General features: G+C 32.2%; 4 protein-coding genes across 8 annotated transcripts; 1 reads left to right on the plus strand and 3 right to left on the minus strand.

Annotated features, from left to right (window-relative positions):
- Window positions 1–11204: 11204 nt before the first annotated feature.
- On the plus strand, window positions 11205–13769 carry LOC139520750 (uncharacterized). The gene is made up of 4 exons (XM_071313672.1): window positions 11205–11361; window positions 11945–12149; window positions 12593–12794; window positions 13557–13769. The coding sequence occupies exons 1-4, from the start codon at window positions 11280–11282 to the stop codon at window positions 13686–13688; spliced, it is 621 nt and encodes a 206-aa protein (XP_071169773.1). The 5' UTR covers window positions 11205–11279; the 3' UTR covers window positions 13689–13769.
- Window positions 13770–32393: 18624 nt separating this feature from the next.
- LOC139520751 (pentatricopeptide repeat-containing protein 2, mitochondrial-like) lies at window positions 32394–49231 on the minus strand. Of its 3 annotated transcripts, none has more exons than XM_071313674.1 (9): window positions 49067–49231; window positions 41506–41607; window positions 40631–40751; window positions 37352–37484; window positions 36308–36517; window positions 35857–35973; window positions 35129–35203; window positions 33906–34013; window positions 32394–33479 (listed from the first exon to the last, which is right to left on the minus strand). In XM_071313674.1, exons 1-9 carry the CDS (start codon window positions 49137–49139, stop codon window positions 33114–33116), a joined length of 1305 nt encoding a protein of 434 aa, XP_071169775.1. In that variant the 5' UTR covers window positions 49140–49231; the 3' UTR covers window positions 32394–33113. The 3 variants fall into 3 exon arrangements, with proteins under 3 accessions (XP_071169775.1, XP_071169776.1, XP_071169777.1); XM_071313675.1 differs by having other exon boundaries at window positions 49079–49224; XM_071313676.1 differs by having other exon boundaries at window positions 41506–41603; window positions 49079–49191.
- A 15742-nt stretch (window positions 49232–64973) lies between these two features.
- LOC139520752 (uncharacterized) lies at window positions 64974–102605 on the minus strand. Of its 3 annotated transcripts, none has more exons than XM_071313678.1 (24): window positions 102557–102605; window positions 101291–101394; window positions 100130–100403; window positions 94543–94696; window positions 92514–92650; window positions 90166–90325; window positions 86211–86341; window positions 85243–85384; window positions 84116–84249; window positions 81693–81816; window positions 80838–80974; window positions 79823–79946; window positions 78403–78536; window positions 77264–77417; window positions 73989–74190; window positions 73324–73466; window positions 72710–72925; window positions 71346–71572; window positions 70750–70981; window positions 70301–70574; window positions 69844–70103; window positions 68011–68248; window positions 67355–67458; window positions 64974–66333 (listed from the first exon to the last, which is right to left on the minus strand). In XM_071313678.1, exons 3-24 carry the CDS (start codon window positions 100378–100380, stop codon window positions 65512–65514), a joined length of 4500 nt encoding a protein of 1499 aa, XP_071169779.1. In that variant the 5' UTR covers window positions 100381–100403; window positions 101291–101394; window positions 102557–102605; the 3' UTR covers window positions 64974–65511. The 3 variants fall into 3 exon arrangements, with proteins under 3 accessions (XP_071169779.1, XP_071169778.1, XP_071169780.1); XM_071313677.1 differs by lacking the exon at window positions 102557–102605 and adding an exon at window positions 101572–101708; XM_071313679.1 differs by lacking the exon at window positions 102557–102605 and adding an exon at window positions 101504–101665.
- Window positions 102606–105501: 2896 nt separating this feature from the next.
- Window positions 105502–141964, minus strand: LOC139521569 (uncharacterized). Its single transcript, XM_071315046.1, has 23 exons — window positions 141876–141964; window positions 140999–141250; window positions 133697–133850; window positions 132956–133092; window positions 132044–132203; window positions 131416–131546; window positions 130876–131017; window positions 130186–130319; window positions 129637–129760; window positions 129060–129196; window positions 128577–128700; window positions 126842–126975; window positions 126207–126360; window positions 123192–123393; window positions 122760–122902; window positions 121390–121548; window positions 118429–118655; window positions 117760–117991; window positions 116635–116908; window positions 114740–114999; window positions 108347–108584; window positions 107310–107419; window positions 105502–106416 (listed from the first exon to the last, which is right to left on the minus strand). Exons 2-23 carry the CDS (start codon window positions 141247–141249, stop codon window positions 105640–105642), a joined length of 4404 nt encoding a protein of 1467 aa, XP_071171147.1. The 5' UTR covers window position 141250; window positions 141876–141964; the 3' UTR covers window positions 105502–105639.
- Window positions 141965–144179: the final 2215 nt, after the last annotated feature.

Genomic DNA, 144179 nt, shown 5'->3' on the forward strand with positions numbered 1-144179 from the left:
TCAAAATTGAGCATGTGTTGATCACTATTTCATTATAAACATATTTACCTAAATATTTCGTTATCTGGTTAATCGCGTCAACATTATTTAGTTGATCAAACCTGTCAGTTTACGACAGCTACTATTGATTAATCAACAATACTTAAATTTCCTCAAATAAAAAGTAAAGAATTAGATATTTGCTCAGAATATCAAAATTACTTGAACCTGTTAAAAACTTAATTACAGACACATCATAGATTAACCTTAGCGGTTGTAACTATGTAAAGTAGTAAGAATATTTACAAATTAAATTGATTACGCTTTATATTACGCTGTTTAAGAATATTCAGGTACATTACGTTCATTCTAAGTACTTTTAACTTCAATAGCAGATAAATTTTCTCAAGCAAATATTTAATCAATTCAATAGTCAAGTTCCAATTACTGTCTTATTTGGGTTTTTTCCTGTTTTTTGTTGTTGTTTTTTTTTTTGCTAAGGAAATAAACATCAAGGTAGGACTAATTAATTTCATGTCTATACAAATCGTTTGTTAAAATTCATATCATTGTTACACTGTCTTCTTCTATAAAAAATTGAAAACAACACGTTTAATAATTTCTTACGTCCGAATCGCTTTTCTGAATTTACCTTCATCAGGAACGCTCAAAGCCAAACATTTGAAATCCGAAGATGTATAAGTACCGAACCCGTTGAAGAGCTATATGTAAAAAAAACCTCAGTAAAACATCAAGACACATATGTTCATGCTTAATATATTTTTAATTAAGCGATGCCTTTCAAAATATCGGTCAACCGAAATGTGATGGTGTGAAAAATCTTTCGAAAGGATGACTTCTACATTACCTCTTGGAATCCTTGGTTTATTAGCTGAAATGTCAACAAGTGGCATGCATCAATAAAAACACGCTTGACCATTTGGTATTGTAACAGTAATTGTACACGTTTATATATACTTATAATTGTAAGAAGGGTATGTAGGAATTTCTGCTTACCCTTCCAGAGCACCGGAGATCACCCACAGATTTTGGTGGGGTTCGTGTTGCTCAGTCTTTAATTTTCTATGTTGTTTTTTGTGTTCTATAATTTGTCTGTTTGTCTTTTTCATTTTTCGCAATGACGTTGTCAGTTTATTTTCAATTTTTGAGTTTGACTGTTCCTCTGGTATCTTTCGCCCCTCTTTTTTGACAAGAAAGGAAAATTCTTGAATAAAGTAATTGACAGAGAGATAAATATTCCATATACAGACGTATTGCTGTTGGCTTAAGGTATACATTAGGAGGAGTATTGAGATCTCAAAAACCATGTTTAACCCCGACGCATTTTTTTTCGCCTGTCCTAAGTAAGGAGCCCCTGGCATTTGTTACTCTTGTATGATTTTTAAGTTTCTTTTATATTTTTCAGAGTTTAGTATGACGTAGATTATCACTAAACTAGTACATGTTTTTGTTCAGGGGCCAGCTGAGGACGTCTCCGGATGCGAGATTTTCTCACTGTATTGAAGACAAATTGGGGACATCGGCTGTTTTCTGCTCTGTGGTCGGGTTGTTGTCTCTTTTACGCATTCCTCATTTCCATTCACAGTTTGATTGCTTTTGAAAATACTACTGAATAATGATGTTTTTTTATATCTGAAACTGCATTGTGATGGAACTATACATTATAAAGTCTTCTTTCAGTCATTCAGTCGAATTTCTGATTCCTTTGCTGCAGTCAACTCAGTACTGTTCAGTGAATTCGTAAGCAGTTAATCAAGATATTTTCCGACTATGTTAAGACAGTTCATTAGTTGTTATGGTTACCGTTCAAATCTGCATCATACATATAAAAAAGAAGATGTGGTATGATTGCCAATGAGACAACTATCCTCAAAAGACCAAAATGACACAGACATTAACAACTATAGGTCACCGTACAGCCTTGACTGTCTGAAAAACTACTGAACAGTAATAAATTGACAGCAAGCGGATTGTTTGAACATTACTGATCATAAATTTATCAAAGTGAAAACGTCTAGAAATTGACGCAAAGACAGAAAATAACCCAACGATTTATTGTTCAGACGTTTCAAATGGTGTTAATAAATATATAAAAAGTACAATAAGAAAAAATACCGAACTCTAAGGGAAATTCAAAACGGAAAGTCCTTTATAAAATGGCACAATAAAAATCTAAATCCCATCAACCAAATGGCAATCATCTGTCTTATTACTGACTTGGTACAGATATTTCCTTGTGTAGAAAAATGTTGAATTTAACCCGTTTTATAGCTTGCTAAACCTCTCACTTGTAAGATAATGGAATATAATTCCATTAGTCTTCCAACAACGTGTGCGCAAAATAAAAAGACTAAAAAGATAAAGACGTCAAAAATTGTGGTTCAGTATTCAAACTTGTAATCACTATAAAAACAAAATGAAATATTCAACAAAGAAACACAAATGGCTTATAGACAAAGTAGTATGCATTTGTACCAATCAACGTCATAAGTATTGAATCAAAACTGGATAAACAGTTTAAAAAAAAAGGACAATGAAAAGGGAACTTTACCCCATAATCTTGGCTCATAAATGTCTGCTTACCCACTGTTGGAGTTTTATAAAGAAGTCGGAGTAGCAGATACAAGCTTTTCAATACTAAACAGTTTCAGACTAATACTTATTTACAAGTGAATGTTGCAATGAAGAAATGAACATTTATTATTGAAAAGCTGATGGCATCCGTTATATTCCAAAGTTTTCTTCTCCACCTACACTCACTGTACATTTTAGCTTTAAGTCAAGATATTAGGCAAACTGAATGTCAAATGAAGATATACTTCTGAAATTGTGGGGCTTCTTTAATTTTTTATTGACTATTTTATAATGTTATCGGTAAGTCCTGCAGTTAATTTTCTATTATACAGCGTAAGAATTTCCGAAAGCCTAGGAAATATTACATTTTAATGTAAACAGTTAGACAAGTTTGTTATTTGAACTCGGTGTATGAAAAGCATGGTTTGTGTTCCGACATCAGAAGCAAGCGTCTTTCATTCTTGACTATACATATAGTCATCTTTAAAAAAAAAACAAACGATAACGACTGTTTACTAACTAATTAGAATATTCAAAAGATCTGTTACGGTGTAAAATTTACTTTTTTGTTATGTTTCGTTCGTTAAGGGCGGCTTCCGTAGTACATATTCTACGAAACCATACATACAAATAGTGAAAAGTGCAAATGCCATGCTTTGATGGTTTTTTGTTTTAATCAAATTGTTCAATTGTTTTTCAAGATTAGTTATTCGCTCTCGTCCAAGTTAATTGCTCTACGAATCAGTTATTTAGGATATTCATGTTTAAAAACCTGTCTTGTTAAAACAGTAAATGAAGCATAATTTTGCAAAGAGGATTTTGTCTATTGTTCACCGTGTGCCCATCCATCTGAAAAAATAAGGACATTTATGGTCGTTAATTTCTCTGATTATAGCTTCACCTATGTATGGTTAAAAATAAGCTAGTCTCTAGATTCTTATAATTTCGTTGATTATCATCTTTCTTGCAAATTTTGCCCTTGTTACCTGTCAAAAATGAAAATAACACGTTATAAATTTCATCCCCCCCCCTAAGTCCTTTCCTGGATTTAACTTCATCAGGAACGCCCAAAGCAAAGGATGCATAAAAACCTAAAAAGTTGCTTATTTTCAACCTTAAGACTAATTCATTTGAAATTCATATACCGATATACTAATCTAATTTATGTGAAAACAACTGCACAACTAATAGTGTGCGTAATTGAATTCAAACTTCTCAAGAATTCAGTTTTAGACACGAAGGTAGGTGCTACTGCATATTATATGTAACTGGTAGAAAGCTAGTAAGTATTCTTGAAGCGAAAAACATTTGAAAACAAAAAAAAATATCTTGCAACCCAACGGTTTTGGGTTTTTATCAGGTTTAATTATTTTTTTTGAAATCTTAAAAAGAAGAAACATTTGTAACGCGTGTAATAAGCTTTAATAGAATTTTTTAGGAAAGATTGTAGATCAAAACGTAAATTTTCTGTTTATTCTATATTCCTTTGCGTTGCTAATTGAATTTCATATAAATAAAGGACTCCCTTCAATGACGTATAATTAGAAATACATTTTAAAAAGCCAATTATTTTTTATCACTGCAAACAAATAACTACTTGTCTACTCAGGTTTGTTCGATAAGGGTTTTTCATAACACAAACGAAAATCGAAATTGTGCTTTAAAATTTGCATTTATTATGTAATGTAAATGAAATATCCAACAACATAAGTATGTCTTAAATTAATACAATAATCTATTCAATAAAAGTTAAACAACAGCTGCATTTGAGTCTTTTTTTTTTATATACGCAGTCTATGGAAAGTGCGAATCGAAGAAAATATTTTATGAAGATAAGCGATAGTTTCTTTTGTAAACGAGATACGTTATGCCAAAATCACAGACGAACGTAATCATATTTGTTTTTGAATACTATAACTATACCTTGTGCTCAAGTTATCTTTCATGTTCACCGATGGTAATTCAATTGTATCATTCGACTTAAAGGGCTCTCCATTTAATCGCGGGGAAGACAAACGATAGTTTATTAGCGGATCAAAGCAAACGAGCATGTATGAAAAGATTAAACTACAAATAGATTAACTTTACTAAACTCCAAACTAACTTTTGCAAACGATATTTTCAAGGATTTCTATTGAATTAAGGTCTGATTCTCGCGTTAATCTATACACATGATTATTCGATATCCTCCCTTCCTGTCCCTTTAGTTTCGATACTGCTGTTTTTGTTTTATTTTAGAGATGTATGTGTTGTACATATGGTTCAACTTTAACAACAATCTGTTATGGTTTCGGGAACTACAAATTGTCTTGTGTGTTCATAGAAGCACATTAACCGAGCCACGATTTCCATCCGATGATCCGTTGATAATGTATTGACAACTATAATGCACTTATAAAAGATTGTGTAATGACCGTCTGTTACCAGATGGGTTGCACTGATAAACTTGCTTTATGATATTAAATACAGAACATTAATCCATTTAATCTTTGTTTACATTTCAAACGTAGTTTCTGACATCTGTTGCCAGGGTTCAATTCAACATACAGTTAATTCGTACTTTCATTATATATTAGTTGTAAATCAATTTTAATTATCAACTTCTAGTTTACAGATTTACGGATACCATAAGGCCCTTTGTTCATGGGTTGGTAACCTACAGAAGCTGTGATCTGACTTCATCAATAAAAACATATGATATCCCGTTCATTATTTATCAATTTAAAACCAAAAACTAGTTTACAAAAGGGATGACTGTAATATAATTTTTTTTCTATGAAGCAATAACAAAAAAAAATGTTGTGCACATTGAATAACCTGCGTAGCGAGTTTTTTTAAAGTGTGCAAAACATTTTTTTACTTTATTTCGAATATACAGAAGAAATATTACAGTCATTCCTTGTAAATTAATTCTAAATTCCATTTTAAGGCAGAGTAAATCATGAAATCACGTTGATGACGTCACAGTCGCATGACAAAGTAATGACTATGATCTGATAGACAACACACTGTCAGCCAATCCGAAGACGCGTTACATTCATCTATATTGTATTAACATTTGTTATCTTCTCCTAGAACTCATCCATTCAACAATATATTTTATAATTCATTTTTTTTTTAATATTTACAGTACATATCTCAATATCATAAAGAACATATTAAAAATAAATCCCGTGTTACTAAATGTATTCCTTTATGATAAAAGAGACATGTCGTTTTTGTGCATAAAGTTAATTGATATTAATTCATTTGCTTTTTAAGTTAGCTAAACAAATAAAACCTTTTAGGAAAGAATTAAATATATTAAGAACGATTTTTTTCGTCTCCTTTTTTCTCTTCAAATTAATATATTTTAGGAAATTATGAAATATCAAAATTAAACACAAATACCAAAAACTATCCCTATCCCATACACCAAATATAAGTTTTCTTATCGTAACCGAGAAACAAATCAAACAAAAAGTTACCATTGATCAATTTGAATAAAAATTAGATGACGATTATACTAAAATTAACCTATGAGTCATAAAAGTACACCGGTACACCTAACACAATTATAGTTGATCTTTGGATTACAGTATCGGAGAAATGACAGACTTGAACACACAACAAATGAATCATGAAAATTAGGTCTACGTCGGTTGAAATCTGCTTGATGAACATGAACACCTTGCAATCATTTCAAACACCAAAAAAATATAGTTCATATACTTCTTAGAATATATATGCGAAATGGGTCTTATCAAGAAATTGCAACCATGAACTGGGATCAACAATGGACGAACCCTAATGAACGGACTAGCAGAACTTTATTATAACGTATACTTAATAAAGCTATTACCAATACATTGTATTCATAATTGAGAAGTTCCATTTTCATTATATATTGTAGTTTATGGAATTTATGGACATGGACACAAGACAGTGTGGGTTTGCATGGAGGGTTATACATGAATAAAAGAAGACATTTATCAAGTCGACGCCCGGACTGGTTCTTTTAACTTTGATTTAAAAGTTTATGAGATTTAAACATCAATAAACTACTTATGCATCTAAATTAAATACAGTTAATTTTATCTTAAAATGTTGCAATGGATATTCAAATATTTGTTTTATTGTTTAGGCTTTGTAGGAAGCCAAAAGACAAATAAGACATGTACGTAATATGTTAGGACGACTACAATAAACCGCAAGGTCATTCTAAAATGCAGTTTTGTTTTATTTTGCATGAATGATTTATAGGACAAACGAATATATATGAAATATGATCAAGCATTTCGAAAATGTGGTAAATAATTGTATATTTGAACATTCTCAAACTGAAGGCACTTCCAAAGAAATGTAAAAACACGCCAAACACACTGAAAGCGGAATAAGCAATTTTCGTATCCCTGGTATGACTTTGTAAATTATTCGATGCTGCTCCAAAGATGACATATTCTTAAAGGCATGCTATACTTTGTACCATGTACCAACAGAGGTTTATGTTCTGTAAACATAAACTTTTTGTCGAAAACTGGTTGGTGGTAGGATTTTTTCAGATCAAGAGGCATAACTCACATATTTTTATGGGCATTCTCATTACTATCGTTCTTGTGGCCCTTAGTTCAGGTTAATAATAGTAGTCATTAAAGTAAAAACGATAAAAGCATACTTTCATGATCACTGATGATATTCATTATGTCCTTAACGGTAGAAAATAGTATAATTTGAATACTCATTTTGTATCTATGATGTTAATACGTATTTATTTACATCATCTAGTTCTTCTTTTAATGCTTTTGATGCATTGTTTATTGATTGAAAAAAAAAATAACCTTCAAAACAAACGTCACGTAATTGGAATTAGTACTACAACACATTGTAAGCTACTGTCGTTGTCAGTTTATTTTCGATTGATGAGTTTGACTGTCCCTCTGGTATCTTTCGATCCTCTTTTTGTTCTACTGGTCTTTATTGAAAAAAAAAAATACAAAAACATGTAATATGCTAGAATACTATATATTAAAATATCATATAAATAAAATATACATAGAATATGAAATCCTATATAACTAGGAAGGTTTAAACACTTGTCGTTCTTTCCTTGAAAAAAGTGAAATACGTTTTTTTAAAACTTTGTTGTCATCATGCAAATTTATCTTTTTTTAAAATCTTCCATAATTGTTTCATTTTGCATATTATTTAATTATACATGATATGACAATGGACGTGTTTTCATTTCACAAGTATAACACGCACATACAGTTGTTTTCATTACCGACCTAATTTTGTACTGTTTTTGTAGTGTACGTTTAAATCAATTGTATCTACATGAGAATCATCACTTGCGATCGTATATAAAAAACGTAAAAGGTTTAGGCCAATTTTATATCTTTGCTAATTTCCAATGACGTCCAAATATAACGTTTAGAATAACGGGCACACATAAATGTACCAAATAGATTGTTAAGATATTATTTTCAGATATATTGACACGAAACATATCTTATCTACCAGGATTGTTAAAAATGCCCTTTTTAAAAAAAATTCAATGACTGTACTTTTATCTTGTTTTTTGAAGGTTGTTCGAGGTCATTTTTGAGAACGTTAGCACTTATAGTTATCAAAGGTACCAGGATTATAATTTAGTACGCCAGACGCGCGTTTCGTCTACATAAGACTATCAGTGACGCTCATATCAAAATATCTATAAAGCCAAACAAGTACAAAGTTGAAGAGCATTGAGGATCCAAAATTCCACAAAAATCTGCCAAATACGGCTTAGGTAATCTATGCCTGTGATAAAAAAATCCTAAGTTTTTTCGAAAAATTCAAAGTTTTGTAAACAGGAAATTAATAAAAATGACCACATTATTGATATTCATGTCAACGTGTTGACTTCTGGGCTGGTGATACCCTCGGGGACGAAACGTCCACCAGCAGTGGCATCGACTCAGTGGTGTAAATAGTTATCAAAGGTACCAGGATTATAATTTAGTACGCCAGATGTACTCGGTCATATTAACTTTGGTTAATTGATGTTATGACTGTGATGTAGACGAAACTTGGACAAAAAAGGGTGGTGTGGATAGACAAAATAAAATATGGTCAAAACAACATCAATCTGATTTATACTAAATCCTGAATTTAATCTTGTTCTGACATATCTTAATTAGATTGAGAAACCATGTGTGTAAAATTGGAATTGGAATTGGGTTCAAGTATTTTTTCATTACTAGGAATAATCTTTTCTGTCAATTTGCATGAAATGAAACTATTGATCTATGTCCAAAAACTAAAGAAATTAAAAATGTAAAAACAATTTGGTCTATAACAAAACATTCAATCAGTTTATTTACACCAGTTTGAAAATTCACAATAATTAAGACACTGTTTTTTTTTTCAAAATTGAACAATCTTATTATATTTTTGACATTACAAGCACCATGCAAAAAAACTTAAAAACATCTAACTGACGACAAGTATTCATTTTTTTGGGAAAACAAACCTGACAAGATAAAAAAAAAAGAAGAGATAGTATTATCTGAACATAAATTATAATAAAAATGAAAATGATAGATATTGTCAAACATATCAAAGGATTGAAACTAACATGGTTAAGACGGTAGTTAAAAAACAACCTAAAACTAAATAAGCTATTAGAAAGTACTGTACAAATAAGAATTGAAAACCTAGTTTATCTAGGCCCAACAAAAAGATGGAAAAACTCTTTTTGGAAAGAGTTGTTTCGAAAAAAGATTGAAAATATGTACAAAATAAAAATATATACCAAAAAATTAATGACAAGTTTGTATCAGATTCGCTCTGGAATTATAATATCAAAATAGGTACAACATCTATTTGATATAAGATGATGAGGGAAAACTTTTCTAATCATTTATAAAATTAAGTCAAACTTTCTTACTTATTATTTGGTTATTTCATCCAAAAAATCATATAGAAAGCTGTGAAGAACGATATATCTATGAACAATCTTTATTAAACACAGAAAAATGGTCCTTCACACTAAACAAATATTTTGATACGAAAACCGTGCATAATAAGTTTTTTTTACTTCGCAAAAAGCTCAATATCACTGGTTTCAGTATTGTTAAATACACAGAATATTGGGCACAAATAATGTTTTATTTAGAATAAAATAAAAAAAAAAAGCGAAACATGCACTTTCTGCAAGAAGTTACCGAAGATATTGAACACATATTTTGAACATGCAATGAAATAATCGATATAAGGTTGAGACTCGGTGAAGGGATTAATAATCAAATCAACGTGCAGATAATTTTATTTTAAAAGTTAAGAAAAACAGGAAAATAATGAAATAAAAAATGTATGAAAACTATTACTAAAATTATTTATAAATAAAACAAAACTTAGCATTTACTGTATATATTGTTTTAACCTTCTCCACACCACCATATATATGTTTTATATAATATATTGTTTTTGTTCTTGTTTTGTACCTACAACCACATGATTGTAAGTTTTTAAAAATCTTTTCTGTGTCGTATGCATTGTTTTAACAATGGCTAAAACACTGCCAAAAACCGAAATTTCAGTGATTTTAATTTTCTGTTTTTGTTTTGTTTTTAACTTATTTTGTTTTTGATTAATTTGTCATTTTCTCTCTTGTCTTTTCTTTTTCTCTGAAATAAATTCTCTCTTTATTGAAAAATATGAAAATGATTAATACATGATGATGTAGTGCATACATTTTAGAATTTTGAATACTAACAATTAGTAACTAGTTTCTATTTAGAATTTACAATCTTACGAAGCTGAGGCAAGATGTCGTTCCTTGCTTTATCCATCTCACAAATGTGTTTTTTTTTTTATAAAGTATGAAAAATAAAAAAATAAAAAAGATTAAGGCAAATGTTACTCCTTGCTAATTTCCATGATATCTAGATATAACGTTCAGATTAACGGGCACGTATACATGTTTCAATTAGATTGAGCTATTTCAATGATAACATAGTAAAGATATGATTCTTATAGCGGTGTAATAACATTGTACTTTTATCTTGTATTTTGTAGGACCTTGGACTTTGATCGAAGTTATTTTTAAGAACGTTCGCCCTAAACTCGGTCATTCGAACTGTGCTACATTGATATGATGACTTTAATGTATACTAAATAATCAATCATGTATGTCACCCTTTTACTTAATTACATTATATAAATCTATTTTAAAATTTTGAATACGTGATGTAAAGCAAAAACCCTAAGAATATATTTTTTTTTTAGAAAGAAAACAAACAAAAACATAAAATGCTGTAATTTTCCTTAATCAGTAACGACCTGATTGTGAATATCAGATAGTTGTTTTTTGAATGGTAAATTATTCAAAACACCTAAAAATGATAGAATCACAACCCATTATTCTAGGATGGAGTGACAAACTCATAGAAATAAAACTACGAAAACACATTTAGGTCTCTTTTAGTTTAAGCCACTCGCTTTAGCCGATACAATAGAATTATTCTGCCAAAAAGAAAAGTCATGGTAAATGAATGATTGAATAATGATAAATACGTAGCGAAGTAAACTTTGTACCGTTCTACTTGAAATTGCATTTCTGAAGCACCAAGATTGTAGATTAATTCTTCCCTATAATTTTTTGTATAAAAAGATTGAGTCAGCGTTACCTTTCCTCATAACAAGTTGTAATTAGTTTGACGACGGTTATCATATACACAGTAACAATGTATCCATACTCTCTTTTTATATGTGTCACGGTTATAGTTTCAGCTTATGGAACAATACCATTTAAATGGCGAGATTGTAGTAAGTATTCTGTAATTTAAACAAATGGTAATTTTAATTTTCAATCGACAAGTTTAAAAAAAAATTTGTTTAAGCTTTTGGTCAGATGTTGTTTGCATAAAAAAGGTGTTTTTTTAATTCTATACGAAGCATAATTGGAAATATAACAAAGTCATATAATAAATAAAAGTAATGTGTAAAAATTGGTTAGCCGCTGCTTATACAACGTCAAATGAAATATGTATTACATCTACATGAACACTTATATTAAGGACAAATTCATATCAAAAGTCGTGCTGGTAAAATCGGAAATATTAGTTTATAGCAACCAATTTCCTTACCTTTAGTTTGAAATTTTACTGTTGATGTTATCTATAAACGAAAAGTAACACTTAAACATAGCGCTACGATATCAGGAAATGAATTTCGAGTGTACTAAATATCTTAAGAAAATATCCTAGCCGACACCATAAATGAGTACTTTAACAAAGTGGTAAATGATATTCAACACGGAAAATGGTTAAGGTTAGGTATATGTGGCTTTAATTTCAAAGAGCGATAGCATTGTTCATAGTATGAGTTATTTCATTTGTTCATATCATAGGTATAGATAAGTCTTCACAGGCCATCCAAGTGACGTCAATTACTGCCAGTCCAGTTCCACTTTTGGCTCCAGGACCTCTTCATCTAACATTTTCTGCTAAAGTCTTAAAACCAGTACCTATCTTCATGATAGAATTTGATATGAAGAGACATGGATTTCTAGGAACAAGAATACATATTCCTTGTGTTGGTGGAATTGGAAGCTGGTTTGTATCTATAATCCTCTGATATTTTATCACCCGGGTTGTTTTTGAAGAAAATTTGATGTATTAGGCATATTAATATCGAATGAGTTGGTTAAAAATCCAGCTTAACATTTTGGTACAGTACAAAGCAGAATTGATATCTATATTGCATAAATAGGTACTCGTCCTGAATGTGCATTTTGTTTAGAACAGAACTAAACGTTTAACAGACATAAATATTAATACCATCATCACGAACATCATCATCATCAACATTAAGCAAATATGACAGTTATAAACAATAAAAAGAAGATAACTCAAATGACATAATTAGTGAAATTAAGAATTATTGTGGATGCGTTTATATAAAGCTCAACACTATCTATCAAGAACATCCTGCAAATAATGCAGTTTTGCCTTGACAGATTTTATTTATAATATAGCATTATTTCTTTGTTTCATAGTGTCTTCGATGGATGTTCATTCGTGGACAGTTTATTAAACTCTACAAGAACTAGTGCACAAAGCGTAGCACAGCAGGCTTTACAAATGATAGAATCTGCCAACGCAACATTGTCATGTCCAATACCAGTTGAAAGTATAGATGTTAAAAGCTACACGATAAATGTTCCAGATCTCGGTCCAATTGCACATGTTATTGGAGACGTAAGTGTGTATCATACTAGTACCAAGTACAATTATCCAACAGATAAACAATGATGTAATCCGAAATCAACAATTATCAATTGTCATAGCAATCATATATAAATTCTGTCAATTGTTACACCTCTTTTTTCTCCATAACTCGAAACAATTGTCCTATAGATAATCAATTGAATTGACCGAAATCAAAAAATAAGGCTGTCGCAACAACTATACATGAATGATGTTATTCGTTACACCTTTTTTTTCTCCACAACTCGAAGAACATGTTTGGACAATATGCAGCTGTGTAATTATCACCTCTTTGTACTATTTGCTTTAGAGAACCTTATTTCAGCGATCATAGCAGCCTTTTCATATAAACTTCTATGTTATCTTTAATCTAAGATTGGCATGTTTGTCTTGAACCAAAGTTTGAAAAAGTAAAGTTAAGCAATTCTGTTATATTTTTATTCATGAATATTCTTTAAATCTTTTAATAGTCTAAAATTGTATAGAACATAACTCTTAATAATTAAGAATTTGCACACTTTCATAAACATTTGCTTATTTTTTCTTTGAACTTGATATGGCATTTGTTCAATATATTTCAATTTAGTTGATATCAAACATTCTGTTAATGCATTTTCTGCATTTTTACGGTGTTCGTGAAAAACATATGAAAAATGACATATTTGTCTAAAGAGCTTTATGTCTTTTTTATGAGTTTCCTTCATCAAGAAATTCACTTCGAATAGTGCAATCATTTGCTTTTTTATATTACAGGGTGATTATACAGTTATAGTAAGAACTAAAGTTCCCGGAACCGGTGCACTCCTGGGCTGTTTGTCTTTGGATATATCTCTTGGAAAACAATGCACAGGATTGTTTTGTGCTATTGGAAGGAAACGAAAATAAAAACAATGAACCTTGACTTTAACAACAAACACTGTTCTTATTTTATACAAATGCTTCGTAATAAATATCAAAACACTCTGATGTTGTGCGGACATGTTTTTTACTTTATGCTTTATATATGTTGTTATAAACAATAGTCATATTACTGTCTTGGTACATGAACTCTAAGACTGACCCTTTTTAAACGCGCAGGCCTTACATATGAATGAAACACAACAGTAATGCATATCATACACCACGTACCAATGGAATATTCAACATGTTATATAAATTATCTACAAAGAAAGTTTTTACAAAAAATAACCAATTGTAGCTGTAGTAGAATGTGTCTTTACTAGATTATTACGATATTTCTGTCAAACGGCGTGTTACATTTGAGTGTCCTCTCACTAAATAATTTAATGCTGAACTTGACGTGAACAGTTAATTTCTGTGTAATTTGGTATCTTGTGGAGAGATGTCTCATTGTCAATCATGCAACATCTTCTTTTTTCATATGAAGGATACAGCTTATCGAGTTGTTTGCTCCATATCTTCCATTTAGAAATTGACAATATGGGTCGACTGAGATTAACACTTTACGTCCAAAGAGATGCTTTCAACTTCCCAACTGTGAATTTTCCAGTTCTTTATAGAAACATTCTTGCAGCGCCTCCATATGGAGTATATATCTCCAAATAATACGATATATTCCAGGGCTTGCATTTCTTTTCATAATATCCTTTACAAAAGGTTAAAGCACGCAAAGAAGCTATTAAACATAGAGTTCCAAGTGGTGATCAGATATCATCCCTTTAAGGGGGTTCGCGGGTCTAAATCATTTATATAGGATTTCTCTATATTTTTCTATAAATGAACTTTATCTTATAGTTAATAGAAAAATAAAATTAAAAAATGGGGTCACCGTTTATTTGCGCTCATAATCTGCCTTCGAAAGAAGCATACATGTTTGTAAAGTTGGGTTTTTTCTGTTGAAGTAATAGGAGAAATAAAGGTAATATCGAAATAAAAAAAAGAAATTTATTACAGAAATCGCTAAAATTTTACAATAATTTAGTTTAAATACAGCTTATATGGAAATTATATTAAAAAAGATAGGTCACCGATGAGTTGAAAAAGATATATCAATTTTAGAGCCAAAAAGTGGCATTTTTCCACCAAAGGGAGATAATTTGGAACTTTTTCAATGATGTATACATTTTAAAAGTCATCTAGGGCCAACACGAATGGATTGTTTTGAATGATTTTTGTACCATATGATAAAGTAACAACTACAAAAGGAAATAAATAAAATTTGTAATGAAAAACAAATGTTTGATTTTTTTATGAAATTTTTATACCCTCGAGCCCCCTTAAAACGTTTACAGACCCCATCATAAATTCTTTGACCGTTTTGTATATGTTTCACATCTCTTACGACGGGGTTGTTCCCATTGTTATAACTTCATTACCGTCCTCACACTCGCGAATGTGACATACCGAATTTGATTTATAAACAAGTTTGTATTTTCATTAGTTACGTATATACACGCTAATCACATGTGGAGCAGTAGGTATGACTTCGACTTTGCATTTGGATCCTCTAGTTTATCATTTCCTTGTTAGAAGGCGATTTCAAAATAAAAAAGTAATAAGAAAACTACAAGCAATAGATTATCTTATCAGTTTGGAGATACATTCTCCATAAACAAGCAATGCTCGCATTTTGCTGTACAGAATTGATTTAAAAAATGTGAAAGAACAGAAATATTTTCTTGGCCTTCGGATGTATTGTTGTTTTACTTTGTATGTATACATGACAGTCCTTTATTCTAAGGTCCATGGGAAAGCTGTCAATAGTAACCAAATATTTAATTATTTGATGGGCGGGCAAACTGATATATCATTAAACTAATAAATTATGTGTTTAAGAAATCATAATCAATACGGAAGAACAAAGGAATCAACAAAACAGCACAAATCACCAGCACCCTACTCAAAACTACCTAGACATTCAAACAATTAATCAACAGCAAGCATCACAAATCCAAGATAAACCGACTAAGCACAGACTTAAAGTTTCGATCAAAAAACAAATATACCATTAGCTACCAATCTACAATCTCAGAATTGAAATTGATTTATACATTTACAAAGTTATTTCTGATTTATATATCAAGCGTGTGTTTCTTATGCTGAGTGCTGAACGATTTCATGTGATACTCTGATGTTTGATTAATTGATGGCATATTACTTTTTTTTAATGAAATTACTCATATATTTGTGCATGTGTACCCTTTTCATATCTCATTTTATCTGAGTTGAAAATTTTGCAAAGTGCACGAAAAGCACAAACAATCTGTTGATTTTATATAACATATATTATCAAATATAATATATGCAAATAGAGTCATCATAGATACCAGGATTACAATTGTGTACTACGGATTAAAAGACGGTCGGTAACGCTCGAATAAAAAGACAAAATCGCCAAATACCATACAAAATTGAAGAGCATAAAGAACCTGAAAATATAACAATATAGTAGACAATAAGAGTATCTATGTTTTGGCGCTCTCGAGGGCTACTCACTTTACCAACATTTACCTAACCTTAACAACAATTTGAACCAGTATTCTAAAAATAAACTATAAACTATAGGGAGCGGTGGATACCTACATCAAGGTATCGCCTACGGTGGATACCAACAGCAAATTTCCGGCTGCGGTGGATACCAGCAGCAAGTTTTTGGCTGCGGTGGATACCAGCAGCGAGGTGGCGGCTGTGGTGGATACCAGCAGCAAAGTCTAGGCTGAGTTTGATACCAGCAGCACGGTCTAGAATTAGTTCTCCTTTGGTCGATCCCAGAGTGCAAGTATACCCATGCTTACTGAAATAAATCACACGTTTGTCACAATTACGTACTATCAAAAGAAAGATATTTCTTTTAAAAAAAATCTTTTCACTGATTAGTCTAATGTAGACGAAATGTGAGTCTTGCATAAAAAAAATAACGAGCTCGTTTTTTCGAAGAGTTTGTACGACAAACAGAACGATACCACTGCTGGTGAAGTTTCGTCCTCGAGTGTTTCGCCAGTCCAGCAGTCATCTCTTTTGCGTTTAAATGAAATAATTCTTTTTGGTAAATTTACTCTAATCCTCCTTCCGTTTTGCTACTAGTAAAGGTTTCGATAGCTTGTTTTGCTACTAGTAAAGGTTTCGATAGCTTGTTTTGAAAATTTTTAATTTTCAGGTGTTGTATTCTCTTCAAACTTCGTATTTGAATTGTTTTGATTCTACAGATTAAGAAACGTCTCTTTAATGAGATTGCAGTATTGTTTCACAATCCTTTATTTTATTTCATAATATCGACAATGAAATAAAAATACATGTCAAGCAACAACCGAAATTTGAGACTTTAAACTGACAGTGCCTATAAAATTAGTATTGAATTGGAATACATAACATAGGGTTTTCAGTTCTAACAGAATAAAAAAGCATGAATTATGTCAGTCTGTTTCTACTACGTTGACTATTACACTGTCTTTTTATAACACATATTTTAAAATAGTATCATATATCTAAGACATGCAGAATGTAACCATTTGTGCACTTTGGTTTATATTTTGTATTCTAAATATGTCGGTTAAATTGGATTTGTTTTGCTCATGTCAGTTTGCTAATTTAGTTTTGTTGACCCAAAATTCAAAACTGAAAATGCTTTATCAAACGGAACTAGAGGCTCTAAAGAGCCTGTGTCGCTCACCTTGGTCTATGTGAATATTAAACAATGGACACAGATGGATTCATGACAAAATTGTGTTTTGGTGATGGTGATGTGTTTGTAGATCTTTCTTTTCTAAACATTCTTGCTGCTTACATTTATCTCTATCTATAACAGTACTTTCTGTGGAAAATGTTAAGAATTTTAAGAAAATTGTTAAAAATTGACTATGAAGGGCAATAACTCCTTAGGGGGTCAATTGACTATTTTGGTCATACTGACTTATTTTTAGTTCTTACTTTGCTGTACATTATTGCTGTTTACAGTTTATCTCTATCTATAATAATATTCAAGATAATAACAAAAAAAACAGCAAAATTTCCTCAAAATTACCAATTCCGAGGCAGCAACCTAACAACCGATTATCCGATTCATCTGAAAATTCCAGGGCAGATAGATCGTGACCTGATCAACAATTTTACTTCCTGTCAAATTTGCTCTTAATGCTTTGGTTTTTGAGTTATAAGCCAAAAACTGCATTTTACCCCCATGTTCTTTTTTTAGTCATGGCGGCCATCTTGGTTTGTTGGCCGAGTTACTGGACACATTTTTTTAACTAAATACCCCAATGATGATTATGGCTAAGTTTGGTTAAATTTGGCCCAGTAGTTTCAGAGGAGAAGAAATTTTCTAAAAGATTACTATGATTTAGGAAAAATGTTAAAAATTGACTATAAAGGGCAATAACTCCTAAAGTGGTCAACTGACCATTTTGGTCATTTGACTTATTTGTAGATCTTACTTTGTTGAACATTATTGCTGTTTACAGTTTATCTCTATCTATAATAATATTCAAGATAATAACCAAAAACAGCAAAATTTCCTTAAAATTACCATTTCAGGGGCAGCAACCCAACAACGGAATGTCCGATTCATCTGAAAATTTCAGGGCAGATAGATCTTGACCTGATGAACAATTTTATCCCCATGTCAGATTTGCTCTAAATGCTTTAGTTTTTGAGTTATAAGCCAAAAACTGCATTCTACCCCTATGTTCTATTTTTAGCCGTGGTGGCCATCTTGGTTAGTTGGCCGGGTCACCGGACACATTTTTTAAACTAGATACCCCAATGATGATTGTGGCCAAGTTTGGTTTAATTTGGCCCAGTAGTTTCAGAGGAGAAGATTTTTCTAAAAGATAACTAAGATTTACGAAAAATGGTTAAAAATTGACTATAAAGGGCAATAACTCCTAAAGGGGTCAACTGACCATTTGGGTCAGGTTGACTTATTTGTAAATCTTACTTTGCTGAACATTATTGCTGTTTACAGTTTATCTCTATCTATAATAATATTCAAGATAATAACCAAAAACAGTAAAATTTCCTTAAAATTACCAATTCAGGGGCAGCAACCCAACAACGGGTTGTCCGATTCATCTGAAAATTTCAGGGCAGATAGATCTTGACCTGATGAACAATTTTACCCCGTCAGATTTGCTCTAAATGCTTTGGTTTTTGAGTTATAAGCCAAAAACTGCATTTTACCCCTATGTTCTATTTTTAGCCATGGCGGCCATCTTGGTTGGTTGACCGGGTCACCAGACACATTTTTTAAACTAGATACCCCAATGATGATTGTGGCCAAGTTTGGTTAAATTTGGCCCAGTAGTTTCAGAGGAGAAGATTTTTGTAAAAGTTAACGACGCCAGACGACGACGGACGACAGACGACGGACGACAGACGACGGACGACGGACGACGGACGCCGGACGCCAAGTGCTGAGAAAAGCTCACTTGGCCCTTTGGGCCAGGTGAGCTAAAAATCATAAGCTCAAACACATCAAACGACTAGATAAAGTGAGAAGTTTAGCTAGCTATAAATCCAGCTTTAATTCACTATTTTCTATATAAGAAAATGACTGTACCAAGTCAGGATTATAACAGTTGTTATCCATTCGTTTGATGTGTTTGAGCTTTCGATTTTGACATTTTATTAGTGACTTTCCGTTTTGAATTTTCCTCGACGTTTGGTATTTTTATGATTTTACTTTTGACAACGATGTGTAAACAAACCAAACAGACAAAATGAATACAAATGTCGAAAATTGGGGTACAGTAGTCAACATTTTGTTATAATCTTAGTCACTATAAAACAAAACAAAATGAATCAAACAAATACAAAAAGGTATAAAGACATAGCACATAAGCATAAAAAGAGACACAAGACTACAAAAAAATACCATAGCACAATGGCGGGATGCATACGTACAGAGCCACGTCATATGTAACAAAGAAACAAAAAAATGGCATATAGATAGAGGACATTAGCAAATATGAAAGACAAGAATACCAAAATTTACCATAGCACAATAGGGTATAATGTTTAGTTTATTTGCATCTTTGCTGATGTAAATGCCATATACATCTTTACATGTGCATATTCAGTTTATAAGTATCTCAACAGATGAACATTTTATGTGAATCTCAACAAATATACAGTTTATATACATCTTAACAAATGTACAGTTGATATATCATCTTATGAGATGTAGTGCAGGATTGCTAGTACTTAAGCAGCTGTTTATCTTTATCGATCACAAGTTAATTGCCCACTTTTGAGTTATCAAGTCCAAATACATATATTTATAGTCATCCATATTACCTTGTTCTCCCCATGAAGGCGATATACGACGAAAAAGCTTTTCTAATTGGATAAATAAAGAATGGTAAACATTTTAAGTAAATAATTCATGTTGCTGTTTAAAACAAAATTTACAACACAATATTAATTTTTTAGCATCTTTCTAAATAACAAACTAAGACAGAAATTTCTCTGCAAAATATCCTGTATAACTAAGTGAATCTGAATTATGTGCAACTCACAGTGTTTTTGAATAAACATTTGTAAAGTCCGATTTATGCAATCTGGTCTTTTTAATTTTTTGTATCTAGACAAATGGCAGTTTATTGGAAACATCTACTTTGGTAGTTTTATAAAGTGAAATGTAAACTGTATTTGCTTCAACAAAAGTGTACTAAAATGTTTTTTACGTTATTTTGATTAACTTACTAGCCAGTAAAGTTCAGTGATTGTATGACGCAGACTATATTCAATTTTTATTACTAAAACTATATACAATAGCATATAAAAAATATTTTATTTCGATTCGATATTACTGTTGCTGTAGTTGCTTGCCTGTCTAATCAATATCAGTTTGAGGACATCATCAATAATTTAAAAGTTTTGAAATCTTTATACAAAATGCGTGCATGTCTAATTTCGAAATCATAGATAACAAAGTTAATACCGGTTTAGTTTTGTTTTACCCTATTACTTGTCTAATTTTCTCCCAAAATACAACATTCCCCTGTTCATCATGCGGATATTCAATGTAGGATTGCTGTTGCACATGTTCTAATACAATAAGCGGAAGTTCCTTAGGTAGTATCTGCTCGTAAAACACTAAGAACAAAACACTTTGTCCGTTCCTGGAGTATATACTTTCCATTCGTGTCATGTTAAATTCAAACATGCAAAAATGAGAATCTAAAAAGTCTTTAGTTATTATACAAATTGTCTTCTTACTTTCATGGATACTTCGTGTAATGTTGTGATTTATTTCTTCACCAGGAACAAAATCGCGTTGATGAATACATAGCTTCTGACTGCTATTATTTTCTATCTGTGGTATCCATTCATCTATAACAAAATCTTTGTCGGTGTCAGCATAGGATATAAATGCATTGTAGGTATGATCGATTCCTGTGTTCAAAGGCATGTTTTGTGTGTATCTACTTTTTGTCATATAATACATGTACCTTATTCTCCAGCGGTATCGATAAACTAATCCAAAAACTAAGGCTATACATGCTGTTGATATAGCAATAGAAATGCATATTATAAGAGCAGTATGACTATCGCAGTCTATTTGGAGCTGAAGGGCTATTTTTTCCAACTGGTCTAAAGCAATCACGGTTCCATTGTCAAATTTGCATTTATAAGATTTACTGTTGATAAAACTTGGAAGATTGTCAGCAATCCATTTTATGAAATATTCCGAGTGGCAGCTGCACTGTAATACGTTCATCGATAAATCAATCTTCATATTGTTTGTCTGCATGAGAGTTGTCAACGATGCAAGTGTGTTCTTGTTTAAAATGCTTATTTTATTACTTGAAAGATCAAGCCAAAGAAGCGCTTTTAAACTTGATATATTGAAAGTGATGTCTTGCAGAGCATTGTTACTTAAATTAATTTTTTCTAACATTGAGTGACCGTCAAATATTGAGGCATTTAACGTATGAATGTAATTTAATGACAGATTAATTTCTTTCAAAGTAGTTCTGTTGCAATTCATATATGTATTTGTAGCAAGAAATTGTCCCAAATTATTATCCTGTAAATCAAGTCGTGATAAATATGTCATCTTGTACCGGATTTCTTTTAAATGGTTCTCGGAAAAATCTAAAACTTTAAGTGTTTCAGGAAATTTCCCTAGTGTATAAAATGTAGCAGGTATTGCTTTTATAAATCTGTTATTGTTTAAAAGTAAATGTTGTACTCCTGTATTGTATAACAAATCGAAAAAAGGTTCCGGTAATTCAATTTTTGTAGATAGTATATCGGTCATAACTAGTGTTTCAACTGAAATTGCTTCGAAATCGGCAATGAAGCGCCAGAAATCGATGTAACCCAACTCTACCGATGCCAGACTTAAAAAGTTAAATTTTTGTCCACACATTGCACATCTTTCGTACGATTTCACAATACATCCGTTTTAATCTAGTGGCGTACTACAGTACATTTGTAGGATCCTTTACTATAGATAATTTAGCTGATCTGTAACAATAACATCTTCATGCCTTATATATCATGTACTGTAGTACGCCGCTAGATTAAAACTGACGAGGAAAGGTAAAACACGGCCAGCGAAAGCTCTTTTTTGGAGAGCCCAGGTGGTTGTGTGGTCTAGCGGGACGGCTGCAGTGCAGGCGATTTGGTATCACGATATCACAGTAGCATGGGTTCGAATCCCGGCGAGGGAAGAACCAAAAATTTGCGAAAGCAAAGGAGTAGGTTCAGTAAGACCCCTTTTTGGCCCCAAAATATAGCAGTTTTACAAAATTGTTAAAATGTAAACCTTTAGTTATTTATTGGACAGTAGAATGCTTCTGCTACATAAATATGGGCTGTTTTTGACAATACAATGCACATATATCCGGTACTAGCACCATTAAGTCATGCTAAATTACTGAAATCCTCATAATTCTACCATTTTAGTTAAATTTTAGACGGTTTTCGTGTAAAATGAAAGTGGCCGCATTCGTGTTCATCCTTAATATTGAAATGTAAGTTGTATTTTATGATAATACATAACATATATAAAGGTTGAGGATGAACACGGATGCGGCCACTTTCATTTTTACCAAAAAAACATCTGAAAAGTGACATTTTTCGGCATATTATGTAGATTTTTCATATTTGTGAATGAATCGGATCGTTTTTAATGACTAAATCTGTTAAAATCTTTCACATAAACTAATTAATTCAAATAAAATAGACACTTGGGTGTTTAAAAATTGGTTAAAATCTTTCATTAGATGAACCTGAAATTTGAGGCCAAAATCGGTCCTTACCGGACCTACTCCTTTACAGATCTAACATTGTTGGGTTGATGTTTAGACGAGTTATATATATATATATATATATATATATATATATATATATATATATATATATATATGCGCAATGCTAGGCGCTGTTGTCGTAGAAGTTAGAAAATAAAGTACAGGTTCCAGCCCCGGCGCCGGGGAGGAAGTTACGAATCAAATCTACTCTAACATCGTTAGGTTGATTTTCTAGGCACTTTATATATATATATATATAAGTACGTCTGAGTCAGTGATAACTCTATATTTGTGATTATTTTTGCCCAAGCGATAGTGATAGCCGAAGGGCTGACTACTAGGCTGGTGATACCCTCGGGACGAAACGTCAACTAGCAGTGGCATCGATCCAGTGGTGTTAATAGTTATCAAAGGTACCAGGCTTATAATTTGGTACGCCAGACGCGCGATACTATATAACTATATATATATGTATATATATATATATAAGTACGTCTGAGTCAGTGACAACTCTACAACAGATGTATCCATCGGATCGCCATCAATGATGGTGATACATGGCTGTGTACATAATGTATATACAACTCGTCTAAACATCAACCCAACAATGTTAGATCTGTAAATTTGCTTTCGCAAATTTTTGGTTCTTCCCTCGCCGGGATTCGAACCCATGCTACTGTGATATCGTGACACCAAATCGCCTGCACTACAGCCGTCCCGCTAGACCACACGACCACCTAGGCTCTCAAAAAAGAGCTTTCGCTGGCCGTGTGTTACCTTTCCTCGTCAGTTTTAATCTAGCGGCGTACTACAGTACATGATATATAAGGCATGAAGATGTTATTGTTACAGATCAGCTAAATTATCTATAGTAAAGGATCCTACAAATTAATGTAATATACAATCACAGAAAATAATTATATTTATAAGTACGTCTGAGTCAGTGACAACTCTACAACAGATGTATCCATCGGATATATATATTATGTACATACCTATAGCATAACACTGTGTTTGCACGGGGTGGTGACGTACAAAACCCGAATCCAGTGCATTCAAAACATAAATAGTTGAAGTATGAACTTGTGTATAACCTTTTGAAATTATATGTTATGAGATGTTTACAGTACTATAATTATTTATAGTTACTTTAAATATATATGTGCTAATAACCATACATTCAATACTTATGAATCATACACCCATCAAGGGAGTCCATATATACAAAGTAATTGTCAAAGTTGAATATGTACCAAACCTTTTTTGTAACCGCATACCACATCTTATTGTGAAATAAAAGAATGCATTACCATGCATTGCTTAAAACTTTTACACAATTCTTTAATAGATACGAAATAAATTTGAATGTACCAAAATAGAAGTAATATAGAGACCTAATGGGTAAATTTTTTTTATTATTTGCCCAAACTTATGATATTCATAGTCACAGTTCGTATAAATCATACATTCCCTCTTCCATCTTTTGTCCCTCTTTTAACATACATCGGATAAAAAAATGTTTATTTGTGAAAATTAATTAAGATTTATTGTCTGAAGATTTATAGAAGTCTAACAGACTATAGATAAAAACATCCATGTCCTTTATTTCAAAAGTAAAAATTTAAAGAAACAAATTGTTTAAATGTTAACAATAGAAATTCTATTTTTATGTTTAAATATTGTTAAAGAGTTGTGCATCAATTTTGAAATCAAATTCATGTCCCCAGACCAATAAATTTCCCTAGAAAATCAGGTTCATGTTATTAATATTCCTAGGTAAAAACGTTCATGCCCTTTATTTTGAAAGGTAAATTCAAATGTTATGTGTTAATATTGTATCAGAGTCGTGTAATATTATTTTGATAAAATTTACGTCCTTAGACTATTTTCCTTTGACATCAAATCTATGTCATTAAGATGCCTAGGTTATAAATTTAATGTCCTATATTTTAATAGGAAAATATGAAACTTTGCAATCTTAACTAAGAGGGGTTTTTTTATTTCAATTTTTTTAGAATATGAAAATAAGAAAAAAACAAGTCTAAGGACAATTTTTCCTAAATGACTTATTTTCGTAGGAAAATTTGTTCTGGGACTTACATTCTTAGTAAAATAATAGCCATGGACAGGAAAAAGTCTGGGGAGCAAATTTTGCTACCGGACTATTATACTATAATCCTATTATATTTTTCTGCATTTTGTATTCAATATTCATCATAATCCATTTAAATATATAAGATGAAATATTTTTCTGCATCCTTGGAAAAAGGAAACTAAGAGTAACTTCAAAAACCGCAATCTTTGTAGCCCTTTGACAAAATTATTTTCAAGTCTATTTTAAACAGAGAAAACATAGATTGAAAAAAAAAACGATCCAATAAAATAGAAATGTACAATAATGCACTTACGTTTCATTTGCTATTGTTGCGTTTAATTGACATTTTGTTTCTTTGATATTTGTTATCATAAAACGTAAACAAGGAATTCAAATGGGAATAACATTATAAATACAATATATCATAAGTCCGCTTCCTCTTTGAGTGCAAATATTATACTGAAGTAAATTGCACTTTGACACTTTGTGTTGTTTTAACAACGTATTAGGAAGGAAGTGCGTCATACTATTATATTTTCTGCAATTTGTATTCAATATTGATCACCATCCTTCAAAGATGGGTCACGGGCCTTATTTTCTTGAAGAATAAAATAAAAATAAACTTTTTCTTATCAAATTCACCTTATTTGTTGATATTCTAATCTTTAGATTATAAGTTTTAGAAGTTTCTTTTGTATATTAAATGATACTTGGTAAAATGATTTTAAACCAAAAAGGTATATTCGCCAGAAAGGATGTCCAAAGAAAGAAAAGTGTTACAATAAATTATACATAATATAAAGGATTAAATATCTTCTACATACTGACAAAAAGGAACGAATAATAAACTAAAAAAACAATCTCCATCTTTGGTTGACTCAAAGTTGTTTTTAAGACTATTTAAAACAGACTAAAACAAGAGTGTGTCCATAGTATACGGTTGCCCCACACTCATAATCATTGTCTACTATAAGTGGATCGTGTTAACGGGGTCAAAACTCTAATTTGGCATTAAAATTAGAAAGAACATATCATAGGAAACATGTATATTAAGTTTCAAGTTGATTGGACTTCGACTTCATCAAAAACTACCTTGACAAAAAACTTTACCCTGAAGCCGGACAGACGGACAAACGGATATCGACACACAGACCGAAAAACATATATCCCTTGGTAGGGCATAAAAATTAATTGAAAATAACATTTAAAAGAATTAGAAACTAAAAAAATTCACTTACAGCTCATTTGCTCTGGTTGCATTAAATGGACACTTTTATCTTTGATATTTGTTCTGATAAAACGTGAGCAAGGAATTCACATGGGAAGTACACATAAATCAAAATATATTATAAGTCTTCTTCCTCTTTAATAGGAAATGCTAAAGAACATTGTACTTTGACATTTTGTGTTATGTCATTTATAAGGAAGGTTTTGTATCATACTGTCATAAATTTCTTAAATTTGTATTCAATATTCATTATAATCCATTCAGGTTATTCATAGTCCATATTTTCTTGAAAAAAAAACATTAACTAGATTTTTTTTCAATTTCATCCAATATAATTATCTGTCCTTGATTTTTATAGATTTGTTTCTGCAAATTTTTATGGTACTTTACGACACTTACTTAAAATTTAGATATGCCTGTTGTATAGTGAATGATACTTGGTTAAGAAGAGAGACGAAAGATACCAGAGGGACAGTCAAACTCATATATCGAAAATAAACTGACAACGCCTTGGCTAAAATGAAAAAGACAAACAAACAAACAAACACATGGCACAACATATAAAACTAAAGAATAAGCAACACGAACCCCATCAAAAACTGGGGTGATCTCGGGTGCTCCGGAAGGGTAAGCAGATCCTGCTCCACATGTGGCACCCGTCGTGTTGCTCATGTTGTAACAAATCCGGTAAATAGTCTAATTCGGTAGGTCACATTCATGAAAGGGAAGGGGATTGTAGTTACAAGGTAAGGCACATATCCGATATCATCTGTGAAACGGTTATTCCATAACGGTCAACCAACTCGTGATGGCGTATTAAAATTTACGAAGGGATGATTTCAACTTCACCATTTGGAACTCTTGGTTTAATAGCTTCCTTGTGAGCAGCAACCCTCATGATCAAGAAAATCATGATACGAAATACAAGCACGGGAATATCATATCAATTGGGAGATGTATACCCCGTATGCAGGTGCTGCTGGAATGTTGCTACTTAAAAATGGAAAATTCACAATTGGAAAGCTGAAATCATCTCTTTTGTCGTAAAGTTTTGTTTTCAACCGACCCTCATTGTTAATTTCTAGATATAGGTCAACATGTGAGGCCGACTTAACTGTATCTGGTGTATCCTTTATCTCTAGTTCGATTGGATAGATGCGTTCAACATAGTCACCAAATTTTTAACTATTTAGTGAGAGAACATCGTCTATATAGCGGAAATTAAAGTTAAATGATATTTTTAACTTCTTATTTTTTTTCCTAAGAAGTTCCTGTATGAAGTCAGCATCATAATAATAAAGAAACAAGTCAGCAAGAAGAGGGACACAATTGGTTCCCATTGGAATGCCGACAGTCTGTTGAAAAACACGTCCTCCGAACGTAAATAATGTCAGATTTAGAGAATGTTTTGTTTGAATCAGAGTGATCTTACTTTACAAAGTAGGATGTATCCCTCCCTAACCAAGATATGTGTATCTTCGTTTGCCATTCTTTTTTATGAAACAAAAAAATACCAACTCTTTCAATTTGTCTTTTAGTTTGGAATGTGGAATACTTGTGTAAAGTGTAGAAAAGTCAAATGTTTTAATACTATTGCAAGATGAAAGAGAGTTAGATTGTATGTACTGTAAAAGATCTTTGAGATTTTTTAGTATCCACATCTGATTCACCCCACCTCTAGACTAAAACATTTTCACAATAACTTTGATTGATACCTGATAAAATATATGTTAATAATTTAGAAAGAGGTTTCGTTGAGCACTTGGAAGACCCAGCAATATACCGTTGTATGTTACTTGTAAGGACACTTATTGAGTTAGGGCATCCAATACAGTGATGGAAGATCCAGTTCTTCATCTTTGGTTGAAATTCCAAAGGAACATTAAACGTCCTATGATTATCCCGGATTTCCTCTTTGGTAAGTGTCGTTAGGTACGTATATGTAGTTTCCAAGTGATTTGTAAATAACTAATTCGTTTATCAAGCAGTTAATGTAATGAGTTTTACACACAAAAACGATGTTGTTTGGGGCTTTATCTGGTAATATAGTTTAAAACCAAAGGGGTATTTTTGCAACATGACCAAAAAGGATGTTAAAAAAGAAACTATTATAAATTATCTATAATGTACAAAATAAAATATTTTCTACATCATGGTTAAAAAAAAACTAATGAACCATCGCTCCTCTGATGCAAAACAATTTTCAAGTCTATCAAAAAATGAGAAAAAAACATCAGTTGAAAATAATATTTTAAAAGAATTAGAAGACATACAAGAACATACGTACGTCTCAATTGCTCTTGCATTCAATTGACATTTTTTATCTTTGATATGTGTTCCGATAAAACGTCAACAATGAATTAACGTTGGAAATGCACATAAATCAAAATATATTAAAAATCCTCTTAAAGTACATTGCACTCTGACACTCTGTGTTGTTTGACCAACGAACATACTAAGTATATAGAAGGGTATCATGCGTCATACTATTATAATTGTCTGCAATTGTATATAATATGTCTAGTACTTCGTTTGAGGTGGGTCACAAGACTTTTCGTCTGAAATTCAAAAAGACGCAAATTGTCCAATCAAATTGAATACAATTTTCTGTCCTGGATTTTAAAAGAATTATTTCTGAAATATTTATAACACTTAATTAATAATACTTTTTTTTTTATAGTTCAATCTTTAAATTTCAAGTTTTATTTGTTTGTGTTGAGTATTGATACATGGTTAAAAGTTCATCAACCGATTTTATTTTTGCAAAATCCTTCGTAAGGATGCCAAGAAAAAAACCCACCCGATCTCCTTTTTTAATTTGATATATCGTAAATATTTATGAAAAGCAATTCTCTCATTGAATTCGAAAACAAATTACAGCCTGCTTCTTTCTTTTCTTATGTATAAGCTTCCAATCTTAGGAACACCCCTTACTGGGTAATAGGGAGTATTAACAAAAGTCGGTAAATCGTAGATTTATTTTAAGTTTTTAAAAGTTAATTAAAATATGGGTTAGATAAAAAAAAAAGACGAAGGTAAAAATAACAATTAAAATAGAATGAAATGAAATAGTCCAGTAGACGTGCTCTGTACATATAGTGGAAAGTTTTAGAAATAAAAATACCAATCAATTAGGGATGGAAATATATTCACAGAGGATTAGAAAATGTACATGTTTGGAGACATAAAATCTAAAAACCATCTTATCAAACATATGTAAAATTATAGATACTTTAAGATTAAGTACATAAAACACTAAAAGTTCATTGTCTATATAACATCCATTCCTTGAATTCACATAATTCCATTTGATTTTCACTTGATTTCTAAATTCTTTAGAAGCTGTATGCGGCAGATATGTATTTTGTAACAGAAGTCTCTAGTCAGTGACTCAATATTCATCTTCTGTGTTTTGTTAAGGTTTTGCAGATTGCAGAAAACTGAAAAATCAAGCAAAAGTGCTACAATGTTTTGGTTGATGTTAAAGAGTTGTTTCCATCCTTTGCAGCCTATGATACTTGTGACCAGGACTTTGAGAGGAAGGAAATACTTCATACGAGTTTCATGCAATGTTTGCTCAATAAGAAAAAAACAACCCTTATAAAATTGTGATTTCTTTAATTCTAATGTATTTAAACGAAAAAAACAAGTTCCGTGACCTCATATTTTAAAATTGATATTTCTGAAAAATTGAAAGAAATCATTCACAGAACTTTAAGGACAAGTGCGTTGAACATCTTAACACTCTTGCTACCTCAACAGGAGCGTTGTTTCATCATACCACATCTTCCTACTTTCACATATACGATAAAAAGTATTTTTAAAGTTCTGCTTGTATAGTTGATCACAGTTTACCAGGATAACATTAGTCTTTACAAAAATATTTTATTCAGAAGTTACATTTGTGTTCGATTTGGCCTTAATGCAAACTTAAAATGCATTTCATGAGTATTTTGTATGTTCACTCCATTGTATAACATGTCTTACAGGTAATGCAAGCAATTCACGCATTTATATACCCTCTCCTCGTATAAAGTACTAAATAAGTACTTAGGAAGGAACCTCCAAAAAATAATTGAAATAAAAACAAAATAGCGGTGCACAATTGCATTAAATGGTGAATATCAGCGACATTTTTATCGAGTCTGATAAGAGATTTAGGAGTCTGATAAGAATTATGGTACAAGATTATAAAAAGGATTTCCTTAAATATACTTTCTAATGTAAAGTCGTGTCAACATTTTTGCAAAAAAATATATATTCTGGCATAGTCATTGTGATTACTTTTATAACACTTATCTAATAGTTTTTAATAAAATAAAAACAATGGCCATTTTATTTCTGGTGTATGTTGACTATTTATGATAGTTATATTTCTGCTTTGAAACTGCAAAAGATATGTTGTTTTTAGCACTAAAATAAATCCTTTATTGCACAAACTGCTGTTTAACAACAGATATAATTGAACAAAGATAAAAAAAACAATGTTCTGTAATGAATTCACTCTCCCTTTATATAACACCTTTTGAATCAAATATTTCATTTTCAAAAAGACCTTTTAATCAAGCATCTCTCTTTTCAAAGACATCTTTCGAATCAAGCATCTCCTTTTTCAAAGACACCATTCAATCAAGCATCTCCCTTTTAAAAAGACCTTTGAATCAAGCATCTCCCTTTTAAAAAGACCTTTCAATCAAGCATCTCTCCTTTCAAAGACACCTTTCAATCAAGCATCTCCCTTTTAAAAAGAACTTTGAATCAAGCATCTCTCTTTTAAAAAGACTGATGGGAAAGGTCTTTTTAAAAGGGAGATGTTTGATTCTAGGTTAACAAAGATAAAAAAACAATGTTCTGTAATGAATTCACTCTCCCTTTATATAACACCTTTTGAATCAAATATTTCATTTTCAAAAAGACCTTTTAATCAAGCATCTCTCTTTTCAAAGACATCTTTCGAATCAAGCATCTCCTTTTTCAAAGACACCATTCAATCAAGCATCTCCCTTTTAAAAAGACCTTTGAATCAAGCATCTCCCTTTTAAAAAGACCTTTCAATCAAGCATCTCTCCTTTCAAAGACACCTTTCAATCAAGCATCTCCCTTTTAAAAAGAACTTTGAATCAAGCATCCCCCTTTTAAAAAGACCTTTGAATCAAGCATATCCTTTTTAAAAAGACCTTTTAATCAAGCATCTCCCTTTTAAAAAGAACCTTTCAATCAAGCATCTCCCTTTCAAAAAGGCCTTTCAATCAAGCATCTCCCTTTTAAAAAGACCTTTCAATCAAGCATCTCTCCTTTCAAAGACACCTTTCAATCAAGCATCTCCCTTTTAAAAAGAACTTTGAATCAAGCATCTCCCTTTTAAAAAGACCTTTCAATCATGCATCTCCCTTTTAAAAAGAACCTTTCAATCAAGCATCTCCCTTTCAAAAAGAACCTTTCAATCAAGCATCTCCCTTTCAAAAAGACTGATGGGAAAGGTCTTTAAAAAGGGAGATGTTTGATTTGAAAGGTTTTTTTAAAAGGGAGATGTTTGATTCTAGGTTCTAGTTAAGTGGTAAAGTTCAAGTCAGCCATTTAACAATTTTACTGAAGCCATTATGATGTAGTTGACTGTTATGGAATAAATTTAACAGATAGCCACAAATAGGTTCCAATATTAATGTTTGTTACAACCGCACTGTCTTCTTTTCCTTGATTGTAAGACATCAAGTTTTGAGAGGTACCCTCGAGTTTGACTTACCATGAGCAACACGACAGGTGTTACCCATGAAGCAGAATCTGCTTACTCTTCCTGAGTACCTGACATCACCCCTTTTTCATGGGGTTCATGTCACTTAGTTTTTAGTTGTTTCAGAGTGCTTTGGAGTCTTGGTCTTTTTGTCAATTTCGATTTTTGCCATGGGTTGTGAGATTCTCTTTGACATATAAGATTTTGACATCCCTTTGAGATCTTCTCCCACTTATTTCAGCCAGGTTTACAATAGTTAATGTAGATGTCCTAATTACAATCATGGTGCAGCATAAAAATAGGAATGAAAAAATGAAATATAACAGTTTTAATTTATTGATACAACAAAAAATGATCAATGATAAAATTTAATAAAAAAATTTATAAAAAAAAAAGTTTTAAAACATATAAAGACTATCCAGAGAAAAGGTATAAAAGAAATAAAACATATTACAAAACATTGTTTAGCCGACCGTGCAAGTGCTGAATAGCCAGTCAAGATCGTTAAAAACTACCATCTTCGTCAACACATTGTATTTACAAACAAAAGTTTTCAAATTCAAACTGACCTAAGTTATTGTTAGAAACAAAATCTGCATAAATTTTATAAAAGTATGATGTAAAACTTTTACTGCAGGACAAACCATCTTGGGCACTCTGCTGTGGTAATATTTGTGAATTCCTTCCTTTTAAAAATTGATGTTATTAATCTAAGACTTAAATAAATTTTAAATTTCGAATTATACCAATAGAATATCAATCATGATCACAGTAAAAGTTTTTCATATTTACTTTAAATTGTTATCAAATGTACCAGGATTATAATTTAATAAATAAAATATGGAATATTGATTGCAAAATGTTGAGTCAGCATTTTATATGGAATTTATATGTTAGACAGTTCATAAAAAGTATCTACTAATATTTCAACAACAATGTATCACTCTTAAAAACAATGAGAATATAAACTGATGTATCAAGACAATTCATTCATCATGCTCGCTTTATCCATTTACAGTAAAAGGAAAACAACATTACTCTATTTTTTATCACTCTTCAGTACTTTCAACAGATTATCATATGTTTTACTATGTTTTTGCTTTGGTTTTGGTTGGTATCTGTACACATTGTCCATTTGACGGTACTTTAAAGACATTTCTGACTCCTGTGTAAATAATTTTACATCAATTTTTCTGCTTTCACTCATGTCCTTATTTCCAGAGACATGTGTAAATCTATAGCGTATTGCCCCTCTCTTAGAATTCATTAGATTTTCATTCAAAGCTTCAAACAAAGATTGTTTTTGTATTTTTCCATTGGTCTGTAAATGTTCGACTTTTTCTTCATATATTTGTACAAGTGCCATGTCTTCTGACTTGTCTACAACTTCCTTCAGAGCTTCAAGCTGAAAATAAAAAAATTTGACTTAGTTTCAAACTCAGTGTATCATCAATTAATCAAAAAGGGTTAAATCTTTGTAGAAGAGACAGAAAGAGAGGCAAAAGATAGTAGAGGGCCATTCCAAATTGAAACTAAACTGACAAAGCCATTTCTAAAAAGGAAAAGACCAACACACATACAATAGTACACAAAATACAACATAGAAAACTAAAGACTGACCAACACAAACCCCACCAAAAACTGGTGTGATCTCAGTTGCCCTGGAAGGGTAAATAGATCCTGCTCCACGCTAATTTTTTTAGAGGTCTTTTACCCACATGTTCATTCAAATAAAATATTTGTGAAAAAATTAGGTATAAATGTTTATATAAAGAAGTTGTTCGTTCATCCCATCATCAGTAAATGTTTTAAAACTTAAATGCAGTCTTACACAGTCTGGGAATATATACAATTGTTGTTCCACCATCCCTACAGATGTCATCCTTACTAGTAGATCTAATGCTTGGTGTGCTCTGTCCAATTTTGACAGGATTATTATCTGAAATTGGAAAAAAATGAGTTTACACTATTAAAATAATGTTTTAATTTTACAATTGTTTTTTTTTTGTTTCTATTACAGAGATATGTTGTTGAAAAGGTTTACTACAGGTAAACCAAAAAGTATCTAGATATTGTCAGTTTTCGTATGCCTATCTTTATTCGTCAAGTTACTGTTAGCTGTTCAAAAATTTGTTTATGATATTCATCGACAAAAGGTTGATGAGAAAAGAGTTGAAAAAGCATGTTTATTGCAAAAAACCCAAACTTTTCATCCTCCAATTTGCATAAATGTGTCAATTCTGTGCTTCAAAAATCAGTCAGGAATATGATATTTGTTATCCATTTGTTTGGTGTGACTGAGCTTTTGATTTGGCCATTTGATTATGGACTTTATGTATCAAATTTTCCTCAGAGTCCCGTATTTTTGTTATGTTACTAAATGATATTTAATATTATTATACATCATGTTAAAATGCCATATTTTGATTGGCTAATACGAGGGTGCTAATTTACTCTATCACATAGATGAGGGGGTGACAATTTTTTTGAATAATACCCTCTTGTCCAGACCAATCAAAAATCAATCATTTAAAGGACAATGTGTATAAAAAGTAATTAAACGCAATGCTTAAGTTCTACCTTTTGGATCAGATCTTATTATTTGACTGTCAAAATAAAAAAAATGAACATCTTGCCTCACTTATTTTGTTTTTTCTGATACCGGTAACGTTGTTATGTACATGACGTTATAGTAAATACTTTTAAAATAAAATTAATCTTTAAAAGACAATAATGATAGGACATTCAGTATAATAAATTAGATAACACCTAGCTAAGAGGGTGATAGAGCAGATTGGTACCCCTGGGAAAAGCATTGTCAACCTTGGCTTTGCCGAGGTTGCCAATGTTTTCTCGGGGTAACAATCTTCTCTATCACCCTCTCAGCTATGTGTTATTTATATAGTATCACATTTTTCAATAAAGTTAAGTTTGCCGCCCCCACCCCCTTGCAAAATAAACCTAATCAGTGGCATTATTGAGATTTTAAAGTAAATAGCTATTGCTAGTTACTGATTTATTTCAACAAAACCATGCATGTCAAAACAAACTCACCTTAAGACTTTTGTTAAATACAGAAGGTTTGGTTTCTGCAATGTCTATAAAATCTAATGCCAATTTTGGTTCATTCTGTAAAACAAATAGAACAACTGTGAGCTCTAGCTTATGATATAAGCTTGAACTAGCAAAAACTATAAAGGCTTTACCAAATTATCTGTGATCTTTCGAAGCTCCTAAGAAAAATGCAATAACAATTTCAGTAGTTGGATCATGGAGCAGAGGAGTAACTGGTCAGATTACTGCCTCATGTATACACATGGAAGTTTAAATCTCAATGTGCCTGTCTGGGGAATCAGAAAGAGAAAAGCTTACAAGCATACAAAATGACTGAAAGTTCACCTCTGAATACTATATGTAAATGATAAAATTAAAAGGGGGACAGATCAAAAAGAGAACAATGCAACAAAAGTTTAATGTCACTAGACTATATGACTAAGGGAGAGTGGTCAATAATCTCCATGACAAAGGTGTGCAATGCAAATATAACTGTATACCTAATATAATTGACTGCAACTATTAGTAGTTCCTTTTAAACTGACCTAATTGCAACCCTTATCAACTGCATACCAAATATAATAGACATTAAACTGATATAATTAAAAACTCTATTAAATTGTTGTCGATCAAAGCTGCAGGAAACAGCAGAATTAGGCCTTCATGATTTAATTATGTACTGATACTGATGCTGTAATTCATGTGCGATGATGTTCATAACTTCATACCTGATTTAGTGCCAAAGCTGCAGCAAATGCCCTTGTGCGATTGGATAAAAATCCTTCATCATCATGTAATTTTCCTTTAAGTAAATTCACTACTTTTTGTAATGATTCTTGTGAATTCTGAAAAAAAAATCATAACTAAAACATGATTGCTGTCCATTTGGCTTAGTACTGTGTTCTGTCAAATCTGGTGACAAATGAAATAACACGAACATGCATTGTGAAGGAAAGAGTTAGCTACAGAGGTTTTCTATCTTTCTAAGTTGTAACTGCCCTGTTATATCTTCTTCCTTTTATTGATTCACATGATTTATTTCATAATTGGATTCATTTATAATGTTTATTGCTTTCATTGACTTTTTCACTACCAGTATCTCCTTTATATTGATATATTAATGTTAGATTTTAAAGTGTCCAATACAATAACAGTAAAGTATATAAAATATATAAGTACCAGTTTGTACAGTGCTGCCACTGCTATTGTAGTATGGTTCATGTCATACAACAGTAGACCAGCACTTTTCTGTTTACTTTTGGCTCTTTTGAATATTTCTTTGAATGTGTTCTCGTAAAATTCTACGACTTTCTCATACAATCCAGCTTCATAGAGAAGATCCATGTAAATAAGACATGTGGTTGGATGATGCAACATTTCTTTTAAATCCTGAACAGATATGATATAATTTAACATGAGAACTGTGTCATTTCTCAAAGCAAGAATCTGTGCCCATAGGACACTTTGCACCACTAACACATTTTAAATTTCCATGTTCAGCAAAAATGTCAAATTTTTATCAGGACCATTATTTTGCATATTAGGTCTGAGAACATACTTATAGTTCTTTAATTTTTGTGTGTCTACAAATATAGTTTTTACTGTGTACATTGTATTAGTTGCAATCTTTTTCATACCATTTTAAAATTTATTTCTTCATATTTTATGCCTCGTATGTTAATTAGGAATTGAAATTGCACTGTTATAAAAATGCAGAATGTGTCCCCGCTTGAATTGAATGTTATAAAGGAACTCAACTCAAGAATGGTAAAAGTGACACTACTCAAATTTTATAAATCTGAGTTTTGTGGACCACAGGTGATATTCATTGTGTATAAGTTTCATAACATTTTGTTGAGGGAAACTTATTTAAGTTAGAGAAATCTCAAACTTGATAAGTGTACTGTGGTAATAAGCATTGTAGCAGGGTATTGTTTCTTAGGGCAAACTAAATTTGAGAACAGAAACCAAAAATTTCCTATTTATCCATTTGTAAAGGGGCAAAACTCTAGAATGGTTAATGTAACCAAAATTCAAACATTTTCTGTGTTTTCAGGTAATAAGCATTGTGTATATAAAGTTCATAACATTTAATTGAGGAAAACTTAAGTTAGAGAACGGAAATGTAATATTCTCTTGATTTATCATAAGAGTTGTATAGTGTCATCTTTTGTCATCATGATTAAGCTGGTTTAATTTGTATCTACATTGTCATGATTGTACCTTGTCCTCCATGAAAGAAACAGCTATATGAGGTTTCCTCAAATTATGTAGCATTCTCATCAGTAACGGACCATAGTTGAATTGATCAGTCATTGTAGGTTTGTTTGGAACTCTAGGTCTGTTGTATTGAGTTCTGTAAAACGAAAAAAAAATATAACTAATTTTTTGGTAGAAGTTTAATTTGAAGAGAAGCTATTTACTTTTTTGAAAATCACATAAAATTTTACTCAGGTCATGTGAAGCCCAATTAAAGAAATTTTGTTTTGAAGGGAAGATTTTGTTGAGTTATTAGGTAAACATGAACATTCAAGCAGAACATTATGAATAAAATTTTATTTTTAATAGATTTTTTTTGTTATTGTGTCACAGCAATTTATAAATAGTACATCTACGAATTTCACAGAAAAGCAGGAGGTATGAGGTATGAGAAGAGACATATTTGACCAATCAAATTGGCAAATACATGTATGTAAAACTATTATTTAACTAAAGGTTCTAAAGAGCCTATTTCGCTCAACTGCATACTTTTCAATAGCCATTTTTTGGGGAAAAATCATCATGAAGGGCAATAACCCAATAAAATGTAAACTGACCATTTCAGTCATTCTGACATATTTGTGGATCTTGACCTGCTGATCATTGTTGCTTTTTAAAGTTTCTATCTACATTTGCATCTATCATGTCTATTGCACTTTTCAAGATAATAAGCACAAAGACTCCAAAAAATGGTAATAACATCTTTCAAGGGAAATTCTTTCAATAAGGAGTGGCCTAAAGATTTTAAACTTGAACCACAGAGAAACTGTTTTGACCCACTCCTCGGAAAAATAAGATGCATAAATTGAAATTTTTTTTTACAATATAAAATCAAAAAGGGTTAGATTCAAAGCTGAACTGATATTAAAATACTGATATTAACAAGAATGTGTTCATAGTACACGGATGCCCCACTCACACTATCATTTTACATGTTCATTGAACCGTGAAATTGGGGTCAATACTTTAATTGGCTTTAAAATTAGAAAGAGCATATCATAGAGAACGTGTGTACTAATATAAGTTTCAAGTTGATTGGACTTCAACTTCATCAAAACTACCTTGACCAAAAACTTTAACCTGAAGCAGGACGAACAGAGGGTCCAACAGATGGACGGATGCACAGACCAGAAATCATAATGCCCCTCTACTATCATAGGTGGGGCATAAAAATGCATTATTTGAGTTGACAATTTGCAATACATTGTAAGGGACCGTTCAATATTTATCAGATGGATGGGCCGGTGCAAAATGGGGCGGGGCAAGCACTTTTTTGTGGAAATATTTGGATGGGCGATAACTTTTTTTAAAATATTTAGTGGATGGGCCAGAACATATTTTATAGGAAAATTTTTTATCAATTTTATCGGTGTGTAAGAAATTTCTTTTGCGGGCACTCAAAAGCTGGTAGCTAAGGCAGTGGTTCATTTCTGACAACTTTAAGGATTTAATTAAGGATTAAAAAAGCTAAAATTTTCTGTTCGGACTATCTTATAAATTATTTTGACCTTATGGAATACCAAGTTGTTTAATAGTTTGGTGTATTGCTGTTAAATTTATGGATTTAATTAATAGGTAAGAAAAAAAGCTCAAATTTTTTAGTTAGGGATAAATTCAGATAGTCAACTTTAATTTTTTTGTAAATTTTTCAAATCAGCTTGGATTTTCAAAAACCTATACAGCTTATTCATTAATATATTGATCTTATAGAAAATCAGGTTGTTTGGTAGTTAGGTGTATTGCTGTTAAATTTATGGATTTTATTAATAAGTAAGAAAAAAAGCTCAAATTTTCATTTTAGGCTAAATTCAGATAGTCAACTTTAATTTTTTTTATAACTTTTTCAAATCAACTTGGATTTTCATAAAACTCAAGAGCTATCTCAATTATATATTGATCTTACAGAAAGCCAGTTTGTTTGGTACTTTGGTGTATTGCTGTCATTTTTATGGATTTTATAAATAGGTAAAAAAATCTAGAATTTTAAGTTTAGGCTGAATCTAGATAGTTATCTTTAATGTTTTTTATAACTTTTTTAGATCAGCCTGGATTTTCATAAAACTATACAGCCTTTTCATTTATATATTGAACTTACAGAGTGCCACATTGATTGGTAGTTTGGTGTATGTCTGTCATTCTTACGGATTTAATAACAAGGTTTAAGAAAAAGCTCAAATTTTCAGTTTATGCTAAATCCAGATAGTCATCTTTAATTTTTTTTATAACTTTTTCAAATCAACATGGATTTCCATAAAACTTTACAGCTATTTCATTTATATATTGATCTAAAAGAATTACAAGTTGTTTGGTAGTTTGGTGTGCTGCTGTCATTCTTATGGATTTAATAAAAAGGTTTAAGAAAAAGCTAAATTTTCTGTTTTAGGTTATTTCAAGATAGTCATCTTTAAATTTGTTCATAACTTTTTCAAATCAACTTGCATTTTCATAAAACTCTACTGCTAAATCATTTTTATATTGATCTTACTGAATGCCAGGCTGTTTAGTACTTTGTTTTTTTGCTGTCATTTTTATGGATTTAGTTAATAGCTTAAAAAAAAGCTGCAATTTTAAGTTTGGACCAAATTTGGATGGTGACTGGTCACCTTTAAATGTTTTTTTTAACTTTTTCAAATCAACTTAGATTTTCATATAACTGTACAGCTTTCTCATTTATATATCAATCTTACAGAATGCTAGGGTTTTTGATAGTTTGGTGTTTAGTTGTCAAATTTAGGGAATTAATTAATAGGCGAAAAAGGCTGCATCAAATTCAAAAACATGCCTGCCTATATTTGCTAAAAAGGACCATAATTTCTTTTTCCAAAAGTAGAACAGATAAAAGAATATTCATATTTGAACTAAATGTATACATATATATGGAATTAACTAGCACATTTTAAATTTTGTATTAACACCAAAGTTTATTCTTTGATTTCAAGACATAAAATTTTAAAAACTTTAAAATAGAAAAAGAACCTAAATCATTTTTGATTGTCTTATAGTTTTAGAGGGGCAAGGACTTTTTTTTATAGATTTTTTTAGATGGGCAAGGACTTTTTTTCAGAATTTAAAAGGATGGGCGTTAGCTTTTTTAATGAAACAATATTAAGAATGCACCGGCCCATCCATCTGGTAAATATTGAACGGTCCCTAATACACAGTTTCCTACATCTTTTAAAAATGGGTAGACAAAACTAAAAACACTATAGTACCCTTAAATGATAACCACTTTCAAAGACTAACCTGTTTGCTATTTCTGCACAGACCTTGACCTCTTCATCAGTGGTTGCTATGTAGATCATGTTTAGAAGATGTGAATCTACTTCATCTTCTGAAATTGCTTTCTTATTTTTAAATAAAATGTCTGAAAAAATACATGACTTAAATAACAATATTGATAAATGTATACTACTAAAATAAAGAAGTTTAATTTGTTAGTTATTTCCAATAGGCTGTGGGTAGACAAAATTATTATGTTTGACATACTTGGTGAGGCCTGCTACGATTGATTCCGACAAAAAAGGAGGGCATGTTACACACCATTGTGCATATATGTCAGTATAAATTTAGAGCTGACACAATGGCTGAAGTGGATGTTAGACATGTTAGATATATATTTAAAAGCAATAAAAAGTTACAAGTTTATACATAGTTTTCTTCTAATTTACTGATAACAAGTGCATGAGGTAAATAATACCAAGGACCTATGTGCATTGGTTAGAGGTATAGGGAGAGGGTTGAGATATCAAAAAACATGTTTAACCCTACCAAATTTTTTGCACCTGTCCAAAAAGTCAGGAGCATCCGGCCTTTGGTAGTCTTGTATGTTTTTAGTTCAGTAATATGTTTTGGAGTTTAGTATGACGTCCATTTTCACTAAACTAGTACAGCGGTACACATTCTTATTTAGGGAGTCAGCTGAGGCCCACCTCCTGGTAAAAGATTTTCTCACTGTGTTGAAGATCCATTGGAGGACTTCGGCTGATGTCTGCTCTTTGGAAGGGTTGTTGTCTCTTTGACATATTCCCCATTTCCTTTCTCAATTTTATGTCTTTTTTTTTATGTTGTACATGAATTCAGATGGATTTTTTTTTTTAATTTTTTTAAATTATGCATACCTTTCCTCACATTTTCCTTCTTGAAACTTGAGCAAGTTTTGGCAACATTTTTTCTAAATCTGTCTAACCCTAGAGTTACATCAGCCATTAACCATCTTCTACCTAGGAAAATAATTGTTTTTCATACATGAGAAATAAATGTGCAATCAGATAAAAAAAAAATGTACGTCATGTACATATGTAAGCATTGAATGAAATAAACAGATTCTTAATTGTGTGCATCTCCAGCACTTTTTAAGATTAATCTTCACCAGGAACACTAAAACCTAACCATTTGAGCAATAATGAAAGCCAGAGATCCCGTCAGAAGCCAAAATATTAGGAGTTAGATGTAAATGACCAACTGAGACTTCAACAGTATCTTTTATTCTATGTGTAGGAATACTCCAAGTCTACTTCTATATCAAGGAAAAAAATATGGAAAAAGTTTCACTTTGTGTCGAGTGGCTGATATTTTACCATATCTACATGTATATATGAAGAAAACCAGATTATTAGTTTATCGTTCTATTTAATACTGGTCTTTTGCCTCTCCCCCAAGACAGTTTTACTCTTGGCGATAGCAAGATTGATAACATCTCTGGCATTGTGACTTCGCTGATAATTTCTCCTCACACATTGTAACGTCACTGATAATGCCTGGTCTAGTTTTGAAGCCTTTATATGAAAATTACAGAGCGACAGAGCAGGGTGATATAGGCTTAGGGAAGGACAATAATAGAATATATCTGACGCCACAATGAAAATAAAGTGATTGTTGTATGACGTCAAAAGTTAAAGCTGGACAGATTCTCGGGTCAAGTGGGGCATATTTCCAAATACCAATAAGGTATATTGGGATAATTTCTGTATCCTTAGAGGAGAGAATTATGCCAAATAAGAATATCTTTCATAAGTCATAACACAGACACTCAAAATGTTTTGTTCACGCATCGTTATCAATATTGTTAAATGTGATGCGACTGTTGTACAGGTAAGAGGTTTAGCGCTATGAAACCAGGTTCAATCCACCATTTTCTACATTTGAAAATGCCTGTACCAAGTCAGGAATATGACAGCTCTTGTCCATTCGTTTTTGATGTGTTTTGCCATGTGATTATGGACTTTCCGATTGGATTTTCCTCTGAGTTCAGTATTTTTGTGATTTTACTTTTTTCAAACACAAGCTGACAAGGAAGATGTCACAGGCAAAAATTCAAATATCACTTGAGTTTCAAGACGACATTATTATTATAAATTTCGGGATGTCAGGATTTAAATTTCTTTAAATTCGGGACATCAGGAATCAATTTCACAAAACATCATAAGTTTACGTCTTAGGTGTTATACTTAAGACTTTCCTAAGTGCACTTCTAAGACAATTTCACAAAGCATGTCCTAAGTTTTAATCCTAAATTTAGGACCACTCTTACGTTTAAGTCTTACGTCTTATCTAATGACCACTCTTAAGAAATAAGCACCTTAGCAACGTTACTTTCACTTCATCAAAGCATGTGCTGCAGTCACTCCCTATGTAAACAAAATGGGACGGAATACTTTCCAGGTAGATCTCCCTAATTAAACCATGGAAATAACAAAAAGAAAGCCACACTGGTCAGAGAGTGAGCTTCTTATACTCTCTGACACAGTTACATCCAACATTTATGTGATTAGGGGTCAGTTACGGCATATCCTGATTATCAAGAAAAACTTGAACAAGTACAAAAAAATTGTACCTGTTGGGCACAGGTTGCCGAAAGTTATAAAACTGGGGTTTTTTTTCCTTTGCCCATGTAACAGTATTAGGAAAAATAGTTGCATAATCCTTCATTCTAGTTAAAAAGTGCAATTATTTATCATTGATTTAAAAATGCAAAGAAACTACCTCCGCTGAATTAATATTTACCATTTGGTATATTGTAGTGTTCTAGGAGCGGTACATACATGTAGGTCATAATTTGTTGATTAAAATCAAATCTGTATCTTTTAATTGGTGTGGAAGGAGGTCCTGTCCACTATAGTTTTGAGCAGGCCTGGGGTAATGGTAATTTGTAATTGTAATGCATTGTAATATTACTTTTTTTGGATGTAATGCAAAGTAATTTGTAATGCACATTTTCTGCATTACAATTACATGTAATGTAATGATTACTTTAGTTAAAAACTGATGTAATGCCTCCATTACAGTACATTACTTTTCATTACAAATTGGTAAAACAGATAAATTTGAAGAATATTGTATAATAAAAATAAAATATTAACAAAAACAAAAGAAAGTATGGAATAAAATTTTTGTCACAGTTAATTACTGTATTAAATAAATTACATCAATCTTTAAAACACACATTAAGGTAAGAAATATAAAATGGTAAAAAATATCAAGTCTTTGATCTTGGTTTCTGATATTTGTTTAATATGATATGGGAATATTTTGGTGTTAGGTGGTCTTTGAAAAATCTTATGAAAAAAATTATCAAACAAAACTATATAGATCAATGAAAAAAATATGAAGATGAAAATTTCATAATTCTATACACACCTTACATGTATTTCAATGAAATATTGAATATATCAAACAACACTTTTAAACCAAACTGTGGTTTGGGTCCTGTCTGTGTTGTTATTTCACCTAATTAATATCACAATGTTTTTATTGCAATCAAATCTTCTTAACTTTATGTTTGTCCTCACAGAACCCTTAGGCATTTCACAAGATAATCCTTTAATGACACATTTATTATATCCCTTTGAAATCCTTAATGATGTCTTAATGATTAAGTGATCAATGTTAGAAACAAAATTATATGATAATTTATTTATTTTTTACCACCACCTAAGAAACTTAAAAGTGACTTTTTCAGTTTCATGCCTCCTACTACTCAATCAAAGGGTATAGACACAGGTAAGGTGCAGTACATGATGTTGACATCTACTTGTCTGAGCCATGTGAAGAAATTTCAATCAATGCACTGGAATAATGGAAGTCAAATTCAGTGTGCCTTTCTTCTTTGGTTAATACAGCTATCAAGTATTTAGCCATTTCTCGCACATAAGCTCCTGTAGAAAGGCTTTTAAGTATTGCCGGAAAGGTGTACAGAACTGATCGCTGTTCTCTTAATGGCATCACATTTAAACCACTTATGATGATAACGTGCAATGGACATATTAAGTATTTGAAGTCTATGTCCCTAACACTATATACATATGTACATATACCTCTGTTTTTGAAATGCTTTTTGTTTTTATATTGAAAAAGTAATGTGTAATGTAATGCATTACACAGGCAAAGTAATTGTAATGTAATGCATTACATGTGAGAAAAAATGTAATTGTAATTGTAATTGTAATGGAAGAATCACAAAGTAATTGTAATGTAATGCATTACATTGCAATGTAATGGCCCCAGGCCTGGTTTTGAGGGAAGATTTCTTAGCATGTAATCGATAGAAAACTCAGGGTAAAAAAATCATAAAACAGACAAGGTACAGTGGCAAATACTTCATTTTATTTTAAATGCAGAGAGGTACAATTAACCGGCACCCTTAGACAAAAAAAGATCTTCTTTTTCTTCTATGTGCCTTCGGGCCTTATGTTTTGAATTGTAGTTCAACTTTCTATACTTGGTATTTATCTTATTAATGTTGGTCCAACGTGGTAAAAATCACGTAATGGAGGAATATCTTATCTTAGAATTGAGCTATTTCTGTCTTTTCTCTAATCATCAACCTATGACCAAATCATATTTCTTAAAAAAAAAACAATTATGTTTAGATTGAAGTACATTATATAAAACTAAAATAACGAGGTCCAATTTGTCAGCCGTCATGGGGTAAAAACGACAAATCAAAGAATTCAACTTTATATATTGCTAATATAGGACAATGGTGTAGCTGATTAAAAATTACACCACCCCAGACCCTTTTGTTTTCCTCATAATTAATATTGCAAATAATTAACAAGTTCCGGTCGAATCCAATATGGATACCAATAGTATATTCACCAGTGTTACCTATTATCTTATCTGTACGTTCCCCATCTGACAGGCGCACCACCAAACAGTGTATTAAGGATTTTGCTACATGTATATGGACCATAATTTGGTATTTGGCCTTTGGTTTCTTTTTGTATCCTTTTTTATAAGTTCTAAAACTTTAACTTTTATTCTGTGGGTTGTGTTGGTGTTAGAATAGTATTAATGGAACAATTGAGTTTTTCAAGAAAAAATTATTACATTTTGATTCACCGTTTACGTGACAGGAAACCAAACAGGAAACCAATCTTTATTTTCTTTATTTTGCACAATATATTTCAAAAGACATAAATGAACACCATTACTAGTGTGACTTGCTTCATGTTAATATTTAAAATCTATTTTCAATGTTAAATTAAAGTTTTTTTTAAACGCGACAGGAAACCATAAGAAACCGAAAGCATTTTTTTAGTTTTATTTTATTGCAAAATCTGCTTAAAATAATCTGAACAGTATACTTTTTCTTAAAATTTATCTTAAATGTAACAGTATTATAAAACTCCTAAATATGTGCTTGTTTTGAAAACAATTAGTACAATTTATTCAGAAATTTCCATATTTTCTTCATTGATACAGGATACCATAATCGTTGTATCTTGATGTTTTAGCCAAAAAAATGTATTTATATTTGGTTTTGAAATTCCAGTTGTATACAATTTATTCCAAATCATTGGCAATGTAAAATTCTTTAAATCCAGTAAAGAAAAAAACTTTTAACTTGTAATTAAAATCTTTAAAATAGGCACCATGTGATATTTGTGACCTGTACACCATCTACATGGTTTCCACATTTTAACCTACTTTAGTGGGCTAAAATCAATAAAGTACTTCCTTTCAAGTCATGCATGGTAAAAGTTTACTTCTCCTTTGACAAGTTTATTGCGTTTCTGAAAAGTGTTTGCAGAACATGAATAAAAAAAAATAATTAAAAATTGTGACAAAGATACCAACTTTGTACATTCCAAGTGTAACGGTATATCAACATGTATTTTTTATTAAATTATCTTTATTCACCTAAAATATCCAGTAATATTTACTGCTGAAGCAAAATCAATCCAACGAGCATCGGCACAATGATAAGAGACGTAATGTCGATTGAATTTTCCAAGGACCCTTTACATCGTTATCCGGAAACGAAGTGTGTTATAACGTCTGTCAAATCTGAAATCGATTTTGTCAAGCATTCGGCATTTATTTTCACACAAGATCGTATGTAACATTATGCACATAGGAAAAATAATAGACCCCCTGTGCAATCTCTTTGAACATTGTATTTTCCTTTTTCAAACAAGACGAAACAAGTCTACAGATTATGTTTGCTAACATCCCGTTGGAAACAAAAACAATGTTTAGACCTAGTATTTCATATATCCGGCCGTAAGGGCGTGATCACATGTTAGTCACATGTTTCACGTATGACCAGAAATGATTAGAACTTAACGACAAAAACAATTTTAATAAAAAAAAGGAAATAACTGGACTTCTGTTTCGTGTGAAATGTAACGCATAACGATAACGTCATTTTCTAACTTAATTATTACGAAGAACAAAACTAGAATGTAAATCATCTCTGATTTACCTGTTTGAATATCTCGCGAGAGTTCATATTTGCATATTGTTATAAAGAATTCTATTACAACAAAGCAGATTACATCATCTAAAATTTGCGTTACGAAATCGGAAACCAAAGTAACGCTAGTGTTCTTACACCTGCTACAGAAATACTTATAGTTCTCAGCATTTTCTTCTGACTATTCTTATTGGTGGATGTTCTTTATTATTTGAAAGCAAAAGTTACGAATTTGCCGGTGACGATTATCTATAAATCAGTCAGCGTTATGCACTTCGGAAGCGAAAAGTAATGCGAGAAACGACACAAAAATACGGTCGTATAATCTTTGAAATTTGTTAATTTCAATTTTTTTTCTAGGGAAGAGTAGCATACACTTGTATGTTGATAAAAATAAAGGCATCTTTAGATGTAGTTACAACTTTTCTTACAGTAATGCACATTTTTATCACTTTTCTATCGTTATAGGAAACGAGCCCAATAGCAAATTATGGTCCATATACACGGGTCATAATCACAGATTGACACTTCTTAATTCAATCATTGTCAAATTGTTCCCTATTGTAGTATTTTAATCAGTAAGACTTTCTAAGATAACAATACCATTACTAAAAATCTGGACTTAAAATAAGACGTGTAGGTACAGTTTTCAATTTGTTAGCGGGCATGACGTAAAACAGCGAATCAAAGAATTCAACTTTATTTATAACTAATATGAATATAGGACAATGCTGTTGATTAAAAAATACTCCATTCTAGGACCTTTTGTTTTCCAAATAATTAATATTACCAATAATTGATAAGTTCCAGGTCGACCGGTTCACACAGAAAGAGTTTGAAAGCAGAGAAAACTATGTATCTTATAATCATGATAATAGGCATGACTTTATCAGATTACAATACCAATACTAAAATAAGGCTTACGCATAGTTATATACTTTAATCATTGTTAATTCAGTCACAAACCCGCGATATCACGGTTGTGTTCTACATGATATTATGTAAACAACACAAAGATTGTTTTACTGTTTCGGATAATTATCAATCACTCTTCCTTGGTTAGTGCCTATATCCGCTGTACAGATGATACCCGGTGATTGAGTTGAATGCAGACGGTTATAAATTTATGTTATAACATTAACATAGTGTACCATCAGTACAGCGGATATAGGTACTAACCAAGCGGGATTGATAGAATTCTACCTGACACTGTAGCAGTTTATCTTCTCGGCATCTGTATGTACATATCTAGTGGATTCGTACGGTCTCTTCACATGCTTTTGCTACGTAAGAGGCGTATAAAGAATAAAATTGGCAACTCGGCAATCATTTTATTAATACTTAAGATAATTGTAAGAGTGGTCGTATAAGTATTTCTTGGACACTTAAGTGTGGGTAGAGGCACTCTTAAGTTTACGATCAAAGTTGGTCGTAAGTTTTTTCTTAAGTTCTTTTGTGAAATTTACTTTTGACTTAAGACTTGACTTAAGTGTAATCTTAGACTTATGATGTTTTGTGAAATTGGCCCCAGGATCTCATGTTTTTAAGCCCGGGATTTCGTGATCAGGACCCCTCCGACCCCGCTCTTAGGGAGCTACCATTTGATTTTTATGGGGGGGGCTAGGATGAAAAATTTTGTCCTGCTTTTTTTTTTAATTGTAATCTCTGTCCTGCTTTTTTATTTTTTACTCTATTCGGTCCTGCCTTTTTTTTTTTACTAGTTTATCCTGACTTTTTTTACACAAATTGTCATCCTGCCTTTTTTTTTTACCAAGTTGCTCATCCTGCCTTTTTTTTTTACTCAAAACTCCTGTCCTGCCTATTTTTTTCAAATTTCATCCTAGCCCCCCCCCCCCCCCCCCCCCCCCCCCATAAAAATCAAATGGTAGCTCCCTTATCCGGACTTAACTTAGAAAAATTCACAGAAGAATTAGATTCTCTTTTAGCATATAGAATTATCAATTTTGAAACGGAACAAATACACGTAGGTTTACATGCTAAATGGGTGCCTTGGTTAATGTTCTTCCATAGAAGCTGCTTAACAAGATATTTCATGCTTCATTCTGTTGTTTACTTTATGTAAGAAAAGTTTGGGCATCATTTCAATAAGGGGAGTGAAACCATTATTATCTATATACATTTTTACCTGTAATGCAATTTCCTCCTATGACAGGAGAACCACCAAACTTATGAATCCGTATAAAATCACGAGAACTAACTTTTACCAAAGATCATTTTTTTACAAAAAAAGATAAAGTATATTATGACTTTTTACTACATGCATATAAAAACTCCAGTTTAATTATTCATTGCATACATGTACATAGTGACTATTTCATGTGCATTCCACTGCATACTGTTGATAAATAATTTTACTCAAAAATATATTGTGACCTTTTTTTCCTGTAACTCTTTTTCTTGTGACTTATTTTCCTGTGACTATTTTTCCTAGGGATTTTGTGACTTTTTTCCAGTGACTTTTTTCTATGTAATTTTTTCCCGTTTACCGATAAAATAGCCTATTAACGTAACGGTATCCAAATTGCACCGAGTACCCAAATTGCACCTATTTAGCAAAACTAGCAGCGAAAATCTTACAAGATTTTCTAGAGACTAAGCAATTTGTTTTTTTATGATTTGACACTAAGCACATCTTTCAACATAGGTAAAACTATTTAAATATGCACAAAACGTTCACAGTATCTATCAACAGATGAAGTATTTACTGAAAAAGCAAAATGTACTGAAACGTCGCCATGCGACGTCATCAAAACGTCATCTTTTTAAAATGAGCAAATACAATATGTTACAAGTATCAATTTAAAAAATAATGAAGAGTAAGCATGGACTAATATCCAATTGTTCAAAATATTTAAAGAAATTAAACATAAGCTCTGTTATTAGACTTTTGACTATGTGAATTTAAGCATGGAAGCAATTTGGGTACTCCTAATTTCAGAATCATTGATGGTTTGGAGGTCAGTTTAGACCAATTTTTCTATGATTCCATATGGAATAAAAATCAAATTGGTGTACCTTTATAATAAAGAAGGATAGGGCTACAAAATAAACACAGAATGGACATTTTTGTCTTCATCATAAAAAAACGTAGATGAAAAAACTGTCAAAATAGGTGCAATTTGGGTACCGTCACGTTATATCTATGGTTTTTCAAAGGTATAACTCTTAAAAAATTTGTCCTTGATGGAACGTATAAGTTTTTTTTTCTGTGCAAACTTTTTTTTTCGCCTTCGGCAAAGAACAATCTATTTTTTTAGCGACAAACCGAAGACAATTTTTTTTTCCAATTTTAGCATTACATATAGTGGCAGCTGAGGGTGAAACAAATAATTTTTTTTACTCAGGGTCCAAAACAAATTATTTTTTTCACCAAAACCTGGAAACAAACTTTTTTTTCCAAAAAAAACCATAGCCCCAACCCCCCCCCCCCCCCCCAGAAAATCAAATGGTTGCTGCCTAATTCGTTGCAGAAATTAATCAAAACCTTCAATATTTTTTGCATTGGCACCATAATATAAATTTTGTTATACAGAACACAGAACAATTGAGAGGTGTAATAAACCCATTGGAACATAATTTGATAAGATTGCACTACTTTACCGTATTTACCTATAGACAAAAAAGTAAAAATCAAAGAACTTGATAGCCCCGAGGGAAAAGACATTTTTTCTCGCTATCGAATTTAGCTTTTTAATATATGAAAATCGCCAATCTCTTTGGTACAAAGTATGCATCCACATTCACATTTATAATTATATTGCTTACATATGATCATATATTATGTTTTTAAAGAGAAAGTCTATTGTTAGCAACATAATGGAAATATGAACTGTCGTCATGTTTACAATAGTTCAAGAATCATAATTACATAAAGAATAGTTAGGAGTTTGGTTTGATTGAGAACTACACCACATTAAATTACTTGTCTTTGAAAAATTATTACTTACATACCTTATTCTAACACATTATTTTTCGATTCTGCATTGCAATCTAATAAGTACAGCCCGTGATATGCAAATGATTATTATCGTCGTTACATAATGTGTGACCTTTTTATCGTTTACTAGTGCATCATTAAAATGGAAATCAAATAACAACGACATATCAACTTTTAATGAAAGTCTAAGGATTTTATGATTTTAGGACAAATTTAAGAACGGTATTCAACGATTTTATGTGCTTACTTCACAAATTTATAAATTGCTTACATTATACGGATTTTGTTTTTTTCATATATTTTATGATAGCATGATACTAAACTTGTAACGGGAGGAAATGTACTTGCCAATGCTTTGATGAATATATAATCTTTTAATCAGTTTAATTGAGATCTAGAGCTGGCATGTCAGTAACTGCTAGTAGTCCTTTATTAATTTATGTATCATTGTCAGTTTGCATAGTTTTTCAGTTACCTCTTCTGACATCGAACTTTATTTCACTGAGTTTGACTGTGCGTATTGATGTGTGTTTGTTTAATATACACTGGCCAGATGTATAGGGGTCGAGATCTAACCCCGTCGCGTTTTTTGCGCCTGTCACAAGTCAGGAGCCTCTGGCCTTTGTTGGTCTTGTATGTTTTTTTTTCTTCAAAATTTTAGTTCATTTATATTTTCGGATTTTGTTGAGATGTCCATTCCCACTGAACTAGAAAAAAAAATGTTCGAGGGGCCAGCTGAAGCCCGCATCCAGGTGCGGGATTTTCTTGCTGAATTGAAGATCCATTCGTGGCCTTGGGCTGTTTCTTCTATTTGGTCGGTTTGTTGTCTCTTTGAAACATTCATTCCCTATTTTATTACCAGTCAATTTTCAAATCAAAACATATGTAGTTCATGGATATCATCAGTCAAAATGCAATTGTGATAGGAAATACACGCTAAGAAAAATATGCAATTGATCAAGGAATATTTTATTTCAATTCACGTGCCTAAACTTGTTTGATTTCGTTAGTGCTATCAATATTGCAACTTTGAATTCCGCAAATCCATCACAAGATTTTGAATTTAGCCAGTCTTTTTTGTGACTGATATTGTCATGGTTTTAGTCTTCAGTGCATATAGCATGTACACATATCTTTTTCCTGTTATGGCCATAATCTTGTTGGTCCTCTTCACATTTTAAATACTTGATATTTTAATCGAGACTCTGCTCATACTGTTTTTCGACATAACATGGAAAAGCATAACTTGTCTTTGTGCAAAACAATATTCCTGTCAAATCCAGCTAGTTTAAAGTGAAGTGCAAGTCTTCTGCTACCTTGCTGTTCATAAACAGTGACTCTCAAAACCCTGACTTTAAATGTTTTTCGGAAAGTTTACCGGAATTTGTTTTTGTTCAAGTGCAATAACAAATTGTTTCTTTCCAATCATGGGTGCTGTTATGCAGAGAACTGAGACATTTTCAGAAAACATGGTACCGATTGAATTGGTATTTTTTCCCCAAGCAACTGTTTGAAAGATTGTACTAACATTGTACACATATGATAGTCCTACTTATGTAATTTGTGATTTTGTCCCTGATAAGAAAAATCAGAGATGATGATAATATATATGAATAGAGTCTTTTCTGAAATGCTATATAAAACTGAATTTCTTCTCAGAAACTAATGGGTAAAATTAACTCCTTAGGAGATGATTACTAGATTTTCTTCTTTTTACCTTTTATATCAAAATAGTTTTCATGTTGGTCTCAGCAAAAAGGTTGAAATCAAAAGTGGTCATTTTAACAGAATTAGTTACACCAGTACAAGATTTGAAACAGCTTTTCCTTGGAACACATAAATATATATATTCAGTATATCTATTTGACATGGATGAATATAGGTTGGTCCTACGAAAAAAGAAATAGATTTCTAATCTGTAGTTTTATACATAATTTGAAATCAAAGAACTGCATCTATGTTCTTCTCATATATTTTTTATGATAGTATAATACTAAACCCTTAATGGGAGGGATTGTACTTGATATTCATATGATGAAGACATAATCTATCAATCAGTTTTGATGAGGTCTGGAGCTGGCATGTCAGTAACTGCTGTCGTCCTTTGTTAATTTATATATCATTGTCATTTTGTGTAGTTTCTTTTGTTACCTATTCTGACATCGGACTCGGACTTCTTTTGAACTGAGTTTAACTGTGCGTATTGTTGTGTGTGTGTTTTTTCTAAATTGGTTAGAGGTACGTGTATAACGGATAGGGAGAGCGTTGAGATCTGAAAAAAACATGTTTAACCAGCCGCATGTTTGCGCCTGTCCAAAGTCAGGAGCCTCTGGCCTTGATTAGTCTAGTATGATTTTTAATATTTTCATTGCTTGTACTTTTACATTATGGACTTTGAATTAATTTTTGAAATAGTTTAAATCTTTAATTTGAGTTTCTTGTGTATATTTCTGAGTTTAGTATGACGTTTATTATCAATGAAATATAATATACATTGTAGTATATATTTTTGTTTAGGAGACAGCTGAAGCACGCCTCCGGGTTCGGGAGTTTCTCGCTGTATTAAAGTCCCTTTGGTGGCCTTCGGCTGTTGTCTGCTCTTTGGTCGGGTTGTTGTCTTTTTGACACATTCTCCATTTCCAGTCTCAATTACATCCACTAAACATAGTTTACACAATTACAAGAATGTCACCAAACAAAATCTAAAAGGTTTCCATCATAACACCATGCAGCTCACCAATTTTGTAACTACAGGTGTCATATTATAAATTGATTGTGGCTTAATTCTTGTGTCAAATGTTTCATGCATTGTCTAGTAAGATATGTCAAGAATTGTCTAGTGGCAAATTTTTCAAACATTGTCTAGTGGCAAATAAGTCATGCATTGTCTAGTAGCAAATATGATATGTACTATCTAGTGGCAAATGTTTCATGCATTGTATAGTGGCAAATATTTTAAGCATTATCTAGTGGCAAATGTTTCATGCATTGTTTAGTGGCAAATATTTCATGTATAGTCTAATGACAAAAATGTCATGCATTGACTAGTGGCAAATATTTTATGCAGTCTAGTGGCAAATATTTCATGTATAGTCTAGTGGCAAAATATGTCAAGTATTGTTTAGTGGCAGATATTTCATGTATTGTCTAGTGGCAAAATATGTCATGTATTGTGTAGTGGCAGATATTTCATGCATAGTCTAGTGGCAAATATTTCATGTATAGCCTAGTGACAAAAATGTCACATTTTGTCCACTGGCAAATATTTCATTTATAGTCTAGTGACAAATATTTCATGGAGTCTAGTGGCAAATATTTCATGTATCGTCTAGTGACAAATAATTAATGTATAGTCTAGTGGCAAAAATGTCATATATTATCTAGTGGCAAATATTTCATATATAGTATAGTGGCAAAAATGTCATGTATTGTCTAGTGGTAAATATTTCATGTATAGTCTAGTGGAAAAAATGTCATATATTGTACAGACTAAGTGGCAAATATTTCATGTATAGTCTAGTGGCAAATATTTCATGTATAGTCTAGGGGCAACTATGTCATGTTTTGTCTGGTGGCAAATATGTCATGCATATACTAGAGGCATCTATTCATAGTCAGGCAAATTAGGATGAGAACATAGCTGTGTTGAAGACCCTTTGGTCTGGTTGTTGTCTCTTTGACACATTCCTGTTTCTATTCTCAGTTTTAACAATAATATGAAAGGTAAGTTCTGCAAAGTAGGTAGATTGGTTTGGATAAAGGACAGATAAAGTAGGTAGATTGATTGGGATAAAGAACAGATATTGGTAGGTAGATTGATTGGTATAAAGGACAGATAAAGTAGGTAGATTGATTGGGATAAGAGGACAGATAAAGTAGGTAGATTGATTGGGATAAAGGACAGATAAAGTAGGTAGATTGATTGGGATAAAGGACAGATAAAGTAGGTAGATTGATTGGGATAACGGACAAATAAAGTAGGTAGATTGATTGGGATAAAGGACGGATAAAGTAGGGAGATTGATTGGGATAAAGGACAGATAAAGTAGGTAGATTGATTGGAATAAAGGACAGATCTTGGTAGGTAGAATGATTGGGATAAAGGACAGATAAAGTAGGTAGATTGATTAGGATAAAGGACAGATAAAGTAGGTAGATTGATTGGGATAAAGGACGGATAAAGTAGGGAGATTGATTGGGATAAAGGACAGATAAATTAGGTAGATTGATTGGGATAAAGAACAGATAAAGTAGGTAGATTGATTGGGATAAAGGACAGATAAATTAGGTAGATTGATTGGGATAAAGGACAGATAAAGTAGGTAGATTGATTGGGATAAAGGACAGATAAAGTAGGTAGATTGATTTGGATAAAGGACAGATAAACTAGGTAGATTGATTGGGATAAAGGACAGATAAAGTAGGTAGATTGATTGGGATAAAAGACAGATAAAGTAGGGAGATTGATTGGGATAAAGGACAGATAAAGTAGGTAGATTGATTGGGATAAAGGACAGATAAAGTGGGTAGATTGATTGGGATAAAGGACAGATAAAGTAGGTAGATTGATTGGGATAAAGGACAGATAAAGTAGATAGATTGTTTGGGATAAAGGACAGATAAAGGTGGGAGATTGATTGGGATAAAGGACAGATAAAGTAGGTAGATTGATTGGGATAAAGGACAGATAAAGTAGGTAGATTGATTGGGATAAAGGACAGATAAAGTAGGTAGATTGATTGGGATAAAGGACACATAAAGTAGGTAGATTGATTGGGATGAAGGACAGATAAAGTAGGTAGATTGATTGGGATAAGAGGACAGATAAAGTAGGGAGATTAATTTGGGATAAAGAACAGATAAAGTAGGGAGATTGATTGGGATAAAGGACAGATAAAGTAGGTAGATTGATTGGGATAAAGGACAGATAAAGTAGGTAGATTCATTGGATAAAGGACAGATAAAGTAGGTAGATTGATTGGGATAAAGGACAGATAAAGTAGGGAGATTGATTGGGATAAAGAACAGATATTGGTAGGTAGATTGATTTGGATAAAGAAGAGATAAAGTAGGTAGATTGTTTGAGATAAAGAACAAATATTGGTAGGTAGATTGATTGGGATAAAGGACAGATATTGGTAGGTAGAATGATTGGGATAAAGGACAGATAAAGTAGGTAGATTGATTGGGATAAAGGACAGATAAAGCAGGTAGATTGATTGGGATAAAGGACAGATAAAGTAGGGAGATTGATTGGGACAAAGGACAGATAAAGTAGGTAGATTGATTGGGATAAAGGACAGATAAAGTAGGTAGATTGATTGGGATAAAGGTCAGATAAAGTAGGTAGATTGATTGGGATAAAGGACAGATCAAGTAGGTAGAATGATTGGGATAAAGGACAGATATTGGTAGGTAGAATGATTGGGATAAAGGACAGATAAAGTAGGTAGATTGATTGGGATAAAGGACAGATAAAGTAGGTAGATTGATTGGGATAAAGGACAGATAAAGTAGGTAGATTGATTGGGATAAAGGACAGATAAAGTAGGTAGATTGATTGGGATAAAGGACAGATAAAGTAGGTAGATTGATTGGGATAAAGGACAGATAAAGTAGGTAGATTGATTGGGATAAAGGACAGATAAAGTAGGTAGATTGATTGGGATAAGAGGACAGATAAAGTAGGGAGATTAATTTGGGATAAAGAACAGATAAAGTAGGGAGATTGATTGGGATAAAGGACAGATAAAGTAGGTAGATTGATTGGGATAAAGGACAGATAAAGTAGGGAGATTGATTGGGATCAAGAACAGATATTGGTAGGTTGATTGATTTGGACAAAGAAGAGATAAAGTAGGTAGATTGTTTGGGATAAAGAACAGATATTGGTAGGTAGATTGATTGGGATAAAGGACAGATATTGGTAGGTAGAACGATTGGGATAAAGGACAGATAAAGTAGGGAGATTGATTGGGATAAAGGACAGATAAAGTAGGTAGATTGATTGGGATAAAGGACAGATAAAGTAGGTAGATTGATTGGGATAAAGGACAGATAAAGTAGGTAGATTGATTGGGATAAAGGACAGATAAAGTAGGTAGATTGATTGGGATAAGAGGACAGATAAAGTAGGGAGATTAATTTGGGATAAAGAGGAGATTGATTGGGATAAAGGACAGATAAAGTAGGTAGATTGATTGGGATAAAGGACAAATAAAGAAGGTAGATTGTTTGGGATAAAGGACAGATAAAGTAGGGAGATTGATTGGGATAAAGGACAGATAAAGTAGGTAGATTGATTGGGATAAAGAACAGAAAGTAGGGAGATTGATTGGGATAAAGGACAGATAAAGTAGGTAGCTTGATTGGGATAAAGGACAGATAAAGTAGGTAGATTGATTGGGATGAAGGACAGATAAAGTAGGTAGATTGATTGGGATAAAGGACAGATAAAGTAGGGAGATTGATTGGGATAAAGAACAGATAAAGTAGGTAGATTGATTTGGATAAAAAAGAGATAAAGTAGGTAGATTGTTTGGGATAAAGGACAGATAAAGTAGGTAGATTGATTGGGATAAAGAACAGATATTAGTAGGTAGATTGATTTGGATAAAGAAGAGATAAAGTAGGTAGATTGTTTGGGATAAAGAACAGATATTGGTAGGTAGATTGATTGGGATAAAGGACAGATATTGGTAGGTAGAATGATTGGGATAAAGGACAGATAAAGTAGGGAGATTGATTGGGATAAAGGACAGATAAAGTAGGTAGATTGATTGGGATAAAGGACAGATAAAGTAGGTAGATTGATTGGGATAAAGGACAGATAAAGTAGGGAGATTGGTTGGGATCAAGAACAGATATTGGTAGGTTGATTGATTTGGACAAAGAAGAGATAAAGTAGGTAGATTGTTTGGGATAAAGAACAGATATTGGTAGGTAGATTGATTGGGATAAAGGACAGATATTGGTAGGTAGAACGATTGGGATAAAGGACAGATAAAGTAGGGAGATTGATTGGGATAAAGGACAGATAAAGTAGGTAGATTGATTGGGATAAAGGACAGATAAAGTAGGTAGATTGATTGGGATAAAGGACAGATAAAGTAGGTAGATTGATTGGGATAAAGGACAGATAAAGTAGGTAGATTGATTGGGATAAGAGGACAGATAACGTAGGGAGATTAATTTGGGATAAAGAGGAGATTGATTGGGATAAAGGACAGATAAAGTAGGTAGATTGATTGGGATAAAGGACAAATAAAGAAGGTAGATTGTTTGGGATAAAGGACAGATAAAGTAGGGAGATTGATTGGGATAAAGGACAGATAAAGTAGGTAGATTGATTGGGATAAAGAACAGAAAGTAGGGAGATTGATTGGGATAAAGGACAGATAAAGTAGGTAGCTTGATTGGGATAAAGGACAGATAAAGTAGGTAGATTGATTGGGATGAAGGACAGATAAAGTAGGTAGATTGATTGGGATAAAGGACAGATAAAGTAGGGAGATTGATTGGGATAAAGAACAGATAAAGTAGGTAGATTGATTTGGATAAAGAAGAGATAAAGTAGGTAGATTGTTTGGGATAAAGGACAGATAAAGTAGGGAGATTGATTGGGATAAAGAACAGATATTAGTAGGTAGATTGATTTGGATAAAGAAGAGATAAAGTAGGTAGATTGTTTGGGATAAAGAACAGATATTGGTAGGTAGATTGATTGGGATAAAGGACAGATATTGGTAGGTAGAATGATTGGGATAAAGGACAGATAAAGTAGGGAGATTAATTGGGATAAAGGACAGATAAAGTAGGTAGATTGATTGGGATAAAGGACAGATAAAGTAGGGAGATTGATTGGGATAAAGGACAGATAAAATAGGTAGATTGATTGGGATAAAGGACAGATAAAGTAGGTAGATGGATTGGGATAAAGGACAGATAAAGTAGGTAGATTGATTGCGATAAGAGGACAGATAAAGTAGGGAGATTAATTTGGGATAAAGAACAGATAAAGTAGGGAGATTGATTGGGATAAAGAACAGATAAAGTAGGTAGATTGATTGGGATAAAGGACAGATAAAGATGGTAGATTGATGGGATAAAGGACAGATAAAGTAGGGAGATTGATTGGGATAAAGAACAGATATTGGTAGATAGATTGATTTGGACAAAGAAGAGATAAAGTAGGTAGATTGTTTGGGATAAAAAACAGATATTGGTAGGTAGATTGATTGGGATAAAGGACAGATATTGGTAGGTAGAATGATTGGGATAAAGGACAGATAAAGTAGGTAGATTGATTGGGATAAAGGACAGATAAAGACGGTAGATTGATTGGGATAAAGGACAGATAAAGTAGGGAGATTGATTGGGATAAAGAACAGATATTGGTAGGTAGATTGATTTGGACAAAGAAGAGATAAAGTAGGTAGATTGTTTGGGATAAAGAACAGATAAAGTAGGTAGATTGATTGTGATAAAGGACAGATAAAGTAGGTAGATTGATTGGGATAAAGGACAGATAAACTAGGTAGATTGATTGGGATAAAGGACAGATAAAGTAGGTAGATTGATTGGGATAAAGGACAGATAAAGTAGGCAGATTGATTGGGATAAAGGACAGATAAAGTAGGTAGATTGATTGGGATAAAAGACAGATAAAGTAGGTAGATTGATTGGGATAAAGGACAGATAAAGTAGGTAGATTGATTGGGATAAAGGACAGATAAAGTAGATAGATTGTTTGGGATAAAGGACAGATAAAGGTGGGAGATTGATTGGGATAAAGGACAGATAAAGTAGGTAGATTGATTGGGATAAAGGACAGATAAAGTAGGTAGATTGATTGGATAAAGGACAGATAAAGTAGGTACATTGATTGGGATAAAGGACAGATAAAGTAGGGAGATTGATTGGGATAAAGAACAGATATTGGTAGGTAGATTGATTTGGATAAAGAAGAGATAAAGTAGGTAGATTGTTTGGGATAAAGAACAGATATTGGTAGGTAGATTGATTGGGATAAAGGACAGATATTGGTAGGTAGAATGATTGGGATAAAGGACAGATAAAGTAGGTAGATTGATTGGGATAAAGGACAGATAAAGTAGGTAGATTGATTGGGATAAAGGTCAGATAAAGTAGGTAGATTGATTGGGATAAAGGACAGATCAAGTAGGTAGAATGATTCGCATAAAGGACAGATATTGGTAGGTAGAATGATTGGGATAAAGGACAGATAAAGTAGGTAGATTGATTTGGATAAAGGACAGATAAAGTAGGTAGATTGATGGGATAAAGGACAGATAAAGTAGGTAGATTGATTGGGATAAAGGACAGATAAAGTAGGTAGATTGATTGGGATAAAGGACAGATAAAGTAGGTAGATTGATTGGGATGAAGGACAGATAAAGTAGGTAGATTGATTGGGATAAGAGGACAGATAAAGTAGGGAGATTAATTTGGGATAAAGAACAGATAAAGTAGGGAGATTGATTGGGATAAAGGACAGATAAAGTAGGTAGATTGATTGGGATAAAGGACAGATAAAGTAGGTAGATTGATTGGGATAAAGGACAGATAAAGTAGGGAGATTGATTGGGATCAAGAATAGATATTGGTAGGTTGATTGATTTGGATAAAGAAGAGATAAAGTAGGTAGATTGTTTGGGATAAAGAACAGATATTGGTAGGTAGATTGATTGGGATAAAGGACAGATATTGGTAGGTAGAATGATTGGGATAAAGGACAGATAAAGTAGGGAGATTGATTGGGATAAAGGACAGATAAAGTAGGTAGATTGATTGGGATAAAGGACAGATAAAGTAGGTAGATTGATTGGGATAAAGGACAGATAAGTAGGTAGATTGATTGGGATAAAGGACAGATATTGGTAGGTAGAATGATTGGGATAAAGGACAGATAAAGTAGGGAGATTGATTGGGATAAAGGACAGATAAAGTAGGGAGATTGATTGGGATAAAGTACAGATAAAGTATGGAGAATGATTGGGATAAAGGACAGATAAAGTAGGGAGATTGATTGGGATAAAGGACAGATAAAGTAGGTAGATTGATTGGGATAAAGGACAGATAAAGTAGGTAGATTGATTGGGATAAAGGTCAGATAAAGTAAGTAGATTGATTGGGATAAAGGACAGATCAAGTAGGTAGAATGATTGGCATAAAGGACAGATATTGGTAGGTAGAATGATTGGGATAAAGGACAGATAAAGTAGGTAGATTGATTTGGATAAAGGACAGATAAAGTAGGTAGATTGATGGGATAAAGGACAGATAAAGTAGGTAGATTGATTGGGATAAAGGACAGATAAAGTAGGTAGATTGATTGGGATAAAGGACAGATAAAGTAGGTAGATTGATTGGGATGAAGGACAGATAAAGTAGGTAGATTGATTGGGATAAGAGGACAGATAAAGTAGGGAGATTAATTTGGGATAAAGAACAGATAAAGTAGGGAGATTGATTGGGATAAAGGACAGATAAAGTAGGTAGATTGATTGGGATAAAGGACAGATAAAGTAGGTAGATTGATTGGGATAAAGGACAGATAAAGACGGTAAATTGATTGGGATAAAGGACAGATAAAGTAGGGAGATTGATTGGGATAAAGAACAGATATTGGTAGGTAGATTGATTTGGACAAAGAAGAGATAAAGTAGGTAGATTGTTTGGGATAAAGAACAGATAAAGTAGGTAGATTGATTGGGATAAAGGACAGATAAAGTAGGTAGATTGATTGGGATAAAGGACAGATAAACTAGGTAGATTGATTGGGATAAAGGACAGATAAACTAGGTAGATTGATTGGGATAAAGGACAGATAAAGTAGGCAGATTGATTGGGATAAAGGACAGATAAAGTAGGTAGATTGATTGGGATAAAGGACAGATAAAGTAGGTAGATTGATTGGGATAAAGGACAGATAAAGTAGGTAGATTGATTGGGATAAAGGACAGATAAAGTAGATAGATTGTTTGGGATAAAGGACAGATAAAGGTGGGAGATTGATTGGGATAAAGGACAGATAAAGTAGGTAGATTGATTGGGATAAAGGACAGATAAAGTAGGTAGATTGATTGGATAAAGGACAGATAAAGTAGGTAGATTGATTGGGATAAAGGACAGATAAAGTAGGGAGATTGATTGGGATAAAGAACAGATATTGGTGGGTAGATTGTTTTGGATAAAGAAGAGATAAAGTAGGTAGATTGTTTGGGATAAAGAACAGATATTGGTAGGTAGATTGATTGGGATAAAGGACAAATATTGGTAGGTAGAATGATTGGGATAAAGGACAGATAAAGTAGGTAGATTGATTGGGATAAAGGACAGATAAAGTAGGTAGATTGATTGGGATAAATGACAGATAAAGCAGGTAGATTGATTGGGATAAAGGACAGATAAAGTAGGGAGATTGATTGGGACAAAGGACAGATAAAGTAGGTAGATTGATTGGGATAAAGGTCAGATAAAGTAGGTAGATTGATTGGGATAAAGGACAGATCAAGTAGGTAGAATGATTGGCATAAAGGACAGATATTGGTAGGTAGAATGATTGGGATAAAGGACAGATAAAGTAGGTAGATTGATTGGGATAAGAGGACAGATAAAGTAGGGAGATTAATTTGGGATAAAGAACAGATAAAGTAGGGAGATTGATTGGGATAAAGGACAGATAAAGTAGGTAGATTGATTGGGATAAAGGACAGATAAAGTAGGTAGATTGATTGGGATAAAGGACAGATAAAGTAGGGAGATTGATTGGGATCAAGAACAGATATTGGTAGGTTGATTGATTTGGATAAAGAAGAGATAAAGTAGGTAGATTGTTTGGGATAAAGAACAGATATTGGTAGGTAGATTGATTGGGATAAAGGACAGATATTGGTAGGTAGAATGATTGGGATAAAGGACAGATAAAGTATGGAGATTGATTGGGATAAAGGACAGATAAAGTAGGTAGATTGATTGGGATAAAGGACAGATAAAGTAGGTAGATTGATTGGGATAAAGGACAGATAAGTAGGTAGATTGATTGGGATAAAGGACAGATATTGGTAGGTAGAATGATCGGGATAAAGGACAGATAAAGTAGGGAGATTGATTGGGATAAAGGACAGATAAAGTATGGAGATTGATTGGGATAAAGGACAGATAAAGTAGGGAGATTGATTGGGATAAAAGACAGATAAAGTAGGTAGATGGATGGGATAAAGGACAGATAAAGTAGGTAGATTGATTGGGATAAAGGACAGATAAAGTAGGTAGATTGATTGGGATAAGAGGACAGATAAAGTAGGGAGATTAATTTGGGATAAAGAACAGATGAAGTAGGGAGATTGATTGGGATAAAGGACAGATAAAGTAGGGAGATTGATTGGGATAAAGGACAGATAAAGTAGGTAGATTGATTGGAATAAAGGACAGATATTGGTAGGTAGAATGATTGGGATAAAGGACAGATAAAGTAGGGAGATTGATTGGGATAAAGGACAGATAAAGTAGGGAGATTGATTGGGATAAAGGACAGATAAAGTAGGGAGATTGATTGGGATAAAGGACAGATAAAGTAGGGAGATTGATTGGGATAAAGGACAGATAAAGTAGGTAGATTGATTGGGATAAAGGACAGATAAAGTAGGGAGATTGATTGGGATAAAGGACAGATAAAGTAGGTAGATTGATTAGGATAAAGGACAGATAAAGTAGGTAGATTGATTGGGATAAAGGACAGATAAAGTAGGTAGATTGATTGGGATAAGAGGACAGATAAAGTAGGGAGATTAATTTGGGATAAAGAACAGATAAAGTAGGGAGATTGATTGGGATAAAGGACAGATAAAGTAGGTAGATTGATTGGGATAAAGGACAGATAAAGAAGGTAGATTGTTTGGGATAAAGGACAGATAAAGTAAGGAGATTGATTGGGATAAAGGACAGATAAAGTAGGTAGATTGATTGGGATAAAGAACAGATAAAGTAGGGAGATTGATTGAGATAAAGGACAGATAAAGTAGGGAGATTGATTGGGATAAAGGACAGATCAAGTAGGTAGAATGATTGGGATAAAGGACAGATAAAGTAGGTAGATTGTTTGGGATAAAGGACAGATAAAGTAGGTAGATTGATTGGGATAAAGGACAGATAAAGTAGGGAGATTAATTTGGGATAAAGGACAGATAAAGTAGGGAGATTGATTGGGATAAAGGACAGATCAAGTAGGTAGAATGATTGGGATAAAGGACAGATAACGTAGGTAGATTGATTGGGATAAAGGACAGATGAAGTAGGTAGAATGATTGAGATAAAGGACAGATAAAGTAGGTAGATTGATTGGGATAAAGGACAGATAAAGTAGCTAGATTGATTGAGATAAAGGACAGATAAGGTAGGTAGATTGATTAGGATAAAGGACAGATAAAGTAGGTAGATTGATTTGGATAAAGGACAGATATTTGGACTGCTACTGTAAATTGAGGGTATGTTGGATAGAGTCAGAAATTCTGCCATGCAACAGGCCACTCAAAGACCCCACAGAATTATTCATTGACTTGCTGAGTGTGGCACTCATTCTATGCAAGGCATCTGATATTCCTTTCCCCTATGACTAGATCTGGCTGCATCTCTATACATTGGTACAGAAACATTGTACACTGGTTAAAACAACAAACTTGTGCTTAAATATTTCAATTCTTTGTATCTTAATACAAAATTCTGAAAAAAAAGGGTTGTCAGGCTTTCTCTCCAATATTGTAGCTCTAAAGATTAGCTTGAATGACAGTCAACTAGCAGTGCTATTAACTGGTAGGAAAATTATTAAAGTGACAACCATCAATGTTGCTTCTAATGGCTGCTTAAAGTGGTTTTTTTATCATATTTGTTAGATATAAAAATACTATATATAACAGATAATGCTTTATTCTAGAAAAATATCACAGACAATCCATCAACAATGTTCTGAGAAGTCAAAATCAATAACATAATAAATACAAATCAAGTATATATATTATAAATTATAAAATAAATTACCCCCTTTAATCCCCTCCAAAAAATCCCTGAAATTAATATGTATATTAAATTTTTAAAAAATCCAAAAGCATTCTGCTTTGAGTAAAAATATACCATTGGTCTCAACGAGTAATTATTAACCCCCTAATTTGCAATCAAAATGCCTATTTGGACGGATTGACCCAAACATGTCAATGACACTTGGGTGGTTGTAAATAAAACTGACAGATTAAGTATTTATACAAATAAATAGTATGCTCGCCTTTTTCAATCTTCAGAAATGCTTTATATATAAAAAAGGTCATTAACAAAACAGTCTCAATGCTTTCATAGATACTTTCGCATATGCACTATCGTATTTAGTACAATAATTTTGAGGTACCAGTCTATGTGATGTTAAAACTGTATCGTTTAAAGCTGCTTCTAAAAAAATTACAAAACTGTACAAGATTTTGACTTCTTTTGTTCTTTTTCCTGTTTTGGAGCAGCATTCTGTTTATTTTGATTTTGACTTTGGGCTGGCTCTGGTGGAGATGCAGCAACTGTGAAGGTGGCAGCAAGAGGTTTAGGTTGTTTTACAGGAGATGGTTTATTCTCTGTTGGTTGTGGACCACCTGCCCCTCTAGTATTTCTGGAACTGACAGGTCGTGGAGACATACTCTGGTTTGCTGGTTTTGACTCTGTTTCTGTATTTCCAGATTTTTTATTATTATCTTCTTCCTTTGCTGGTTTCAACTCTGGTTCTGCACTTTCAGATTTTTTATTATCATCTTCTTCCTTAGTGATTTGTTTATCTCCATTTTTATCCTCACTTTGCGTAATCATTGGCATATGTTCTCCTATTTTCTCCATTAGTTCATCCAATTTTGGTCCAGTCCATGTCATTTGTACGTCTTCGTCACGATAAAAGTTAATAAATAGGAGCTGAGTAAAGACCATACTCATTGGTCCAGAAGGTGGCCAGTCCATTTTCTCTAACAACAATGGTATAATTGGTTTCTTCAAAGCATCAGCCAAACTCACTTCCCTACGACAGTTCGCTGAGAGTGAATACTTCTGTGTGATGCATGTTAGAACTACTTTACACCCTCGTACACCAGAATCTATTTTCTCATACAATGAGTCTCCACCACCCATTTGGTAGATATCCATCCAACAACTTAGACCCATTCCTGTCAACCTTTGATAAAAGGCCATAATCTGTTTCTGTTTACCCCATTGGTAGGATATAAAAATATCTGGTGACTTCTTGTCCTAAAATTATAAATAAGGCATAGTTCAGCTTCAACAAATAAATATTTGTAAATGTCATTTACATGTGTTGCAAATTACATTCAGAACAAGATATGACAAACAAGCACTGTTTGCCAAATCAAAATGTCCTGTCTTGAACATCCAGTATTATCAAGTATTCATAGTGTGATGACAAAAACTGTTAATGTTTACTGTTAAACATGTTTTTTCCCCATGCATTCCATTTGGAAGGCAAAGATTCTAATAACTGAACAAATGGAAAAATTGTCAGCCAAAAAGTAATAAGCCTTACTTGAATCAATGACCAGTCACCATTATAAGTATTTCCATCTTTCCTGGACTTTATAAGCAGTTTCTGAGTTTTTGACTCACTCAGAATGTGTACAATTATATTTCGAGTAGTATAGCATATATAGCTTTTCCAATTTGAAACCACCATTTAAAATTTAGGATGCAAAGAGGTGCTCCATAATGGTTAGGTTTACAACACAGGAAACATTATACATTCCATAAAAAAACCAGTAATAATATTTACTATATGCATCTAAAAATCTGTTTCTTGTATTCATTGAAGCCTTGTAAACTTGATGTATGTGTATTAAGGTCAATAAAAGTCAAACATCAGTATGAGGGTAGTAATGTCCTTTACCGTCAGGGGTCAAACAGCAATTTTTGGCTACCATTAGCATCAAATTGATCACAATTTTACATTGATTCGTGATTCGTCAGAGGTCTCAAATATTTACCATTTAATTGTTTTTGGAAAAAATTTAACATGATTCGTCAAAATCATTCCAAATTTTTATCTTCTAAAAGAAAGTGCATATCTTATCATCATGCACCAAAAACTACCGTTAACGTCATTTGGCAAGAACTTTACCCTTATTTGTCATGAAGGTACCCCCATTACCACCCTCCAGTATTACTTATGAAATGGCTGTTCAATTATTTTGAACAGACTTAAAATTCAAGGGATAAAATTATGTGGTTAAAATGCATATAAAAACACTTGCTATAGTACCTCGTCTTTGATTTCTTTCTGTTTGGCCTCACTCTGACTTTGTTTCTTTTTATTTTTGTCTATCAGTATTACTTCCTGTACTGGAATCCACCATTTTTTGTACACTGTTAATACAAAATAACTGAATTTAAGAAAAATTTGGGGTATAAAAACATTCAGTGTGTCACTATTTTTATAACTTTGAAATGGACTGTACCATAAATGACTCCGGTCATTATTACCAATAATTTTTTCTTTGACTATAAAAAGGAATGGGGTTTGCTAAATTTCAAAACCTTTGATTTCTCCATTTTCATATACACAAAAGTGATATAAAATATGATTACATACAAAACCAAACATTTCCATAAATCAGATTGTAATATTACCTTATAATACATTTTAAAAGTTTCATATTTTATGGAAAAAAAAAATCAAGTGTGAATTCATCAACAACTCAAATAACAAACTTTTATTCTCAAATGATGTTTAAACATAAAACATCAAAAGAAATCAAACAAATAGGCAATACTGAAATAAGTACATTTGTTTACTTTCATGGAAATTTCATTTCCTGATTTGTCTTTACACTGCATTATTGTACATTTTACAATATCTATGGAAAAGTGAGAAATGTTTTATTTCATTGTATAGTTCTTGTAATGAATTAAACTTACTATCATCAATCAGTGTTTCATCAGGCAGAATACCATAACAATTCAGCTGCATCAACATTTCCTGGAACTTGGCAACAGGCCAAATTCTGTTATCATCAGTCTCTTCTCCAGTTCGCTGGAAAAACCTGACAAAAAGATACTCGCTGAAGATAGGTCCCATAGATCCCTTTGGTGGCCAAGCCATTTTCTCCATCAACAGTGGTATCATTGGTTTACCCAGGTTTACTGATAAATTTACCTGCAAACAAATTATGAATTATGATTAAAGGCTGTAAAAATGGTCTTGATATATATAGGAGATGAGATTGGTCAAAACACAATTATTGTAAATAAAGGGTCTAACAGGTAACAACATGATCTTTGTCTGATTACTTTTCAAGACAGAAAACAGAAATTACACAAAGTCTATCAAAGTAAGACATTTTTACCATATTTGTGCATATGAGGCAGATATTGGCATTTTTGAAAGTTGACATGATTTCTAATAAAAATTAAAGGAATAAAATTGTGAGAATGTACCACATTACTTCATTAAATCATGAGGGTACCTTATATGCAATTTAATAAGGTTTTACAAAACTGAGTTGATCCTGGGACATAACCTGACATACAAAGACATTTAAAAATAATGAAAAATAAAATGTTTTAAAAAATTTAAAAGTGTCAAGTCTAAATTACTTTTAGTTGTTTAGAAGAAAATAACCAATAGGTGGGATAGAATGAAGGGAATAAATCAATTTTTCAGTGTTTATTCATCCACAATTATGCTTTTTATGTCTGTACCTTTATCGTACTGACCAATTCTGATTTAATAAACATAGAGATAGAGATATGAAAAATAATGGCATATAAGTGGCAGTTTGCTTTAGCAGTTGTCTCATTTCAACTAAATACAAGTTATGTTAACTGGATCAAGGCTTATTTTGGGAAAACAATACCAAAAAAATATTTTCTGAATAAAATTTTGACTGAATTCTTAAAACTTTGCAAATAGCATGTTCCACAGACATATATACTAATATAAAAACATTCCAAACTTTTTTATTATTTGTCAGAATGTAATGAAATTTGGCATTTATACTACTAAGATATAATGGTAAGTAACTGTAAAGTTTCATATGGATACTTTAATTTTTTGAGGTCTAGTAGGTCTCAGATCACAATTAATTCCCTTTGTTCGTGGTCTAGGAATATAGTTCCCAATTATTATATGGGGTATTTCTTCCCAAGTAATCTGTCTACTGTTTTCTTTGAAATGTTTACTATTTAAGTGGTCCTATCAGTTGCATATATATTGAAATAAGTAAAACATGTGGACAAAAATTATTGTTGAAAGTGAAATTAGTGATTTGGCCAAAATGAAAGTAGGGTAGAAATCAGCCTTCGTCATTTATTCAAGATTTAAATCCTACTATTGGCATGCTAATAGGGCCCTCAAAAGAAAAAGCACTGATGGATTGTCCTGGGACAAGCATATTTTATTAGAATAATAATGGTCTATAAGCAGTTGAATTTATTTCATGTTTGTAGCGATGCAAATTTTTTAATTCAATTTGACTTTAACTAAAAAATGCATTGTAGCCAAGGGGAAGAATAATTGTGTTCTGAGGCCGGCAGGGAGAAAGGGGAGAGAAGAAAAGCACTCAAATTTATTAATTGTAGATGGTTGCATTTTTATAGAATTTTATATCATGGGTGGTTTTGGTAAAAAATAAGTGCATTTTAATGCATCTTCTGTATTCAATTCTGGTACAGCCATGGGCTCTATTGGTTTTTTATGCGATAATTAAATAATTGTATGAACAAATGAATTAACACCTGTCTATTAATTACCTCTCTATTACAATTTGGAGATTTGGCATATTTTTCTGACACACAACAAATGATGACTTTTGCTCCTCTGATGCCGTTGTCAATTTTCTCAAATAATTTATCTCCGCCTCCCATTTGACCAATGTCCATCCAACATTCATATCCTGCCATTTGTAGGTGGTTACGGATTAGTTTGACCTCCTCCTGATGACCCCACTGGTAACTAAGGAACACAGCAGGAGGGGAGGTGTACTCTACTTCTTCATCTTCTACAACATCAACTGAAAAAAAAAAATGATCATTTTTAATGCAGAACTTTGTTTGGCTGCCCGACACTATTTGAGATACAGTTGAATCAAAGTAGGTGCCCTTTTTATTATTCAATGAAAAAATGAATTAACATATCTCTTGCCTTTACAACTTATTCTATTGAGGCAGTACCCTATATTGTGAAACTAGTATGAATAACTTCCCTTACCTACAGCTTTCATAGCATTCTCCACAATAGCAGCACCATCCATTCTGTTCATTTCCTGTAGTGCTGTTAAGACAGCAAAGTTTGCTTCCCTTGTTTTGTGTGTAGCATACCATTCACTGAGAACAGCCATACAAGGATCATGTTGTGATGCCCATGCTCTGATGTCATCGTTACTGTAACCAAGACGTTGGGCCAGTAATCTCCAATCATGTTCTGTTTGTGGATTCATTATCTTTGTCAAATCTCTTGACCATCGTGGCGCATTGGTCATTGTCTGAAATGATGAAATTATTCAACTGCTATAAATATCTAAATTTTTAAAAGATTTTTGTAAAGGTATGAAGGAACTGGTTATAAATCATACATATCTTTTTTCTTTAAATATTTTTGTTCTTCCTAAAATATTCAAATGTTAGCTTTTAACCTTATTTCAATATACAAATAAATACCTTCATGTCAACTTCTTCCACTTTAATTTTAGTCTCCTCGATATCTTTCTCAGCAAAGTCTACCCTCTGAGTGACAGTATCAAGCCCCTCCCCTAATTCTTCAATGTTTTCATCATGTTCATCAACTCGAGTGGTCAGCCCTACTACAGCCCCTTCTGTACTGGTCACTCTTTCATCTAATTGGTCCACATCCTCCTGAGTTTCCCTCACATCTTGGGCTACTGTTTCCAAACTGAAGTTGTAAATTATACATTGAAATATCAATAGCAAGAATATGCACGTGAAAGTATCTAAAAAAAATGTAACCATAAAAGGTGTAAATGTAAACAATGTATAGCTGGTTTTTTCGTGTGCTTAATTTTTTATTTGTTCTCGGCAGCAAAAAAAAAATGCAAAAATTTGAGGCAGCATCCCTATCCATTTTCACAAATTGCCTTTTCTGTGTTGTCATTTATCCAAATCTAATGTGTCTAATTTTAAATTCAATCAACTTTATATAAGACATAAATGGAGCCAATAAGGCTGTTGTTGTACCAGGCTATCCTCTTACAACTTGCATAAAATTTTTGTCATTTATTTTTCTAGCTTAAGCTTACCTTCTGCCTTCTATTTGATCAATCAATGCAACTATCTGTTGTTGAATAGTTGTACTTTGCTCATTCTGTTTTCTTTGTGTAAGATAGTCCATATGTGGACCAAACATATCTGGTCCATAGACCACACACAGATCCCGTAGTCCTATCAATGTTACTGAGACCTGAGTAACATCTGTAGCTACCTTCAACACACTCATAAGATAGTTGAAAACAGGATCTTTGAATTTCTGTTGAAAAAAATTTACATTGCAATCTCTAGCTATTTATATGCAAATGGATATCTACTGACAGCAATTAAATGGATAACAGAGTTAAATAAGATTTAAATGTAATCCTTAATCTGTTACTTGACTGTAAGATATGCAGACTTGTCTTTGTGACAAAATAAAAATGCCACCAAGGATTGCAGTTTGAAGCATCTTACCAAACTGATCAATTGATAAAATTATTAATGTACTTAAAAGACCAAGACTCCATCATGACAGCGGAGCCACATATCAGTGCACACACGATTTTTTGTCGAATAGGGAAAATTTGTATTTTCATGGATAATGTATTTTCATTTACATTTTCAAAAAGAGGGGTCCATGAACTCACTTTAAATCAGGCATTTTATCTTTTCCAAAATTATAATTGGCTTTGCACTAGCTTTCAGTAACTTTGATTACTCTTTTTTCATTGTTTTATGTCTATTGTTTTTAGTTTTTGTGCCTCATACAAATCTTTCAAGCTAAGCGAATTGTCACTGATTTTTATAGTTTGTTCTTATGTTGGGCTGTAACACCTCTATTCCAAGTCAGGGGAGGGTTGAGTGCTCACAAAATGTTTGACCCTGCACATTCTTTATGTGCCAGTTTCAAGTCAGGAGACTTTAATTGTGGTTGTAGTTGTTTCTTGTCTACCATAATTGTTTTGTTTTTAATTAGGAAGTTAGTTTTCTCATTTGAATTGTTGCACATTTTCATGTTGGGGCCTTTTATAGCAGACTATACAGTATGGTTATTTCTTATTATTGAAGGCAGCAGCTGTACAGTGGCTGTTTATTGCTTACATATCCATACCATTTTATCTCTGGTAGATAATTGTCTCATTTGCAATGATACCAATAAAATTGATATTGGGAATATGTCAAAGAGACAACAACTGGACCCAAGGAGGAGATAACAGTCAAAGGCCACCAATGGGTATTCAATGCAGCAATAAAATTCCACACCAAAAGGTGGGCTATAGCTGGCCCCTAAATAAAATCTCCTTACTTTTGTATGATTTATCAAATTTTGATAACAGAGCAGAGATACTATAAATGCAAGTTGACGTTTTTTTATATCTTGACTGTTTTAAGGATCAATTGACAAATTACCAACCTTAATTTCCTTGGCCACATTCACGATTGTATTATTCACAAAATGCTGTTCCATTGGTGCAACTGATTTGTCGCCAATCAACTTGTCCATATGTTTTTCAAAAATGCTTGGGTTGACTTTAGTAGCTTTCTCCATAATCATTAGGACTTGTATTCTGCTATTGCTATCACTATAATGATAGCTCATCAACGTATCTGCCACTTTCTGAGTTATCATCTATTATGAAGACAAAAATTTAAATAAATTACAAAGACGATCCTAAAGATAACATGATATGGTATTTCTACCACCTTTCAGCAAATAGAACCAAGACAGAAGATAAACACTATTATAATATATAATTGTTATTATAAATCATCAGTATTTAAACTTCAAATTAACCTTTGTCATAATCTTCTTGTAAAGGATTTTGTCTTCTGTCCTTGGACATTTTAGACACTGCATATATTGACTTATTAAACATTCAAAACACATGAGTTTAAATGAAATACTTTAATTCATTTCAAATTTAAAAAAAAAAAAAATTCATTTCATTAACAATTTGCAATATACTATTCCTACATGTAAATGTCTGTATTTTAAGTGAAAGCATTTTACCAATGCTTCTAACATACCTCTGGATATTTATTTGACAAAGCATAAAATACTTGGATCTGAAGAGACCATGTGTCTTTGTCATTTTTACAGGTATCAAGGAATTTATCCATTCTGCTTTTCAAGGCATCAGGATTAAGTTCAACAACTCTATAAAAAAAACCTGAAAAGAAAAAAAAAACATCTTGTATATATAGCATAAGGCAAGGGATGTTGCTTTCCATTATTATATAGCATGAAAGAATTTAAAATGAAACTTTTTCTTCCAATATAAGATCACTATGCATCCTTTATACTAAATTTGTGTTTTAACTATTGATATATAAATTTAGAGACTTATAGCAGCCTGTAGTTCTCTTCTAATGTATCTAAACATAATATTGACTAAATTGCTGCAATGCCAGATGTTAAAATAGCATGGTACTCAATGAAGCTATCAGTTCCTTAAAGTGTTTTTCTGTAGGGTTTCAATGAAAACTATTTTCTACTGAATTCCACTATGTTTGGTTTTGTTTAGTTAAATATCAGATATAAAAAATTACTGAATATGGCAGACAAGAAAAACAATCTATGCAAACAGTTGAACAGTACAGATATGTAGGTGACTTTTTTCAAATGGTCATATGTACAGGTGTACATCAAAGCCTTTAAATAAAGTGAACTATTTGGAGTGAAATTAGCTTACTCATCAAATCCATTAAAGGTTCTTCAATATACCAATCCAACAATGGTCCAAAAAAATCAGCACATATTTCAGGACATATATGACCAGCTATTTGCATTGAATTTGTGCATGCTTCTCGCAAGAAATCCTCATCTGAATGACGATATTTAAGCAATTTCTCTAAAACAGGTATCACAACTTTACCAGTACCACCATTGCAATGCTAAAAACAAACAATAATAGTATGTCTGAACAAAATTCATTATTCAATTGCTAAATAAAAAGCACTGCTGAAAATAAATTATTGGAAGGGGGACAAAATTGTTACAAAGCAAAATAAAATTTATGAAAAATCTTCAATATGCAATTCATAAGAAAAATGTGACGAACATTTCATTCATTGTTATTATGTGTAGGAATATATATATATACCGGTAAGTATTTGGAAAACAGAAAATTGACAAGTAATGTGAATGTGAGAATACATGACACAGTATTTAGTATGTTCACATAAATGCTTGATGATCTAAGTTGTACACTAAAACATCTCACTTGTTGACAGTAGGTGACAATATAGCTATGAATATGTAAGAACTGCATGAAATTGATAACTTTCAAGAAGAGAAAACAAATACCATAACATCATGTATGTTAAAAGCTAAATAGACCTTATAAAGTTGAGAATGGAAATGGGGAATGTGCCAAGGAGACAACAACCCGACCATAGAGCAGACAACAGCAGAAGGTCACCAACAGGTCTTCAATGCAACGAGAAATTCCCACACCCAGAGGCATCCTTTAGCTGGCCCCTACACAAATATATACTAGTTCAGTGATAATGAACGCCACACTAAACTCCAAATTGTACACAAGAAACTAAAAGTTAAAATAATACAAGACTAACAAAGGCCAGAGGCTCCTGACTTGGGACAGGCGCAAAAATGCGGCTGGGTTAAACATGTTTGTGAGATCTCAACCCTTCCCCATACCTCTAGCCAATGCAGAAAAGTAAACGCATAACAATACGCACATTAAAATTCAGTTCAAGAGAAGTCCGAGTCTGATGTCAGAAGATGTAACCAAAGAAAATAAACAAAATGACAATAATATATAAATAACTTCAGATTACTAGCAGTTAACTGACATTTCAGCTCCAGACTTCAATTAAACTGATTGAAAAATTACGTCTTCATCATATAAATATCAGGCACAATCCTCCCCGTGAGGGGTTTAGTATCATACCATCATAACATTTATGAGAAGAACATAACCCGTGTCAACAACTGGTTTATTAATAATAAATGTGTTTAGTTCTGATGCAAAGACCCTATAAGTGAATCAATATTAACGCCAAAATATGCAATCTTTAATGACCTGACAACAGTATCATAACTATATCCCTTCTTAATAAGTCTATTTAAAGGTTTTGTTAACTTCTGAGGTGAATACTGACATTTTTGTGCTTTTTAAAGAATATTTCCATAAAATATTGGATGTGAAATACCTGAACATATAAGAAGTCTGCACGTTGAGCTATATTTCCAAATAATGTCCTTATACCAATGATAAAATTTAGTAAATGTTTTGACTAGTTTGTGATATTATGTTATGTTATGTCCTTGTTTTTTGTATACTTATTTTAGTCTAAATAAAGCTTATTTATTGTTATCAATATTTATCAAACTTATTATTCACTTTGAACTTAAATTATCTACCTCAGGCTTAAATTAAAATATTGTTTGTTTGCAGTTTACCGACCGACCCTTGAAAATCCTCCCGACTGTGAAAATTTTATTGCTTTAAATTTGAAGAAATTTTTTTTAATACTTCTATTGACGCGATCCGGAACTTTGGGTCCTTTCCGGAAATGATTTAAAGTCTGGGTCAATTACGCATTTCAAGTTCGGTTTTTCTAAGCTTCCCGTCAAGCGTTCATGTGATCATTTAATGATAAAGCACATGGAAATTGTTTACAGGTATCCATGAAGTCACGGAGGAGTACTTTACGCTGTCGTCTCGTGTCAATTTTAAGACAAATAACAAACAAAAAAGTTTATTAGTAAACTGTTTATACAGATTCAGGCACATGTAATGATGTGTGATGATATCATTGACGATGATGCAGCGGATATTCATAACTGACACGATAACCATTCTGTCTCATACAAATCGGGTACAGAATCTGTGGAGCCTGACTTTATGGAACCAATTTCAGTGGTTAAATAATTCGACAGCAGATTGAAGTATGGCATATTTTCTACAAATCGTTGTGAAGACGACAAAGATGAAACCACTACTCCGTGTCATACGGAGGAAGGGCTCATTTGAAATGTTAATGAATATAGATCATGCCAAATCAATAAGAAGCAACCCTAACTACACAAAGATGTAGAGAAAATGAATGGTTAGCTTGAAAAATAAATATACTCTCTCTATATTAAATCTATCTTCGATTGCAATGAGTATGCTCCTTTAGGATAAGGGGGGCTGCCCCACTCATTGCAATTATTCTCTTTCTTACAATATTAAATATACCCAAACTGTGTGGCCTGTGTGAATTCAATTAAAACATGTCCTTAGGAGCTATGCTGCCAATTTTTATGCATTAAAAACATTTCAGTACAGACCATTTACTTTTAATGGGGTGCTATGGATTTCACCCCAAACTTTAGATTTCTTTTGTTTTCATTAAAGCCTGGCAAAAATATAACCTTATCAAATAATTAAATATTGTTAGAAATATGAAAACAGTCGAATGTCTTAATACTTTTTTTTCAAGTTGCCATTTTTTCAATTGAGGAAGATTCAATGGTTATTTTTTTTTTATTAAAAATACACTCTTTAATACATTGTCTTATAAATCTTTAATATCTACATTTTTCTGATGAAAATACTCTACTCATGAAAACATTCTAGTCAAGAAGCATACGTGTCTGAATATATTTCTTTAAAACAGTTCTAGTCATAATGACATTCCTTGTTTATAAGTGTTCCAGTATTTTACCATATTTTATGTCATAAATTGGATAATGACACTATGTTAAAGTTTCAGTTTTGGTTAAAAAGTTTTATATCTGAAAATGCCTGTTCATTTTATGTTGGTTTTCAGCATGTCCAGTGTTTGTTGTTTTAAAATGTTTTTTTTTTCTTCACAAGAAACTTGGTTTAGTGTAACTGCTTGTTTAAACTGTATTTTGGCTGATAAAATAAAATATTTTTCCTACCTACCGACCCTTCAGTCTGAAGGTACAGTCGGAAAACTGCAAACAAACATATTTTTAAGGTTGGCCTCATACCTTGCCCACTAATGAAGGTGAATTACGAATTAACATTCCCCAAACGGTATCTGACCCATCCTCTAAATTGACCAGTTCTCTCCCATTCTCCATACAGAAATCAAGAATTCTAATCATTATCTGGTTTATTTCATCTGGTATATCTTCTGAGGATCTGAAAATACCAATCAGAATCTACAGCCAACAATCTTTGTCACCAATGATTTAATTAAAAGTTGCCTGTTTATAATTTTGAAATTGTTTCAACCAAAATCAAAAGAGTATAACATTGGTATATTTTGAGACATAAATATAACAAATTTCAGGGATCTAATTAATTGTCGATGCTTATTGTGAGCCTAAATCACAAATATTAAATCTTTATCTAAAAGTTACAACAAAAGAAATGTAAAATTCACTTAAAAAAGTCTGTTGTAGGGGTTTTACTGTTTGTTGAAGGCAATATGTTAAACCTAATATCTATAATTAGTAATAGGATAGCTGAGAGCAGCCTTTTGACTTTTACACAGCAATCTTAATCATATTCCATAGGCATTAAAAAAATTTAAAACATAATCATAATCTATTATGTATTGTAGACATTTATCAAGGAGACACATATATTTTGTTTCAAAGCAATGACTAGCTCTTATGCAATAGCTTTATATTCTAGATAGGGTGTTATAAGGTGTTTTATTTAACATAATAATATAAAAACAGGATTTGGAATGACTGCATAAGAGACACGAATATCCACCAAAAGTATTAGAGAAATATACTTGCTAATATCCACTTCATTTGAACTTTGGTGGATATTCGTGTCTCTTATGCAGTCATTCCAAATCCTGTTTTTATATTATTATGTTAAATAAAACACCTTATAACACCCTATCTAGAATATAAAGCTATTGCATAAGAGCTAGCCATTGCTTTGAAACATTTGTAAGTTTCATAACATATAAGAATAAGATATCGCTTAATATCAACTAGAGATATTCAATTAGAATATAATAATAAACAAGCAGTGCAAGTTTATTATTTCTATATAAATCAAATAACGAGAGTTGATAAATATATTTAAAAAAAGCTAAACGCTTTTTGAGTCTTTACACATATATTGGACTTTTTACAAGTGATAAATTCATAACAAAACAACTTACTTGTAAGATTCTATTAAATAGTTAAATAAGTCAACCCCATTACTGCGAACCCAATTATCTAGCCATGGATAGTCTTCATCTGTTATCAAAGGTTCAAAACGTCTTGCTAACTCTGGAAGAACTTCTGTACATTTCTGTAAAATATATCACAGTTTAAGAAGGTTGATAAACAAACAAGAATATGTGTCCATTTGACACCATTTGCCTTACATCTTAAAAATTTCACTTAAAAAATCAACATATGTACTTAATTTAAAGTTAATGTGACCTTAACTTCGTGGTTAACTAGCTTATTAAGTCCTTTTATTTTAAACTGAAACTGATCAAACGGATGGACTGATTATCGGAATCTCAGAAATGAAACAATCTGCCAGCATATTATGGTAGGTCTGTTAGGTTTATAGAGTACCAATTTTTTGTTTAATTCATGGTGCCTTCAACCAGGAAAGTCAGTACCAAATGAAAACATATTTTCAATCGACCAAAATATGTTAATCATAAAAAAAAAGGAATTAAAAAATCTGAAAACCAACAATGTTTTCACAAGCCACAAAATTTTGTTAAATTGTCTTCAATTTTCAATTTGAAAACCTTACAAAAAATTAGTATTTCCATTGTAACATATAGGGAAAGTTCTCCGGGGAAAGATTTTTATGGTCAGATTGCAATATCTAATTTTTATACAGGTTCCTTCTGGCTAAATCAATTCATTTTTGCCTTACCTTGACAAAGTCAAAAAGCGTGATATAGGTATTCTGATTCCGGTGTAGGCAGCAGCGTCAACAATGTATTAGTTTGTGAATAGGTCTAGTTTATGGTGAACTGCTAGTGGTAGGTCAATGATATTTGGTATGCAGTTGTATTAGCATTGACACATCTCATTTCCATGGAGATAATTTGACCCCTCCCAATCAGTCATGGTCTTTTGACTTATATAAGTTTTACTTAGTTTACATGGATTAGTTTGTGATTAGGTCATTTTAAGATAAGCCCTGAATGTCAAGTCAATGATATTTCGCATGCAAATATATTGGCATTTGCAAGTCTTGCTTTCATTAAGATTATATAGCCCACCCCTCATCATGGTTCATTGACTTTGAAACTTTAACATAGTTTACAGGTTAATGTTTGTGTTAAGGTTTGTATGTTTGTAAAGGGCAAAACTTATGACAAGTCAATGGTTTCTCCTTTCCATAGAAATTGTTTAGACATGTACCTTCAGTAATTTTTCATTGACTTTGAATATTTGCACAATTAACATCAATACAGGTTAAAAATATTGATTTTTTATTTCAACATTTGCATTATCAAAATAACAAAAAGGTGAGACATATCTCTGTGTTGACAATTTATTATTTATCAATGAATGTAACAAAATCCCTTATAAAGTAGTAACAGAAGAGCAGTTAACAAACTTTACCTGAAAATCCATATCTCCAAAGTATTGGTCAACCATATAATTCTGGATAATTGACCTCTTTTCCATGCGTGACAAAGACATTCGTCCAATGTCAGGCATAATAAGGTGCTCTATTTTCAGTATCCTGCAAAACACAACATACATAGAGAAATACTGTTAAGTCTTTACATAAACAAATGTCATTAAAAAATTCCACAAATAGCCATTAAAATAATTTGTCAGTTTTAAAAGCCTTATTTGATTCATTATAGCAGGATCTGTGTATAAACAAATACCAGTGAATTTGGTAAAGAGAGGATTAATCTGGTATAAAAACTTTTAGTTTCCAATTCTAAAATATTTTCTTTAAAAATCATTTCTCTAGGAGCATGTATACCATTTTTTCCCTTCTTCCAAATAGTTATTTTAAAGGAAGTTTATCACAAGAATTGACTTGAACCCCAAAATTAATGTTACTGGAATTTTTTGTTCAACTACTGGAAATAACTTTATAACCTGAAGCTATTGATAAAATGTTTTGTGCATTTTCAAGTGAAAAGAAAACTGTATTTTTTTTCTTTCTAAATAGTAAAGTGGAACAATGCAGGTCTTGAGAAATAAACATTATATTTGTATGGCTAATGATATAATTTTCTTTAATTTTCTAAAAAAGCAGTATTTGTCCCAAATAGATAGGATTTTTTTTCGTAAAATTTAGCTTTTAAATCAATTAACATGATAACATTTTGTTTAAACCACTACTATACACAGTGAATGAGAAAATATTCCAAAGTCAAAATCTTTGAAAGAAATATGATTAAAATGGTGGAACCTCAAATATATTCTCCTAAAACAAATGCATACAAATGATGAAGCATATGTATATAAATTTCTGATTTAAAAAAATGCAGGTTCACAAATTAGTACCCTTTGAATTGTGCATATTAAGTTGAAATCTGACCAGCAGTTTGGAATTAAATTTTACACTTCACAGACTGTACGCCAATAATATTCTCTAACATAAAGTCCTTCTTACTTGAACATTTCTATGAGTTCTTTGACAGCATTGCCACATTCAGAATTAACCTCTCTTTCATCCCTACTATCTCCCTCTAGTGGAAGGTCTACTTTCTCAGCATTAGCTATCATGTCTTTGGCCTCTTGAATATTTTCCTGAAATAAAGTTAACATTTATTTTATCTTGTGTCTCTCCTATATATATATCTTGCTTTTTCAAAAGTTCATTCAAAGGCTCATATGTAATTTTTCCCAAAACTATGTGGTACACATCCATTCTTGGTTTAATATGTCAATTTTGAGCTGTTTATGATGCAGTGACAGCACATCTGAAATTTATGCACTGAAATATATCAAGAATACATCCTATTGTATTTTTAATAAATTTAACATAGCTATGATTCGAGAATTTAATCATTGTTTACAATTTCTCACAGGTGCAAAATAATAGCTCTAAGCATACCTACTCTCTTTAATTGATGAATCTAAAAAAAATAACCTTTTATAGCTGATTATGCTGTATTGGCTTTGCTCATTGTTGAAGGCCATAAGTGACCTATAGCTATTAATTTCTGTGTCATGTGGTGAGTTGTCTCTTTGGCAATCATACAACTTGTTTTTATAAAAAACATATATGTTGCAGCCTTTTATAGCCAACTATTCAGTATGAGTTTTTCTCATTGTTAAAGGCTGTACTGTTGCTTGTAATGGTTTACATCCACTTCAAATGAACCTAGGTGGATAGTAATCTGATTGACAATCATTACTCATCTCCTTAATTTTATAAACATCTGAAAAACGTCCAACTTTAACAGTATAGAACGTTTTTTTGAATACACAAAATAAGAAGTTACATTTTGGGAGAAATTCTTACCTTCCAGTTCCACATCCGTCTGAACTTGGTATCATCCAATACTTTCTTAACTCTATACTGAAACGCCTTGGTAGGAACTAACAACATAGCTTTAAGTAGAGGAAACCAATACTTCTCATCTCCTCTGTAATGATAACATCACAATATTGTATATAATTAAAAGAAGATTTTATATATTCAGACAGTAACTGCAAAAAACACAAGTTCATCAAATCTATTCTTTATGAATTCCTAAGAATAAAGTTAATATAAAATACCTCCATACATTAATTTACATTTGATTTTCTATTTTCCTCCTTAAATTGTATGAATTATGAATGAACTAGCTCGGGAACCGTAGCTCATAGGTTTTATGTTATTTTTTTTACTATTTGTGGACCATAGATCTATGGTCCGCTAATAGTAAAAATCAAAGAGCAGAATGCTCTGAGGGATATGATTGCCATAGTTTTCATTGACACATGTATAACAGTTCTGCCAACTTTTAATTAAGCAAATGCGTGAGATTTGGCCAAAATTGAAAAGATCAAAGAGGGAAAAAAATAGATCCAAGGATACTGCCGCAAAAAAGCATGAACATGCGTGAGTCTCACGCATTTTTGGCAGCCCTAGTACAGCTGGATAGTATTATTTTCAAAACTAATTCAACTGCACATGCAAAATGTAATAATCTGAATAGTCACTCAACTTTAAAAATAGCCAATCCCGGAAACAAGTGTATGAGCAATGTACTTATTGTGTTTTATTTTTGTACTATCAATTCCAAGTTTACTTTTCACAGCAGTCACTGAGAGTGAGAGAAGGTATTTCACTTCGTATCTTATCACCGTTAATTCTAGGAGGAACCCCATTTCTAACTCTTTAAATATTAATTTCCTTAGGGTCCTTGGGCATGACTCCTTTCCGTACACACTCCTCTGTTTATAAATTAAGATCGTTCTTAATATTATACGACGTTTTTGACATCTAACGAGTTAATTTTTCTTGACGAGTCGTATTGTATTTCGATTTTGACGGAAAATACTTCCGGAAGGGATACAACTCGAATCGATAAAATGGAAAACTCCATTTCGGCTGAAGGGGTGTTATAGGTAAACACTACATTTATTTTAATAGAAATGATACATATGATTTGAAATTATGCAACAACAATAACCCTCAATAGCAGACAGACATAGAAAAAGTCCCATGAGTTTCAAATTAATCAATGAAGCGGGGATTCCAGAGCAACCACTCAATCTGATACCCCTTGAAATCAAGAAAACTATACGCATGCGCATTAATACATAAACAAACCCGCGACTTGCGATTTGGAACAAGAACGTTTATTAAATGATATGATGAATGGTTCTCCATTTCTTTATGAGAGTACAGTATCAAATATCAGTTTCATAACGGTAAAATATGGAAAAACTCCACTTCAGTTCTTATATGACAGAAATAGAATTATCGGAAGTCAGAGAACTCTCGCATTTATCAAAACTTGGGAATTCCCTCTGACGTGTTTCTAAATTTATAAAAACACTAAATATAAATACTGCTTAATTCTGATTTTCCGTGTTGTTAAAAACACGCATATAGGTCAAGGGAAATATCAAACATGAAGATTATGAGAAGAACATTACAGGAAAGTTGTTTATGTTCAATCCTTTTGCCTGTTTTTAACTTTTAAAGCAAGACAATCATAAGAATCGGAGATGTTGCTGAATGTTTAGAATAAAACGGTTGACGTGAGGGAATGCAGCCCTGAGTCAACGGTAAAAGTCTACAGATTGCTTGAAAGCAATCGTATCCCAAAAATAACATAAGAATCTACGAGCTACAGTTACGCAGCTGTGAATAAACTTGCTACACAGTGTATGTTTTGAAGGCTGTATAGCAACCTCTAGTTGCTAAATTCTACATCATTTGTTCTCTAGTGGATAGTTGTCTCATTGACAATCATATCACATTTTCTTATTTTATATACAAGCTTTTTAAGAAGCTACAACTAACATGATCAACACAAAGGGTGTCACATGTGGAGCAGGATCTGGTTTCGCTTACACAGCACTTGAGATCCCACCTAGTTTTTTAGTGTTACTACTGCTTCTTCAACGGTTCAAAAGGGCCTTCCACTGTTTGGTATGCATAACAAAACAATTATGACACCTTAGAAGCGATGAATACTGTTGATTCATTTATTTTAGTGGGTATCAATTTTCGTGAATTGAGGAAAATTTACAAGTTTGTGGATATTTGATTTCATGGTTTTGCTGAAGTATGCATACAATTCGATAGAAAATTTGTTATTTGTTGAACATTAAATTTCGTGGTTTACCTGTACCCACGAAATACACGAACATTGGTATCCAATGAATAATAATGAATCCACTGTATCCAAAACATGATGGTTATATATGTATTGTGTAAAGTGTTCTTACTTGGCTGGCTTATATTTATCATCCATATCAGAAATCATTCTAGGAACTACATCATCAAGCAATCTGAAATTCTCTATCTTCTCTACCACCTCAGTTACAGTTTCTGACCAGCACTGTAAGATCTTAGGATTCTTCTGTAATGTATTATTCAAAATAAAATAAATAAACAATTTGATGGCATTGTGTCAGAATTACCACAGAAAGTGATTTTTGAAGAAAATTGTAACTAGATATTTTTGCATTTTTAAAAATGTAGAATTAAAATCAAAAGATGGACACAGCTACAAATGAGCTGTGATGGATAGAAAACGACCTTATACAAATGAATATCAATACATGTATCTGCTAACTTATTTTGTGTTGACAATTGACAAACTCTCTATGCAAAGTCTGTAACTATTTGAAAATTTAGTTGTTATCAAACCCTTAAAATAGGCCCAAATTCATCTTTTATTTCATGTTTGAATGTTGCAAAATTCCCCAAAGTCTAATTTGTTTTAATTTGTACTTGAAATTGTATATAGTCGATTTCTATCCCACACAGCTGAAATATTTAAGCACCTGTGTCATCATATGCGTTGATCAAAGGAACCATATTCCTTTCAACAAAACCTACCAAACTGATCATGATATGCAAAGTATGGAAAATTGTGATAAAAAATATTATTGGAGACATATTTATAATACAAAAATTGATATATATAAATAGTTGCAACTTGAAGAAGTATGTATAACAAAGGCACATATTTTCTGATTTTAGAAGATATATTATGACATTTTTTTCCCTTCAAAATGTCTATATATCATAAGCAGAAGAAACAGAATTATTTTCATTTGACCAATTTGCTCATTTATATCCGACATGTCCCAGTGCTTGACCTTTATTTTTATATAATCTAACATATTTTATGGACATTAACTGTGCAAAGGCTGTATAGCCAGTCAAGGTTGTTAAAAACTTCAATTTGTCGTGAACATATGCTTTTTAAACTTTTCAAAGGACAAAATGATTTTTTCATTCCTTGGAATTTTCAATTCATATCAAACTTTTCCAAATACATGACATGGACTCCAGTACAGTTAAAGACCCAACAAGGAAAATAAAAGCCAATGGTGCTTTGAGTTACCTGAATAGCTTTATCATCCAGCTTATCAAACAGGTATCTGAATCCTCTTATCATCTTGGACATTTCATTGGCCTTCTTACACAAGCTGAGAGCTTTGAATAAAGCCATCATGTCTGGCCAAACTTCTACTAATGTGTCTCCTCTGAAATATATACAATATGAAATTGAATATGGAAATTGGTAATGTATCAAAGAGACAACAATCTAACCAAAGAGCAGAAAACAACTGAAGGCCACCATTATGGGTCTTCAGTACTAAGTGAGAAGATCCTGCACCTGGGGTGTGCTTCACATTGCCCCTAAACAAAAATGTGTACTTGATAATTTCTGAGTTCCTCAAAGACAACATCACGTTCTACATATCCCATGATGACACATGAAAAAAATACAGAAAGAGATGATATATAATCCACTGTACTCACATTCCCCATATATAGTGCTGATATATGACTATAGATCATTAGAAAGAGAAGGTATACTTCACTATACTAATCAAATCCATGTGAATACAACAGAAAATCATAGTAAGAGGAGAAACATATTCACTATACTTAACTAGATCCTTACAAGGGGGGGATGGCGGTTGGAGGGGTCCTGATCCCGAAATCCCAGTCTTCATAACTTAATAACACGAATCCAGTAGTCCCAAATTTAAATTAATTTGAATCCTGACATCCCGAAATTCAAAACAAGAATTCCTGGATCCTGAAAGGGCCAATCCCGAAATCCAAAACTTTAAAACACCCCATCCCAATGTCCGCATAAAAGTCCTATCCCCTCGTACAAAGAGAAAGTACATTTTTTGCTATTTAGGTAAGATCTTAAAATCGAGTATAAAATATACCAATGTTCATTGAGTATTGGTATAGCATTATTACCATGACTTTTTTGCTTGCGAAAAATCTTGGCCATGCAGTTAAAAAAACTCAACCAAAAACTGAAATACTGATAATCAGTCATTGTCTTACTCTATCTGAGCCATATATTCCACATAATCTGTCGCTACTTCAAGTTGTCTGCCCCTGGGAAACTCTGGTGAAAGGATAAATGCTGCCATTTTTTGCATGTGCTGTCCAAGAACCTTTGTGTCTGGAAATCCCTACAAAACATTTACAGTTAAATAAAAAGCAGTATATTACTCAGAAAGTTCCTTAAACAACCAAAAAATAAGACTTCTTAACCTTAATATCATTTAATAAACTGTTCCATTCTATATGTGTATACTATGTCCCCCCTCATTTTGCACCACTGTCCACTGAACAGGTCATTAAAGGGAAACTTCGCAAAAAAATAAAAAATTGATATTATGTCCATTCTGTGTAAAAAAACTCAACTTCGTAGATATTAAAGTTTTATTTTGCTAGGTAAGAGATCACCATCGATTTTAAATTTCGAGTATCAATCCTCTGCGTGCCGCCATTTTGACACCTTGTCCGTTTAAAAACCACTATATGTCTATAAACCACAAAGGACCAAAACTACAGTAACCGATGTAGTCGTAATTGCTTGTCGATATCTTGTCAATCGTACTGTTGTTTTATCCAAATAACTAACGTGATACGGAAAATGTTTTTATATTTTTTTAAATAACCATGGTCTATTATTTTTAAACTGTTTATTGGAATTAGTTAAAAAGTCAAAGTTCAAATCATAAATAAGTGTTCCGTGAAAATTGTTTTCGAAAATCTAATTTGTTCATAATTCTTTAAAGTAATAAACTTTATTAAAATAAATTCGGATCTTCACCTGTTCACCAGCATGGCTAAAGGTATTACTCCCAAAGGTATTGTGAGGGGTGTGAGGTGACACGTCCAGGTATTCAAGCGATTTCCTGTTGGGCTTGCAAGTTCATGCATCGTTTCACTTGTGAAGGTATTGATCAGTGTACATGGCCAATAACTTAAAACTTTCCATTTTGAACTATCAGGTGTATAATATACATCTCTGTCTTGCGTGTCCGAAAGTGATATAATATACTACTCAATACTAAACTCATACGCTTGTTTATAAATAACATTTCTGGTGTAAAGAATATTATTTATAAAAATATAAATAATACCCCAAAAAAATATTGTTGAAATAAAAATCTTTTTACATATTTTTTCCAAGGGTAAATTTGGGAAAATGTAATATAAGTGAAGGACAGATTGGAACATACCAGAAATATTGATTTAAAAAAATGTACGCACTTGTCGACGATTCATTCATACGCCTGGATAGAAAATTACGAAACTATAGCGCAATTTAAAATATATAAATTTTAATGTGCGTATTGTTATTGTTTTACTTTTCTACATTGGCTAGAGGTATAGGGAGAGGGTTGAGATCTCATAAACATGTTTAACCCCGCCGCAATTTTGCGCCTGTCCCAAGTCAGGAGCCTCTGGCCTTTGTTAGTCTTGTATGATTTTAAATTTTAGTTTCTTGTGTATAATTCGGAGTTTAGTATGACGTCCATTATCACTGTACTATTATGCATATTTTAGGGGCCAGCTGAAGGACACCTACGGGTGCGGGAATTCTCGCTACATTGAAGACCCATTGGTTGCCTTCGGCTGTTGTTTGCTCTATGGTCGGGTGGTTGTCGCTTTGACATATTCACCATTTCCTTTCTCAATTTTATGTATACATTGAACATAAGAAAGAAACATACATTTTGTGTAAATTGAGGTAAAAGTTTTGTAAATAGACTAGTCCACGTATGCTAACAGTATGTAATCATCGAATGTCGATAGACTATTGTATACCTAAAGAAGAAGAGAACCAATTTGATTTAAATACAGGTTGATATATAACTTGCTTTGGTTCATCGAAGTTATGGACATAGTAAAATCACAGATTTATATATCAATTAGATTGTTCTCGAATAAAGGAAGAAATTTGTCATCATCACAATTGTTCCGACATGCATGTAATTTATATGCAACTGGACGTACACTAATAATCCCAAAGGGATGTGAATATTTTCCAGTAAAACTATTGAGTATTAAAGTTTCAAATCAATTTCGGGATTTATTTTTCTTTCTTGATATTCAATGACAGCAATTTAAAGAATAAACTGCTTGTCCGCTTTAGGAGTTTTCTTGCCAGTTTAAACAGACTTATAATTACATTCAAAAATATGGAAAGATGACATAAATTTGTTCTGTCTTTTTTTTTTTAAACATCGTTGGCTCAAGTGTGAGACGAAGACTATTTTAATAAGGACATTCCCGATTATGATAAATTTGGTTGATGTTTTTCACACTTGAAAATAATATCTGTTCGTAATTTTTCGATACCATTCCAAGACGATCCTTAAATTTCCTGTCAATTTTTTAAACATTTTGTTCTTCAAATAGCTGAAGTATTCATGCGTTGTGAGATTTAAAATATTTTGATGAGAACATTAATTCCTAAATAGATAAATAAAGATCGCTTTGGATGGACTAAATTATATAATTGCAATTGTTAACGATCTGTTTGAAATATTAAAGGTTGCCGATTCTAATTTAAAATAGTACAATTTTTTAGTTCATACACTCGTGTTTAGAAAGCTATTTTTATATATAAATTTATTTAATCAAAATAATTCAGTATTTTATCGTTACAAAAGTAATCAGAAGTCAAAATTCATTTAAAAGAGAGCTTTAATATGATAAATATATAAAAATATACAACAGCTATCCAGTTATTGTGAGACCTTAGTACTCCCGTAAATTAATTTTATTTCGTTTTCTTACATTTCTGTGTCTAAAACTATAAACTGACTCCCGTATATCAAACTCTGTCATTCATACCTGTGTAATACAAAATGTTGTTCACACCTAAAATGATGAACCCGTGACGCCTAGATTTCACTGCATGAAGATCAAAGATTAGAATTACATAATGCTAATCTTTTAATTACCTTGAGTTTAACTACGCATTCAACATTCACTAAGTGTCACAAAACAATGCACATTTTATTTCCACAAGAAATGGAATGAAGCAAAAAGGTCAGAATACAAACATGTATTTTTTTAATACACTATCGATCATGTCAGTTTTCTATGTTTGTTTAAAGTATTTGTAGAAAAAAAAAATCATAAAAATGTTCTATTGTATTATTTACTTTATTACTAAAATTCGTATAAAAAAATCCACACATAAATCCTACAATCTACTTTTAAAAGTTGCATGGCTATCACTTATTTTTCATTGGTTAATAGCTACACCAAAAGTCGTTGATGCGCTTTAAATATCGTTATTATATGGTTAACGAACAAGACTTAAATGAGATTAATTTCACTCCTGGCATGCTTAAAGACTTAAACTACGTCACATAAGTCAGGAAGTTTGAAGAAATAAAATTAATAATTCCCAATTTTCTTCTTTATTACTTTTCATATCAAAATAAAACTTGGTGAATATGTTTTTTATGGCATTATGAACATAATAAGATAAAAAGTGAAAAATCGCGAATTATCCCTTTAAAGATAAAATTAATAATAATAATCGTTAACTGCAGCTTTCTTAAATTTTTACGATTTGTTCTCCCCACAATTGTCAGATTAATGTTCACTAAACATCATCAATAAATAGTTTGAACTTCACATGTCAATCACTCAGTAGAGTTCATAATTTCCAAGCAATCCAAATCTGTCAAGTTTCAAAGTTTTCATAAAATTTCAACACAGGTGAACAATTATTTTGATTTATAAGTCTCACAGCATTTTTTTTCTTACTGGCATAATACTTTATGCTGACCTTGAAATTCCTACCTTACATAGGTTTCTGTTATTCAGGTACTTATACCCAACCTGTTAAACAACCTAATAGCTACCCGTTCTGGTGTCCAATAATCAGACACATGCCAGAAAAAAGGATTTTTTTGTGCCAAACATTCAGTAGGAAATATTTCATGCATAATTAGGACAATCAGGTACAAAAAGTAAGTCTCACCTTATATGGGTTTCTGTCATACAGGTACCAGAAAGTATTACCACAGTAATTAAGGGCTTCATGTAATTCATCTGGAACATCTTTTGTGTGAAGGAGGTAGAAAAGATATAAATCTAGGAAAACAGCCCATACTTCTGGATCTCTAATATCTTCTCTATCACTGGAAACAATATATAAAATAAATATATAATAATATAAACAAACATAACCACACTTATTACAGCCCATTTTTTCTCAGCCTATACATGTAGCTAAAAAATAGAATTCTTTTTACAAGGACAAGTGAATATTCAATGAATAAATGTATAAAATTGTACATATTGAACTTTTTGATACACACAAATAGACTTTTGTTGTATTGATTTCATAAATGTCTGGAAAATCTAATTATAAATTGTTCCTTAAACTGCTTTAGATTGGCATTTATTTTACTATACCATACTTTGAAACTATTTGGTCAAAACTTCTATACTCACTCAGTAAATGTTAAGGGAATAAGGGACATGTAAGAGTTCATCAAACTATTTGGTCAACACTTCTATACTCACTTAGTAAATGTTAAGGGAATACGGGACATGTAAGAGTTCATCAAACTATTTGGTCAACACTTCTATACTCACTCAGTAAATGTTAAGGGAATACAGGACATGTAAGAGTTCATCAAACTATTTGGTCAACACTTCTATACTCACTCAGTAAATGTTAAGGTAATACGGGACATTCAAGAGTTCATCAAACTATTTGGTCAACTATTCTATACTCACTCAGTAAATGTTAAGGTAATACGGGACATTCAAGAGTTCATCAAACTATTTGGTCAACTATTCTATACTCACTCAGTAAATGTTAAGGGAATACGGGACATGTAAGAGTTCATCAAACTATTTGGTCAACACTTCTATACTCACTCAGTAAATGTTAAGGTAATACGGGACATTCAAGAGTTCATCAAACTATTTGGTCAACTATTCTATACTCACTCAGTAAATGTTAAGGTAATACGGGACATTCAAGAGTTCATCAAACTATTTGGTCAACACTTCTATACTCACTCAGTAAATGTTAAGGGAATACAGGACATGTAAGAGTTCATCAAACTATTTGGTCAACACTTCTATACTCACTCAGTAAATGTTAAGGGAATACGGGACATGTAAGAGTTCATCAAACTATTTGGTCAACACTTCTATACTCACTCAGTAAATGTTAAGGTAATACGGGACATTCAAGAGTTCATCAAACTATTTGGTCAACTATTCTATACTCACTCAGTAAATGTTAAGGGAATACGGGACATGTAAGAGTTCATCAAACTATTTGGTCAACATTTCCATACTCACTCAGTAAATGTTAAGGTAATACGGGACATTCAAGAGTTCATCAAACTATTTGGTCAACTATTCTATACTCACTCAGTAAATGTTAAGGGAATACGGGACATGCAAGAGTTCATCAAACTATTTGGTCAACTATTCTATACTCACTCAGTAAATGTTAAGGGAATAAGGGACATGTAAGAGTTCATCAAACTATTTGGTCAAAACTTCTATACTCACTCAGTAAATGTTAAGGGAATACAGGTCATGTAAGAGTTCATCAAACTATTTGGTCAAAACTTCTATACTCACTCAGTAAATGTTAAGGGAATACGGGACATGTAAGAGTTCATCAAACTATTTGGTCAACACTTCTATACTCACTCAGTAAATGTTAAGGGAATACGGGACATGTAAGAGTTCATCAAACTATTTGGTCAACACTTCTATACTCACTCAGTAAATGTTAAGGGAATACAGGATATGTAAGAGTTCATCAAACTATTTGGTCAACACTTCTATAATCACTTAGTAAATGTTAAGGGAATATGGGACATTTAAGAGTTCATCAAACTATTTGGTCAACACTTCTATACTCACTCAGTAAATGTTAAGGGAATACAGGACATGTAAGAGTTCATCAAACTATTTGGTCAACACTTCTATAATCACTTAGTAAATGTTAAGGGAATACGGGACATTCAAGAGTTCATCAAACTATTTGGTCAACACTTCTATACTCACTCAGTAAATGTTAAGGGAATACAGGACATGTAAGAGTTCATCAAACTATTTGGTCAACACTTCTATACTCACTCAGTAAATGTTAAGGGAATACGGGACATTCAAGAGTTCATCAAACTATTTGGTCAACATTTCTATACTCACTCAGTAAATGTTGAGGGAATACTGGACATGTAAGAGTTCATCAAACTATTTGGTCAACATTTCTATACTCACTCAGTAAATGTTAAGGGAATACGGGACATGTAAGAGTTCATCAAACTATTTGGTCAACACTTCTATACTCACTCAGTAAATGTTGAGGGAATACGGGACATGTAAGAGTTCATCAAACTTGCATAATCCTCCATCTCCATACTTTCTTTGGTGTATTTGTGTTCCTTTACAGCTGAAGCCATTTGTTGAAGTTTTTCTCCTTTTAAATTCTGTTATAAATATAATCAGCACTATTGAAATGTAATGGATTAAAATAAACAGCTGCGCCACGAGAGCATGATACGCCCGTCAAATTTTCTAAGAATAAAGTTCAATAACTTCTCAATGTCATATCCGAAATTTATGAGAAAAACTTCAGGGAGCTTATCTTAATAAATATTAATCAGTCACCAAAGTTAACTGAAAACAGCTCAAAACACTAAAAGGATTACAGTTATTGGAAAACTGCTCAAAGCATTTTTGATTTATTGTCTTGAAAACTAGAAAATTCCCCTTATTGTAATGAATAAATCCTCAAAAGTCTGAAACAAAATAAACAAGAGGCTGTCACAACGACAGCAAACCGGATTTATTAACATTTATTTGTGTCCTGGCAATATCACAAGAACCATTACTGATGAATGTGAAAGTTAAAATCGTCAATATCAAATTTGACCTCCATTTTGTCATCAGTATCAACATATTAAAATTTGAAAAGCTTAGATTGAATGGTTCATGAGTAAATGCAACAACGTGAATGGAAACGCCATTTTACGATCTTTCAAGAACCATAACTCCTGAACGGTAAAAGTCAAAATCGTCATTATTGAACTTGACCTCTATTTTGTCATCAGTAACAACATATAAAAATTTCAAAAGCTTTGGTTGAATGGTTCATGAGAAAATGCACCGACACGACTCGAAACACCATTTTTCAATCTTTCAAGAACCATAACTCCTGAACGGTAAAAATCAAAATCGCCATTATTGAACTTGACCTTCATTTAGTTGTCAGTAACAACATATTAAAATTTTAAAAGCTTTGGTTGAACGGTTCCTGAGTTAATGCACGGACATGACTGGAAACTCCATTTTTCAATCTTTCAAGAACCATAACTCCTGAACGGTAAAAGTCAAACTCGCCATTATTGAACTTGACCTTCATTTAGTTGTCAGTAACAACATATTAAAATTTTAAAAGCTTTGGTTGAACGGTTCATGAGTTAATGCACGGACACGATTGGAAACTCCATTTTTCAATCTTTCAAGAACCATAACTCCTGAACGGTAAAAGTCAAAATCACCATTATTGAACTTGACCTTCACTTAGTAGTCAGTAACAACATATTAAAATTTTAAAAGCTTCGGTTGAACGGTTCATGAGTTAATGCACGGACAACATTTGATTCCCGCCCGACCGCCCGCCGTACATCCCCAAATCAATAACCGACATTTTTGTCACAAAAATCCGGTTAAAAATGTGTAAAAATCAAAAGGGAGCTCATGTCAATATATATAAACAATTCACCCATGTTTATTGCAAATAGGTTAAAGTGTTTTTGAGGTTTTGTCCAAAAAAAACCTGGAAAATCCCCCTTTTTGTAATGTATAAAACACCAAAACTTGTAAAAGTAAAATCTAAAATTTATAAAAAATGAAAGAAAGCTCAAGTCAATAGATATAAACAAGTCGCCAAAGTTTTATGCAAATTTGTAAAAAAGAAAGCTACTAAAATACAAGACCTAATATCTTAGTTGGTGTTGAAGTAATCACAGCACCTTAAATTTCTTTTACATGTAATAATATATTACACTAGTTCATGTATGTTTGGAATTACAAAACAAGTATTTCTGATAGGGGAAAATAAGCAATATATGCTCTTTTGCTTATTTTCCCTTTAACTAACTTCATAACTTTTTTCATCATCAAAAGTTCATCAGCGATCCCTATTCCTTTTGAATAAAAAAATTACATAACATTTACAATTGTTTTTGGTTAAAGCTATGTGTAGGAACTTTAGTTTTTAAAATAAGTAATTTTTCTCTTTCAATTACCGGTGTATTCTTTCTACTAGACCCCTTTAGTTAAATCATTCTGCAACATTTTTTTGAACACAACAAACCTTTAAATAGTTGTCCATGTCAATGCATTCTCCTATCTTTTCTAGAACTTCATAATGAGATGTTCCAGGTCCTGCTCGTATGATGGCCAAGTAAAGATCAAACAAACATTCGTGACATTCTGTTTTTGACAATTTATCTTTCTCTACACCAGTGCTAAAAAAATCCATATAAATGTTTATTCTGTAAATCACGTAACAGCAAATAATTCAAATACTTTTTCTTCCAAAATTTTGTGTCTGCTTTTTCTTTCTTTATTATTAAAATGTAGATATTCCTTCGACCTGATATAAGCATATGTTTGTCTTTGAATATTTCAGAATTCCATGCTTATAAGAAAAACTTATTGATAAAGTTAGTTTAACACATATTTTGTTTTGTGTATTAGTTTTCATGTGGTAGCTGCCTCCAACCAAATACCAACTATCCTTTGAAGTTAAAGCTCAAGGTTGATGAAATAATTCTTACTTCCTTCAACCAGTTTGCAAAATATCTCTTTAACTTGGGAACCTGTCAATCACTTTTTGGAAAGATAGGATATCAAAACAATATTCATTTTGCATTCTAAAATTTCTAATAATCCGTGTCCAGAATACTTTATTAACCTCCTGCCATTGTTTCTGCTTCTATAAAGTTTTCTTAGGATAAAAATAAGATTTAGGTATGCAAAATTCTACTTTCTGAGCTGTCTGAAAAATTTAAACAATAATCCACTGACCTAGTTTTCGATCAGCAATAGCTTTTCAATGCTTAATATTTAGAACTTATGTTAAAAACTTTATTTTTTCAGGTGCACAACTTTTTTTTTACATGAGAATATGCATTTCTAAATTCTTCTCTACATCATTTTATATGATGCACCAGCACAAGCATATTTTTGACACAAAAAAAAAATTAAGAAAATGTATGAGGAAAAAACAACATCAATTAAATAAACCCTTCTATGTGTCAGAATAAAAACCAAATCTGGGTTGCAGCAAACATTGCAAAAAACAGGTGTAATCATGATTACTTTTAGATTACTTTAAGATAACATTTATATGATTACTTGCTGATTACAAATCTTGTATATATATGAAAATAATTTTTGAAAGACCAGATGAAAATAAGAAACAGTAAAGCTTGAACGAAAAATCATGAAACTAGTATTAACAATGATGTGACCTTGTTTATGTGATAAAATGTATCATCTATATAACAATTTTTTATAACCAAGTGTTTTATTTTGTTAACAGTTTACTACAGGAAATTGCCTCTCCAATATTTCTTTGTGAGATTGAGCTTGTATGATACAAGAATATGCCTTGAAAGCATTTTTTTTCCTTGATTGAAAACTTCTGATATTAACTCCAATTTCATATCAGTTTACCCAATATTTTTACATAACTACATTGAAAATCAAATGCAAAAAAACATTTAGTTCCAATTTGACTTTGATGGTTGACATAAATATAGGAGCCCACTTAATTCAAAATGGAAGTTAAAAGCAGATTCCATTTATTGACAAATTAAATAAATTTGGTTTCCCATAAATTCGTGTATAATATGTGCTTTTTAATTTTTATTCTTTATTAACTTTGAGCCTTACAGCTCATCAGTATAAACAAGTACTTGTACAGTGTATACATATGGCATAATATTACAAACAATATGCATAGTAAACAATAGGTGACGTCAGAAGTTTCATCAATACAAAATATCTTTTATTACAATAAACTGTTTCTAACATTTAATTTAAAGAGAAATGAATATACTTTCCTAAGTTACAAAGCTGTTTTGTGTTTTCACCTGACAATAATTCTATCATTTATTAATCAGATCAAGTATTAAAAAATTTCAAACAAAAAAAATGGAAGTAGTGAGCACTAACACCTGTAAAAACATTAATTTAAGTTAATTATTTTTTCCTTATTTGTTCAGGTTTTTTGTTTTATTAGGCAGTTGGTTAAAATTTTAGAAAAAAATAAAGTTATATCAAAAAAATAAAGTTATATCTTTTACATTGAGCAATTCACTATGCTGTTGAACATTAATCCTCTTAAAAAAATGTTTGAAGAAATTTTCTTTTTATTTATGAAATCTGAAATGAGAAAAATTGAACCCCCCCCCCCCCTCCCAATTTTTTTTCACATCCCCCTTTTCCTTATTCCAAAACTGATCTCAATTCAAATTACTAATGGAGTTTGCAACAATAACTACTCATTTAAATACATCATAAAATATTAAAATGTAAAAAAGTGATTGTTATCACTGAATGGTAAAGATTGTTTTAATTTATCAGTTGGGAGTAAAAGTGAATATACTTTGTATATTGTATAAAACAATACTTTAAGTTGATTCAACTACTATTCTGGACAAAAAAAGATAACTCCAATTGAAAATTTCTTGCTATTGCGCAATATTGTGTAATTAGATATTTCTTGCTATTGCGCAATACTGTGCAATTGAAAATACTTGCTATTGCACAATACTGTGCAATTGAAGATTTCTTGCTATTGTGCAATACTGTGCAATTGAAAATTTCATGCTATTGCACAATACTGTGCAATTGAAGATTTCTTGCTATTGCTGAATACTGTGCAATTGAAAATTTCTTGCTATTGCACAGTACTTAATATAATAATTTTGGATCCTGATTTGGACCAATTTGAAAACTGGGCCCATAATCAAAAATCTAAGTACATGTTTAGATTCAGCATATCAAAGAAGCCCAAGAATTCAATTTTTGTTAAAATCAAACTTAGTTTAATTTTGGACCCTTTCGACCTTAATGTAGACCAATTTGAAAACAGGACCAACCAGATGCTCCGCAGGGCGCAGCTTTATACGACCGCAGAGGTTGAACCCTGAATGGTTGGGGCAAGTATGGACACAACATCAAGCTGGATACAGCTCTAAATTTGGATTGTGATTAAATAGTTGACACAGCATAGGTTTCTGACACAGAATGAATGTGGTCTAATGAACTTAAAATTTTTTTTTTGCCTTTGAGCAATTCACTATGCTGTTGAATATTAATCCTCTCAAAAAAATGTTTCAAGAAATTTTCTTTTTATTTATGAAATCTGAAATGAGAAAAAATTAACCCCCCCCCCCCCCCCCCCATTTTTTTTCACGTCCCCCTTTCCCTTTTTCCAAAACTGATCTCAATTCAATTTCTAATGGAGTTTGCAACAATAACTACTCATTTAAATACATCATAAAATATTAAAATGTAACAAAAGGTGCTTGTTATCACTGAATGGTAAAGATTGTTTTAATTTATCAGTAGGTAGTAAAAGTGAATATATATTGTATATTGTATAAAACAATGATTTAAGTTGACTCAACTACTATTCTGGCCAAAGAAAGATAATTCCAATCAATTGAAAATTTCTTGCTATTGCACAATATTGTGCAATTAGATATTTCTGGCTATTGCGCAATACTTTGCAATTGAAAATATTTGCTATTGCACAATACTGTACAATTGAAGATTTCTTGCTAACGCAATACTGAGCAATTGAAAATTTCTTGCTATTGCACAATACTGTGCAATTGAAGATTTCTTGCTATTGCTGAATACTGTGCAATTGAAAATTTCTTGCTATTGCACAATACTTAATATAATAATTTTGGATCCTGATTTGAACCAACTTGAAAACTGGGCCCATAAACAAAAATCTAAGTACATGTTTAGATTCAGCATATCAAAAAAGCCCAAGAATTCAATTTTTGTTAAAATCAAATTTGGTTTAATTTTGGACCCTTTGGACATTAATGTAGACCAATTTGAAAACGTGACCAAAAATTAAGAATCTACATACACATTAGATTTAGCATATCAAAGAACCCCAATTATTCAATTTTTGATGAAATCAAACAAAGTTCAATTTTGGACCCTTTGGGCCCCTTATTCCTAAACTGTTAGGACCAAAACTCCCAAAATCAAACCCAACCTTCCTTTTATGGTCATAAACCTTGTGTTTAAATTTCATAGATTTCTTTTTACTTATACTTAAGTTATGGTGCGAAAACCAAGAATAATGCTTATTTGGGCCCTTTTTGGCCCCTAATTCCTAAACTGTTGGGACCTCAACTCCCAAAATCAATCCCAACCTTCCTTTTGTGGTCATAAACCTTGTGTTTAAATTTCACTGATTTCTATTTACTTATACTAAAGTTATTGTGCGAAAACCAAGAATAATGCTTATTTGGGCCCTTTTTTGGCCCCTAATTCCTAAACTGTTGGAACCAAAACTCCCAAAATCAATCCCAACCTTCCTCTTGTGGTCATAAACCTTGTGTCAAAATTTCATAGATTTCTATTCACTTAAACTAAAGTCATAGTGCGAAAACCAAGAAAATGCTTATTTGGGCCCTTTTTGGCCCCTAATTCCTAAAATGTTAGGACCAAAACTCCCAAAATCAATCCCAACCTTCCTTTTGTGGTCATAAACCTTGTGTCAAAATTTCATTGATTTCTATTTACTTTTACTAAAGTTAGAGTGCGAAAACTAAAAGTATTCGGACGACGACAACGCAAGACAACGACGCAGGAGGACGACGACGCCAACGTGATAGCAATATACGACGAAAAATTAAAATTTTTGCGGTCGTATAAAAATTTAGAATCTACATACACAGTTAGATTTGGCATATCAAAGAACCCCAATTATTCAATTTTTAATGAAATCAAACAAAGTTTAATTTTGGACAAACTTGAAAACTGGGCCAATAATCAAAAATCTGAGTACATTTTTAGTTTCAGCATATCAAAGAACCCCAAGGATTAAATTTTTGTTTAAATCAAAGTCAAACTAAGTTTAATTTTGGACCTTAATGTAGACCAATTTGAAAACAGGACCAAAAATTAAGAATCTACATACACAGTTAGATTTGGCATATTAAAGAACCCCAATTATTCAATTTTTGATGAAATCAAACAAAGTCTAATTTTGGACCCTTTGGGCCCCTTATTCCTAAACTGTTGGGACCAAAACTCCCAAAATCAATCCAAACCTTCCTTTTATGGTCATAAACCTTGTGTTTAAATTTCATAGATTTCTATTTACTTATACTAAAGTTATGGTGCGAAAACCAATAAAGATGCTTATTTGGGCCCCATTTTGGCCCCTAATTCCTAAACAGTTGGAACCAAAACTCCCAAAATCAATCCCAACCTTCTTTTTGTGGTCATAAACCTTGTGTCAAAATTTCATAAATTTCTATTTACTTCAACTAAAGTCATAGTGCGAAAACCAAGAAAATGCTTATTTGGGCCCTTTTTGGCCCCTAATTCCTAAACTGTTGGGACCAAAACTTCCAAAATCAATTCCAACCTTTCTTTTGTGGTCATAAACCTTGTGTTTAAATTTCATAGATTTCTATTTACTTAAACTAAAGTTATAGTGCGAAAACCCAAAGTAATCGAACGACGACAAGGAGACCGACGACGCTGATGCCAACGTGATACCAATATACGACCAAAAAATTTTCAATTTTTGCGGTGGTATAAAAAATTAAGGCCAATAGTCTTCTAAAGATAAGTAATATTTTTTTTGGAAGGTTGCAAAAGAATTAAGTAAAAGAAATTAATTAGGAACTCACTCTATAAGATCACAGAGATGCCGACAAGTTGTGGTGGCCATATAACACCCAGGAGAATCTCTGGGTACTTTCTGTATATATTCCTCCACACAAATCTTCTTGATGTAAATATTTATGATGTTTTTAATGTCTGATATCTTGATTGTCTCCCCTATTTCATCTATGTCAAGGTCATTCAGTTCATCTTGAATAGCAGACTCAGTATCATCATTACCATTGGCATAATCATACTTTGATATTATTTTTTCCATCTTGATTTAGTAAGTACTCAATGCTGAAAATGAAAAATAGATTATACTGTAAATTCAGAAATTATTGCGAAAAAATGCGACAGGGTTAAAATCGCAAATAATTTTAACTGGCATATGAAATAAACAGGGTTTTCTCAATATCGCAATAATGAAAACAGCATTTTAGTCTAAAATGACAAAATTGCAATAATTTCTGCACGCAATAATTTCTGAATTTACAGTAACAAATGGTCTTATTTTGCACTAGTTCATCATTAATATAGGTTAGCATGCATTTTATTAGTCGATTCAATTGTCTTAAATTCACTTTAAAGTTCAACATTTATATAGGTTAAGTTGGTTTTACAGGTTGATTGTCAATTTAAAACCTTATATGGAAGATTCATTTATTTCTCATAAAAGGACATAAAATTATTATCTGTGATGAAAGCATTATGAAAAGTAAACAGATAATTCGGTATTTTGTTCCTAACACAAAAAGGTGACAATTCTGTACAATGCCTGTTGCTATTTGGGTATAAACATAGGAAAATTGTTTCTAACCATTTAATATATTTATTGATTTTTGTCTCTACATTATACCTCAAGTATTGCATTGATAAAATAAAAAAAAGAATACAAATCAAGGCAAACTAATTAAACCAGGTATTTCACCTCCACCTGAGTTATTATTAAAATACTAAATTAAAACAATTATACATGTCCTATGCCAATATATCATCAAGAGACACATTTATGAAGTGAAACCAATAAAATTATGAGTTAAAGATCTTGTTGATCGATTTAAATTAAGTACAGGGTTATAATGTACCTGAGAATAAATTAGTCTATTTTTAAACCTTACTTGTAGAATTATGAATACCTTGAATGCATTACAAAAACTGAACAATAATCAGAATATTTTACTTACCTTTATTAAATCAATTCTCTCTGTTAATCATATATCCTTAATTATTTCTGTAAGTAACTAAAATAGTCTTATTGCATGCCATAGTAGAAAAAGTGGTCAAGTATCTGAAATGAAAAAAGTCTGTCAGCATTAAAAATGTCTATAAGAGTTCAATAAATAGATCATTGAAAATGTAGTTCAAATATTACCAATAAGATCTAATTCAAGACCTACCCTATTTTTTTTTTAAATAGTTCAAAATCATTTAAGCTGAGACATGTTCAATAGCATAACATACATACACTATCTATTTAAATACAAATTGTGTACATTATTCTTCAAAGTTTGGTTTTCCAATAATGTACCTACTAAGGTATATAGTACACAGGAATTGTCAGAAATTAAACCCTCAGCTAATTTAAACAAACCTATTGAATTCAAATTTGCATTCAAGGTTGAATTTAAACTATTTCAATTACTGGTTTTTTTTCTCAGATAAAAATAAAGATTATCATTTAAAAGAATTTAACAGAATGAAAACAGATTTGACAGATTCTTAACTTAATTGCAGCAATACAGAATAGCAGCAATTCTAATACTTTATGCTGTTTAAATCTGTGGGGACAGAAACATGTTTATATGTATTTATTATTTATCAAAGAGTTAATACTTTATATGGAGGTATTGGTCTTGAAAGATCACATCAGCTATTTTGTAATTGAGAAAAGAATTTGTCTATTTGCTTTATGTTTAAAATGTAAATTTAAATACTTCGGTCATGATAAGATTTTTATTCATGGACTATTTATGCTTAAATCTCCTGAATTGTGCCTTTCTATTTGTTTGTTCATTAACATTTGTGTACATAAGATAATTTACATAAAGTTGTTAAAATTTAAAAAACATTAACAAAACTGAAAAAAAAACACTTTTCCTTCCTTTAATATAACTGTTAACTTTAGTAGAATAAAATCAACATTCCAGAAAAGTACTGTAATGCCATTTCAACAACTCTCATAATATATTTGTCATCATTGCATGCCATCAACATTTTTTCTAACAAACATTTGTCAAATAAAATGAATTCATCATTTGTTTCAAAGAGAAACTAAATATAGGCTTTTGGTTTATCCTTATCCTTGGTAAATTATGAATACAATACAACTGAAAAACCTCTAATCATTAATCACAAATCAATTGTAAGAGTGCAAAAAAATTTTAAAAAATTGTTTTTTTGCCAAATGATGTTCTTTTATTATGCCCATCTCTTAAAATTATCAACCTTACCATATGAAAGAATATAACTGTTGTCCAACATGTTAAAGGGGAGATAATCATATTTATTTTGAGTTTTCTCAAAGTTCTATTTGTAGTAGTTGGATTATTTTCTTGACTGATATATTGATTTGTATTTAACACTTTATCTAGTATAGATTCCTGATAGCATAAATAACACTTATGGTGCATTACTTAAGCAACCAGGTTTCAATTCAAAACTAAAAGATTGGAAGGCAAAGACTATACTATAGAATCATAGAGCTTAGCCTTAGAGTTCAATAATTAGCAGGCAATAAATGTGATAGCTCATGTAGACTGAAATTATTTCAAATTATACACTTATTATTATTATTTTTTTTTTTAATTTAATTGATTTATTCAACTTGTATAAAGTTTTACCATATTTTGGTTGTGACAAAACAACACATAAAACTAAAGACTGATCAACATAAATCACACTAATAACCAGAAGTGATCTTTTATAAAAAAAAAAATAGCGGAAGGCTAAGCAGATTCTGCTCCTGGTCCACTTGTGGTACCCATTATTACTTGTTTACACTAATAATTTGTAGCTTGTCATCCACTTTCCATTGACATAATAATATGAGGGTTGAGTCCAAAATAAACCTGTATAAATAAGACATTTGACACTATCATTTCTAGTTATTAGTGTCAACAGTTGAATAAGGTATAGAAAGACAAAGGAAAGAAGGAAGATTAAATGTGTGCACATAAGACTTGTTTAATACAACCACATTTTATTTATGAACCACATCAGGTTTTATAGACATTACATTATTGTTTAGTTTGCCTTTGTTCACATGTCACTTTTTTCAAAGAAGTCTTGTGTTGGTTCTACTGATCAGAAATATTATTTTTTGCCGGTTTATGAACCATCTAAATGACAGTACATTGTATTTTCATATCTGTACAACACTATGACTCTTCAGATAGTTGAATATCTGACCTCATAAATCCAATACCAGAAGCTCCAAATTGTCTAATAATATGATACCATATATCTGGATGCCTTTAATTAATTTAAGTCTTCGATTGTTGCACTTAAATTTAGATTGTGCTTAAATAAATGAGAAAATTACTGCAGTGGGCTTCAAAATAGATTAAAACTTTGTAAGATTGGACAATCATTTTTTGGCAATATTTTGCTCTTTCTGTTTTCTGAGGATCTAAGGAGAAAAAAGATGACTTTAATATTTCTAATGTGCCTTTTTTAAAGCATATTAATTCCCATACTAAGTCAAGCCGTTACATTTAATGACAATTGGCTGAAAATGGAATGAACTGTAAATAACATTAATTATCACTTTATTATTTTTTTTTTTATTAAATTTAACTATTACATGCATAAAATATGGCATCTACAGAATGTAACAAATGTATATGTAATTAGTTATCACAGTTAGAAAATTAACATGTATTTGTATAACAGGAAATAAACAAAGAAGCAAATGTACTTTAAAATGTTGTGTCCTCAGCACAGCTCAAATCTCAAACAAGATTCCTTGTTTTACTGTCCATTTTTGTTCGTTGAAAGTTTCTATATATCTATGATTTTTTTTTCAGATATAGGCAAAAATAAAATCCTTACAGTTAAAACAACTCAAAAATGTTAACTAGTATCCTCAGGAATCTGAACAAAAAGTTTTTGTCAAAAACTGACCTCATGATCACTGCAAATAATTAAAAATATATAATAAAAAAACTTGAAACAGAAATTTGTCTGCAAACAAAGGAAAATAATAAACAATAAATAAAAAAACTTGCAATTGTTCAACAATAAATGCCAGATTAATTTTTGCGAGACCTATCACAATAAAATTGCAACAATGATAAAAACAAGTAAAAAAAATCAGCATTTGTAGTAATTAAAATATTCAAAATTGAGAATGGAAATGGGGAATGTGTCAAAGAGACAACAACCCGACCATAGAAAAAAAACAACAGCAGAAGGTCACCAACAGGTCTTCAATGTAGCGAGAAAATCCCGCACCCGGATGCGTCCTTCAACTGGCCCCTAAACAAATATATACTAGTTCAGTGATAATGAACGCCATACTAATTTCCAAATTGTACACAAGAAACTGAAATTAAAATAAAGCAAGACTAACAAAGGCCAGAGGCTCCTGACTTGGGACAGGTTCAAAAATGCGGCGGGGTTAAACATGTTTGTGAGATCTCAACCCTCCCCCTATACCTCTAGCCAATGTAGAAAAGTAAACGCATAACAATACGCACATTAAAATTCAGTTCAAGAGAAGTCGCACAGATTGTCTATTATGACCATTAATTTTGTCAAACTAAATTCATTTTCATGAATATCATTCTATTTCATTATTATCTAATATTGCCATTAAATTCAATATGATAAAGAGTTTTAACCTTATAAGTTAATGAAATCATGACGTTACATCATCAGTTAAAATGCTTTCGAGATAAATAATTTACTGTAAACCAACTTATTTTTCGCGACTTTCGCGCATAGAAAAATAACTGGAATATAAATCAGAGAGCCGTGGTGTAGTGGTTAGTGCATCAGACTATTAACACAAAAGTTCCTGGTTCGATTCCCATTTCGGGATGAAAATTTCAGGGACTGAATTTTCAGCTCTCCTTTGACAGCATTGGGTGTATGGTCGTGCGGAAATGATGAAAGTTCGTTGGAAGGGGACAATGAATGGCTGACACGTGTTAAGAGAGAGTCACATCTCTTGCACATTAAAGACACGGGCCCTTGTAGATTTCGAAAAAGAGTAGGCTAATGTTGCTACAAGGCAGCACTAGCACCAGCAAAGTGGAAAGGGATTAATATAAGTTTCCCAATCCACTATAAATAAATATGTTTAAATTAAATCATAGTGAATATGTAAAGCTAAGTTAATTCCTTATTCAACTACTTCAAGTAGATTTGAAAATCAGGAAATTAAATCGCTGCTAAAATGGAATAGAAAGGGTTTAATAAAAAATAAAGTATCCGTGATAATAAGTTCGTTTACAGTAACACGTACCCTCTAAAAATCTAATGAAAATTTATCAGCCTATCTAAAGCTGTACATGAAAATTGTATAATGATTTTATAAAACAGTACAAGATTTAGATTTGTGTTCCTGTGGTTTGTTATTGTCTTGAGATTGTGTTTTTTCCTGAGAACCTTTCTGTTGTGTTGGTGAAGATTCAGCTTTCATGTTGGTGACAGCCACAGGTTTGGGTTGTATTACAGAAGATGGCTTGTTATTTGTCAGTTGTGGACTACCTGCACTTCTGGTATTCTCGGAGCTTACAGATCTTGGAACTGTATTCTGGTTGGCAAGATTTCTCTCATCATTAGTATTAACTGATTTATTATTGTCAATTTCTTGATCTGAATGTTGACCGTTCTTTGTAACTTCTCTATCCTTGTTTTCTTCAATTGACATATTCATCGGAATATGTAGTCCTATTTTCTCCATTAGTTCATCCAATTTTGGTCCAGTCCATGTCATTTGTACTTCTTCGTCACGATAAAAGTTAATAAATAGGAGCTGAGTAAAGACCATACTCATTGGCCCAGAAGGTGGCCAGTCCATTTTCTCTAATAGCAACGGTATAATTGGTTTCTTCAAAGCATCGGCCAAACTCACTTCCCTTCGACAGTTCGCTGAGAGTGAATACTTCTGTGTGATGCATGTTAGAACTACTTTACACCCTCGTACACCAGAATCTATTTTCTCATATAAGGAGTCTCCTCCACCCATTTGGTAGATATCCATCCAACAACTCAGACCCATCCCTGTCAATCTCTGGTAAAGGGCCATAATCTGTTTCTGTTTACCCCATTGATAAGATATGAATACATCTGGACACTTCTTTTCCTATTATAAAAAAAGAAGATAAAGTTCTAATGACTATAAAACACATAAAATCGTAATACTAGTAAAACTATTTTTCCATGTTATATGTAATGCTTGCATGTACTGCTTTTGCTTGGAAGATTTAAGCAGAAAAAACAAATACTTATCATAAACAAGTTATTGCTTTGGTTTAAATTATACCTGTAATTCCAGCTAGCTGTAAGCAGGCTACAATAAAATCACTAAAGTCTTTTTGAAAAAGAGTGAGAATAGTATCTAGGTAAAACCATTTAATAAAGATGACATTAATTTCCTTAAAACCATATCTTTGTTATATCTAACTGGGTTTTTTTTTTCAAAAGAAAATTTTTGAACAATAAAGAAAAATATGTGATTTCAAAAAAAGTTAAGAATATGGCAACTACAGGAACTTTGTTTCAAAAATTTAAACTGCAGGGCCTATGGTCATAAAACTTAACTTGGAATTCAAGGGTATGAAATTTGTTGTTTATTAAACCAAGTTTTTAATTCCTGATTTTTCTAGGGAAAACAGGTGTGTGTATGTTTTCTTCAGAAAACTTCTTCTTTTCATCTTTCAGTTTGTATATTTATCCAATATCTTCTCAAACCAGTGGTAGAGAATCATGCAGTAAAGTGTGAGCTTTTATTCCATGCTGAAGAACAAACTCTGACCTTTTGTATATAACAGCAAAACATGACCTATTCCTTGATTTTAGAATTATCAAAGGGATTTACGGATTTGGTCTTGAATTATTTCATCAAAACTTACAATTTTAGTTACAAGATCTGTTGACAGCAGATCCAAAATATCAAAATCTTTCCTATGAAGTCAAATTGAACACCAAAAAAGATCATCATTTCATATGCATCACTATAATCAGAAAACAATGTACCTGCTCTTGACCATGGATTTCTGTCTGTTTGGACTGGGATTGGTTCTGTTTTTTCTTTGTTTTCTCAATTACTATTATCTCTTGCACTGGTATCCACCAATCTTTGTACACTGTTGATATAAAAGAAAACTCCTGTCACTGTTTAATATTATTTTACAATGATCTAATCTAAATATTCGATGATGGAAATTATGGAGAGATTTGGATATTGATCCAATTTTTTTTTTTTAAATTTCAAACATAATTTCTGTCATTTCACATAGATTGGGTCTCATCTTATTCACCAATTTGCACAAATTTTTGTTTAAAAAATCCTTTTTTTTTTTAAACTGTGACTTAATGAGTTTAGCAAAATAATCTGGAGCTCTCCAAATAATCATAACAATGACTCCTTGAGATATTAGCTTATACTTGCTTATCCTTTTTTTACATATATATGTTCATTACACATGACATAAGCTCAGAACTTTTTATGCTTATATCATACAGAAATTCTTTTCCATGACAAATAAGGATCACTTCATTATTTGATAGATTTTCAGCAAAAAAAACTAAATTACCAATTCTGATATAAATTTATTCTTATGTGCCAGTCTTTGTAAGAATCAGGCAATTTTGAAAAAAATCAAAACATGGCTGAAAAAACCCCACTTACCCAGCCATCCTATTTTGAAGTAACACTCATCCTGAGTTAGAAATGGTAAGTCTTTAGTGTCTGCGTGTCTGGTAACTTGAGAAATCTTTAGATAAACTTTGGTTAGAATGATAGCAAATTACAGAGTTAGCTCCCCTTAATTGTTAATTTCTAGTGCATTGTAACCAAATTTTATCTCCAATTACCAGAACAGGACAAGGAAACGAATGGTATACTTTTGCATCATTATACATTTTGAACATAAATTAATGTCAACTCGAGTGGGTTTTTGTTTGTCATGTTTTCACCACTGCCTGATTCTTAGGTAGACTAGCACTTATTTATTGAATTATGTTGAAAAAGGTATTTTTTCAAACAATCTAAGAGAAAACAATTAACTTACTATCATCAATCAGTGTTTCATCAGGCAGAATACCATAACAATTCAGCTGCATCAACATTTCCTGGAACTTGGCAACAGGCCAAATTCTGTTATCATCAGTCCCTTCTCCAGCTCGCTGGAAAAACCTGACAAAAAGATACTCGCTGAAGATAGGTCCCATAGATCCTTTAGGTGGCCAAGCCATTTTCTCCATCAACAGTGGTATCATTGATTTACCCAGGTTTACTGATAAATTTACCTGCAAACAAGAATGTGTCCATAGTAAATGGATGCCCCACTCGCAATATCAATTTTCATATTCAATGGACTGTGAAATTGGGTAAAAAATCTGATTTGGCATTGAAATTAGAAGGATCATTGTAGATTATTGCGTTGCATTGTGTATTTGATCGTAAGCTAACTAAGGCGTTAAAGATAGAACTACATCTGCCATTATACGTTTCTATTCAATACAACATAAAGTATCACAATTACACGACGTCACATAGATAGTGGCCGTACCGCAAAAAAGGTACATTAATATTAGCGCAATTCTTTACAATCATACCATAGGGAACATGTATACTAAGTTTCAAGTTGATTGAACTCCAACTTCATCAAAAACTACCTTGACCAAAAACTTTCAGGCGCGTAGCTCCCTATACGCTAACACGCAGTTGCGTGTACATCAATTCGGCTACCAAAAAAAAAATGGCAAAATAAAAATTTATAAATTGAATGTTAAAGGAAACACCTATGTTGTCACTTTTTTAATTGATGAAATATCATTAAATAACGGCATTTGGTTTCAAAATAAAAGTTTTATTGGAGATAATGACAAAATCGGACAGTAACTTGTATCTTTTACAAGATTTGAATTTGTAATACTCAGTCTAAGACATGTAGTTTTGGAGCACATTTTACAGTATACGGTTCATCAGTTTGGAATGAGATGTTCCATGGAAGTAATATTTAAATTTTATTTCCATGGATGTACCAATCAACATTAGAATTATCAGAACCCTTAGATATCGTTGAAAATATGCTGAGGCGATGTGGTCGATAGACTACCGGAGCCAATCACCCTGCAAACACGCCAAAACAGTATTGGAAAGTCTCATTTTTTTTTGCGTTCATAGACCATTATATGATAAGGGAACTGGAGAGTGGAGTTGCTTCTAGTATTATCAGAAAATCGCAATTGCGCTGTATCTGCTTCATTGTGTTGTAGGAAATATTACAAACGAAAAAATCTCAACATTGTCTGAGACATACGAAACTGACCTGGCATGTAATTTTGACGAATTCAATTAGGAGGTCGCTCGATGCCGAACACGTATGCTGGTTTATAACATCTCGCGAGTGCTACCATGGAGATCTATCAGTGTACTACGTATGTTGAAAACAAATGTACGATCAACAATGGAACAACAACAGTTACTAGCATTACTGCATATTCAATCATCAAGATTTCAGTGTGAATATTGACAAATTAAAAGAGAAGTTTGTTTCTGTCTAGACCCGAAGAGCAGATTTTGGACAATTTTGAGTAAATTCTTTATCACAAGTACGTGTTGTTTATATATTACTCTATTCAGAAGATGTCAAAGGCAGATTAATAGTTTTACATTCATAACTTTTTTTATAAATCCTATCTATACACATGGAAAAAAGTATTGCAACACCAAATTGAAATTGAAATTAAAAAAACACTCTTTATTTTTTTGTGATATAATTTGGTAAAATAGAACTAGTTAAACATTATTTAAGTATCACCTGAGTTTAATCAATAAATATCGACTCGATAAGTTTTTATCTGCGCATGCAGCTACTGTACCCGTAAACAGCAAAACAGATGTTTTTATCCTCATTGTTTTCAACACTTTAAATTACCAAGTTTTTAAAGTTATGTGATTAACACCTTGTAATGGGTCCTTGACAACTCTTAACTGCAGCAAGATGGCAGATTATCAGCATAAGAGAAGCAGGGATGTCGCTTAACAACTGCACATATTGTTGGTCATCACCATTCCACTATAAGTCCTTTTGAGAATAAAAATCAGGCAATAAACGTTGTTAAGGACCTTCCGAGATAATGAAGACCCCCTATACCATTCGCTAGGGGAAATCAAGCATAATGAAGGTTGGTCAGAAGGAAACCCATTGCATGCAAGACAATCCTAAAAAGAGAGTGGTGGCCATACAGGAGCATTTTAACAAGAACTGTTCGAGATCGACTCATCGCTACTGGTTATCATGCGATAAGACCATTTCGGAGACTTTTGCTAACGAACAGACACACAGTTTTCCGTATCCAATGTAGTGCAGAGCTCACCAAAGTTGGAAATTAGCATCGTGGAGGAAGATCCAATGTTCAAATGGAATTCGGTTCATCTTCCTTGGCCCGATCGTAGCCCGGATTTGAACCATATCGAGCATATTTGGGACACTATTGGGCGGAAAGTGCGCGAAAGGACACCCCAGTTCAAACACATCATGAAATAAACAATGCCCTTCATCAGAAATGGTTGCTGCTTCCTTAGCAACAAATTAGTCGATTTATGGCAGGAATCAGAAGACGTTTAGATGCGGTTATCCGTTTGAATGGAGGCTGCGCACAAAGTACTAATTCTTTGGCGTATAACAATCAACCATGATGTGAACAGTCATCTGAAGATTAATTTTGAAATGTCTGACATTGTAAAGTTTGACTACAGTAAAAGTTGTAAAATGCATTTTTTTTGTACAAAAAACACTTCATTTTGTTATTAAAATTGTGGTTATATAAATCATTTTTTTTTTCAAACATTTTTTGTTCGTTTCAATGCCAATGTTATCATAAACTATGTTTCAATAATATTATACACATATTTTATTATATTTCATCCAAAAAAAGAGGCTGATTTTTCAAGTTTTAAAAAATCAAGGTGTACTTTTTTCCATGTGTATACATGTAGCTCTTCTTTTAACCGTCCTATGACAAAAACCTCCCCCCAGAAAAAAATTTCTGCATAAAAGGGTCCCAAAATGTTTTCGCCTCACTCTGTTCGGCGGTAGTTGCTTGCACATCATTTCATTCTAGCTACGCCCCTGACTTTAACCTGAAACTAGCATCAAAAGTCTAATTTGGCTTTAAAATAAGAAAGATCATACCATCAGGCAGGGCTTTCAAAAAATATATGAGCCAGCCGGACATTTTATATCTGATCCCGATTTTAATCCCTTAAAACTAAGTTACAAAAGGCAATAATGTTAATCAGATGGCCATCCCAGTGATTGACATTAGATTAAAAACTAGAGGCTCTCAAGAGCCTGTGTCGCTCACCTTGGTCTATGTGCATATTAAACAATGGACACAGATAAATTCATGACATAATTGTGTTTTGGTGATGGTGATGTGTTTGTAGATCTTACTTTACTGAACATTCTTGTTGCTACAATTATCTCAATCTATAATGAACTTGGCCCAGTAATTACAGTGGAACATATTTTCTAAAAATTTACAAAAATTTATGAAAAATGCTAAAAATTAACTATAAAGGGCAATAACTCCTTAAGGGGTCAATTGACTATTTTGGTCATGAAACTTATTTGTAGATCTTGTTTTGCTGAACATTATTGCTGTTTACAGTTTATCTCTATCTATAATAATATTCAAGATAATAACCAAAAACAGCAAAAATTCTCTAAAATTACCAATTCAGGGGCAGCAACCCAACAACGGGTTGTCAGATTCATCTGAAAATTTGAGGGCAGAAAGAAATTGACCTGATAAACAATTTTACCCCATGTCAGATTTGCTCTAAATGCTTTGGTTTTTGAGTTATAAGCCAAAAACTGCATTTTACCCCTATGTTCTATTTTTAGCCATGGCGGCCATCTTGGTTGGTTGGGCTGGTCACGCCACACATTTTTTAAACTAGATACCCCAATGATGATTGTGGCCAAGTTTGGTTTAATTTGGTCCAGTAGTTTCAGAGGAGAAGATTTTTGTAAAAGATTACTAAGATTTACGAAAAAATGGTTAAAATTTGACTATAAAGGGCAATAACTCCTAAAGGGGTCAACTGACCATTTCGTTTGTGTTGACATATTTGTAAATCTTACTTTGCTGAACATTATTGCTGTATACAGTTTATCTCTATCTATAATAATATTCAAGATAATAACCAAAAACAGCAAAATTTCCTTAACTAGAGGCTCTAAAGAGCCTGTGTCGCTCACCTTGGTCTATGTGCATATTAAACAAAGGACACAAATGGATTCATGACAAAATTGTATTTTGGTGATGGTGATGTGTTTGAAGTTCTTGCTTTACTGAACGATTTTGCTTCTTACAATTATATCTATAATGAACTTTGCCCATTAGTAACAGAGAACTATATTTGGTAAAAATTTACATATATTTACCAAATTAATGAAAATTGTTAAAAATTGACTATAAAGGGCAATAACTCCTTAAGGGGTCAATTGACCATTTAGGTCATGTTGACTTATTTGTAGATCTTACTTTGCTGAACATTATTGCTGTTTACAGTTTATCGCTATCTATAATAGTATTCAAGATAACCAAAAACGGCAAAATTTCTTTAAAAATTACCAATTGGAGGGCAGCAACCCAACAACCAGTTGTCCAATTCATCTGAAAAATTCAGGGCAGATAGATATTGACTTGATTAACAATTTAACTTCTTGTCAGATTTGCTCTAGATGCTTTGAATTCATAGTTATAAGCCAAAAACTGCATTTTACCCCTATGTTCTATTTTTAGCCGTGGCGGCCATCTTGGTTGGTTGGCCGGGTCACGCCACACATTTTTTAAACTAGATACCCCAATGATGATTGTGGCCAAGTTTGGTTCAATTTGGCCCAGTAGTTTCAGAGGAGAAGATTTTTGTAAAAGTTAACGACGACGGATGACGACGACGGACGACAAGTGATGGGAAAAGCTCACTTGGCCCTTCGGCCAGGTGAGCTAAAAAACGATATTCAAACTGTACTTTGATATGAATTTGATGTTCTTAAGTAAACTGTTAAATTGGCAGTGCATAATCCGAAGTGTGCAGATCAGCGTGCTCATATCTGCATTAGACTCTTTATTTGTGCAAAACATTGTCAAAAACTTTACTTTCGTTTCCAAATTAACATTCTTAAACCGGATGTTGACTTGACAATGGTAAACCACGGACCAGAAACGGATACTTAAAATCCGTGTACGTTTTACAAAGCACAACTGAGTGAAGAAGCTCTTTCCCCGTTATTTCTTCAACAAAATACTTGAAATGAACGTTAGATACAGGTATCAATGATAATTTTAGCATTTTTGAAGAAATGTAGGATGCAAAATTAAATTTCCCACCTGTGCACATGCGCACACGTGTTCTTGGTCATACAACGTAGTTCTGACGATTTTTTATTTAAAACTTTTAAAAATTTTAAAAGTTTATAAACGTATTTCTTTTAATTTGAATCTGTTGGACTAAATCAATTAGATACAAACCGCTAAAATGTTAGAAAATAACTTTGAATAGACCGATTAATTTATACGATGTCCGTACTGAAAATAGTTTACCTGTCACCTGAACAGGTAGATTTCAGTTGTCCAACAGCTAATTAGCCTTGATTTAAATTAGAAAGTATTGAAGTAGGGGTTGTTTTGATAGTAATTAATGATCATGTCACTTTTATGACCGGAAATGTGTGGCTGTTGAAGGCAAAATGTTTGGTCAAAAAGATCGCCAATTATGCGGTTAAAATGACCGTCTCTTAAGGAAGCCTTGAAAACAAAAAATTATATGAGCGTTTCATGCTTAGCCCAGCCGGACTTTTATCGGACATTATACAAATGTCCGGAATATATGACCGTTTTGGAAGCCTTGCCATCAGGAACATGTGTATTAAGTTTGAAGTTGATTGGACTTCAGCTTCATCAAAAACTTGACCAAAAGCTTTAACCTAAAGCGGGACAGACGGATTAACAGACATACGGACGAACAAACAAACAAACAGACGGACGCACAGACCAGAAAACATAATGCCCCTCTATGGTAGGTGAGGCATAAAAATCAAAGAAATTCATTAAGATCAAAAGCTTTAGTTTCTATTTTGTCCGTTTTATGGCTGAAATTTACTTTAATTGTAAATAAACTTTTGGCAATAATATGAACAAAGGGGACATTTTTAATTGATTGTAAAAAGTCACAATACAGAGTCAACAGTTGGCTTTACATTCTACAAATTATGTAGAGAAATAATGCTCAACACAAATTAAGGACATAAATATTGTAACAAACAAATGACAATCTACATTGCTTAATTGAATTTTATAGTTCGAGCAGAGTTAGTTTTAATATTAAGAAATGTATGGGTAAAAGTTTCAGTAAGAAATGTCTCTAAATTCACTCTTCTATTTACCTCTCTATTACAATTTGGAGACTTGGCATATTTTTCTGACACACAACAAATGATGACTTTTGCTCCTCTGATGCCATTGTCAATTTTCTCAAATAATTTATCTCCTCCTCCCATCTGACCAATGTCCATCCAACATTCATATCCTGCCATTTGTAGGTGGTTACAGATTAGTTTGACCTCCTCCTGATGACCCCACTGGTAACTAAGGAACACAGCAGGAGGGGAGGCATATTCTACTTCCTCATCTTCTACAACATCAACTGAAAAAAAATTGTTAAAATCTTTTCATCACTATATATATTCATATACGACAAATTCATTCACTTACCTTGGTGGATCAACTTCACAGAATCAACCTTTTGTATTAATTGTTACTTTGTTCTTGTTATAAATATGCATGGAATATTTGTCACTGGACAATAGGCCAGTAATGATCATTCAATTTTTTTTTGATCACATAATGGTGAACAAAGAAATCCAGAAAATACCTCCCTCCCAACTTTGAACTGAACTTTAGGCTTTATTTGTTTTAACCAACTGGCTTCATAGCATTTTCCAATATTTATGACACAATAACATGATTATTTTGGTATTTAGTAAGAATTATTCCCCTTATCCACATGCACTATGAAGTTTTAATACCATTTTTCACAATGACGTCTTCTCTAACAGAATGCAGTAATGGTTAACAGGTAACAAAATAACTGCATACCATTTGCATATTGGTATTGAAATCAACTCTTTTCCATGAGTAACTTCCCTTACCTACAGCTTTCATAGCATTCTCCACAATAGCAGCACCATCCATTCTGTTCATTTCCTGTAGTGCTGTTAAGACAGCATAGTTTGTGTACCAAAGTATGAGTTACTTCCCTTACCTACAGCTTTCATAGCATTCTCCACAATAGCAGCACCATCCATTCTGTTCATTTCCTGTAGTGCTGTTAAGACAGCATAGTTTGTGTACCAAAGTATTAGTTACTTCCCTTACCAACAGCTTTCATAGCATTCTCCACAATAGCAGCACCATCCATTCTGTTCATTTCCTGTAGTGCTGTTAAGACAGCATAGTTTGTGTACCAAAGTATTAGTTACTTCCCTTACCAACAGCTTTCATAGCATTCTCCACAATAGCAGCACCATCCATTCTGTTCATTTCCTGTAGTGCTGTTAAGACAGCATAGTTTGTGTACCAAAGTATGAATAACTTCTCTTACCAACAGCTTTCATAGCATTCTCCACAATAGCAGCACCATCCATTCGGTTCATTTCCTGTAGTGCTGTTAAGACAGCATAGTTTGTGTACCAAAGTATGAGTTACTTCCCTTACCTACAGCTTTCATAGCATTCTCCACAATAGCAGCACCATCCATCCTGTTCATTTCCTGTAGTGCTGTTAAGACAGCAAAGTTTGTGTACCAAAGTATGAGTTACTTCTCTTACCAACAGCTTTCATAGCATTCTCCACAATAGCAGCACCATCCATCCTGTTCATTTCCTGTAGCGCTGTTAAGACAGCAAAGTTTGTGTACCAAAGTATGACTTACTTCCCTTACCTACAGCTTTCATAGCATTCTCCACAATAGCAGCACCATCCATCCTGTTCATTTCCTGTAGTGCTGTTAAGACAGCAAAGTTTGTGTACCAAAGTATGAGTTACTTCTCTTACCTACAGCTTTCATAGCATTCTCCACAATAGCAGCACCATCCATCCTGTTCATTTCCTGTAGTGCTGTTAAGACAGCATAGTTTGTGTACCAAAGTATGACTTACTTCCCTTACCTACAGCTTTCATAGCATTCTCTACAATAGCAGCACCATCCATCCTGTTCATTTCCTGTAGCGCTGTTAAGACAGCATAGTTTGTGTACCAAAGTATGACTTACTTCCCTTACCTACAGCTTTCATAGCATTCTCCACAATAGCAGCACCATCCATTCGGTTCATTTCCTGTAGTGCTGTTAAGACAGCATAGTTTGCCTCCCTTGTTTTGTGTGTAGCGTACCATTCACTGAGAACAGCCATACAAGGATCATGTTGTGATGCCCATGCTCTGATGTCATCGTTACCGTAACCAAGACGTTGGGCCAGTAATCTCCAATCATGTTTTGTTGAGGGATTCATTATCTTTGTTAAATCTCTGGACCATCGTGGTGCATTGGTCATTGTCTGAAAAGATGAAATCAATGGGGATTCATTATCTTTGTCAAATCTCTTGACCATCGTGGTGCATTGGTCATTGTCTGAAAAAAAATTTAGATATATACATAATTTTATACTGTCTAGGCACTATATGTGCTGTACGTGGTCCATACTTTTTACCTTCACACTATTATTTCAAACCAAAAGTGTTGGCTACTATAATTCTTTCATAAGTAGATTATTTATCCTTTTGTTTCTTTTCAGTATTTAGCATTGCTCAACCTGTATTCTATTCAAAACAGATATTACCCTTTTGCCTGAGATGTATAGCAATGATAAAGGATATTATGAAAAATGCCATCTATTGACAAAAATGGTTCTAACATATCAAATGACATGGACATGATGAAGATAGATGAGGGTCAAATAGGGAGTACCTTCATAAAAATTCTTGTAAAATGAAGTTAAAGGTAATTTTTGGTGCACGAAAATGAAATGTACACTTTTATTAAGACGAAAAAAATAAACTGATTTTCACAATTCAAGTCAGATTTTAGCGAAATAAAACGGTATCTTTAATTTTTTGAGACCTCTGATCGAATCATGATAATGATATTTAGAGGAACATGGTAAATTTTAACCAATTTGAAGCTAAGGAAGTTTAAAATGACTGTTTGATGTCTGACGGTAAAGGGCATTGATTCCTTCGAATTCATAGATAGGAAACTTAGACTTATTTCCTTGTATAAAACTACAAATTGAATTTTACAGCTGCCTTATCATTTGAATCATAACAATAAAAGTTTACAGTTTCATTCTTTATAAAAATAACAGTATAGTGTCCAGGAAATGAGTTTTAAAGGCACAAATATAAATACCTTCATATCAACTTCTTCCACTTTGATTTTAGTCTTCTCAATATCATTCTCAGCAAAGTCCACCCTCTGAGTGACAGTATCAAGCCCCTCACCTAACTCCTCAATGTTTTCATCATGTATGTCCACTCGAGTGGTCAGCCCTACTACAGCCACATTTGTACCGGTCACTCTTTGGTCTAATTGTTCAACATTATCCTTAGTTTCTTTCACATCTTGGACTACTGTTTCCAAACTTAAAAATAAAAATATGCAAACTTTACGTTGATACAAAATGTTTTATATCAATTAACTAAGGACAGTGTTGGGGTCATCATAGAACGTCCATTTGAATAAATGGGCAAATTGTGATGACAATGACTTTTATAGTATTATTTTCAATCTTCTACAAGATTCAGCTTCTAACAGTGGTGAATATCTGTGCCAAGTTTCAAAACCCAATTCAAATGCATTTTAAAGTTAGAGCAGAAAAAATTATGTGACAGACCCACCAACCCGTGTATCCATGGAAAAGATAATTACTATAGGCGACCAGCTGATTAACTTGTGGCACTCTAATTAAATGAATCCATGCTGAAAATGCTTTGATCATTTTTAAATTCTAGATACGCCCCTGTTATTATGTATAATTGAATCATCACAGTAGCAAATTTTCTAATGTATTTTAAATACCTTCTTCCTTCTATCTGGTCTACCAATGCAGAAAACTGTCCCTTAATATTTGTTTTTTCTTCAGTATCTCTTCTCTCTATAAGATATTCTTTGTGTGGTACAAACATTTCAGGTCCATATATACCACATAAATCCTGTAAACCTGTTAATGTACTTGAAAGCTGAGTGTCATCTTTTGCTACCTTCAGAACTCCCATTAGGTACTTGAACACTGGATTTCTGAACCTCTGTAATCAAGCAATCTTAGAAATATTCCGTTCTTACTTTAACATTATCTGAAGATGTATATGTATTATTATATAACATCTGTCATTTTACACGTTTGTTTTGTTTGGGAAATTTATAAGAAACTGCATGACTGTGTCCCCTAGCAAGATCAGCAGGTTTAAAAAAACAAGAGTGCACACGCTGAAATGTCTCGCCTTCTATACTAATCATTGATATTATGTTGATAGTCCTAAGTATAAAGCTAAGCTTTATTACAACTGTCACATAAACTTAACATTAACCAAGATAACTAAACAAAGACCAATGAACCTTGAAAATGAGGTCAAGGTCAGATGTACCATGCCAGGCAGACAAGTACAGCTAACAATGCTTCTATACAACATATATAGTTGACCCATTACTGATAGTTTAAGAAAAATAGACCAAAACACAAAAACTTAACACTGTGCAATGAACCGTGAAAATGAGGTCACAGTCAAATAAAACCTGCGAGACTGACATAAAGATCATAAAATATTTCCATACACCAAATATAGTTGACCTATGGCATATAGTATTAGATAAAAAGACCAAAACTCAAAAACTTAACTTTGACCTCTGAACCATGAAAATGAGGTCAAGGTCACATGACATCTGCCCGCTAGACATGTATAGCTTACAATCATTCCATACAACAAATATAGTAGACCTATTGCATATAGTATGAGAAAAACAGACCAAAACACAAAAATTTAACTATAACCACTGAACCATGAAAATGAGGTCAAGGTCAGATGACACCTGCCAGTTGGACATGTACACCTTACAGTCCTTCCATAGACTGAATATGCTAGCCCTATTGCTTATTGTATCTGAGATATGGACTTGACCACCAAAACTTAACCTTGTTCACTGATCCATGAAATGAGGTCGAGGTAAAGTGAAAACTGTCTGACAGACATGAGAACCTTGCAAGGTACGCACATATCAAATATAGTTATCCTATTACTTATAATAAGAGAGAATTCAACATTACAAAAAATTTGAACTTTTTTTTCAAGTAGTCACTGAACCATGAAAATGAGGTCAAGGTTATTGGACATGTGACTGACGGAAACTTCGTAACATGAAGCATCTACATACAAAGTATGAAGCATCCAGGTCTTCCACCTTCTAAAATATAAAGCTTTTAAGAAGTGAGCTAACACCACCGCCGCCGCCGCCGCCGTAGCCGCCGCCGGATCACTATCCCTATCTCGAGCTTTCTGCAACAAAAGTTGCAGGCTCGACAAAAATCCTTAAAAAATAAAAATAGTACATTATTTCTTGTACCTACACAGCTACTTTTGCATAGGTACTATTTCTGTACTAAAAATATGTAGAACTGGAAATTTACTTTTAATATTTAGTACTATTTCTTTACTTTAAAATTATTGTAATATTTAGGTAGTTGTATTTTACAGTGCTTGATTTGTACTAAATATTTTGGTACAGAAATAATACAATATTCCAAAAAATCATAATTGTTTTATAAAATCAAATTGTTCAACTGGTCAGAAATTTGAACTAACTGCTGTAGAAAACCACAGTCAAGTAGTGAAAGTGCAAGGTGATAAAATAAAACATACTTACAATCCTATAAGACTAACTCCACTTTAATGATGTTGTGACAAAATCAGTTTATCAGTTTGTATAGGTATATTATAGTCATTTCCATGCTGAAGGAACTGTTATTATTTTGAATTGCTATAAAAATGTCCAAACTAAGTTTTCATATAGTTTTTCTTTCTAAAAGTATTCTATATTCATAAGAATCAGACATTATGTGAATTAAAACATTTCATATTCAGTAAAATATGTGTAAAATTGCAATATGTTTGTAGGAAGTGTCCATGGGGAGATAATAATTTTTTCTTTCAAAAAGTCTTTATTCAAAAGAATAATATTTTAGGTTATCTCCCCATGGAAACTTATCAAGAGCATATTTTTATTTCACACATATTTTACTGAATATATGATGTTTTATTTAAAATGATATCTGATCCTTAAGAATATAGAATACTTTTAGAAAGAAAAACTATATGAAAGCTTCGTTTGGACATTTTTATAGCAATTCAAAATAATGACAGTTCCTTCACCATGAAAATGACTATAATATACCTATACAAACTGATAGACTCATTTTTTCACAACATCATTAAAGTGGAGTTAAAGTCTTATAGGATTGTAAGTATGTTTTATTTCATCACCTTGCACTTTCACATTTTGGCTGAACAATTTGTTCAATATTTTGACCAGTTGAACAATTTGGTTTAATAAAACAAATTGCAATTTGGTCAAAATTTTGAATGAGTTGCAATTGCTGAATAGCAACACTAACAGTCAAGTCACTGTAAGAGATTTGAAATATAAAAACTTTCAAAATGCTGAAAATGTAGCGGTAGTAACCAAAAATCTGTAGTACCTAAATTTCAAGTACAAATTAAGTACTGGAAAATACAGGTACCTTAATATTACAATAATTTTAAAGTAACTAAATAGTACTGAATATTAAAAGTAAATTTCCAATACTACAGATTTTTAGTACAGAAATAGTACCTATGCAAAAGTAGCAGTGTAGTTTAATTCTAATTTTACAATAAGTCTGTTTGTCGTAGTGTTCATCTTTCCTTATATTATGATGATATAAATAAAAGTGATTGCAAAATAGCACTGATAATGTTTTATGTGGTATATGATATATATAAGACATACCTCAATGGTTTTTGCCACATTCACAACAATTCCATTAACAAAATGCTGTTCTAATGGCTTGGTGTCATCTGACATTAGTTTGTCCATGTATTTCTCAAACACTTTAGGGTTGCCTTTTGTAGATTTCTCTATAGTCATCAGACCTGTACTCTGATATTTCCATCATCATAATGATTATCCATTAATACTCCCACCACTTTTTCTGTTATCATCTGTTGTAAAAAAAGGTTGAAGTATGAAGACACTTATAAACATATAAAGGATAATGGTCAAGTTTATTAAATCTTACTTCAACATGAATCCACCATTAAATATTCTTAACACTTCTTCATAATTTGTTAATATTTTTAAAAGATTCATTCAACTTTAATATATCACAAAATTCTAATAGTATTCCATTGACATTATTTCAGTTCTAGTTATTTCCCTTTTCCACCATTTTGGAGTGTTAACTGGTTGATTGATATCTTTATCTGATTTACCAAATTTAAACATGCAAAAAAAAGCAACACCTATAAAAGATCCATACTTAATTGTAGATCTCAAGTCTGACCTACAAACCTGACTTCTCATTTAAAAGAACCTGTGAACTCAACATAAATCTGATAACTTTGCTTGATTAAATCCTATTTGCAGAGGGTTTTACACATGATTGGAGCTGTACAAGTAGAAATAAATTGATAACATAGACCAGTCATAGAACTTAATGTCCCTCAATTTTTTCCTGATTCCTCCAACTTATATCGTATATATACCCCAATTAAAATTCAACATTGTAAAAATATGCAAACAACGTTAATCCAGCAACTATAACAAGAATGTGTCCAAAGTATATGGATGCCTCACTCGCACTATCATTTTCCAAGTTCAATAGACCGTGAAATTGGGTAAAAAATCTAATATGGCATTAAATTAAGAAAGATCATATCATAGGGAACATGTGTACTAAGTTTCAAGTTGATTGCACTTCAACTTCATCAAAAACTACCATGACCAAAAACTTTAACCTGAAACTTCCAGTTACATTTTCTATGTTCAGTGGACCGTGAAATTGGGGTCAAAAGTATAATTTGGCTTTAAAATTAGAAAGATCATATCATAAACAACAAGTGTACTAAGTTTCAAGTTAATTGTACTTTAGCTTCATTAAAAACTACCTTGACCAAAAACTTTAACCTGAAGAGGGACAGACGGATGAAGGCCCCTCTACTATCGTAGGTGGGGCATAAAAATCAATTTACATAATGAACGGTCTTTTATAATTGATGGATGCATTAATCTCCTGTTATTTTTTTTTCCCTACACAATCTGTGAATATTATTATATACAATTTATTCATAAATAAAGTAGTATAATCTTAATTAACAAACCTCTGGGTGTTTATTAGACAGACCATAAAATACTTGAATCTGCATGATGTATGTTCCTTTGTCCTCTTTACAAGCATCTAGGAATTCATCCATTCTATTTATCAAGGCATCAGGATTAATCTCAATTATTCTATGAAATATCTCTGAAATAAAACACATTAGATTTTGAATTTCCACATAAATCATGCCCATTTTTTTAAAATTATTAAATTATTTTAATTGATTCAATTGACTCAATCACACAACAATCCTGTCATAAGCATACTTTTCACAAGAAAGAGACTACTTCATTGAGCTCTGTTTGTCTTTAGTAAATTAGTGTGTTTCAGATAAAAGTTGGGTATATGTTCCTTATTGATTCCTGGATACTTTTTTCATTCTCCGTTTCATAAATATATAAAATAAAGTTATCACTGAAAAAAAAATACATACGCATCAAATCCATTGATGGTTCTTCAATATACCAATCTAATAAAGGTCCAAAGAAGTCTGCACATACTTCAGGACAGAGATTACCAACAATCTGCATGTTATTTTTACAAGCTGATCTTAAGAATTCTTCCTCTGCATGTCGAAACTTCATTAATCCCTTTAGAATTGGCGTACAGACTTGGCCAGTACCTCCATTACAATGCTAGCAACAAAATATAGGTATTTAATAATATAAATATATATACATGAAATATCAACATATAACAATTTCACCTGGCAATAGGATTTTATCTAGGTGGTAAAATAGAAAAGTGTAGTGAGAATGTTTTAAATATATGATACAACTTTTTCAACCTCTATGTTCAAACAGTCGTAAAATACTCCCAAAAAATGAAAGTCAGTGTGAGTTATTGATTGATGGATTGTTGTTAATTTCAGCACTTAATTGTGCTTTTTTGTGAGGTCAGTTTTGTATTGGTGGAGGAAAATAAAGTGCCCTAAATGAACTACTAACTTTGGGTTTAAAAAAATGATAATCCCAATCAATTAAGATTGCATTTGCAGTTGAGTGTGCCTGCCATGTGCAGGATTCAAACTGACAACATGTGTGCCTGCCATGTGCAGGATTCAAACTGACAACATGTGTGCCTGCCATGTGCAGGATTCAAACTGACAACATGTGTGCCTGCCATGTGCAGGATTCAAACTGACAACATGTGTGCCTGCCATGAACAGGATTCAAACTGACAACATCACAGTTTATTGAAACAGTAGTTTGACTACTTTGACTACTTGGCCACCAAAGTCATTGCCATGCCCCACTTACAGTTGACTACTTGGCCACCAAAGTCATTGACATGCCCCACTTACAGTTGACTACTTGGCCACCAAAGTCATTGCCATGCCCCACTTACAGTTGACTACTTGGCCACCAAAGTCATTGCCATGCCCCACTTACAGTTGACTACTTGGCCACCAAAGTCATTGACATGCCCGACTTACAGTTGACTACTTTGACTACTTGGCCACCAAAGTCATTACCATGCCCCACTTACAGTTGACTACTTGGCCACCAAAGTCATTGACATGCCCCACTTACAGTTGACTACTTGGCCACCAAAGTCATTGACATGCCCAACTTACAGTTGACTACTTTGACTACTTGGCCACCAAAGTCATTGCCATGCCCCACTTACAGTTGACTACTTTGACTACTTGGCCACCAAAGTCATTGACATGCCCCACTTACAGTTGACTACTTGGCCACCAAAGTCATTGACATGCCCCACTTACAGTTGACTACTTTGACTACTTGGCCACCAAAGTCATTGCCATGCCCCACTTACAGTTGACTACTTTGACTACTTGGCCACCAAAGTCATTGACATGCCCCACTTACAGTTGACTACTTGGCCACCAAAGTCATTGACATGCCCCACTTACAGTTGACTACTTTGACTACTTGGCCACCAAAGTCATTGACATGCCCCACTTACAGTTGACTACTTGGCCACCAAAGTCATTGACATGCCCAACTTACGGTTGACTACTTTGACTACTTGGCCACCAAAGTCATTGCCATGCCCCACTTACAGTTGACTACTTGGCCACCAAAGTCATTGCCATGCCCCACTTACAGTTGACTACTTGGCCACCAAAGTCATTGACATGCCCGACTTACAGTTGACTACTTTGACTACTTGGCCACCAAAGTCATTACCATGCCCCACTTACAGTTGACTACTTGGCCACCAAAGTCATTGACATGCCCAACTTACAGTTGACTACTTTGACTACTTGGCCACCAAAGTCATTGCCATGCCCCACTTACAGTTGACTACTTTGACTACTTGGCCACCAAAGTCATTGACATGCCCCACTTACAGTTGACTACTTGGCCACCAAAGTCATTGACATGCCCAACTTACAGTTGACTACTTTGACTACTTGGCCACCAAAGTCATTGACATGCCCCACTTACAGTTGACTACTTGGCCACCAAAGTCATTGACATGCCCCACTTACAATTGACTACTTGGCCACCAAAGTCATTGACATGCCCCACTTACAGTTGACTACTTTGACTACTTGGCCACCAAAGTCATTGCCATGCCCCACTTACAGTTGACTACTTGGCCACCAAAGTCATTGACATGCCCAACTTACAGTTGACTACTTTGACTACTTGGCCACCAAAGTCATTGCCATGCCCCACTTACAGTTGACTACTTGGCCACCAAAGTCATTGCCATGCCCCACTTACAGTTGACTACTTGGCCACCAAAGTCATTGACATGCCCAACTTACAGTTGACTACTTTGACTACTTGGCCACCAAAGTCATTGCCATGCCCCACTTACAGTTGACTACTTGGCCACCAAAGTCATTGCCATGCCCCACTTACAGTTGACTACTTGGCCACCAAAGTCATTGACATGCCCAACTTACAGTTGACTACTTTGACTACTTGGCCACCAAAGTCATTGCCATGCCCCACTTACAGTTGACTACTTTGACTACTTGGCCACCAAAGTCATTGACATGCCCCACTTACAGTTGACTACTTGGCCACCAAAGTCATTGACATGCCCCACTTACAGTTGACTACTTTGACTACTTGGCCACCAAAGTCATTGCCATGCCCCACTTACAGTTGACTACTTTGACTACTTGGCCACCAAAGTCATTGACATGCCCCACTTACAGTTGACAATTTTGTACAAAAAAACAATTTTCAAAAACAACAGGCTAAAAAAATCCACAAAATATTTACCCACCTTTGTGTAATGCCAAAGAGCATTGTGTCAAGTTTTAATAATTAACTACAATTATAATGAAAAAAATGTAAGTCTCTACTCTATATGGGCAATGATGACATTTGCAATAAAATCACATAATTTAACTGATGTATTGAAAGATAAAAAAAAAAGTATGAATAGTCTTGAACCTGCAGTTGATGACTACTGTTTGATCATTATATATTTGTAGCTTAGAGGTAAACATAAATCCTTTTACCTTAGCAATAAACATAATAGAAAGTTGTATAAGAACTCCCCAAATGGTTTGTCTTCCATCTTCTATATGGATCATCTCTCTGTCATCTTCCATACAAAACTCTAGAATTCTAACTACAACCTGGTTTATTTCATTTGGTATTTCTTCTGATGACCTGGAAAATAGATGGTTTCTCATAAAGAAAAAACTCAGGAATGTCATCTTTTTTTAATCGTAACATTGGCCTATTGTTTATTCAGTCAAAACTTTCTCTTAACATTTCTATAACAGGGAGTGATTCATTTCACTCACAAAATTTTTACTCAAAATAAAGAAATAAAGTCTTAAAATTATGAACATTAATTTAAATTATTTAAATTCTTCTGCTTAAACTTATTCACAATATTTTTAACAGCAAGTATGAAAGGTTTGAATTCAAACAATTTTGATAGACAATTTGTGATTTTGTTTTGAAAAATACTTGATGACAAACTGCACCATTTTACATTTTATGCATCAAATGCATTACTGAGATTCATACTGATACATAAACTATGTTTGTAAAATGTTCTGTCTATCCCAACCCCAACATATATACAATATGAGTTCTCTCTGAGAATTCTATATTCCAAGATATTCACAATAGATTGACTTACTTGTATGGTTCTATAAAGCATTTAAATAATTCAATGCAATTACCACTACACCAACCATCTGACCATGGATAGTCAACATTTTTAATAAGAGGTTCAAGGCGCATTGCTATCTCTGGGATAACCTCTGTACATTTCTGCAAAAAAAGGTTTATTTTATTTAAACTGCACTGCTTTTGAATCAAAGAAAGATTTTACCACTCTTTTTGAATATGACTTGGAAAAGTAGTGAGACTTATAATAGTGAGAAGAGCTTATTTACTTATGATTACTTCCTTAAATATATAATTTTTTGCTATATGTTACCCAATTCACTTTTTTTATTTTGTTTCTATGAATTTTATATGTAACCTTTATATCAGCTTAAGTAACACATAATTATTATGTACGTTTTTATTTTTTAGCAATTGTATTACCTTTCAAAAGGCATAAAATGTTCACCTTTGACATATTAATATTTTATCTGTCAAATGAATCCTTTATTGTTAGTATCTCTGAAGTTTAGATTCAAAATTTTGCCAACTTAATCCCAAATGGGGAATAGTTTTTGAAATGGACAAAATTAGAACAGTTACTTGAAGTGGCATGAGATGTAGACATTAAAACACATCTTTTGTCTGCAAATAATACATATGAATCCCTATATCTTCTGTATGCAACTGTCCAATGTCAGAAGCCTGTAGTTCAGTGGAGTCATTGGCTTAAGTACGTCATATATTTTTTTCATAAATTGTTTTGTTATAAAGGATTAGGGGCATTAAGGCCTGGTTTTGGCCCAAGAAAATAAAATGTTTTAGAACTTTTTCAAATTGGCACATAAATGTTAAGAAATGCATAGGGTCAAGAAATATCAATGAAAAACATTAAGATTTTTATGTGATGACGTCACAATTACGTCATTATATGTACTGTTTTCACATAAACGATAAACAATACAGAATTTATGCAGTTTTCAATCTTTATTTCTGTTGTGGAAACATCGTGCGCAGCCAAGAAACAAGAAAATAATTTAACAGAAGTTTTATTATAACTATTGACAAAATCTCACCAAATATAAAATTGTTTCTTAGGTGTGCACATACTTTTTCAATCTAAAATATACTTAAAAACTTGATGGAAAACAAAGAAAATCACGAAATTTTACAACATATGCAAATTAAGTCATGATTTGTTGCCATGGTAACTTGTTCAATGTCCAAAATTGTTTTGTTTTTCTGAATACCTTGTACCTTAGATACTGTACAGTAATTTAAAAATATGTATGATAACTTTTATATTTGCAGTAATTTTTGGGCCAAAGAAGGGCCTTATTGCCCCTACTCCTTTAGCTGTTTTTTTGTCTCAACTGAATTGTTCACATTTATCATGTCTGACCCTTTCATAGCTGACTATAGAGTATGGGGTGTCTGCATTGTTGAAGGTTGTATGGTTGCTTTTAAAACTCTTACATCCACTTACTTTGAATGTTGGTGGACAGTTGTCTCAATGGCAATCTTATCATATCTCCTTATTTTGATAACCCAACCATTGTGTGTGGCTTAACCAAGTCTGTTGTACTTTCTAATATTTTTTGTAATTCCTGTTATCCTTTTTAAAATGTATTACTCTGTAGAGGAGAAGCAAATCCTGATACTAAATGATGATGAGCTCAATTAGCTTTTATATACTGGAAGTGGTTACTCAAACATCTGCACAGATGTTCATCTTATGAGTCTTGCACAACAATAAAGTTAAGTACCTGAAAGTCGATCTCGCCACTATATTGTGTCACCATACTATTAGAGAGGACAGTTCCCTTCTCCATGTGGGTCATAGACATTCTTCCTATATCTGGCATGATGTGATGTTCTAGTTTCTGTATTCTATAATACAAACATATATCAAACATCATAATACAATGAAACATTTGCCACTGGACATTACGCTATCAACAACCAATCAATCTTAGTACAATGAAAATAATAAGCACTCATATTGGCAACTTATTAGTTTACCTTTATGGCATTAATATGCTTGTTTCATCTGTGTTTTTAAGAAATTGTTAAGAAAAAAATAAATAATAATAAGGTGAACTGGAAGTTAATAAAACAAAATATTTCTGAAAGTCAAAAATTCACAGCAGTTATATGTTGCTATACATCCACAAAACCAACAAACACTTGACTTAATGGCTATGATGATCCCTATACATACATTTTATGTAGTTATAAAGATAACCTACTTTAACATTTTAACGAGTTCTTTGACAGCATCCCCACAGTTAGAATTACTGTCTCTCTGTTCCCACTCATCTCCTTCTGTTGGAAGATCTACTTTCTCTACATTAGCTATCATTTCTTTGGCTTGATGAATATTTTCCTGAAATTTTAAACTATTATAAATATACCATCTGGTTCATCAATGGGCAATAATACAGACATTTTGATGATATTATTTGTCCCTTGTCTGCTGGTACGAAGTACCAAAAAATCAGACCTTTCTGAATTCTGACAAATCACTATTGCAACAGCAATGTTTTACTATTCAATGTGAGAATTGTTTATTATGGTACTAAAATAAAGATGTTGTTATCCTAAATCTTCATTTAAAACACACATTTTTTAGTACCTGTAACCGAGGACTTCAAAAGCAAAAGGTTGCTACTAGTATTCTGCAATATATCTTTGTGTATGTGGAAAGTAATGCAAAGAAGAGTTTTCTTTAATTTCTATCTATTTCTTAAAAACAATCAGCATTCAGGGCATCTTCCCAACTTTTTAAACTTTTAATATACATAAAGTAAATTATGACATTCTTACCTTCCAATTCCACATTCTTTTGAATTTAGTATCTTTAAGGATGGTTTTTACATTATGCTGCATCTCTTTTGTGGGAACCAGCCACATAGCTTTGATCAGTGGAAACCAATACTTTTCATCTCCTCTGCAATAATGTAAGAACAAATGTACTTTACACCTATTACCTTAATTTTAATTAATCTTTTTTTTTAACCAAAATCTGTTTTTATATTTTATAATTGATCACACTAAAATTTCTCTTTGAATACACAACATATATTAACAATGTTCTAACAGACTATTTTTTTCTCTAAAAAATGTCTGTTCTGAAACAATCTTTTGCTATATTATTTTACATGTCGTATACATGGAGTACTGTATTCCACCTTCTTTTAAACTTAATGTATGCCATAAACCCAAATGGGGTATAACTAACTGTGCATCAAATTTAAATACTAGATAGATTAAGTTTTAATATGTTCTCATAAAATACAAGACTCTTATGTCTTTTATAAAAGCTTTTGTTTTGTGTGTTTGAAAGTGGACAGATTTCTACATATAAATTCTTACTTTGCTGGTTTGTACTTTTTATTCAGATCATAGATCATTCTAGAGATCACTTTATCAAGGAGTTTGGCATCAGTAATCTTTTCTAGAACTGTGTTAACAGTTTCTACCCAGCCTTTAAATATTTCATGATTTTTCTATAAATAAATATGAGCAACATAAATAAATCCAAATGTAAAGCAGTTTTAACCCATTAACAGTCTGATTAATGACAAAACAAGAAACAAAAATCTATAAAACAAGAGTAACAAACGACAAAAACTGAATTTCCTGCTCTTGACTTGTGACAGGCACATACAAAATGTGGCAAACTTAAAACATAATACCAAACCTGGAACAGTGGTATAACAACACTTTAATAGGAATATGGCGATCAACAGATCAAAAAGATGCACACACATTGCAAATCACCAATGTTGAGGTGCTGACCAAATTTAAGGGAATATATATTCTACTCAATAGTACCACTATAATATATATGTTGATTTATAAGTGTCCATTGTTTGTCTATCCTATTTAAAATCTAATGAGCTAGTTAATGTCTATTTCATGTTGTCATGTCTAAGGACTTTTAAACTATTCATACATGACTTAACCATGACATCTACTGGTAAGCAAAAAATAATCATAAGATAGTATTTTTTAATGTTTTTTATAGCTTAATGCAAGAATGGTGACTACATGAAACTTTACCTCAATAACCTTATCACCCAATTTCTGAAACAAGGACTTGAAACTCTCCAACACTGCATACATTTCTTCAGCTTTTGGTGACAAAGAAATGGATTTAAATAAAGTCATCAAGTCTGGCCATAGAGCTTCTATCTGGTCACCTCTAAAAATAAAACATAATGATTATATTCATGCTGCTGTCAAAATTAAGACATCTAAATTTTTTCCTTGGTTCAAACAACTTCCCAATAGCAAGTAACTTGAATAATTCAATAATTCAGAATAAGGGTGAGATTCATTTTTCTGTATAAAATTAAGCTGCAATAAAATGGCTCCCTCCCCAAAACATGCAAAGTTAATCCTTTTTTTTGCTTTCAATTACAGAATGTACTCCATATAGCATCTAACAAAAGCAGAAAAAAAGCAAAACTTAACATTTTTAATATTTTGAGAATTTAAGGTGTTTTTTTTAAAAGATTTTTAAGAACAAATAAGTGTCTTTTGCCATTCTATTAGTTAAGATATATATTGCTGAATGCATTATCAGTAATGTAGACTTACTCCATACTTGTAAAATTGTCTACATATTTTTTCACTTGCTTCAGTTGACTACCTCTTGGGAAGACAGGAGAAGTAATAAAAGTGGATATTTTCTGCATGTGTTGACCAATCACCTTTAAGTCTGAATATCCCTAAAAAGGAACAACAATGCGTACATATGATCATGCTCATTACCAAATGATGAAAAAACATGGGTTATATTATCTCATTACATTTGGAAATAAAATTTCTGATTCCCCCAACATTCTTGACAAGGCAGTGTATAAGTTCCTGTCCTCTGTACTTTCTTTAAACTTTTAATTAAGCTGATATTATATTGGTCTTCAATTTATAGTCTAGTATGCTTCTCTTATTTTCTTAATTAAGCATATATCATTTGGTGTTGTAAGACATTTAATATTTTAATACATTTATCAAATATTCACAAGATTACTTTGTCAAATATCAGTAATTAACATTGTGTATGTTTGTGTCTGTCAAACAGTTTTCAAAGCATTAGGAATATCAAAGTGTAACATGACAGCAACACAGAATCTAACCCATTTGTGTGGATACCTACAGCTGCAAAATGCAAGACAACACATTAAAAGTAGTACAGAAGAAAAGTATAGTAGTAACGCTCTCTCACTTTATATGGATTCCTGTCATAGAGGTTAGAAAAGGTACTGGCACAACTATTCATGCCTTCATGTAACTCATCTGGAACATCTCCTGTGTGAAGGAGGTAGAAAAGGTATAAATCCAGGAAAACGTCCCACACTTCTGAGTCTCTAGCATCATCTCTACCCCTGAAAATATAATTCATTTAATAAAAGTTCAAATGGAAGTTATATTGGAATGACATACAGAATATCAACATGATCAAGTTCTTGAAATCTTACTATAAAAAGCATGTATCAACTAGCAAACAAAATCAGAGTTGCATGAGCAGATAAGGTATGCATCACATATAAAATTTTACCTATTGTGAATCTTTATATTTCAGTGAACAACAGGGTTATAAGTGTATGCTAAATTATTGTCAGTATTATGTAGCCACATGTTCTTTAAATCCTTTGCTTAATTTTTTAATGGGTACAAGCATTTGGTTTATGAGGTTCTATTTTCAAAGTGTGATATGTGAAAAGACATGTGAATCTGTCACGATAGTTACATTTCAGGTCCTGCATACTGTTGATACTTAAACTTTTGCATAGCACAGGGTCATGATTTCCTTGGGCTGCATATGACATGTTTGCACTGAATCCATTGGAGGAAAATATGCTGATTGGTATTTTGGTCCTAGAGGAGAGTACATGGTTTGTTTGTTGTTGATATTTAGCTTTTGACTATCTAAAGATGACTGGGATACTATTAGGGGATGGTGACGATATAAATTATTTTTTAAATTCCCCCCAATTTTTTTTTTATCCATGCAATAAATGTACAACTGCAACTTTTTATCAGTATCTAGTTGAAATGCATTTAATATCCTTAATGTCAATTTTGCAAAAAACTTAAGCCATTATATCCCTTTGATTCAGCAAATATGTTGACTTACTGAGCAAATGCATTGGGAATACGTGTCATGTACGAGTTCATCAACCTTGTGTAACTTTCCATATCTATGTCTTCTTTAATATGTTTCTGATCCTTCAGCGCTGAGGCCATTTCTTCCAATTTTTCACCTTTCAAATTCTGAAATTTTTCAAATGAAATGACTTATTTTTCTACTTAAGTAACATAACATCAAACTTTACTCCTGTGATGTTAAAAGTTTCAGATTTTCCTCAAATGGTATAAATTTGTTCAGAAAATAAAGAATTATGTGAAATATGATATTGTTCAAAAATTTATACATATAAACTGAAAGGCAATACTAAATATGGAAGCAATTAACTGATAGATGTGAAGAGCACCTAAACCTTACAAAATCATCACTGTAGGCTGCTTACCAAATACAGAATCATTCTGGTCAGTACTTTTTGAGAAATTCATTCAACAGATCAAAAATTTCAAAGTATTAGCAAACAAGAAGCATGTGTCTGAATAGATCTAAAATAAGTGCTTAGTCACTGTGCTATCTTGTTAAAGCTAATCACTGTCATGCTGCTTACTGAATTAGAAGCAATTCTGTTCAGTAATACCTGAAAGAAGTCTGAAAGATAAAATTGTTGGACAGATGGACAAGGTAAATGCAATATAGACTCCACTTCTAGAGTGTGGGTATAATCCAAATATCTCCTTATTAATTCTTAAATACTTATAAACAACATTCATGACATTTATATCAATAACAAACCTTCAGAAATTTCTTCATTTCGGCTGTTTTTTCTATCTTTTCTATAACTTCATAATGAGATGTTCCAGGTCCTGCTCGTATGATGGCCAAGTAAAGATCAAACAAACAATCGTGACAATCTGACTGGGTTATTCTGCCATTTTCAATACTCTTTCTGTAAAACAGACAAACAAAATTATCAAATTCAACATACAATTTTTATTTTATTTATTAACAATAGACTCTTTAATGCCTTTGAGATAAATAAATTATTTATTCTTTTTCTAAATGCAGCTTTTCAACCCCATTCTAATGAATTCAAAACCATCGTTTTTCTTAAGTGCTGTCTATTTAAAAAAAAAAAAAAAAAAAAAAAAAGAATAAAAAAAAACAGATGCTCCACAGGGCGCAGCTTTATACGACCGCAGAGGTTAAACCCTGAACGGTTGGGGCAAGTATGGACACAACATTCAAGCTGGATTCAGCTCTAAATTTGGATTGTGATTAAATAGTTGACACAGCATAGGTTTCTGACACAATGAATGTGGTCTAATGAACTTAAAAATTTGTTTTTGCCTTTGAGCAATTCTCTATGCTTAGAATATTAATCCTCTCAAAAAAAAGTTTGAAGAAATTTTCTTTTTATTTATGAAATCTGAAATGAGAAAAATTGACCCCCCCCCCCAATTTTTTTTTCTCACATCCACCTTTACCTTATTCCAAAACTTATCTCAATTCTAATTTTCTAATGGAGTTTGCAACAATAACTACACATTTAAATACATCATAAAATATTAAAATGTAAAAAAAGTGCTTGTTATCACTGAATGGTAAAGATTGTTTTAATTTATCAGTTAGTAGTAAAAGTGAATATACATTGTATATTGTATAAAACAATCAGTGGCAGATCCAGAAAAAATTTTGGGGGTGGTCCCAAATGAATATTGAATGGTATGAAAAAGGTTAAAAAATACCTTCGACATTATGGAAGATCATGAATTTGGACAACACCATGCAGTGAACATATATTCCTAGGTAAAGGAATTTAAAGACATGTAAAACTGATTTTTATTTAAGACTCTATACAATATCTTGCAATCTAAAATAGCACAACATACAACTGTCATCTGAATTAGGCAAGCTGTAAAAAAAAGTTTAGCTAAAATGTTCCGAATCGGTAAAAATAGTTCTACGTAAAATTGTTCAAAATTTACTAATTTAACAAAGAGTCGTTTATCAGGTCATTCAACATCATGCGTCGCGGGTGTTTCCTTGCAAAGTTATCTATAATTTGTTTTATGTTTAGTTCCAAACTGTAGTGCACATGCATCAACGCAAGTCCGTTTAAACGCGATTGTCCAATAGTTGTTCTCAGGTGGGTTTTTAAAAGTGATAACTCACTGTTGGATCGCTCACATTCGCAACTCGTCACCCCCATGGTAGCTATGATTTTTAAGATAACCGAAATATTTGGAAAGTCTGTTTTGCAACATACTTTCAGAGCACCGGTTACAGTTTCTGGTTTTGAAAGCATTGACTCGCAAGTCTTTTGCCACAAACGCAGTTCGGACGGCATTGTAGATGGACTCGGCAAATCAGTATGGTAAAAGTCTACAAAATGTTTAATTTAATCAAATGTTGTGCTTTGTACAAATGCCGGTACTAACTTCAGTGCTTGAATTGCTGTTGATGTAAGGCGTGAAAATCTTGCTTCCATGCCACTCAATACATCGTCAAGATATGGGATACCGATGACACGTCTGTAGTTAATTTCTGGTGTGTCTGCCGGACAGTTTTCCCGTTGAATTTGTCGACCGCACCGTCTAGGTATTGAGGGCTCTACAGCGACGGTCTTTGCAAGTTCTTTGGTCTCTTCAAACCATTCAATAAACCGTTCGTCGATAGTTTTGCGTACATCGTTTAGAGCTTCTTTGACAACTGAGACAAATTTATAAGCTGCTATGATGTCTAAAGTCCGTCCCTGAAGTTTTGTGCTCAAGCCTCTGGTGAACGCCATACAGTTCTTCATATTGACGAGCTGTTTTGACAATTTAAATTACATGTATACAGGTGAAACGCATTGATCCGTATTCTATCACTGTGACACCTCCAGGTTTCCAGGTAATCCATAACCAATTAGTGCGATGAAAGGATTAATCTTAAGTGTTAATTTGTTAATTAGCTAGTTATTGAAAAAATAGACACTTTAAAACAATTTGAGGTTTGTCATGGGGGTGGTCCGGTGCGCCGTGGGACCACCCCCTGGATCCGCCACTGACAATGATTTAAGTTGATTCAACTACTATTCTGGACAAAGAAAGATAACTCCAATTGAAAATTTCTTGCTATTGCACAATATTGTGCAATTAGATATTTCTTGCTATTGCGCAATACTGTGCAATTGAAAATACTTGCTATTGCACAATACTGTGCAATTGAAGATTTCTTGCTATTGCTGAATACTGTGCAATTGAAAATTTCTTGCTATTGCACAATACTTAATATAATAATTTTGGATCCTGATTTGGACCAACTTGAAAACTGGGCCCATAATCAAAAATCTAAGTACATGTTTAGATTCAGCATATCAAAGAAGCCCAAGAATTCAATTTTTGTTAAAATCAAACTTAGTTTAATTTTGGACCCTTTGGACCTTAATGTAGACCAATTTGAAAACTGGACCAAAAATTAAGAATCTACATACACAGTAAGATTTGGCATATCAAAGAACCCCAATTATTCAATTTTTGATGAAATCAAACAAATTTTAATTTTGGACCCCGATTTGGACCAACTTGAAATTTTGGACCCTTTGGACCTTAATGTAGACGAATTTGAAAATGGGACCAAAAATTAAGAATCTACATACACAGTTAGATTCTGCATATCAAAGAACCCCATTTATTCAAATTTGATGAAATCAAACAAAGTTTAATTGTGGACCCTTTGGGCCCCTTATTCCTAAAATGTTGGGACCAAAACTCCCAAAATCAATCCCAACCTTCCTTTTATGGTCATAAACCTTGTCTTTAAATTTCATAGATTTCTATTTACTTATACTAAAGTTATGGTGCGAAAACCAAGAAAAATGCTTATTTGGGCCCCTTTTTGGCCCCTAATTCCTTAACTGTTGGGACCTCAACTCCCAAAATCAATCCCAACCTTCCTTTTGTGGTCATAAACCTTGTGTTTAAATTTCATTGATTTCTATTTACTTATACTAAAGTTATTGTGCGAAAACCAAGAATAATGCTTATTTGGGCCCTTTTTTGGCCCCTAATTCTTGAACTGTTGGAACCAAAACTCCCAAAATCAATCCCAACCTTCCTTTTGTGGTGTTAAACCTTGTGTCAAAATTTCATAGATTTCTATTTACTTTTAAACTAAAGTTATAGTGCGAAAACCAAAAGTATTCAGACAACGAACGCGACGACGACGCCAACGTGATACCAATATATACGACCAAAATTTTTTCAATTTTTGCGGTCGTATAAAAATCCAAGCAACTACTGGAAATGTTATTACAATATCAAAGATGAAGAAATCAGTTTGTCTGTTCTTCAGATATTTAAGACAGTTTCTTTCTTTACATAATGTTTTCAAGAAAATAACTAAAAATATTAAAATTGTATAAAGGGAAATAACTCTGATATTCAATCAATTGATAGTTTCTGTCATGGGACTGGTGTATGTTCTGATGGTCATTTTTTAGGGGAAACTTTGAATTCTGCTATAAGGAGTCATCATATAATATTGGTGGACATCAGTAGAAGGCAGAATCTATAAATTCTGATCACAACAGCAGACAATGACAAATGTGAAGTGGTGGCTATAGCTAATATGGTTAAATTGAGTTAAAAAGGGACAACAATTAACGACACATCCATAGATTGGTAATTTCATAGGTGGTGGGGTATCTACAATTATGATAGGAGTCTAGGGTAATCAGTGTAAGATCCTACGTATAAACACATTGATTCCAAAAAAATTGAACACCTATCAATCAGTTTTTTCAGGGAAGGTTTGAACTCCCTTATTCTCAACTAGGATACATGTGTTGATGGGGTACACTATTTAACATGTTTAAGACAGACATATTTTTAACTCTGTATTACTCAGTTTTCATATTTTTGTCATTATGTGCTGATTAACTTTTGAGAAGTAAGGAATATGGAAATCTTTTTAACTTTTAATCATATAAAAAATCTGAGTCTTCATAAACCCTCAAAATTAATAATTGATATAAAAGTATATTGTGCAATACTAGACATCCTGCAAAGGTTATAAAGCTTTAAGACCATTAAGATGTGTCAAAATATTTAGAAATTAGTTTTTAACTCCTACTGCAAGCTTCAATAAATAATAATAATTTGACAAAAAAAGTGAAAAGAATTCATGTAAAACTTGTCCATTGGGACTTAAAGGGAAACTTCGCAAAAAAATCAAAAATTGATATTATGTCCATTCTGTATAAAAATGCTCAAATTTATAGATATTAAAGTTTTATTCCGCTAGATAAGAGATCACCATCGATTTTAAATTTTGAGTATCAGTTCTCTGCGTTCCGCCATTTTGTCATCTTCTCCGATTAAAAATCACGATATGTCTATAAACCACAAAGGACCAAAACTACAGTAACCGATGTAGTCGTAATTGCGTGTCGATATCTTGTCAATCGTACGGTTGTTTTATCTGACTAACTAACTTGATACGGAAAATGTTCTTATTTTTTTTAAATAACCATACAGTCTCTTATTTTTAAACTGTTAATATTGGAATTAGTTAAAAAGTCAAAGTTCAAATCATAAATAAGTGTTCCGTGAAAATTGTTTTCGAAAATCTAATTCGTTCATAATTCTTTAAAGTAATAAACTTTATTCAAATAAATTCGGATCTTCCCTCATCTGATCACCAGCATGGCTAAAGGTATTACTCCCAAAGGTATTGTGAGGGGTGTGAGGTGACACGTCCAGGTATTCAAGCGATTTCCTGTCGGGCTTGCAAGTTCATGCATCGTTTCACTTCTGTAGGTATTGATCAGTGTTCACGCCGATAACTTATAACTTTCCATTTTGAACTATCAGGTGCATGTATAATATACATCTCTGTCTTGTGTGTCCGAAAGTGATATAATATACTAGTCATTACTTAACTCATACGCTTGTTTTTAAATAACATTTCTGGTGTTAAGAATATTATTTATAAAAAAATAAATAATACCAACAAAAAAAAAGATTTGAAGAAATAAAAATCTATTTACATATTTTTTCAAAGGGTTAATTTGGGAAAATGTAATATATACTCGTTGTCAATAGTAAAGGACAGATTGGAACATACCAGAAATATTGATTTAAAAAAATGTACGCACTTGTCGACGACTCGTTTATACGCCTGGATAGAAAGTTACGGAACTATAGCGCAATTTAAAATATATACATGTATACATTGAACATAAGAAAGAAACATACATTTTGTGTAAATTGGGGTAAAAGTTTTGTAAATAGACTAGTCCACGTATGCCAACAGTATGTAATCAACGAATTCGATAGACTATTGTATACCAAAAGAAGAAGAAGAAGAAAAGAAACAATTTGATTTAAATACAGGTCGATATATAACTTGCTTTGGTTCATCGAAGTTATGAACATAGTAAAATCACAGTTTTATTTATCAATTAGATTGTTCTCGAATAAAAGAAGAAATTCGTCATCATCACAATTGTTCTGACATTCATGTAATATATATGCAACTGGACGTACACTAATAATCCCTGCAGGATGTGAATATTTTCTAGGAAAACTATTGAGTATTAAAGTTTCAAATCAATTTCGGGATTTATTTTCTTTCTTGATATTCAATGACAGCAATTTAAAGAATAAACTGCTTGTCCGCATTAGGGGTATTCTTGCCAGTTGAACAGATTTATAATTACTTTCAAAAATAGGGAAAGATGACATTAAATTCGTTGTCGTTTGTTTTTAAACATCGTTGGTCAAATAGTTATTTAAGTATTATATGTTGTGAGACGAAGACTATTTTAATAAGGACGTTCCCGATTATGAATAAATTTGGTTGACGTTTTTCACACTTGAAAAGAATATCTATTCGTAATTTTTCGATTCCATTCCAAGAAGATCCTTAAATTTCCTGTCAATTTTTTAAAACCTCTTAACTCTTAAGTACAAAAGTATTTTTTCTTTATTCCTACATATTATATTCCGCTTCGGTAGAGTTATCTTCAGATAGTTTCAGATATTAATTAATACATGGCTTTCAAAAGTCTAAATGTAAGTGTTCTCGTACATTTTTTCGCCTAATAAAGACAATCAAAATGCTTTGGTAAAGCTATTTCTAATTTCTAAGTTCCCCTTTTATATGAGACATAAATCAAGGACAAGAGGTGTATATCATTTCATTCTGACACATGAATTAAGTTTCCTGTCTTTAACCGAAAATTGTGTATTTCTTAGTAAATTAACTTATTCGAATTCAAATAAATAATAGCACCAAATATAATTAAATAATTCCACGGAGATCTATTTTTATTTGTCACCAACTTGAATATGTATTTTAAATGTGTGTATTAAATGCTCCCTTGTTTTATAATCCACTGATCCGAATAGACAGTCACACCTGGCAAGGTGTGCCCTAGAGGCGTGGTTAAATACCGAAGTGCAAATAACAATTTACCTTTCAACAAGCCATCTACAAGTATTGCCACAGAACCGTGAATACACACATCGTATAAACATGATAAACCTAGTCATAGCAGAGATAGTAAAAGGTCAATAAGAGTACACCAACATTTTGTCTTTACAGATTATTTTACTTTAATTTGTTCACCTTATCAGTCCGAAAATGCATTAATTAAAAATAAATTTATAACTTTTTGTTATCGACAACTACAAAAATAATTCTAATATATATGTTTAACATAGAAAATTTATCTCATGAATGTGTACAATTGCACGTCTGTGCGTTTTATCTTCTTATTATCGGATGGTCATTAGATAAAGCATAAGTCATCGGTGCGCTTACGATTACGTTAAAATATGATTAAAAACAAAGACTTTTAATGATTGTATTTTAAATCCCGGCATGCAAAAACCAGGAGAAAACGTCACGACCTACAGGAAGTAGTTAATATTTTTTCATTAATTATTGAATTTCTCCTTTATTACTGCACATATAGCGATAAAACTTTGTGAATATATTTATTATGTCATAATGAACATATTTAAACCATAAGTAAAAAATCGTGAATTTTCCCTTTAAACATAAATATGTGCTACTTGTAGTAATGCATATATTTCCTTTCCTTACTCTGCTATTCTACAGATACACTGGCAAGTACCAATAGTCATACATCTTCCTGCTGAATTTCTTGATATTTTTTCTGCATATTCTGGTTCACAAATCTTCTTAATGAAGACATTTATGATGTTCTTTAGGTCTGACAATATTAACTTTTCTGCCAGCTCATCTTTATTCAGGTTTTTGAGTTCTGCTTCAAATGTGAATTTGTTTTCAGCAGTACAATTAGCATAATCATACTTTTCTATCAATCTTTCCATTCTGAAATTAAAATAGAATTTTGAAAATTTGATGATTTATAAGTTTTCCTGTAATATGTTTTGAACTTTTTAATAAATCAAATTTTTTACAGGTATAATAAGGGGCCTCACTGGCGCTGAGTGGCCTAAGAAGATCTACAATATTCCAAGCATGTCAGGTAACACTCTTCTCGTCACCTGTGAATATAATACCTATGCATTTTAAACCTCAATTCAAAGGTTAAGGTCATCTCTCTTATAACTGGTCAGTTTTCTCTTGCACTGTTTATTCGGTAACATAAGTACTTTCGAGAACATTTCACAAGCCTTTAGATGATTAAATATCAAACGAGTTTTCTAAAGAAGACTCTTATTAATTTACATTTTATCTTCTTATTTAAAAGAAAACATGAATATTTCTTTTTCTACATTGCCTAAAACTTACGCTGTCATGAATGTATATGTTTGATATGAGTTAAATGGGTTTTTACTATTCAAAAGGCTTGTCTGTTACTAATTTGGTTATTTTGTTGTTGCTATGTTGTCTATTGATTCCTATATGCACACTAAAATACTAAAACAGTACAATAACGCCATCAAATGAAAATATAATTAAAACTGATAGTCTGATAGTAAATTTGATTTACCCTTTTTATTCTAGAATCATAACTCCATCTTTTATAATAATCTAATTTGGTATATAGGATACAGGTAAAATTTTAAAAGTGAAACTAAGCCTACCTTTAAAGTTCAAATAAATCGATTTCATATAAAATTCTGTCATGAATGAAGAAGCATACCAGATGATAACTTAATTGACTTGTATAAAATTAGAAATAACAGTACTTTAAAAGTTCAAGATTAACTTATGGTCTTCTTACCTTTATTGATGATTTAAAACCATCAATCTCCTTCAGTTATACGGTTAGTACACAAAGTATCAGTACTTTACATCTAAAATTTAATTTATTGCACAATAATAAGAAAAAATATTTTATTTCTAGTTCCACAAATTCTTCTTTTACATTTTTCTAGTCCAATAAACTTTTTCATTGAAAATATTTTAACAAATAAAATCAAAGCTACACTTTACTTTTCAATTTTTTCGAAATTAATCCAAATCAATATTCTATAATCATGACAATCATGATTATAGTGGCAATGTCATCAATTTAAATATATACTTAAAAGCTGTTTATTTTCTCAGAGTCAATATCAACTTAACTATTATCATGATTATTAGCTTAAAAAGTACACAATGAATTCAGTTTATGATAAATACATAAACTTTTTCGAAAATAATTGTGACAGACAAAAACAAAAGTCAATAGTCTTACCAATTTGGAAGAAAAAGTTGATAAAATTCTTTGTATCTGTTTCTTTTTTTCATAAGAAAGTCCTTGAATGGGAAGGAATGACTTCCTTAAAATGTAACTGATGTCAAGAAACAATTATAGTTACAAGCTTAGGTCCCAACTCCCAAGATAAGACCAAATTGAAGCAAATCATGAAAAAAAACCCAAGATATAACTATTTTAATTGAAGAATGAGTTATTTATAATTGGCATTTCATTTATTAGCAATTATATATTATAGTAAACAAATAAATAAACTTACAATGGATATATGACTTTCTCTTATGGTTGTGGCCTGTTTTCTGTTTCTTGCTATGATTTAATATTTCTTGTATCACTGCACAGAGTGTGATACTAAAAAGTGTTTCTCTTCAGAGGCATAGCTAGAAAGATTGGAAGCCAAGGCTTCAACATTGTTTTGTCAACAACAAAAAAATCATTATATAAAAAAACGAGCTAGATGTATGAGAGGTAGAGGGAGGAGACTACGAGTGAGATACAGTGAAAGGGTAATAAATCTAAAAATGGGCACTGTGAATTTCAATAAAAAAAAGTTGTAGAAGTCAACAAGCAGATATCACTTCTCAAACTCCCAGCGTTTGTTCACATCACCAGTACTTTAACTTCCCCTCTTTTTATAGCAGACGAATTGTGTCTGCGGGCAGTTCTGCTCTACAATGCAATGCAGAATTGACAATGCCTGTGACCAATTCCACCGCTAAATCAATGCAGTTTAAGTGTCATGTGTCAGGTTAAAATATATCTGCATTATACGATGACAACCGAACAATTTTCTGGACTATGTTTCCTTTACCGTGAAGGAAAGTAATTGACAGAAGGCTAGCTTAAATTCTGTTGGTGAGAGTGATTGACTCTGACTCTTTTAATCATTCATATCCACACACAAGGGTTTGACTGGCTGTATCTACATAGTGAAATATTCCTTGAACAAGTATCCTACAAAACATTCAAGCGTGATACAGCTCTGAATTTGGATTGTGATCAAATTTTTGACATTACATGGTTTTTTTTTACACAAAACAAATGTCAAGATTTTACAAATCAATTAAAGATTTCTTCTTCAAACTTTTTAAATCTAAAATTAAATAGTTGACACAGCATAGGTTTCTGACACAGAATGAATGTGGTCTAATGAACTTAAAAGTTTTTTTTTGCCTTTGAGCAATTCACTATGCTGTTGAATATTAATCCTCTCAAAAAAATGTTTGAAGAAATTTTCTTTTTATTTATGAAATCTGAAATGAGAAAAATTTAACCCCCCCCCCCCCTTTTTTTTCACATCCCCGTTTCCCTTTTTCCAAAACTGATATCAATTCAAATTTCTGATGGAGTTTGCAACAATAACTACTCTTTTAAATACATCATAAAATATTAAAATGTAAAATAAAGTGCTTGTTATCACTGAATGGTAAAGATTGGTTGGTAGTAAAAGTGAATATACATTGTTTATTGTATAAAACAATAAAAAAAACTTCATCAGCAACATTTTATATTGGCAAATTTCCAATGAAGTTATTTACATAAAGTTATTGGCAAATTAAAATAGAAAATGACATCATAGTCATGTCTGGCAAA

This window comes from Mytilus edulis, chromosome 4 (assembly GCF_963676685.1).
Source record: "Mytilus edulis chromosome 4, xbMytEdul2.2, whole genome shotgun sequence".
NCBI lineage: Eukaryota > Metazoa > Mollusca > Bivalvia > Mytilida > Mytilidae > Mytilus > Mytilus edulis.

What these genes read in the sequence shown, in the direction of transcription:
- LOC139520751 (XM_071313674.1), bottom strand. Translation starts at nt 49,139, where the DNA reads ATGAAATATCTTGTTAAGCAGCTTCTATGGAAGAACATTAACCAAGGC. An exon ending in TGGCAGCACTGTACAAACTG is followed by an intron (nt 35,974 to 36,307) that starts GTACTTATATAT and finishes TTTTTTTTTCAG; the next exon opens with AATTCACAAGAATCATTACA. An exon ending in TATTTAACAAAAGTCTTAAG is followed by an intron (nt 34,014 to 35,128) that starts GTGAGTTTGTTT and finishes TTCCAATTTCAG; the next exon opens with ATAATAATCCTGTCAAAATT.
- LOC139521569 (XM_071315046.1), bottom strand. Translation starts at nt 141,249, where the DNA reads ATGGAAAGATTGATAGAAAAGTATGATTATGCTAATTGTACTGCTGAA. An exon ending in ATGACAGGAATCCATATAAA is followed by an intron (nt 131,547 to 132,043) that starts GTGAGAGAGCGT and finishes GTTCCTTTTTAG; the next exon opens with GGATATTCAGACTTAAAGGT. An exon ending in TGGAAGAAGTTGATATGAAG is followed by an intron (nt 116,909 to 117,759) that starts GTATTTATATTT and finishes TCATCTTTTCAG; the next exon opens with ACAATGACCAATGCACCACG.
- LOC139520752 (XM_071313678.1), bottom strand. Translation starts at nt 100,380, where the DNA reads ATGGAAAAAATAATATCAAAGTATGATTATGCCAATGGTAATGATGAT. An exon ending in ATTCCCTCAACATTTACTGA is followed by an intron (nt 90,326 to 92,513) that starts GTGAGTATAGAA and finishes TATTGTTTCCAG; the next exon opens with TGATAGAGAAGATATTAGAG. An exon ending in ATGTGGCCAAGGAAATTAAG is followed by an intron (nt 71,573 to 72,709) that starts GTTGGTAATTTG and finishes TTTTTTCAACAG; the next exon opens with AAATTCAAAGATCCTGTTTT.
- LOC139520750 (XM_071313672.1), top strand. Translation starts at nt 11,280, where the DNA reads ATGTATCCATACTCTCTTTTTATATGTGTCACGGTTATAGTTTCAGCT. An exon ending in ATTTAAATGGCGAGATTGTA is followed by an intron (nt 11,362 to 11,944) that starts GTAAGTATTCTG and finishes TTCATATCATAG; the next exon opens with GTATAGATAAGTCTTCACAG. An exon ending in TTGCACATGTTATTGGAGAC is followed by an intron (nt 12,795 to 13,556) that starts GTAAGTGTGTAT and finishes TTTATATTACAG; the next exon opens with GGTGATTATACAGTTATAGT.